Here is a 144,179-nt window from a genome sequence, read left to right as displayed (position 1 = left end):
TGAGACTCATAGTTCTGAGACTTCTACTTCAAAGACACTTCAAAATTGTTTCTTTAAGTTTAGTTTATCGCCTAGAAGAACTTGAGAAAAATGTGTAAAAAAATATCATCGAACACAATAAATTGCCAGCCATCTGTAATCAGTATCATTTTCTCTCCTCTTTGGCACACACTGATTCACTGACTGTTGTGTGTGACTTGTGTGTGTGTGTGTGTGTGTGTGCAGTGTTTCCTATTAATGACTTAATACATTTGTGGAGTCTTTTATTATTTTCAAAGCATACACATCATACACATTATTTCTTTTAATCTCTTAGCAATTATAAGAAGAAAACAGAAAAATGAATATTATACCCATTTTACAAACACAGAAATGGAAGCAAAGAGGGGCTAAGTAACCTCCCAGAAAAACAAATGGAGCTATGACCAGAGCTCAGATTTCTTTTTTTTTAATTTTAATTTATTGATTTGAGAGAGAGGGAAGAAGAAAAAGAGAGAGAAAGAGAGAGAAACATCGATTTATTGTTCCATTTATTTATGCACTCGTTGGTTGATTCTTGTATGTTCCCTGGCTGAGGATCAAACTTGCAACCTTGGCGTAGCAGGACAACATTCTAACCAACTAAGCTAACTGGCCAGGGCCAAGCCCAGATTTCTTATTGAAGCAATTTAATCATCAACGTACCACACACAAAATGAGGTTTTGTATACTGTATATCTACAGAAATATGGCTTGAAAATTAGTAATCAAACTCACTGAGGATACATGTTTTATATAACAAATACATTTAATTACATATACTAGAATTATTTTTCCAAAAGAAATATTGCAGAATGAAGTCAAAATTTAGGGTTAGACACAAATTTCAGTTGGAGTCAGAGATTAGTCTTTTCTAGACTTACTTGTTAGGTTGGGTTTATGGCATCGAAAGCCAGAGTGTTGAATGCAGTTTACAATGGATCAATTTCCCAAAGAGATGAAAATTGAATCTCTTCCACATTCCTGTAGTGAGGCAAGCTGAACTGGTCGTACTTTACCAGGTCCACCCAACTTGCTCTACTTTAAACCAAGCCATGACTCTTTCATACCACGAATGTCCAACGGTACTGCCAGAGAGTTGGCAGCATGTTGGGGTGCTTGACTTTCTCTCTTCTTCCATCGCCTTTCTTCATCTTTCCCTTTCATTATCTCCCACCCCAGCTTAAAGTGACTTTTGTTCTGGGCTTAATTTTAGCATTTGGCCAAAGTGCAAGGTTAAATTGGTAGAACAGAAAGAATAGATGAAGGATAATCGAATGCTAAGTCGATTACCATGACCAATGAGATACATTTTCTCTTGTCATTGATAGTATGTGTTGCTTAGTTAGAGAATAAGCCCACCAGGCAGAAGCCTAATATATTTGTGGATTTTATCATGGAGTCAAAATTTCATCAGCATCAACTGATGCAAAGGGATAATATTCTCTAGTGAGCTACATTACGCGTAATTGTTCATAATGCTGCATTATTATATCTGGACCAAACAAGCACTTATGCTTCCAAAAGTAGAACTCCGTGGCTATTGGTGATGGACTATCACATGGGTTATTTTCTCTAAAATCACCCTGGCTAACATTTCACATGAATTGCATGCTGATAGTACACTAAGCGTTGTGCCAAAAGGAAAAATGACAATCGTTTTCAGGCTCTATTTGCTATTTATAATTCATTGAGACAAAAAGGAAAAAACCACAAATACTCAAATCCCACAATAAAACTGCCAACTCACTCCTGTGCCCCGAAGGGACTGTTCAGCAGCATTTGCTGATAGGGCAGGTGGTTAGCTGGGGCACGGTGGGAGGCTGGATCTGCCCTCTGCTTGGCTCTTGTAAGCAGAGACCAGAATATTCTTAACCTTTTATGGATGGATGAACAACACATTAGGAATTTCTAATCGCCTTCTCTCCGAGGGGTCTCTCCCAACTAAGTAGTGAAAGTATTAGCAGAGAAGTGCTGTTCATCCAAGGTGATGTTAACTTTTTGTGAAATTAAGAGACCTTTATTTGAAAACTACTTCAATAGCTTCAGGCGCAGAATATGAGAAATGTACTCCAGGCTGTAATAATTGCTGGCTGCCCTGGGAACTGGCTTCAAGGCCGGAGCAGCCGTGGCTTCACGCAAGCACATCCTCTAATTACTGAAAAACCTGTGTAGAGTCTTCATGTTAATCAGTCTCTCAGAGACTTCAGCTTTATGTGGTTAGTGCAGATTTATAGCATTTTTCTTTTCCTGTTATTAAAACTGATATTTCACAAAGAAGAAACTATCTCCAGACAACGGTTAAAATGCAAAGTTTCAGTCATAAAAGAAAACTGCGAGATTATTCTGAGAACACTCCTTAGAGAATTCCAAACAAGGAAAAGAAACAACACATCAAAGATAGGGTGCAGGGGGGTCTTGAAAATAAAAAGACACGACTTTAAAATATTAACAAAAGGACTCAACAGTTGGCCCATGGAATCAAGAGGTTAGAGTGTAATTAACTTAAGTGCTTGTTACAATTATGGAAATAAACATTTCTGCATAAATGCAAACTGAATTATACATAATTATGAAAGCACAAAGCTAATTGGAACATTTGGATGAACAAAGTAGAAGCCAAATTGCCTTTTTAAACCAATGATACAGTGCTTTGTGTGTATCCCGCGTGTAAGTGGCAAATAGTACTTAATAATGGAAAGGAACATATTTAGAAACGTATTTCTATCAAGTTAACATTTTGGTTCTCTTATAGAGTATACTCATATATTATAGATTAAATTACAGTGAGTCTTATTAAAGAAGTACACGGCTAGGGCTGGCTGATTAAGCCGGTTGTAACTGATCTGGATGTCAAATCACCGTGTGCCATATTCTTAATACTCCAGGCTTGAGGGGCCACTGAGACCCTGCTAGCCTGAGGTCACCTGGGAGTAGAAACTGCGTGCGTTCTGCATTCAGACAGACTAGTGTCTAATCTTACTAAATGTGTGACGAGTTTTGTAATCTCCCAGAGACTCAGATAACTATCTTAAAGTATTCAATAAATAGCTGACTCCAGGTCGGATTGGTTCCCTTGAATGCTTTTTGATTATCTGATTGCAATTTCCTTACTTTTTGCCTTTTGACACCCAACTCCTAAGCATAGGACAGACTTTCCTGTCCTCATTCGTCATGTAGACCAGTGACCCATAATCACCCAAACTGGCATTAACACTGGCAATAAAAGGGCAAGCATGACTGGAAAGACTCTCCCCAAAAGAAGAGGAGGGGCCAGGACCACCAGGAACTTCTCTTCCTTCTTTGCAGTGCTGTGTGTGTGCTCAGGGAGAGGGGCCAAATGGATTTTATGAGTCCCAGAAAATTCTCTATACTTATCTCATATTTTTCTGGAAATTTGGCTTCCAGATGTGGCTCCAACTTTAGTCTAAATTATGTCTACTCAGATTCATAATGTTTTATTTTTTGCATCGACTCATTTCTTTATAAATTCTAAAAGATTCACTGAACATTTACAATATGACAGACACAGTTATAGTTTTGATAGAATATTTAGTGGGGTGAAGGCCCACAGACAACTATTTTTATAAACCGAGTTGCAAGGAGTTGGGAGCCTGAATAAAGGAGTCGAGAGGACGGGAGTACACTTCAAGGCTGAGCATCTATTGCTTCATAGGACTCACCTCCAGGGATTCGTATTAACCTCTAAAAAGGGCTCAAAGCGGGAAATGAAAGGAACCATTTTTATGAGACTCCATGAGACATAGATGCCCCGGGTTACTTTGGTATCAATATGTAACCCAGGATTAGAAAGTGAAACATGGTTCTCACTCCTGTATAGAATGGCTGTAAATCACTAAAGTCCCCATGACTGTACCTCAGGAGTGTTGCTAATAATCTCAGGGGGTACATGATACTTTTGGCTAGGGCGTCAACATTGTCGTGAAGGGCATTAGGAACAATGGTCACCGTGAGGGGGGTTGAAAAGAGCTGCAGTTGGACAGGAGGACATGGTGGATGCACTATAGACAGTAACTGGCTAACTTGTACCTAAGCTCATGTAAGACATTCCCTGAGACTTTAGAAATAAGGTAGTGAACCCAGCCGGTGTGGCTCAGCGGTTGAGCGTCTTCCCATCCACCGAGGGGTCACTGGTTCGATTCCTGGTTAGGACACATGCCTGGGTTGGGGGCTCGATCCCCAGTGGAGAGCATGCAGGAGGCAACCCATTGACGTTTCTATCTCTCTCTCCCTCTCCCTTCCTCTGTCTCTAAAATCTAAGTTTTACTTTTCCACAAATCTCTCTACTGAAATGGAAATTATCCTTCACAGCTAGGAAGCCAACTACATACAGATGCACACATGTACACACGCACCATACAGATGCACACATGTACACACGCACCATTGCTCTCCCAACAAGAGAATATAATATAGATGCATACATATGCTCCATAGTTACTATATGTGAATATATGTCTCAATAGCTATTTAGAATAGAACTTCTTTAAAGACAATAAATCTTCTGCTGGTTTAATTCCGTTTAGTCCTAGGCTTATGAGAACACGACAGAAACACTGTTGTGGCTGCGTTTTGTTGGAGTAAGAGTTTCACTCACTGACGACACATCCCTTGAATGTTTCATATCCTCAGCATTTTTTTCTACCCCAATCCCCATGTCTCTCCCATGCATTTGTCTTTATGTTTGCATTGCCTGGTAATTTGAATATTTTTATTTGAGATTATTTGGCCTATGTCAGGCATTCTTCTCTCTGGTCCCCAGGGTCTTGTATCTTGTTTTTAACTTCTTCTCTCTCCTTGCTCTCTTTTTATCAGATGTCATCCATTGTGCCTCACTATTTTACCCTTGGGTGTTTCAATTATGCATGAATGAGATCTGCCTCACGGTTGCACGTTTCCATTTTCAGTCTAAATAGCTGCACGCAAGAATGAAAGTGCCAGTGTTGAACCTGAGAGGCGCTCGGCTGGACTCGGGGTTCACCGGGACGCGCTCGGCCCGCTCCCGGCGGCCGTGTTGGGGCTGCGTTTAAACCGGGTCTGCACGGCCCCTTCTCCAGCCCGCGCCGACGTTCCAGCTAAGCCGCTGTTTCCACGTTTGTACATTTGCGACGACCGTGGTTGCTTTGAGTTTCCTTTCAGACAAGAATCAGATAATTTAGCAGCCGTTTCTCTAAGAATGTTACGTCAGTGAAGTGTTTTCAGCGGTACCATTAAACCCCGACTCCTCTACTAAGCCCCATGGCTTAAATCAATCAGAATGTCTCAGGATTTCAAACTTACTACATTTCTGAGGAGGTAGGAAAGAAAAGAATGGAAAATATCATCTTAACATTGAAAATTGTGTGTGCCTAAGGCAGATACAGAGAAGAGCAAAACAGGGAAGATGGTTAGGGTTTGTTTCCTTTGTAAATCATCAATCTGGCCATGAATATCAACCCTCAGCTCCCCTAGCTTGCTCCTGTCATAGAACTCACTGCTTTTTATCACTTACTATATTACACTTATTTGACTATGGGACCCAGTACCCAGCACAATGCCTGACCCATAAAAGAAACTCAATGATAAATGAATGAATGCATGAACGAATGAATGAATCACAAGGATGTTACAACTGTGACAATAAAAATAATTATTATGTTGTGCATTTTAATGATACATGTGAGTGAAATAAATCTGAGGTAGTCAGCATAAACAACTGACCTATACAATTCATAGCTTTGTAACTAGGACAATTGTAGGTGATCTGTTTTCTAAGCATTATTTTTATAGGCGATCCTTTGAATCCCATGCACAACATGATTTTAAATATGTCTATGCCATCTTTATGTCAGAAGGCTTCTTTATTATTGATACAGTGGGTGTGGCACCCATAGTTAGAGAAACACAATACAAAGTAACCCCTTTCGTGAGTGAACAAGGTGGATCCTGGCTCTCTGACACAGAGCAATAGCTCAGAGCCTCCTGGGGTATCTTCCAGCCCAGTTAATGGTTTAATTCTGCTCACTCTGCAGAGCCCAGGCACTGCCGTGCTGTGTAAACGGTCCTTGGGGCTAGAGCTTCATAGGGCCAAGGTTTGCCTCGCAGCCTCACTTAGGTGAACAGCAAGCGCTGTGCCAGGGAAATGGATGTGCTGTTTCCTGAGCTGGTCTAGCCCCATTTCATTAAAGGGAGAACGTCTTTAAAAACATTGTGTCAGGCACGCCAGTGGTGCCACCTGGTCACAGAGATCAACAGCCTGCACCATTAACCGTGACAAACAAGTGTGTGTTCTTTATTGCACAGAGATGCACTCTTTCAACATCAGACCAGGAGTGACTAGAATTCGGAAGCAGTAGCATCAAACATAAGCAAGAAATCTGTATGTGGGCTGGCATTTCCCAGGCATTTGGATTTCATAAGACAGAAAATTTCAAAATATTTTTTGAAAAGAATGAGCAGAACCAGTACAGAGCTGCAAACTTTTTATTACCAAGTGACACCATTAAAACACATGCAGACACCCCACTATTAACTGTCAGCCTCGTAAAAGAAGAGACAGTTAATGCAATAAAAACCTGGGAGGGGCACAATTTCAGCAGTTCTTTAAGTGTAAGTGTCCTTTTCTCTCTCAGAGTTTGGCCTCTGTGGTTGACGGCCCAGGCTCCTGCCTCATTTTTTTCAGTAACAATCTCCCAAGGCCCATATTGAATGAGCCACTTGTATTCAGGCCTGCGTGGGCACATGGGAGGTGTTGAGATTTTTACTGCTTCTTTAAATAACCAAATAGAAGTCGGTGTCTGTACTTAAAGTGTCCATTCAAAACCCACTCAACCAGCGCCAGAGCGACCCTCCTGTTCTGTGGAAACTCAGTACAGAAACACTAAGAAAAAGCGCAGGGGATGGAAGCGTGCAAGAAAACCAAGGGAAAGCCGAGTGCTGCTCACCTGCCAGCTAAATATTTTCTCTTAAGAGGCTTCATTGTCATTCAATGTAGTCGATAATTACCCTTGAGTATACATTTTCAAGGGTAATAAACAGAAGGGTTCATCTGTGAAGTGATCAGCAGTGCTTCTAACGGGACACAATGAGGAACAAAGTAAATACAAATCAACAAACATATGACTTTAGAAAAAACAATATCATCCCTCAAGGGAACTTCAGGGTAAAAACAAAACAAAACAATCAACCTGCTCAAACAAAGACTGGGTATAAGAGACGTGATTATTAGTTAAACCATCTTAATGAAATGTACAGACCTATGTGCTCTTAGATAGATAATTCATGTGCAATTTTATTCTCTCTCAAGGTTTAATTAAATATTTGCCTTTTGGCTAATCAACAGCAATTAATAAGAGATGCTTGTGTTCACAAAATATATGAGAAACGTGGACATGGCCTTCGCTGGCATTTTAGTGGTCTTCTAGATAAAAGCAAGGGTAGGCAATAACACAGGTCAGAATTAAAGAACCCGTATATTAGGGTTCCCCAGAGTAAGAGAACCCATAGTGTGTGTGTGTGTGTGTGTGTGTGTGTGTGTGTGTGCAGAGAGAGAGAGAGAGAGAGAGAGGGAGAAAGAGAGAAGACAGACAGAAAGAAGAATAGAGACAGATAGATTTATTTTAAAGATTTGGCTCCTATGAATCTGGGAGGCAAGTCCAAATTCTGTAAGGTCAGGCCAGCAGGCTGGAGGCCCAGGGAAGGGTTGATATTGCAGCTCAAGTACTAGGCAGTCTGGAAGCAGAAATCATTCATCCTCTGGAGATTTCAGTCTTTTCATTTATCTGCTTTACTCAAAGTCTGCTGATTTAAATGTTAATCTTATCTAAAAGATACCTTCACAGCAATGTGTAGACTGTGTTTGACCAAATATCTGGGGTCCTGTGGCCTAGCCAAGTAGACACAGAAAATTAATCATCACAACCCTAGAGAGAGAGAGAATATTTATTTTTAAATAGGAGGGTTGAAATGGATGAAAAGGTAAATATAATAAATACCTGAAAGATAAAGTCTCTTTTTAAGTACCCTGTTTCTTAGCATAGAACTAAGGGAAGGAATTTGACTGGATTGAAAGGGAAAAAAAAGTAATGAGCAGCGGATCTAGAATGGTCTGTGTCTTAAGAATCACCTTGTGTTTTGTGTATGGATATGCACTCATGGCACCCAGCAAAGCACAGAACTGCAAGGCAAGAGAAGGGCACTTATTAAAAACATAAAGAACCAAGAGTGTCGTGACTGGTCAAGAAATAAATGATGACTTTTTGATCCTGGGTGTAGTGCTACCATTTCATGTAAGCAAAATAACTATTCTTACAGCCTTAGTCTCCCTGGAAAATAAAAAAAAATCAAGGAAGGAGGAGAAGCATGAATGACAGTGATGACAATGCATTACCAGGGTATTTTGTACCTTTGGACAGTGGATTAAAAAGAAACTTTGAGTAACCCTCTGGTGGAAATTTATTCTGCCTTAGTTTACACTCTGATGATTCGTTAAAAGTAATTTGTAGCAAAGAAATTCTTCAGCTACAGTCCACAATAAACCATACTTTGGGGGAAGGGGAATAAGTCAGATCCCATCCAGAATTTAACCAGAGCAGCTCTGATTGAGACATCAGGTTTATCAGAATTCATTTGAAAAATGATTCCACTGCTAAAAAAGTCTTGAAAAGTCACTACTGATCCCACTTTTCTGTTTACAGGCATTAAAATTAGTTGGATGTACAAAAAGGGAGCAGAGAAGTAATGCTGAGGCAAGGCTCTGGCTGTCCCCATGGGGACCTCTGCTCTGGGCAAATGAATTTGGGAAAATGTGGTGAGAACCCACCAAGCTGACACAGGCTTGGTCAACCAGAGATGGCTTTGTGTGACAGAATATGTCACCCCTCTCTCCAGAGATTGCAGCCCTCTCTAGGATACAAGCCAGGGAAGTGGAAGCAGGATGGATTTCAGTCCCCATTTCTCCCCTCCTCCCCTCAGGAGCCTTTGGGCCAGATCTGAAACACACAGTGGTATCTTTGACCCTGTGCCCTGTTCCTGAGGGGCCTGCATAGGTGTGTAAATTATCATATCTGCAGATCTGCCTGGTAAATCAAATCCAGGATCTTTCTTTCTGCTAATAGTGTTGATATCAAGTTATACAACACTATCCTAGTAGGTTGATATAGTATAAAGATTTTTAACCAAAAGAACTTCAACTTACACTGCAACACCCAAAAATGGATTGTTTGGGGAAATAATAAATTTCCTGTTTTTAAGTCCTGCCCACCCTTACTAAAATTCACCTCTAAAACAGCCAGGAAGGAGATAGATACTAAGAGACACAGATCAGCCGATAGGAGGTTTGCCTTTGCAGGGACATGGGCTGATTTTTTTTAGATATTCCACCTTAAGGCAGGACCTTTGGGAGGGTCTCTTCCTCTTCCTCAGCCCTTCTGCCCATTGCTCTCACGGTTAGAAAATCCCCCCTTGCCCTTGCTACCAGAGGAAACTCCAGGAGGAAATGACCCATAACGGCAGGGAAGGGCTAGGTCCAGGAGTGGGTGGTCACTTGAAAGGATGGGAAGAAACGGTTTTAAAGACCAATGATCACCTGGGATAGGGAAGGTGGCATGAAGAGAAAAGAAAATACAGGAAACTGGGCTCAGCAATGGCTGCAGAGGCTCTCCCACGCACGGGAGTGCCACTGGGAGCCCAGGAGGGCAGTGGGGCGAGGCGGCCGCCTCAGGAAAGCGCTCTCCAGGGCTGTGGCCCTTTGGCATGCATATATATCGGTGTGGACTAAACGACAGGTGCTGTCTAATTACTTCTCAGGAGTGTGTGTATGCGTGTGTGCAGGAATATGTCACTCTACTCCTCAGTCTAAAGATCACCTGCTGCTTGTACTTGTCCAGTGCAGAGGATGGGAAGGCAGAATCATGCACAGGAACAAGTCACCAATAAGGCCATTTTTATTTTTTATTTATCTTTATTTTTTTTTTTAATATCTTTTTATTAACTTCAGAGAGAAAGAAGGTAGAGGGAGAGAGAGACAGAAACATCAGTGATGAGAGAGAGTCATTGATCGGCTGCCTCCCACACTGGGGATCAAGCCTGCAACCTGGGCATGTGCCTTGACTGGGAATCAAACCGAGATCTCCTGGATCCTAAGCCGATGCTCAACCGCTGAGCCATGCCTGCTGGGCCCATTTTTATTTTTAGTTAGAACCATACCTTTTGTGGCAAGGGGAATGGTGTCCCAGTTTCATATAATCACCTTTAGCAGATTCTGGGAGAGGCTGGCCAGTCATTCTATTTCAGAGAAATTTTCCTATCAGGTCTAGAATAGCTTGGGTTCTTTGAGATTTTAGAATGTGGAGAAGGGTTTTTATCTGCACATATGTTAGTGTTAACGCTCAGTTACATTGTGATTAGTCACTGAGGATTTTCTATATCCTTTGCTCTCCTTTTCTGATTTTTGGCCATTTCACTGTTCATTAACAACTTCATGAGAAATAAAAGAGGGCATAAAGTAAAACGGGGAATCAACGATGTCATATTACTTCTCTCTGATTTACTCAGATTTAGCTTGGGGGAGAGCTGACTGAGTTGGCTGAAAAGGCACTGGGCTTGTTTGTAAATTTCAATGACCCATGTTGTCTCTGAAAGGAGAGATGACGCTGCTGGTCTTGCAGTGTGGTGAAGAAAGGCCTACAGTGTCAAGGTTGGATGGCCCACGTTACCTACCGCCTTTCGCTGGATGATCATTTCATCTCTTTGGACTTCAACTTCCTCAGTTGTAACTTGGACTGGATGTCTCCATTTGCCTAGAAAACTTCCATCTAGCCACTGGCAGTTAGAAATTCATTTGCAACTAAGAGTCCTGACGCCTATTGGACCTCCTTGTGACCTTCAGTTATCATTTCATGAGGAGGTTGATTGGAAGTTATATGCAATTTATTGGTCATAAAACAGAGACAGAAATCTGGCCTTACTCTTGTTAATCCCTGGCTCCTTCACCTGATAGGCCTTTCCTACAGACCTGCAGCCACGGTTTACTCTCCTGGTTTTCAGGCACTGATCAGAAGGGGCTTCCTCTTCCATCCTCAGTGCTGAGTATGGGACCTTGGCTGTGAATAACTCCCCCATTCCACAGCTCAGAGCCCACTATCAAACCTACATCCTTAACATCTCTAACAGGGTTTGCAAAAGCTAAGTCTTATTCTAATATTATTCAAATAGCTATTCTAACATAACACTAACTCTTAATCCTAACATACCTCAAACATGCTATTTCTATCTCTTTAAATACTCTTTTTTCTTGTAAATAGTCCTGCTATGTGGAGTCTTTAGCCAAAGAATGCGGTTTTGGTTGGTTTTTATTATTTTCTGGATATGAGCAGGGCAGCTATCTCAGAGTTTCTTGGGGACTCACTTTGACTTTATCTTAATTTCACTGGTGGTCTGGTATATGTTTATTCATAGGGAACCAGCTTTCAAAATCATCTATATGCCTCTGGTTCTATTTTGCTCATCAGAGGCATGGAAGCATAGAACAGACTAAGGAGCCTCAGAAGGGAGGTGGGAGGGGTGGGAGGGAAGAGATTAACCAAAGAACTTATGTTTATATGCATTGCCCATGGACACAGACAATAGAGTGGGGAAGACCTGGGGCAGGACGAAAACTGGGTGTTGGGGGGAAAAGGGGAAATAAGGGAGGGACATTTGTGATATTCTCAACAATAAAGATTAAAAAAAAAGAAAATTATATTAATAAATTGTTAAGGTAAACAAATCTTTCTGAGTAAACCCTGTAGTTCATTTTTATATTCTTTAATACCGAATGCGTATTTGCTATATTAAAGAGTACAAACTAAAATGATTTTATTGAAATATAGATAATATGCAATATAGCTTCATTTCTCACATAAAAAAGTATTCACAATAGATAATTACTTCTATTCCCCATCAATTGTTAACCATCTAATAAAATTCTGCTATTTAATTCTCATTTTTAAATTTCTTATAATTATTACAAAATTTAGCAGGCTTGTGCTATTTGCTAATAATTACTAAGAGTGGCTTCCTTCTGGTTCTGAGGGTGAACTTTCCTTGTCATGCATCAGACTAGGTCTTTTTTCTTTTGCCACTTTTTCCATTGTTTCACTCCTTTTTTTAAAAAAACCAGAAATCCTTTGTTTTCATTCTCTCTCTGGAAAGGTACATTGAAGTTTCTAAGGCTTTCAGACCCACACCGCATACCTGTGTCTTGAGAAATAGTTAGATGCAATGAAGGAAGTTTGATATCTTTGTAATGATAATTTAATGGCTGTACTACTTGCTGTTAAAAAATTCCTCAAAGTAAAATCCTCGAAACAAGATTACAATGTGTGCAGTCATTAAGAATATCTGATAGGCATGGTATGAATCATATATTAAAATGTGTCCTGACTTAAATTTAAAGCAATAGTTTAAACAATTCTCTGGAGAGTAAATACTATCATGACCCAGATTTTGATGATTACCTTTCATTCAGTCTGGAAGAAGACCTTCAAACTTACTTGCCTGAGGCACTAGTGAGCTCCAGGTTTTTCTCGCTCATGAAAGAAAAATAAGAGTCACCCTTGAGAAGTGAGAAATCTTACAATAAAAACTCAGTGTGGGCTTATCTCTGTTTCCTTTCAGCAACCACACCTCTGTAGACCCTTAGTTTATTATTGTCAATTTATTTGACTCTTTTGCCATGATACTAAACTGGCTGTGATAAGTTAGCATTAATCCAACTGAAATGAAAGAGAAGGTATTGTTTAAATGTATCCCATTAGGTAATTTTATTTAGGAAGTAATCATTTCTAACTACTAAATTAAAATTGATATGTAAACAAGTATGACTAGTGGCTGAAAGCCTGGAAGAAAGAGATCAAGTAAGCAGAAAAGGGTGGCGGTAGACCAGTAGACCAGTAGAATAGGTTTGCCAGGATTGGATCTATGGCTCAGATGGAAACAGGGGCTATGGTGAGGGGGAGATGGGACAGCCTGCCCCAGGTAGGAGCTGGCCACAGAGAAGGCTGCCGTGGGACTTCAGTGAGACTTGGTTTTACTATATCTACATCACTGCCATTCTCCAAATTTCAAGTTAATATTAAGTATACATTAAAGACTATTTAATGAATATTGTTGAGCATAGTGACACTAGCCTATGGGTTTTGCTGTTGACAAAGAAAAATTATCTATTCTCTTTTTTTTATTATTTATCTTTATTGTTGAAAGTATTTACAGATGTCCCCTTTTTTCCCCCATTGATCCCCTCAGCCCCACATCCACCCCTCCCCTAGGCCTTCCCCATTCCAATGTCAGAAGAAAGTTTATATATTTATTTAATTTTTTTATTACATTTTAACAATTCTCCCTCAATAGTTTTCATCTCATTCCTGGTTTTTACTACAACCTTATTTCCTAATGCTGACCACTACTAATAATGAGTTCCAGACCTATTGACTCAATGGCTTCCTTGACATCCCTTCCCTGAATACGCCAATGACATCTTAAATGTAATATGTCAAAATAGCACCATGGATTTGCTCTCTCTGTGTTCTACCTGAGAAACCCAACTTTACCTCTCTGAGATCTCTCCACTTCACTAAAGGAATCACCATTCTTTCAGCTGCTGAATCCAAACTCCTAGGATTCTGTAGACTGCAATAAAAATTTTTCTTTTGCAACATACTCCATTCCTGCTACTATAATCAAAGTCACCTCATTTTTTCACCTACCTTAACGAATGCAGCTGCCTTCTGAAAAGTCTCCCTGTCCACTCCAGTAGCCCACCCTTCGCAAGTTGACAGGAAACTTTTAAACATGTCAAAAAGATTGTGGCACTCTCTTGCTTAAATCTCTCCAATGACTTTGTAACACACCTATAATATAAAATCCAATTTTCTTACTGTGGCCTAAGGTTCTATGTAGTCACTCTTCTACCTTATCTCATATGTTTTCCTCTCCCCTTGGATCACTGCCCTCCAGCCAAATGTGTGTTCTGACCATGGGCCATGTACTAGTTTTCTATGCTCTGTAACAAATTGCTAAAAACTTAACAACTTAGAACTACACATCTATTATCTCATAGTTTCTGTGGGTCAGGGCTTAGCTGGATCCTCTGCCTAGCCTCTCACAAGGCTACAATCACGGGGTTGACCAGGGCTGGATTTTCATTTTGACACTCAACTAAGGAAGCATCTGCTTCCCCGCTGGTGTGGTTTTAGAAAACATTGAGTTCTTTGCGGTATAAGATTTACAGAAGCTTGACTTGTCAAAGCCAACAACACACACAGAGAAAGGCTAGAATGATTCTGATAGTGTTATAGAGCATTATGTCACATTAATCATGGAAGTGACAGCCCATCATTTTTGCTATATTTTGTTGGTTAGAAGCAAGTTGCAGATATCACACACACAAGGGGAGGGTGTGGACACAAAAAGGAGACAATCGCAGAGAGGCACCTGAACTGTCTGCCGCATGCCAACATACCAATTCTGCGCCCCCTCTGAAACTTCGCCTGTTCTATTCCATCTACCTATCATGCTCTTCTCCCAGGCAGGTGCCTGACTTCTCCATCAGAGCGTTCATTCTGGTTTCAGTCCAAATGCCACTTCTACACAGAGGCCTTCTCTAATGATCCAATCTAAACAAACATCCTCTATCACACACACGCACGCGCGCACACACACACACATCCCACTCTAATTTTATTACCTTGTTTTATCTGATTCATAGCCCAGGAAGCATCTTGTTTATTTATTTACTATCTATCTCCCATTTCCTCCACTAGAATGTAATGCCCCAAAGGCCCATTAGCCTGGAGACCTGTGTGTCTTGTTTAGCACCATATTTTCAGCACTTCGAAGTGATAGGCATTAGCATAACTAGTGTTATTAGGTAGATTTAATGTAATATTCTATTAATCAGCTTACAGTTTATAATTTTACTTGCTATAAAGAACTGAAAGAATTGCAAGATTCCCGTTTGAAAATTAAAAAAAATTAATTTGTCAAAATCTTGTTCTAAAAATCAGTCTATTAATGTGACTAGCAAAGTACAAAGTACAAAATACAGTACTTGGGAGACTGAGGTCTGAATTAAAATGTATAATTATTTATATCTTGTTATTTTAAAAGGATTTTGAAGGACAAAGATACTACTTATAAATTTTTTATTTCTGCAATGATAACTTTATTTCTAAATATATATTACCTATTTATATGAGGTATATTCATGTATGTATATGCCATTTTGTGAATTTTAAAGACTCTAAGCACAATGTTCTATCTTAATTTAGATAATTCCTATGTGTTTGCAAGTTAGACAAATAGACAAAATTGAATGGCTGTAATGGGTAATGGAATAGAAAGAGATACTGAAGTAAGCTGCTCTAGAGGGTTTCATGGGAAGGCAGTCTTAGGTGGAAACACTAGCTCAGTGTCTAATTTACAGCTTTGCAGATTTAAAGACAAATCTTTACCAGTTCACCAAGACATAATAAGGAAATAGAAACTGATTTACACTAACCAAAATTTTAAAGAGACTAATTAATACACCCGATTGCCAATTTATGTTCTAATTTGTATTTGACAAAGCAAACATCCTGACTGTTACTTAGGGCATAACTTCCTATTTAACAGTAGAAAGTAAGCCGTGGAAAGTCCACAGGTGAGCACAGAATGAAAAAGGGGTCTGATGTCCTTAAAATATATGTCTGCCAAGCTCTCACCACCTGCAGGACTGCATTACTCTAGGGCTGTCCCTGGCAAAGTAACTGGACTTGGCCACTGGAGTCACACCATCCTCTCTGGAGACTCCTATGGGACACGTGGCAAATTTTTTCTCACCCACTGCCTCCTGCTGTTTTTATCAGTCATGATATTATCTCTCACAGGCAGCTTATATTTCAGTGGAATTGATTATTGGCACAACTTTCCAAAAATACAACTGGGTCTCTATAACCACAAGTCCGCAGTCTCAGAGGCAACACTTCACAAGTGATTTTGTACAGTGGGCTGCTTTTACAGATGCATAGCCCTCTTCAGTACCTGCAGCTTCTCAGGAATCGACTACATGCATTGATCTTTACTTGATTAGATAATCTTCAGCTTAGATAGTTTTGGTGGCTCTAACAAGGCAGAAATGAAAAATATTTGCATGCTGAATTTCATTGATATTTTATAATAAACTATTGGAAAACATCTTCAACTTTATCTCAGTTTTCAACTTTTTCCCTCTGGAACAAAAGGTGATGAAGGGGAAATGGAAATACTGCAATAAACAATTTGGGTGTCAAATTTCTTGAAAATATTTTACTCTTCCTTCGATGCGTTGTTGGAGCAGTGAAATATGACACTGATGTGCTCTTCTGGAATTTGTGTATTTAATGACTTGCCAGATGGAGCTCTATCTACTGAGAATGCTTACAAAACAGGACCACAGACATGGAAGCATGGAACAGGCTGGTAGATCTCAGAGGGAAGGTGGGAAGAGACTAATCAAAAAACTTACATGCATATAAGCATAACCCAAGGACACAGACAATAGACAGGTGAAGGCCTGGGGTGGGGTGGGAGAAGGGTGGAGGGGGGCAAAGGGAAGGGGAAAATGGGGGACATCTGTAATACTCTCAACAATAAAATAAATAAATAAAAACAGGCGAGGTAAATTAGAGACATTTCTAAGCTTATTGTGTATTTCAAGTGAGACATATATTTTGTTGTTGTTTAGGAACCAGTAGGAATCTTCAACCCAGCAAGATTCTGTTTTTACAAAATACGCCTTCTATGAATTTCATGCAAAATTAAGGGCATAAAGTAAGTTCATTTCATTTGTGATAAACTAGTATTGAGTTCCAACAGCCTACTCAGATATCTTTCTGTACCTTTAGGGTTTCTCCTTTCCACAAAACCACCTACCTACCATTTCAAAAGCAGTTCTAGGATCAGAAGAGAGGAAGGTATGGGACTGAAAAAAAAGGAAGAGTCACTTACTGGAATATTCAGGAATTTGAGAGGCATTATCTTTTTGCAATTTAATGTTTTTCTCTAAGTTTTCCTTCTAATCACCTAAGTGCATGCCATGCATTTCTACATGAACTACAGGATGCTATGTTATTCCTGTTGTTGGGATTGGTAAAAGGCAGCCTGAACACAGAGAGAAGCACACTAGGAATTTCAGAAGGCAGGAAAGGAAAGCAGCAATGACTCACGTGGTGAATCCAGGCTGGACAGGGTTCCAAGACCATGCTGTTCTTTTTAGAGAGAGGGAGTTAGTGATACACCGATGCAGGGCAAGTGCGAAGATATAAGCAGCACACTAATGAGGTGAAAGGGGCAGGATGGTTGGGGTGGATGACATTAGAAGTTTCCATAATAAATATAGCTTGCTAATCAAAATGATTGTTATTTTCATTAGGTAGTAGTCAATCAGATAGATTCAGATTGTATTTATGACGTGAACTGGAAGAGTTGCTAGGAGACCTCTCACCTTCAAAACAGCCATTCCCACCTGCAAGGGATAAATAATCCAAGTCAGTAGAGCGTCATGATTAAGAGCAAGGACTTTGGAGTCAGAAAACCTGAAAAAAATACCAGGTTTGTAGCTTCTTAGCTGAGTAAACATAAGCAATACAGCAGAACCAAGTACCTTCTGCACATCTGTGGGTAGCTTCACAAAGCAGAGGCAGAGCTAACCCTGCTCAGGCCTAGAAGAGTTACTCAAACAATAAGGTCAGGATCTGGCAGATTGGTGCTGGCCTTGAGTGCATTCAAGGGCAACATGCTCTAGTCTGGGCAGGAAGAGCCAAAAGTCTCTCAAATTATCCATTCAGAAGAGGTAGGCTATTAATCAGGGTCTTAGTTGCAAAGAGCAGAAATCATCTTTGGTTAATATATGCCAATACTATTTTATTAAAATCATATTGGATCTCTCACAGAATATTCATAGAGCTGGACACCAAATGTGAAGCTTTGAACAATACCCCAAATCACGCCTCATAACTTCTCCTGTGAATACTTTTATGCCACAGAGAGTTTGTGGGCACAGATGCCCCACCTTGGGCTTCTCAATCCACCCATGCTGACTCTGGGCCCTAGATAGTGTGCTGCCTTTGAAAACTAGTCACTATGGTTGTCATTTTTCTGCATGACCGTTATGTGCTTGCATGACTCACTGCTGGTTCAAAGTCTGAAACAGATGTGCCTAATTGTCTGAAACTGGCAATGGATCTATGTCTTCATTGCAAAGGAGTCTGGGAAAGTAACTTTCTGGCATATTGAGCTTCTGCAGCTAGAAATAGACTCTTCATAGGGTTCAAAATTTCTCAAACATCAATAGAAGATTCAGATGCTAGGTGACCAAAATGAATGACAAATTCTCACTAAGATCTATTACTTTGGCTGCCCAACATCAAAATACGCTGTTATTCCCATTCTTAGAATGTTCTTGTAAGTAACCATGTAAGAGTGATGTCTTTTTAATTTTATTTTCAAATCATGACTTTATTTCAATCTTTTTGAGGGTCACTCATAATTCTCTCATGTACTGATTATAACTAAAACTATAAAATCAACATCTATTCCAATTATAATCTTGAATATACTAAATTGAAATGCTCTTTTTTTTATTGTCATCTTTGGAGCTAAAAGTTTTATATTGCTAAATTGCTTTGGGGCTGGGCCAGTCTTCCATAGCTCTCTGCCCCTGTATTCTAGAATTCATGTGTATCAAGCAAGCCATGGTTCTCTGTCATTCTACTCCTCTTAGTACAACTGGCAGACATCTACACATTTTTCAAGACACAAAATCGCATTTTACGCACTATCTTCTCTGTGAAGTCTTGTGGCTGCCAAGCTTCCACTCAGTCCTGGGCAGCTGCGTGTCCCTCCCAAGGCGCTCAGCGGATCTCACTTTACAGCCCTTCCACGTGGTGCTGTGCGTGTCCCGAGGACTGGGATGACCCAGAGGCGTATCGGGCACATGGTCTCACCGTGCCAGGTGCCTTTGGAAACGCTGGCTTCACAAACCAGCTGGGAGCGGTAACTAATAGGGAGTGAACGCCTGGGAAGCCCGAGGTCAGCACCAGAGGGAGACAGAGTCAGACCTGAGTTGCAGGTTTGGGTCCGCAGCAGAGAGGGCTAAGGACAGATTGGGGAGCAGGATGGGAGGCCGCTGCGGTGGTGCCCTAGGCCTTAGGCCATTAAGAAGACGGGGACTTCAGTCCAGTGCGCTCTGGTGCTGGTGGAAATGGGTCAGAAAGCGCGAAAGCTAAGAAACAATTGTCTCTTTAGCATTTCTGTTTTCACTTCAGTGAATTTAACTGAGGATGTGACTTATGTTTATCTCTCTTCCTGCCTGTTGAAATGGATGGATGGATGGATGGATGGATGGATGGATGGATGGATGGATGGATGGATGGATGGATGAATGGATTTAGACTTTCAAATTTGGAGCTTAGGATGGCTACTCCATATTTCCCCCCCTGTTATGTCTAATTCAGCTTTTATTTATACCTTTATTTAAGAAGTTTGTTGTTTCCCTATGAAACTATACTGGAAGTTATAGTAGAATTTTGCCAGATGTGATATTTGTCATCTTATTTATGACAGCCTTTTAAAATATCATTATATTCTATATTTTTTATCTTGAATTTAGAATTCTCCTTGTATATACACCATTAGATTTTTATCCTTGGAAAACTGGAAATTTCATTTCTGAATTACATTGAAAAAATACTAATATGCCTCAATATATATATGTATACATATCACATTTGTATACATATGACTAGCTGGATAGAGCTATATACTAATATGCCTCTTAATATATATGCATATATGTGATATTTGTATACATATGACTAGCTGGACAGAGGTGTATACATGTGCATGGTTATTATTATGTACAGACATAATTAAGGTTTCAAGAGATTTGACAACTACTGAAGCATATTATTTTGTGATGATTTGTCTCCACTTGTAGAACACATTGCTATTGTAGATTTATCCAGTGTATGGAGGCACAAAATAAAGCCTATTTCAACTTCAAATGGCACTTTAAACAATGAGCAGATTTAGCACTCTGCTGGAATTGTATCATAAAGAACCAAAACTAAGAAGCTGAAAAAAAGGAAGCAAACATGTTTTAATACCAACTGATATTTATAAGACAAATTATGAAATTTGCTTCTTTGTGTTCTTTGGATTGAAAAACAATGTGTTTTATACACATTAAAAGAAAAAACAACCAAAACTAGATTTAAAACCAAGGAAATATACATTAGATATGAAACAAAGTAGCTTAGGTTTCCAGGTAGGTCCGAAGATTTTCCAGGCTTTTTAGAAGTTGATAATTTTGAGGAAATTTTTTCGCAGGCCTTCAACTTGCAAATGTGCTCTTTTCTAACATTGGTGTGCCTGAGTACCAAGTCTGCAGTCTGCTGCTTCTCCTCCACACTTCTTTCTTTTTACAAAATTTTGCCAAACAAAGGGACAATTTGAGAATGCATGCTTTGCAAACCACTGGCTGATTCTATTTGATTAAATCCTAAAAGCTAGTTTTCCAGTTTCTTTTAACTGCAAAACACTTGTGACAATTACAAGAGTGTTATGCATATTGGTAAAATCTATAAAAAAGCTTTTGATTCTAAATTAAGTTTAAAAATTATTACTTGCAAGCATCAATAAACAAATGCTTTTTGTTTTACCTTAGAATGTCTAGTGCAGTGTACACTGTTTATGTAAGATCTATAAATATTGATTAGATTTCTTCACCTGATTTATTCTACAAATGAAAAATATTTAAACCTCAAGAATATTTTATATTTTCAGGGAGGTCAAAACACAGCATCATTTGACACTACATAAATAGAATATTTTGGCCTCAATTTTTTAAGTGAATTTTTTCAAATCTCTATGTAGCATTAGAAAATGAATGTAATTATGTATGCTCTTTAATGCAATTTCTTAATTGAATTTTGGAGTTTTAGCTATTACTTTAGAAAATGTATAATGTTCTAAAATGCTCAGAGTGAAAAATTGCTATGATCTTTAATGTCTATTAATTTATGTTTCTTTAAACAAATTTTTTATTACCTCATTTTCATCACCTAATACTTTCTTAATTGTTATGTAAATTAGTATTCTATAGTTATTAGTAATAAACATAAACTCTGGCTAACTTTAGAAGGATTAATTTATTGGAATGATATCAGAAGCCTACAGAATCATTGTGAAGCTACGACCTAGACTTGGGAAGGATGGATATCAGGCCAGACCCTAAGCCTGGAAACCAAGAACTGCCACTAGTATGCCAGGATAAGACATAGCTTCAGAGGTGTAATTCAGATCAGCCTCCGGAATCCAAATATACATATAAGCATTTTGGTTGAACGTGCAAATTTTAACAAATTATCTTTTACATCAGAGTATCCATCTAAGCCATCCCCAAACCTTACTGAAGTGAAAGACTTCTGTATGGTTCCTTTTGGCAAGTATTTATATTATCAAGTCATGGAGGGCACCTGCTATTTCATGTTCTCCATCTACTATTAGACTATCTGTCAGGGCAGTAATCCAGCCTGATATTCTATGAGATGGTAAGATAACTAAGGTCCCTGAGAACTAAATTGCAGCCAAGAGTGAGAGTTGATGGATTACTGATTTGGAAAATAAAAGTACACTGCTATCCCTCCTAGGTAATAGCAAATTGCCTCTCCTCCCCGCCCCCCATTAATCAGAATATGGGGTGGGGGCAGTAGATGCTGCGTACCAGGAAGAAGGCTCTAATAGGAACAGGAGCACAATTTGAGTTACCATCTGATCAACCTTATGTTCTGCAAGACATACATCTATTTTGTGAGCTAACACAAAGAATTAAATGGGAATATTCAAGGAATGACCACTCCTAAAATGTTCAAGTCTGAAATTCCCCCAGAGATGCAGTATTGCTTTTGATTTACTATTTTGGTAGGGAAGTATAGGGTTAGCTGGCAGCTGATCTGTGGTAGCTTTTTGTTTATTTATCTCTAGGGATGCCTGGAGCCATGATACTCTCCTTTGGCCAAGATAGGAATGAAATGTACTATCTAGTGATATATAATGTGCTATTTAAAGTTTGAAGCTCCCCTTAATTCACTCTGTACTACCTTATCTACCTTGTTTATTAAAAGTAATCTGTATATGTTTTATCTGGTTACATAGCCTCATTTTGGCTATGTGATCAGTGGTGTATAAAAGACCCTTTGATACACTGATGGTGAAAATGTAAGTTGGTATAGCCATTAGGAAAACTAAAAATAGAACTACCATATGACTAGCATTCTCGCTTTGGGGTATATAGCCACAGTGCCCTTCAATGGATGAGTGGGAAAAAATGTGATACACACACACACACACACACACACGCATATATTCCAAGTAGAACCGATTTATGGTTAATAGGATGACTTGTATGAGCAATAGTATTGCTAGCTCCCTCGCCTGCAGTGTGTGACAGTAGGCAATGAATTAAAGCCTTGCTTTCTAGCACAGCTCTAGTTGAGAATAAGCAACAGGCCTCTGTCTCTTGTCCTCTGTATGTCTGAGAGAAGTGAGCTTTCTCACACTTACGAGTGAGAGATGGGATGGAATGATGGGCTGAGATGAACAGAGTGATATTAATCTGTGTAAATACAAAATCCTGAGTTTCATTGCAAAAAATTATACACACACACACACACCGGACACATTGAGATTCTATAAAGAGACCTTGAGTTTTTAGCTCACCACAACTCGAAATTAGATTTTCTTCCTGGAGACAGAAGGGAAAAGATGGTTCTGATTGCAACTGAGGCTGAGGGAAATGAATGACTTAACCAGCTGGATAACTATGCGGCATCGGGTCATGGGGGTCTTGAATGCTAAACCGTGTGGGGGTTTTTTCCTTGGTCCGGTGGACAACAGCAATGTTGGCGAAATAGTGAGAATTCAGTTCTGCGAAGGAAATGTTTCAGGGCGGCAAATTCCAGGCCCTCTGGTTAGGTGAATTAATTTCTGAAAGCGGTCTTACTTTTATTTTTTTTTAAATATATCTTTATTGATCTCAGAGAGAGGAAAGGAGAGGGAGAGAGGTAGAAACATCAATGATGAGAGAGTCATTGATCGGCTAGCCCACAACCCGGAATATGCCCTGACCGGGAATCGAACACCGATCGCCTGGATCCCAGGTCGCGGCTCCCCCGCTGAGCCCCGCCCCGCCGGTACGTCCTTCCTTTTAAAAGGAGCCTCCTTGGAAAGCCTGCGGGGTCTAGAGGCCCGCTCCGTCCTCAGAGGCTCCGCCCCCACAGGCCGCCCCGTGCCCGAGGGAGCTGCCCCAATCCCGAGCCCCAGTGCAGCCTTAACCCCGCCCCGCCAGGCCCCGCCCCCTCTGTATCCCTGGAGACGTTCTCGCGTCTGCCGTCCCAGCGCCGGCTCCAGCAGGTCTTGCAACCAGCGCGGAAAGTGGGGTCCGCGCCGGAGCTCAGCACCTGCCACAGGTGGGGGACTGACTTCGGGCGGGACGGTAAACCAGGGTTGTCCCCCAGGGCCAGTCCACCGAGGTTCGTGAGCAGGGCAGGCCCGGGGCAGGACTTGCACAGCCCGCAGGAGAGGCGGGCCGTGGCTCCAGGCAGCGCCTTCCCGGACCCCCACGGACCTGCCCCGTCAGCCTGGGGGCTCGTCTCAAGCTTCCTCCAGCAGAGGCCCTCGGTCCCCAGTTCACCTGACCCTGTGAGGGCAGTGCAAAAATAAACAGACAGGAATTAATTATTAGGCCTGTTGAGACCTAGGTGGGAGCAGAAAGGGAACTGAGATGCCCTCGGTTTGGGTCAAGATCACTCAATCTCTCATAAATCTGAGAAATCAAATTGTGATCCCTAATGCCACATTTGTATTGGAATACAGGGTGGGGCAAAAGTAGTTGTGAGTAGGGGAAACAGGGTTTATTCTTGTATTATTATTTATTAATTATTATGTTATTTCCCATACAAACAACTGTAAGCCTACTTTTGCCCCACCCTGGAACATATCAACCCCTATACGTATTCCAGGTGTATTGGCATTTCACTGAACTAGTAATTAATTTCTCCCATAGTGTCTATATTTTGTTTTTGTTTTGAAGTTCTTCTAAACACATAGTAGGTATTTGGTATTTGTGGTGTGAATAACTTATTCCGTGATATGGGGGAGGGAGAGAAGTTATTCTGTTAACTAATTTTAAACGTTTTTTCATCTTTCCTTTGCAGTTATTCTTTAACTCCTGATTTTCAGGCTGAAGTCTGTAAGCCTGGAAAGACCTTCAGCAATAATCTCCAAATGTAAGTCAAGTGAATCATGGTCTGTCTTGAAACACTTTTACTGATTTATATTTTGACTTAACCATCAATAAATGTCAGTTGGTAGGAACTCTATTTTATTTAACAACTTACCTACCATGGAGTGCTAGCAATGTCCAAAAATTATGATACAGGGAATAAACATTTAGTGACTCTTTATGTGAATTTTAAAAATTCTTTTCAGGAGCATAATTATTTCTTCTGAAGTTTTCTTTAAACTTTCATACTAAGAGAGCTTGTGGTGACAGTGTGAGCAGTTCTAATTCTTATAAATTGTTTTGTTCATAGTAAAATCATATTTATTTTGAATTCTCTTGATGAAAAATAATAAATTTGCTTGTTGTGGATTATTGGTTTCATTTCTCACATCTCAGCTTTTACCCCAAAGTGATTGAATTCTGGAGACAGTGGTCAGCCTTAGACATAGTCACTCCCAAGTAGACTCTGTCTACATAAGCCTAGGCCTCCCCCCACTCCCTTTGTGTTTCCTGATGAGAATATCTCCTGGGATAGTGGGCAGGAGGGATATTCTTTGAAGAATTTTACTTGGGGGCCAGAGATTTAAACTCACACCGTGGGACACATTCAGCTGGACCCAGCCCTCTCAAACCTTTCATCCTGTATTTCTCCATTCTCATTTGTCTTTGCATGTGGGGGCCAAATTTAGAGACTAAATACAACCCATACAAGAGCCAACCAGCAGATCAAAGAATCCACCAAATCTCTTCTGAATACCAACAGTGGAATGGCTTCAGGCAGCCTTTTGATCTTGGTCTCGGCCCCTGTGGTGCCACACGCAGCACCGCCTACTTGCTGGCACCGGGGGAGCTGCCTCTGGGTCCTCCCTGCAGACGGCTTCACCCTCAGCTCCTGGGGCTAAGCTCATTTTGGTACCAGCTAGAGAAATACCTCTCATTCTCCTTCTCCCTTGCTCACCTGAATCTGAACCATTGCCCTTGCCGCTGCTGCTCCCATCTTGTGTGATTTCCTCTGGAGAACCCCGGTGAAGTGCCAGGGTTAAGGAGGTGCTCCATTTCGGCTTCAGGCCTCGTGTAGTTTCATTCTCATGGTTAGAGATCACCTAGGAGCTGGAAACACTGGCCAACACCAGGAAAATCATACAACTCAATTTAACAAACAGCAAAAGGCTTTCTTCACTCTACAGGTATAACTTAAGCCTGAAATAACAGGCCCCAAAGCATGCTTGTATTTTTTTCTCTTATTTTCCCTTTGGCTGCTTCTATATGCTAGAATACTACTTTCTAATTCAGCATACATAAGGCTGAACTTATAAAAAAGATAGTGATTACTTAAATGAGAAAATAATTTGTTACAGGATCCCTTTAAATATTTAATGCATTTCAAATATTAAGTGTGCAAAATCTCAGTACATGCGTTATTATGGAAAACAAACTACCCTTATGTGGCCATGTACTGTGAAAAACAAAACCCCCCTTTTCAACAGGCGTAGGCAGGGTAGGATGTGGGGTTTAGAGTGGGGAGGGAGCCTGCTTAACTTCCACCCTGACTCTGACCTTAAACTTTCCAACATAGATTGCTTGAGGGATATTTTGCCCAATATGCACTTAATAACTTTTTTCTACTTTATCATTCAGCTCTGATTACCCCCCCATTCGGAGTTTGTGCCTTGAGGCTTGCCAGCAGGGCTTGCAATGCTTACATTAAACTAAACTTAAGAGTAAAGGTGCTCCTGCTGCTAATGTTCTCAGATCAGAGGAGAGCAAAATGAAGGAACTGGCAGCTGAAACATTAATGGTAGGAAATGTTGACTCAAGTTTTGAGGGGGCAAAAAATCACAGTTGATCTGGGTGACAAAGAAGACAAGTTCCTCCCCTTATATAACATCTGTATTTGATTTCATTAGATGTTCATCTTTCCTAGCAAAAATAATCTAACCCCAGAAACATCAAAAAGGGTAAATTTTATATGGCATACTGGTAGCCCAACTTGGGGAGGGGAGCTGACACACATCTTGATGGGATATATTGGCTGGATCAGAGCTACTGGGGCGTGGTCCCACTGTTTCTAAGTAGCCTTATCTTCCCAGTATTCAGAGAAATTACAAGTACTGTTCCCTCATTTTAAAGCACAATTACGCAGTCATTACTGCTGCCCAATGCCCTTGGTAAGCAAAGTGAAGCTCTCAGAACAGTCTTAATTCATAGAGAATGGAATGCCCCGACCGAAGCAAGAATAGTTAGTTTTCTTCTCTCCCTTTCAAAATCCGCTAAGGTTAGACGCATCAGGGTTAAGAAACTGAGATGGTCCAGGTTTGCTCTCTAACATTAGAGGACTCTGAACATCGAGTCTCACAGTTTTTATGAAATAGGCTCATGGAGATGGGTTTGGGGAGCCTTTGGTGTCCCTTCAAAGCTGTACATGAGGTCCAACCCTATGGTTATAACTTGTCACCACATGTTCTGCAAATGTTGCCATTTAGTAAATTCTGGTTATCCAAGTAACTCAACTAGTTAACATCTTATCAGAAGAATAATTTTTTTAAAAAATTACAAAAGAATTAAGTCACTATATTATGAAGTTATGAAGTATAATACAGTATGTTTCTGATGTTTGTTTTGGAGGAGAGAACATCTGCTGTTTAGACTGTGTGCTTTAAAGCTACAACTATATAAAAATGGGTAGGCATTATGTTCCATGGATCATGTCATGCCCGGATAATTTAGGACTGTTTTTTATTAGGATTGTGTTATATCCAAAACAAGACACTGACCTGCATTAAAATTTTCTCTTTAGTTATGTGAAAAATTATTTTCAGGCCAGAGTAATAATCTGTTTTTAGAACACAAGACTGCCTATTGCTACAGTGAATTTCAAGAGATATTTTGTTTTTTTGTTTCTCCCTCCACCCCCACCCCCACCTCTGCTATGGCTTTGTAGCACAGAGCAATATTGGGATATTGTGTCTCAGCCATTCACAGGTGGCTCTACCTCAGGTATGACTATGTCTCTACCTCCACCTCTACCTAAAAAACCATCCTATTTCACCCAGATTTAACAGCAAGCTCCCAGCTGGCCCCCTTGCTGTCTGCCCTCTTTCCCCTACTGTCTAAATTTAAAAGAGAAGCCATAGTGATCCTTAAAAGGTAGAAGTCATACCATGTCATTCCTCTGCTCAAAATCCTCCCATGGACTCTTACCTCAATCAGAGTGAAAGTCACAGTTTTTACAGTAACTTTCAAGACCTGGTCCCATCAGAACACAACATTTCTTCTAACGTCTTTGACTTTTACCTCCTTACACTCTTATTTATCTCTTTGCTACTGGTGAGAATTTGAGTACTTTCTAGTCCCTTGCTTTATTTTTTGCTATAGATCTTATATATATTTTGTTTATTTTTGTATTGTCTGTTTTCCCCCACATCCACCCCTATAATATAAATTCATGAGGTCAGAGATCTTTGCCTTTTTGTTTACTGCTGTAGCTTGAGCACATGGAACAGTATCTGGCACCAAGTAGGAGCTTAATCTGTTGAATATATTCAATGTGCAGATTGATGGTGACTTATCCTAGGTCACACAGATAGTAAATGCTGGAGGTAAGTAATTTAAAATAAACAACAAGCCTTCCTGTTGCTTGGTGGGGCTAAGGATAGAGGTAAAAACTGATGGACATAGTGCTGGTGGAATCAAGAGGCTCTGGCCCTTTGGATGCCTCTCTATTTAACAGAAGAAGTGTGGGTTCTTTTGCACCTGAAAGCCCTTGCAACATGTGATAATTTTTTCATTCTATGTCCACTGACATTATTTCCACACTTATTCCTCTTCGGAGTAAGGTTTAGATTACTTGATTTTATAGACCCACTTTTATTATTACTCACTTATCTTCTCCACTGTGGCACATTGCATTTCCCGAAGATGGCCCCAACAATATCTTCCATGTCACATTCCTTCTTTCAATGTGACTTTGATGCTGTCTCATCAATAGGTGGATCTATATCCACTAGCTTTGAATCTGGACAGGCCTATCATTACAGTAGAAGTGATGCTATATGACCTCCAAGGCCAGGCCCTAGAAGGGAACACAGCTGCCACCTGGCTTTTCTTTGGGATACTTGCTTTTGGAGCCCTAAGCTGCCAAGCAAGAAGTCTAGGGCTGCCATGCTGTGAGAAAGCTCAAGCCACATGGAGAGGCCACGTGTGTATATTCTGGCAGAGACCCCGGTTGAGGTCCCAGCTAATAGTTAGCATCAGCTATCAGATATATGAGTAAAGACACTTACAGGTGCTTCCTGCTTCCCCCCATTGAGTTACCCCCAACCTTCTGAGTCTTCCCAGCAGAGGTCCCCTCCATTGTGGAGTAGAGAAAAGCCAATCCGTTGTAACCCATCCTAACTCCTGACCCACAAAAAGTGTGAAAGATAACAAAATGATTGTTGTTTTAATCTTTTTAAAATCACTATGTTTGGAAGTGATTTGTTGCAACGTTTTAGCTGTGCGTCCCTCATGGCAGCTGTCTCCTTGTTGAGAATTATTCTTGGCATCTATCACTTGCAAGGAAAAACCTTTATTTATAAATGATAAAGTTTTCTAGAAAAATCGCAAAATATGAGCAATTTTCAATTATTGACTACAACAGGAAAGCAAAGCATGAACATTTGAAATCCGTAGCTGTCCTAAAAATCTCTACTTTTTAATTGCAATCATGTCTCTTAACAAAACTCATCCCAACACTCCTGATTGACTAAATTTTCAACTCATTTATCAGATTTTCTCCTTCATGGTAGAGATGCAGACAAGTAATAAATTGGACACAAGGCAGCTAGTAGAAGAAAATAATGAGTGAAGCAACCTGTAGAATTATCTCACTGAGTATCATTCCTGACTAACAGAGCTATAGCTCTACGCACACAGGCGGTCTCAGCTCAGGTGACAGACTGGATCTAACGATGTCTTAAAATAGTCTTTGAATGATTTATTCTTTAAAATATCATTTCTCTGTTTGTGTTTTTTTTTTTTTGTAGTCCAAAATGACTACTCTGCCCCCACTGGCCGTGTCACGCTCAAAACTGACATCCTTAGCCAGACAGAAGCTGCCATGCTCCCCCAAAACAATTCCAAGGTACGTGAGCCCTGGTTTTCATTTCTTTTCCTACAAAATACATTCCTTACTGTAAGAATGCCAATAGCATGTCTCAGAAAACAAATTGTTTAAAGGCAAAAGTATATTGTTATATTTAGAATATTCAAATTTGTGGTTTTAAAAGAATTGTTGAACTTCACTTAAATATTAAGGATATATGTATTTAGCAAGTTAGTGCTCATCTGATCATTTTAGTTCTTACTCCAATTATATCATGGTTCCTATGAAGCTTTGGAGATACATTTTTTTATGTGTGTGGAGAACAGAAAGCAGAAGCTTTAGGAATGAACAGGGTCTGGCTTCTAATCCACAGGTTCTGATTGCTGATTTCCATTTGGAGGGCGAGGACAGTCACTCCTAGGGTAGATTGGCGGGCACGGTTTAGCTCCCGAAGTGACCCTGGGGCCTGCAGATGCACCATCTAATCACTGCTGCCTGTGAAGGGCTGCAGAGCTCCTGGAATTGTAGCCCAGACGCTGCAGGACAGAGAACTTCATGCATTTTGTCATAATTAGGAATATTAACTAAGGTTGCATTATTTAGTAATTGCATTTATAATTGTGTTGATGTTTAGTAATGCACATATCATTTATCAACATAAATAATTTGCATGTCTTGGTTGGATTATTTTCTTTATATATGTGCTTTTCAATTCCTGCCAGGCCTAATAATCAAAGCATTATGAAACTACTGTGTTCTGAAAAATATCATACCTCATTTTTTAGTATTTCTGGGAAAGACCAAAGCCCCTGGACCAAATAAATACACTTAGCTAGACTACAAAAAAAAACCCCTTTTTTTTATAATAACAGATCAAATTTTCTTTTCAAAAATTAAAAATATAAATTATTAATAGATGCATAATTCTAGAATATATAATTTTATTAAGGTATAACTGATATTACAGATATATATGTAGATATACTGGTATATATATTTTACTTTGGAACAGTGTGAAATATTAAGAAAGTCTGAAAAAGATTATTCTTCCTATCTTTTTTAATGATTGAGATTACATTTGCTTTACAGTATGAGTAAAAACACAGCCAATCTCACATCTCTAAAATAAGATGGCTTTTTAAAGAAAACTTTTTCTTGTATTCATATTGAATAAAAACATTTTTATCATAACCATTTAAGGCAAAGTTTTGTATCAACATTCTCCATTACTACTGAATAAAAACAGATAATTTTTCAGCTCTATACTCCCATGGTTGTAAGGTGTTAATAATATGTTTATTTTTAAAGGTGCAAGGGGGGCGTAAAGGATAAATACACTACATGTGTAATGTATTGCTCAGTTAAGCCTTCTTAAAATCACTCTGCACTTTGAACTTTTAATAATTACTTGAGTTTTATGTATGATTAAAAAAAACTCGAGCAGCATTGCAGAACAAATCTGTTAATGTTTGGAACAAATAAATTGTACACATTTGTATCCAATGGGTATTCTCAGTTCAAGATTCTGTGCCCAGCAGAATACGACTTCTGCAGTTGGAAAGTCATACTGTGAAACAACATGAGTAAAAAGGAAGACCTTATCAGCTTTGAGCAAAAATCTATATTTAAAAATGCAGATTTTCTTAATGTGTCTGGTGTTTTCTTTGTTTACACACCAGGTTTAATATTTTTCCCTGTCTTTCTCCATTCAAGAAAACTAAAATTTAGAAATTCTCAGTCAATAACCTTACTCTGCGGCTGTTGCAGAACGTTTCTTGTGTGTGGTATTATGCCCCGAATGCTCCTGTTCTCCTGGTGGCATCTTATGTTTGGTAGCTTTTCTGCCTGATACAGCAGTGCTTTACTATTTCTTTCCATTTCATTGAGGTCTCAACTGATCAAAGAAAAAGACGACATAGATCATTATCTGGAGGTGAAGTTCAAAGGATTGTCGAAAGAGGAGGTTGCCGCGTAAGTATAACCTCTTAAAGGTATTTTAATGTGAAGTTTGTTTCCTTTGTCTCGATTCTTCGTTGAAATTTCAGTTTTCCTGTGCAGTACACCTTTTCACTGGAACATGGCACTTAAAAATTAAAGCTCATATTAAATAATGATAAGCCATATCTATTGATCTTACACATATCAAAGTCTTTAATTTTATGGCTCTCAAAATTCTCATATTTACCAAGATATTATACTGTCAGATTTGTAGTATTTTAGTTAAGTCTGTGCCATTAGTTGCTTATTAACCTCCATTTTAAGGTGTGTTGCCTCCATGCAGGAGAAAAAAGCTTTAAGAGAAAGAGTTATTTTTTTTTCCTAGTGATTAAAAAAAAAATCCTTCACTAATGTGTCTCTCCCCCACCCTATCAAGAACCCACAAAAAGAATTAATGACTCATAGTTTATTGGTTAATTTTAAAATAATTGTAAATTGTCTGGATTTATTTTTTAAATCAACAATGTCAACTTTGCTATTTTACCACCAGTTAGAAGGTAATTTATTTTGTGAGTAGAAACAGTATAAAAATCCATGTAGGATAGTGAGAAATAGAAACCTAGAATACTAGCTAAACAGGTTTGTTTCTTACCTATAGACTTGGTGATTCTGTTATCAGATCTTTAGATGTAAGCATTGAAAAATGGAAATCTTATAAATGCACATGCATCTTATGGAATTCATTTAATGATCCAATTAAAATATTTTATGAAAGCATACTTTTAAAAAATTCTGTTAGTATTGTCCAGTACTATGAGATCCAAATGAAAAAGTATTCCTAATGATATTTTTGGTGTAGGTTTTCGTAGAATCTAAAATTCTAAGTCTCTTGATTTATTTTATTTTATTAGATATTATTTTGTCAATTTGCATATAACAGAAAAAGGGAATAGTTCATTCTGTCAGTAGAAACTTTATTTTATAGAGTGACAAAATTTTCAGTAACTGTAATCACTATCTTCCTTGGCGCTCTCTTGACTGCCATGTGTAGTATCTGAGACCTTTTGTTAAATGCTATCCTGATTGTTAATTTGTTAACTTTCCACGGTAACCTGTCGGATAAAATTAAAAGTCAATATTGTCTGATGATATAATTACTTCTTAAAAGAAAAATACGTATGAGTGATACTTGCATTCTGATTTAAATATAAGAACATCGACATAGCTGTAACTGGCTTAAGAAGTAGGACTTTAGCCCGGCCGGGCGTGGCTCAGTGGTTGAGCCTTGACCTAGGATCCAGGAGATCAGGGTTTGATTCCCGGTCAGGGCACATGCCCAGGTTGTGGGCTCGATCAATGACTCTCTCATCATTGATGTTTCTATCTCTTTCTCTCCCTCTCCTTTCCTCTCTCTGAAATCAATAAAGATATATTGAAGAAAAAAAGAAGAAGAAGTAGGTCTTTAATTTGGAATGAAACTTTTTCACATAATTTAACAAGCTGGAAATCCATATACTTAAAATCTGCTAAGCTTTCAGTGTGTACTGAAGAAAACTTTGATCTAAGACAATGCAAAATAGGCTATATTGAGGAGAATTCTCTTAATACTATTTTTTTTCCACTATGGAAATTACCAAATTGATTTCAAATTTATATTATGCAACAGGAAACAAGTAGCACTGGGTAAGTCTCAGTCCTTAATATTGTATTCTCCTTAAAGCTCCCTGAACTTGACTACTTTTTTAGACTGAAGCTTTTCCCCTAAGAAAGTGGTTGCAAACTTTAGCAGGAAGCTAGCGTGTGCTTAGCTCAGTAGTATGCTTTTGATTGATACACATTCTAGACTTCGCCCCAGACAAACTCCTTGCATACCATTGTAAGGAATAAAATTGATAAATGATTTCAGCGTCCTGCAGCAATGCCCAGCAGGTGCCATGAGGAATTACGTCCATTCTGTTAGCCAAGGAACTGCTGCATAAAACTTTTTATTAGCCATTCAACTCCGAAAAGATAAATCGGTCAACAAGCATTTATTAAGTGCCTACTTTCTATGTAATACTACGTTTTTCACAGTGGGAGACATGATGACATTTTACTGTAAAATGTTTGGCCCTACCCTTGTCTCAGTTTGAGAAAATAAGAGCAGAAAACAAATAGGAAATGAAGTGGGGGCTGACTGTGCTGTGAGGGGCAGCCCGAAGCTCTGGAGGAGATGAGAGGAGACCAAGGCTACCGGTGGGGTGCAACCTGCCCAGGAAGACCGGCTGGGCGTGGCCCCCGCTGGGGGCATTACAAAATGATCCAACTGGTGTGTTACGGATCGTCAGGGTATAGGGATATTGAGGAATCAAATTTTCAATCAGGCTTCAAGTCCCCCTATACTGCCTTCATCTTCTCTAAGATGGCGAGAATGTGAGCATCCCTACTCTACATATTTGATGTACACTAGCTTTCGTATCGCATAATATGTATGTGCTCCTTGCCTGGCACCAAAATAAGCACTCACCGTCTCCCTCCAAGTGCACCAGCCCGCTCATGGGGACTCGCACTCTGTTCCCTCCTGTCACCGTCTCCCTCAAAGTGCACCAGCCCGCTCACGGGGACTCGCACTCTGTTCCCTCCTGTCACCGTCTCCCTCAAAGTGCACCAGCCCGCTCACGGGGGGACTCGCACTCTGTTCCCTCCTGTCATCGTCTCCCTCAAAGTGCACCAGCCCGCTCACGGGGACTCGCACTCTGTTCCCTCCTGCCGCAGGGGTGGAGAGCCCCGTCCGTGTCTAAGGTTGCCGCCTCTAGCTGGGCCCTGGATCCCGTCCCCTCGTATTTGCTCTAAGACTCTCCTGCAGTTAAACATGTTTTTCCTCTACATCGCCAGCGTCTCCTTTTCCATGGCTCGATCTCGTTCACGTTTACACCGGCTCCGGCATCGCCCCTGCCTTCTCAGCCCCCTCCAGATTCTACCCCAGTTTTTCTCTACCCTTCACAGCAACCCGAAGCAATATCCCAATATTGCCACATCCTGGTCTTGCCTCAGTTGACCCCTAAGAGATTTCCAACCAGAGCTCACTAAAACCTGTCTGTTTAGGGTGAGCAATGCCCCCCACCTTTACCACGCCTAATGGTCAGGCTGCTGCCCTCACCTGGCTTGATGTCTTCACAGCGTTTGACAGAGCTGAGCACTCTCTCCTCGGACATCCTGTCACTGTGGTTCCCCGGACGCCACGGCCTGTGGTTTTCCTCCAAACTCTGACGGCGCTGCCTCAGTCTCCTTTGCTGGCTGCCTTCCTCTTTTCAAACTCTCACTGGCGGGGTTCCTAGGGCTGGGCCTTAGGGCTTCTCCTCCAGCTACACTCTCTACCCAGGTTCAGTCTTACAGCTTTAATTATTAGCAATAACCTAATGACTATCAAATTTGTAAACCCAGCCCTGACCTCTCCAAGGAACTCCAAATTTTTATATTCAACTGCCTCCTTGAGATAGTTATTGGATTTTTAACGGACATTTGAAGGTTAATGTGACCCCGAACTGTACTCTTGCTTTACTCCTATTGCCCCTCACTCCCCACAGGATATTTCTCCCACACTCTTTCCCCAATTCAGTAAATGGCATCAAGACAGCCTTGAGTGTCACCTTGCCTTACTACCCCTCCCCTATCTAATGCATCAGCATGTCTTACCAGATATAACCTAAAATATAACTTGTGTTAACCCACTCCTCTTCATTGCATAAGCACCATCTCTTGCCAAGATCACTAAAATAGTCTCCTAACTGCTCTTCTCACATCCCCTTTACCTGCCAAAACTCAGCCTCCAGGGTGGCCTTTTGAAAAAAATTAGATCATGATACTCTCGTTTATAACCCTCCAAGGGCTTCCCATTGTTCTCATGATAAACTCTAAATTCTCCATCATGGCCTAAAGCTGTGCAGGGTTTGGACTTGGCCGGCCTCTCTGAGCTTATCTCCCATCCTCCCCACCGCGCACCACTCACAGTGTCTTACTGCTGACACTCCTTGTCTGCCATTCCCTGACCTTGATATTTAGTAGCCTTTACCCCACCCACACTTTCTCCCAATCAAGTTATCTGGGTCTATTTCTACATGACCTAGTCCCCATCTTGCATCAGGAGTTTTATGTCAACTGTCTCAACCCTAGCAGAAGGGATGCTCCACAGGAGCAGGGGTAGGTCCGTGTGTGAATGCCACCGTGTCCCAGGGCCTAACCGGGGCCTGGCACATGGTCAGAGCTCAGGAATTAAATGTTGAATAAATGACTGAGTGAAAGAATAAATGTAAGATTAACAACACCACAAAATAGGTATCCTGCTATGAATATTCTTTGGTTATAACATTTTTAGTTCAGTGTTACATGTAGCTGGTTTGATTGTTGAATCAAGGAAGTTAAACTCCTCAGAAGTGTTTTATTATGTACCCAGGTAGTAGTATAACATATAACTGAGTAACTGAGCAGGACAAGCTAAAGTAGCTGTTCCTGGCTCTGGCCGGTGTGGCTCAGTTGGTTGAGTGTCGGTTGTCACCGTGCACTGAAAGGTCACCGGTTCGATTACTGGTCAGAACACATACCCAGATAGCGGGTCTGATCCCTGGTCCTGGTGCGTGCGGAAGGCAGCCCATCAATAGTTCTCTCTCTGTCCCTCTCCCTCCCTCCCTCTTTAAAATGAATAAAAACATATTTTTAAAAAAGTGGCTGTTCCTGGATTGGCCAAATCCACTTGATGGGGGTCTAGTTTACTTTGAAATGGGTAAAACAGTTAAAAAACAAAGAGCTTCTCTGTTGTTTTTATATCATTCACATTTACAGGAGGAATTTCAGTATGCTTTATTACTTTTTTTAAAAATATGTTTTTATTGATTTCAGAGAGGAAGGGAGAGAGAGAGAAAGAGAGAGGGAAACATCAGTGATGAGAGAGTCATGGATTCAGCTGCTTCCGCGTGCCCCCTACTGAGGATCGAGCCCGCAACCCGGGCACGTCTCCTGACTGGAATCAAACTGCGATCGCCTGGTCCATGTGTCAATACTCAACCACTGACCGACACTGGCCAGGTCACTTTGTTACTTTTTAAGTGACCAGCTTATTGCTGTTCCTAATAGGTACATTTTTTCCCAAACGTGTGTATGTTTGACACTGATAATTTGACTTTCTCAGATAATTGTTCAAATAAGTTCATTAATAGTATTTCACTGATCTTTAACTAAAGAAGTTTATGTTGTGTTTCTTAACATTTTAAAAATTCTGTATTATATTATCAGAATGCATTATTGTTTTTTTAAAGGACCTAAAATATCACTTATTATCATATCTTAATTGCTTTTAGTAGCTAAGTAATAAAAGTGTCATTTATAGATCCAAATAAAAATTTCCAGGGGGCAGCTTTTACAGCTTTAGTTATATATATGAGGATACAAATAGACAAAATCATCAGGGGACAGGGAATGCTAATCTGCTCAATATTATTTTCTGCTTCAGATATCAAGTTCTATTATGTGGAAGAATAGATTTAGTTCAGAACTGTGCACATCTCTCAGACACTGCTTTTCTTCAGAATGTCCTTTAGCATCATCAGTTCACATTCGCTGAGTGTCACTTTGCCAGCACGGTGGCAGGTAGACCTATCAGTTATCGTAGTCAAAGAGTTTAGGTTGTGAAGAAACAAAGAACTATTTATTTTTACATCTTTTAAGGCCTTTCTCTCCTGCCTCATTTTGAATTGTATGATACTTATTCATTTAAAGTAAATTAGCCTTTTGCCAGTCTTAGGTTTCTGTCTTGAATTTGTTTCAAAATTGTCTTTCAAAGGTGCTTTTACAAACTACAGAGGTATTTGTTATAAGCAATTTTTTAAAAAAATATGTCTTTATTGATTTCAGAGAGAGGAAGGGAGAGGGAGAGAGGGAGATAGATACATCAATGATGAGAGAGTCATTGATGGGCTGCCTCCTGCATATCCTCTGCTGGGGATCGAGCCTGCAACCCGGGCATGTGCCCTGACCAGGAATCAAACCGCAATCTCCTGGAGGATAGGTCGATGCTCAACCGCCAGGCCAAGCCTGGCCGGCTCTAAGCAATTTTTTAAAACCTGGATTTGCACAATGGCCAGACACTCAAAATATATGTAGCAAGGTGAAGACATTTATTCAGGATACAGGCAGGAAAACAGGTGACTCTTGTGAACCCACCTGAGCAACTGGGCGACGTCTTGTTCTCTGCTGCTGAGCATCCAGTACCTACAACAGTTCCCAGCACATAGTCAGCACTCAATCAGTAGTTTTAAGCTAAGGCCAACCACACCCCAGCTGGTATCCTCTCTTCCATTCCCACTTTGAAATGTATTCTTTGCCAAAATAATGATAATAATAATAATAGTAATAATGACTAGTATTTATTGAGCACTTACTGCGTTTCAGATACTGCTCTAAGTGCCTTATGTGTATGTATTAATTCATTTAATCTTAGAAAAGTCTTTGTTAGTTCCACATACAGCTAAGGAAATTGAAGTGCAGAGATACTGAGTCACACAGCTAGCAAGTACGAGAGCAGGAATTGGAACTTGGGCTCTCCCTCATCTCCCAGCTTTGGCTTATCACCATTCCCTTGGCCTCAAAGGCTGTTCCCCTACCATTTCGTGGTGGACTTGCACTCATTCTTAAATGGCTCAACTCCACTAGGTAACTTGCTAGCATAGTACCTGGAATAAAACCCATCCGAAGGCCAGTATTGCCCAGAATGCCTCCCACCATGGCACTCCCAGGGTGGCATTGTCGCGGCTACCTTGTGCCCTGTACCAGACCAGGAGTCAAGAGGGCTGGAGCCATGGACCCTTCACTCGGCTACGCATCCTTAGCACCCGGCTCACAGGCGGTGAGGCGATCAATGAGTGGTGAGCATTTAGCCGTCCGTGGCCTTGTCCATGTGCCCCGTCTAAAATGCCAGGCTTCTTCCCCCCACTCCTGTGACCTTGCTTCACTTTTATCTTCCAGCCTCGACCTGTTTCCTGCTCTCTGAGGCCTCCTTTGCTTCATCTTCATCCACATGGTAGAGCTCAGAGCTCCTGCTTGAACTTTCTTAATAGCCACTGACCGTCATGCTTGGATGGAGTTTTTTTCCCGCTTCTTGATTAATGTTTAACAAACTATAGAGTGCGACCCATTAGTGGGTAGTGGTTATGACCCATCTGTCTGGGGATCATGACCAGCATTTAAAAAAAAGAAAAAATGAGAGGAAAGTAAAATAGAACAGAAAAGAGTGCTTTGTGCAGAGTGCAACTAACTACTGGGAGGCTACCAGATGTCATGACCTAGAGCACGGGTCCTAAAGCCAGGCTCCTGGGCTCCAGCTCTACACTTGCTAGCACTGGTTGATTTTGGCCAAGGTACCTAACCTTTCTGTGTCTCACTTTCCTCATCTGAAAAAAAACAGGGATAATACTACTACTATGGCCTGGCTCATTGATAGTTACGAGGGTTGAGTTACTATTTAGAGAGAGCTGAGAACATTTTGGGTGTTAGCGGTTTTGAGCTTTGGCTTCAGATACACGTGTGTGAGCTATACGCGTACATGCACTGAGCCGCAGTGTCTCACTGTCTCACTGACCTGCCACAGGAAGGACTCTGCTCTAGACAGAGTCCCTCGCAAGCAGGGACTGTTTCATTCCCCTTTAAGCCTCTCCTGACTTACGTGAAGTAGCACTCCGTTGCTTGCTTACCTTCTTTCTCGGAAGGATTGAAGAAACTTAAAGTTAACGTTTTATATTACACAGCTGTCAGGTTATAAACAGAAAATGAAAGGCAAATAAAGGAGATGTATGTAAATATGCTTCCACTAGAGTCCATATAGTTCCCCCGAGGAAACATTAAGTTTTACTCTGAATTTCTGGGCAGACTGGGCAAAAAAGGGGGATGTAATGGATTATACATTTCTTATTACCTGAGGAGAGGGAACATGCCAGTTCTTTGAGAGAAACAAGCTTTCTCCTGATAATAAATTCCAAAAGAAAGTTATCACATGACATCATATAAGAAAAATGGCACAGCATACTATAAGTTTGCATACCTAATAAACAACAAAATGGGTATTTAGCTTGTTGTAAATATTACATCTCTTAGCTGGGTTTTATTTCAAGCAAGACAGTAACAGGTAAGATATATTAAATGAATACTGTGAGCTGGTCTGTTTTAAGTGATCCTTACAATAACCCTGTGAAGAGCTGGTATTACTCCCAGAGACCAAGGCATGGAGAGATTAAGTAGTTTGACCAGGGCCATCTAATGTTATAAATAAGCAGAAGCAATAAGATAGGAAAAATGATTCATAGAGAAAAAGGAATGACTAAATTAGACAGTAAATGGATCAGACATACAACAGAGATCAGATTTCCAGACCCCTCCTGAATTTCCATTACTACCGTGGACCTGGAACCTCCCTCTGAGTTCAACCCACAAGGACCCAGTCATTCCATAATCCTGATTCAGACTTCCGTAAAATTCCCTTATGCTTTTCTGGAGCAATCTCTTATTCTACAACCAGAGCAGCCAAAGAAATATATTACTGGACAGGGAGTTATCTAAAAATTTAGTTTACTTTTTCCCCACTTTAAGAGCAAGATCAAAATGAATGGCTAAGCACATTTCCTTCCTATATTTGAAATGTCAATGTAGAAGTACAAGAGATAGTAAAGTCTTAACATAATGAGAAAGACAGGAAGAGAAATGAGAGCTCTCAAGATTTTCAGAAAGCATTTGGAATATCACCTGGGATAAAAAGTGATGTTTCATAATGATAAAAAGAATTGGTTCACCAAAAAGACATAATCCTAAATGTTTGTGTTCCTTAACAACAGACTTCAAAATATGTAAAACAAAAACTGATAGAAAGAAAAGGAAAAATAAACAAGCACAAAATTATAATTGGAGATTCTAACACTGCTCTCTCAATAATTGATAGACAAATCAGTAAGATTATTGAAGAGCTGAACAATATCATCCATCAACTCAAATAATTGACATTTACAGAACATTCCACTAGCATTCCACAGCATCAGGACACACATTATTTTCAAGTGCACATGGAACATTTATCAAAGGAGATTATATTCTGAGTCATAAAACAAATTTCAATATACATGAAAGGATTTACATTCTACAAATTATTTTCTCTTACAATGGAATTAAATTAGAAATAATAGCAGGAAGACCTCTGGAAACCCCCCCCCCTCCATAAATTTAGAAACTAGACAACATACTTCTAAATAAAACATGGATCAAAGAAAAAGAAATCACAGGGCAAATTAGAAAATATTTTTAATTGAATGAAAGAGAAACATGGTTTATGAAATTTTGTGGGATACAGCTAAAGTAGTGCTAAAGTGAAGTTTATAGCATTAAAATGCTTCTATAAAAAAAATAGAAATGCCCTAAATCAGTATCCTAAGCTTTCATTTTAAAAAACTAGAGAATGATAACAATGTAAACTGACAGCAGAGAAAAAGGAATAGTGAAGTGAGAGCAGAAAACAGAAAAACAGTAGTAGAAAAATCATTGAAACTAAAAACTGGTTCTCTAAAAATATAAATAAAATTGATCAATCTTGAGTCAGACTGATCAAAGAAAAAGAGAGAAAACACCATCTACCAGTTTCAGAAATGAGAAGACACACGTGTATAGTGTATGCAAACGTAAGAATGCTAATTAGGGAAAAAGCAATATGCTGATAAACGAGTTATACGAAACGGCTAAATTTCTTGAAAGGCACTGCCAAGTCGACTTAAGTAGAAATAAGTTAAACAGTGGGTTTATACCCCTTAAAGACATTGGATTGGTAACTTAAAAAATTCCGGGCCCACAGGGCTTCACTGGTGAATCCCACCTGACGTGAGGAGGAAATAAAGGCTGGTCCGCCCTAAGGAAACAGAAACCCGCGAAGCGCCTCTGAACCCCTCCTGCGAGGCCCAAGTGCCCTGACGCAGCGCCAGACAAAAGCCATTTCATAAGAGGAGAGCCATAGAGTAATATCTCCCACGGACAGGGATTCAAAACATCTTAAAGAAAAAAAGAAGAAACTAAAGGAAAAATAAAGCAAATAGGAAAACCCCCTTCAAAGGAGCCTCACTATTACATAGTGTGTGTCCTGCCAAAGCAGGACACCAAAGGTCTTTTTCTGCACACGGGAAAGTACACTGTGTGCACTACCTGTACCTTTTTGTATTAACAGATTCTGAAGGTTACTTAACAAAACAAAACAAAACAAAAGCCCCTTCGAGGATAGTAGCAGCTGGCCTGGGCTCCCGCCGGGGCCTGGTGCGCGCCTGAAGCCCGCTCCTCCGGCCTCGCCTTGCGGGGGACGCCGGCCGCGCCCTCCCGGCCGCACTCGGCATGAAGCTGCCCGCAGAGGGAACCCCGCGCTGCCCTGCTGAGAAGCCCAGGACTTCGCTGTCCCCAATAAACGAACGTCCTCTGGTATCTGGGACCATGGGGCCGTGCAGAAGAAAAAGGCGAGCAGAGAACCCTGCACCTGAGCTGGAGCAAAGCTCCTGCGGGGAAAGGAGGACCTTCAGAGACCCCAGTTTCTCTCTCAGACGTGGCAGAAAAGCCTGCAGGAGGCACCGAGGCTGTGAAAGGAGAAGGAATGGAATTAATTTTCTTTGTTATACAAAGATGTGTCCCCTCACATAGCGGGACTTGGCTTGCGGGCAGCCTCTGGCTCTCGTTGGCTCACGGTGTTGGATGCCTCCCGCCCGGTGCTCCACTGGGCCGCAGGCCCTTGGGTATTTTCTCAGCACACAAGGTTACCAGCGTCCTGAGCTGAGAGCCAGCTTCTCCCCTTGGCCCAGTTGTTCTTGTTTCCTAACAAAAATATTTAAATGATAAATTTCCTCTTGAGTGCCACGATGACTTCCTCCCCCAGAACTTGATAGTTTTTATTCTTTCAGTTTTAAATATATGAAAATTTCTATGGTGGCTTTCTCTTTAGGCAATGAACAAATTAGAAATATATTTGTAAATTTTCAGGCGAATAATTTTTTTCTTGTGACTTTTTTTTTTTTTTAAAGAGGGGACTCAGGACTGTGAAGTAAATTTTTTCTTGTGCTCAGTAAATGTGCCGTATATGATATCAGTTACTGAAATTTCTAGTGTGTCCAGTACATGGTCATTTTTTATAAATAAATATATATTTTTGACTTATTTGATAGACAGTTCTATATGAAAACCTCCATCAGAATCTAATAATAAGATTGAGCCTGTTATTTTAGTCAAGCTTAACAGCTGTTATTCAACACTTTTAAAAATATATATATATTTTTTCCTCACCTGAGGATATATTTTTTATTGATTTTGAGAGAGAGAGAAGGAGAGGAACATCGATGTGAGAGAGAAACATTAATCAGCTGCCTCCCGTATGCACTCCAACCAGGGACGGACCCCACACCAACCTTTTAGTGTATTGGACCCGACAACACCCCAACCAACTGAGCCACCCAGCCAGGGCTGTTCAAAACTTTTAAACCTACTATACTTGTAATATTCTGGGGGGAAAAGCATTTAAATAAATTTCTCCTTGTTCTGAAATTTTTATGTATCTTAAAGCTATGTTATTAGGTATATTGTTTCCTAACTGCTATATTTCTCAGAAAATTAATTTATCTATGAATCACTGATATTTGGATGCCCCTTTAATTTTTTATGAATTCTGTTTTGTTTTATATTAATCAAGTTATGCAAGCTTTCTTGTTGTTGGCATTTGCGCTATTATATGAAAATCCAAAAGAAACGAATGACTTGTTCTCTGTCTCAAGGAAGTTATAATTCCTACATATATCTATGTTTTACTATTTCCTAAAAGCTTGAATTCAAGGCTCTTTTATTTTCTCCTCTCACAAATACTTCCTTTAGTTCTTACAATATTCTTATTGATACACATATTTGATTTGATATACCTTGTGCTCTCAGTTATAAGTAAGAAGTTTGTAAACATTTGAGATAGCTATAGTAAAATTAATACAACATTCAGGAAAATAAGATATTTATATACAAATATTGTCTAACCAAAGCATCAAAATGATTGATTTCTTTTTTGTGTTTATTAATTTAGTTTTTACTAAATGTAAAACAAAATATGTGTTCTAGAAGTTTGATGATTATGTACATATAGCCTAAAAGAAATCCTGGCCTGGCTCTTCATATGTACAATACAGCCTTCCTTTGTTATGGTAATTAAAGAGCAGACATTATGAAAGGTTTCTCCACAAAGCTTACAATATGGTAGTTATCTCTTAAGCCTTCAGGTTTGAAATTGGAAAATGTATTCGTAATGTATTTTTGATGTGGGGAAAATTAAAATATGTTTAGTGAAAAGATGAACTATTCCACAACAGAAACTTAAAACCTCAAAGAAATGAGGTCACCCACTGCCCAACATAGTCAGAATTTGACATTTCAGTTAAATTTACTACAGATACCTTACCCAAGAAATATAAAATGATAGAGCTGGAATGAGCCTAAAGATTATTTGACTTAGTTTTTATTTTATTTCATCCAAAAAAGCCAAAAGAGTATAGTGAACAGAATACCAATGGATAGTTTGTGAAGATGAGTTTATAAAGGTATATATTTCTTTCTCATGACAGAATATCGTTACCCACACTAGGAGAAATGCCATAATAAGAGAAATGTAACTGCAGGTTTTGTTATTTACTCTTCCACAGCCGTTCATTATATTGCTGAAAAGAGCATGAATAAAATTTGGTTTTATTTTTAACTTACATGATTTTTTCCTTTTGTAATTTAAACCAGCTTTATTTTAAAAGGTGTCATGTATATAGCCCCACGTACACTATTTTTCTTGTCATCATTTGTAGAACTACTTCAGCATTATAAGGAAATACGTTTGGATGGAGCAAAATTAGAATGTATGTGATAAAGCTACAGGTGTAAAGAATTGATGAGTTTACTTTTTCCAAAGAAAGCTCTTCATGCAGTTGTTTAATGTGAGAGATTTTTCTTGAAAAGGTTAAAAAAGTTCTAATCAACTTTTGTACATTATGTAGAACTTCATTTTCTAAACTCTGAAAAAGAAAGTTTCATATTTAATGGGGAATCATGAATTATTCCATTTATTATCTACTTCCTCCTTTCAAAGACATGATCTGGATAAAAGGCGGGGTGAATAATTTCAAAAAAATACAATACATTTTTAATGGGAAGGTGCAAACTACAGATTCTCATGACTATTAGCAAGTGTAGAGGAAACAGAATTTTACTTGCAAAACTCGTCAAACTCTTGAAAAGATAAAATGTATGACATACTTTAGTAAAAAAAGAGCACAAGTGAGTCCAAGTTTTCTTTTAAATGCAACTTGTTGTTCTTACTAACTTTTGTCTTTATATTTTCAAGCCTTACATTTTTATTAAGAGTTTGATGTTTCGCTCAATTTACATGGAAAATTGATAGTTCTTTTATATAGAAAGATGTAGAGATGAAGAATGGAAAGAAAACAATTAAATGATATTATTTGAGACCCATTGTCCTAAAAGATTTCAAAAAATTTGGAGAGCAGTCACAGAATTATGTTTTAAAAAACAGAGTGACATATTGTAAAGAGTTTTATATTAATTAAAAATTATAAATACTAATTCAGACAAAAATATGGAGGCGATAAGCTGGCACAATCCTGTTAACACGCGTTTGTGGTCCATTGTTTGTAGTGATATAGTATAAAACTTAGTTTTTGTTTTTCTCTTTTTTATGTTTATTCTCATTATATTAGAATGCAGAACATAACAGAATTGTTACTTATTCAGAATTCTTTTTTAAAAAATTGTAATTCAATCCAAAAAATAAGTTTATTTTCAAGCTTTACTTTTCAGCTTATATTTAATTAGTTAAGTACCAAAATAACCAACTTATATTGGTTATACAATTGTTTCCCTATAGTGGGAAGTTATAGTGTAAATTGCAAAAAACCCCACCAAGAATCAGCAGGATTGCCTCAGTGAGCCAGAGGTGTTTGGACTCAATTGCGGTCCTTCTGGTTTGAAAATACTTTCACTGAAAAATCTATTTAAACAATTGCATTCGTTTCATACCTTTCCATGTAAAATCTTTGTCTTAAAATGTCTTTTGTAAAAAAGAGGTTTGAATTTCTCCAGGGAGTTTGCAAGTAATAAGACTGTTTATAAAGATTTTATGTGTAATTAGCCTCATAAGTAGCCTTCTTCCAATGCTTTTCCACTAAACTTCTAAAGAAACACATTTTTTAAAACATGGCTAAGTTTGAGATTTTTTTAGTAAACAAAATATTTTAGTAAAGAAAATCTTTCAGTAGAGAAAACATGTGTGACAGCTATGTGGGTAAATATTTTGGTAATACTTTATATTGACTGTTGAATAATTTATTCATTTCTGATTGATTACAATCACTGTACTTCAAATATTTGATTGAATGGGAATCACTTGAGTAAACCATTTTTAACAGGGTGTGTACCTGAAAAAATGCCTTTATGTTAAGAGAATTATTTAAAGCTATTGTAAGGATTGTAGTCTGTCTACTAAATAACCACGGCTTTCCTGTGATATTGGGTAACAGTCACCAGCAAAAATTCAATTTAATTAATTAACATTTATTGATTTCACAAAAAGTTACTACCTTTTTGCTAAATATTCGTTTAACATAATTGAATCTGAGAAATAATCTTTGTTCCATTCTACATGAATATTCTGTATATCCTAAAATAAAATCATCCATGTTGAAGTGGATTCTTATTGTGCTATTGATAAAATTCTTTGCTGATCAAAATTTTTAATATTTTATTTTAATATTTAATATTTATTATTTAATATTTAATATTTTTATTTTTATTGAAAGAATTATATTAGTAACAGTTCCATTTACAGAATACTGTGAAGTAAGCTTTCTTAGTAATTATTATTATTATATGTTTTTAAAAAGAATTAAAGGTTGACTTAGATTAAATAGTTTTTTCCAAATAGTATTTTTCAGTTTGTATATACACTTTTAAAGTGTTGAAAATAAATCTAATTCTAAACTGAAACCAAACTCCTGCTGTAGTAATACTTATGTTCTGATTTGCTGGTAACATTTTTATGTTGATTGGATTTTTCAGTTTACCATTTACTGGATAGTAATTCTAATAAAATTTCCAGGAACAGTATAAACTAATATATGCCTTAGTGAAATGAAGCTAAAATGTTATTTATGATCTTTATAAGGAAGATTTTAGATTAAATTACAGCAATATATAAAGTACATTATGATACAGTGCAAGTGTAGCACAATAGATATACCTTTAAAATTATTTTTTAAATTTTCTCTTAAGGAAAATGTGATTAAAATTTCACAAAGAAAATCAAGATTATTATAATGGTTGTGATGTTAAAACTCCTATTACCTGATTAATCATAACTCTAATAATATTATTATGAGTTATTTTATTGAGATATATGTTAAAAATGTACATAAGCTGCAGTGATTACATGATGTTCATTATATGTTCATTTTTCTTTAAGGACATTCTGCTAAAATGTTTAGGAGAAATTAATAACAGTGTTCATTTTAATGACTAATTCTAATTGTAATGACTAATTATAGTAAAGGATAGATTCTTTGGTCCCAAGTATAACAAATTCTACTTTTTGAGATATTAACCTCTAAATAGTTAAATTAACTCGTATAGAACATAAGCAGTAATTATCAGGTTATTTATGATTTGTCAACACCGAAATACAGAATGAATTTGTTTTAGAGAAATCATCATAATTTTAAAAGTGTGTATATGTATATACACACACACACACACACATATATATATATATATATATGTAATCTGGATTGATAAAATGTCTTATTAAGTGTGTGAATGCTTATCTCTAAAATATATTTCTAATTTTTCCAAACATGAGAATTGAGTGGTTTGAAAACTGTTCATGTGTGCTATGCCATCTGCCCTATTTACATTTTTAAGAGTTGAGTATTTGTTAACTGATCTCACAGACAGCTACATGTTTTGCTGTTACCAGATGGATGAGATAGAATACCATGCATAACTTTACATTTATCTTCTTTGAGTGTCACCTTATTTGCATATCAATTAAAATAATATCTTTATTAAGATGGATAATGAAAGTTATCAAATTTACATGATGTGACTGCAGTTTGCGAAATTTCCAGTAGATGCCCCCAGAGACCAGTCAACCCACTGGCAATCCTTTACATTGGAAATAGTACTTTTTTATATCGAAACTTTTTCTCTTGCTGTATTTTGAAGTACATGGAAAATAAATTAAAGGTCCTACAGAGCTCAACTCTCCGATGGTTATTACACAAAAATATGTATGAGTGATGGTGGAGTAATGCGTAATCAGTATTAATCAACACCATTACTGATCATTGTTAAAAACGTAAATGTGTAAAATTAAGACACATGCTTTCAGTTTTCATTGTGAAATCATTCTATATGCTTTTAAAGTTGACATTTCAAACTTAGTTAATTTTGTGTCTTTCTAACTTTTCTCTATATGCTGGGAAATGCTGTATCTTTGCTTTAGCTTTTTGGGGGAAAATTGTCCTTTTCACAAAAAAACTATAAAACATACCCAAATAATTTATGATTTTTATTTAGTGTCTGTATGAAAATAGATTTTTTTTTCTGCATTCTAATTATACATAATATCCATCTACACTGAAGAGTCTGGCTAAGAATAGTGACTCACTTTATTCCATGGAAATTATATTAACTGAAGCTATTTAAGTATTAATTTAAGAGTCAATGTAATTATCCCGTAGGTGATTCCAATAACATTTATCCCTACGATATGATTGTAAGACTGTTATAGCTGACACAAAGATAACCCACTGGTGACTTATAAATATTAATTTAATGGAATAAAAGTATTATCCTGACTTTTGATTAGATATTGCATATCTTTTGAGTTTATCTTTGTCAGATTAAATAAAAATTTTATGATCTTTTTAAAAAGTATGGTTATTTTATTGAATTGCTTTTGAAATATTTTACTGAATGTGAAGTTTCTCCTTGATACAGCATTTCAGTTTGTGCTATGAAGAAAATATGTTAAAGATATTAATTCTATAATAGAATAGTTGATAATGCATTTTGATTCTGAAAGTCTAATAACTAGTATAAATACCTGTAAGTGCAGAGAGAAGAAAATAAGTTGTCATATCTATTTATTACATTTATTCATGTTTTTCATATTCGTAGAAGTGTGTGCTTTCCATCCTTTTATGTTTCTCTCGCGCAGTATTTTCCCTGTTAGACTTTACACCCTTGAGTGGGAGTCACATCTATTTAATTGGCTTTGCACAGATGCTGTTGGCCGTCTGCTCCCTCGTTTTTAGGAAGGGGGTTCTCTGGGAGAGTCCCAGAATGACACCCATCCTTTCCCCCAGTCCAGCAGGGACAAAACAACCGCTTTCAAGTTCCACTTACATTGTAATTGTCCGGTTATGTCAAATTCCTACACAATCCATGCAAATAAACAAAGTCGTGTGCAGGAGGAGGAAGAGATGAAAAATCAACAATTTTTGATGTCATAGGAGGCAATGTGGTAAAGCGGGAAAATTCAGAATTTCCAGCCTGAGCAACCTGGGTGCGAATTCCAGGTCTGCCACTTATTAGCTTATATCGAGTCGAGCAAGTCCCAACCTCAGTTTTGTTTGTTTTGACCTGTGAAAACAGAAGTAGTACTTTGTAGAGTTATTTTGTGAGTTAGAAAAGAAATAATGCCCACACAGTAGGTGCTCTGTAAACAGTAGCTATTCAGAATGGTTGAAGGCAGGGTTGAAAAATGATATAATATCTCGGAGGCCGGTTAACAGAAGGCCCCCGGTTCCCAGCGTCTCCGCACATCCAGCTGCTGTGCAGGTCTGTCAGTCAGGTTGCTCGGCTTCACTTTCTGCCAGCCTACAGATTTTTTTAGTCTTAGAATATTTTAGGGAAATTCTGATTAAATTCAGAATACTTACATATAATCTCTATTGAATAATGCCTTTGACTAGTAATGTAGTCCATGTGAAATGCACGGCTGCTTAATTCTTAAATCCATTCCTCTCCAGCTGCATCCCTTAGCCAGGGCAGCCTCGGGTACCTGCGGTGGCGAAGACCTTCTTAGAATATAGACTGGTGGAAGGCCGGCACATCCGCGGATGTCACAACCTCTGCTTCCATGAATAGCGCGCTTTCTGTCAGGACAACTCTTCCCAAATTCCATGTGATCAAATCTCTCCATAATTTTTTCCAGAATTCTTAATTTTCAGGGTAGTGACTTCAAGTCAAGGAAATGTTTCTTCTCCTGATATTTAGAAAGGACATGTTTTAATTTAGACTAATATTTGTTTTGATGTATAAATGAAACCAGGGACTTATCACTTTCTGTCGAAGTGAAATAATGAATTTGCACTCCACTTACATTTCTATTTGCATCTTTTAAAAATTCCTTTCCATAAAGTGAGTGAACTTTGGCTATGGCTCTCTGTTATGAAATATAAAACCTGAGAAATCCAAATAGAATATAATGGTAGAGATTAACATATGTTTTTATTTTCAGATACCCAGTTTGTTGTAATAAATAAAAATTATTGCAGTGAAAAGAAGTTATTTGCATTAAGTATAAAGTATAAATAAGAACCTATTTAGCAAATCACTACAACTGCTCTTTCTGCTCTCAAATATCAGTAATGAGGCTTACACAGTTTGGGTGTGCATGTATACATGTACATAAAATAGAGATATCAGCAGAGTAACATAAGCATTTAAAAATGCAATTCTATTTGAAATCTCTTTTGTAAAGAATGGTCTATTTTAAACATGTATTTGAAATTTTAAAAATTGCTTTTATATTGTGGCAGTTTTAAAAATTGCTCTTATATTGTGGATATTTTGAGGCTGAAAGATGTCTTGAAAACAAGTGTTGTCCAGTCCCTTGTGAACCAGTTTCATGTTCTTTGGTCAGAGACAGCAGAAACTGATTCTGACTAAATAAAGTCGAAATTATTTTATTGGAAAGGTATTAGGTAACTAGCTCAATTTAAAGGACAAATGGCTCAGAAGAGAAGGACAAGACCTGGGATGCTTGAATGGGTCTAGGTAGCAAGACCTACTTGAGACTCCTGTAGGGATGTCACTGCCAGGGTGTTTGAGCTCCCACAACCTTCTATACTTTTGTGTTTCTTGCCTCAAGTTTCAAAATCCTAGGAGAGAGGGCAGTGGCTTAATTTAGATCACTGACCCACCTGCAGCTAGCGGGTCTTTGAAATCAAATCCAACCAAGAGGACACACAATGTGGGACCGGCCATTTCCTAAAGCACTTTGCGGCGCTGGAAGGACCCAGTCCAGCCAGGGCAGCCTCCCCCTCCAGGGGAGGGAAATGGGCGGAGAGTGGTTTTCTGCTTTTCTGTCCCAGCTGAGATTAGAACTGAGATGGCCTCCTCTCTAATGTTTATTTTTATTGTTTAAAATGAATAGTCTGGTTTTTGTTTATTTATAATATTCTCTATTTCTGCTCCAGCATGCTCTCCTCACTCACAGGAAAGCACGCTGGATGAACCTACCGAAGTGTCAGTGCTTGTCTGAAGCAGGTTGCATTTCCAGCCCCTACCCTCTCAGACCTCCTACACCACCCAGAAACTAGCTGCCTTTGGGGAGCACCCCTTGGATGTCTTTTGAGGCTCCTCAAACTCAAGTTATCTGAACCCAAACTCATTATCTTTCCCCCCAACTTTTCATCCTTTCGTGTCCCCCTCTTAGCAAGTTAACAATTACCCACTCCGAAAGCCTGATGGTCATCCTAGCTCCTCTCTTCCATCACCCCCAGCATTCACTCCTTGATCAAGTAATCAATATTTCAATCTCCTGCCTATGTGTTGAATCCGCCCGCCCACTTTGCTTATCCCTCTCTCCTCCAGGGCCATTGTCTGACATTCAAATTGAACTGGGCACCCTGCCCAGCTCTGTCTGGCAGTCCCGAGATTGGGAGCTTGTCATCACTTACTGCCAGATCTTGCTCTAGGGCCCTGTGATAGACACTGAAATTCCCTATCTGTATCCATTTCTCCCTTCTTTGCTAGCATAACTCCAGTTTTGTTGAGGGTGGCAAAGTGCCCTAGAACATGCAGGACATTTGTCCTTCTGCTCTCCTTACAGCAAGGGTGACCATGTGGCGGGGTTCTGGCCAGTGGAACCCAAGTGGACATCCGCGAGTAGTTGCAGAAATGGTCCTGTTTTTCCCAATAATAGCGAAAGACACAGCTGGTGCCACCCCATTTCCCCCTTTTTTTCTCGCCTTGGAGGTGGAAATAATCATTTGGAGCTGGAGTGGCCCTCCGGTGACCAGCAGGGGACAGACATGGAGGAAAGGTTAAAGGATCCCAGAGGCACCAAGGCCAGTGGCCGCCGCCCTCTCGGCACCTTGCGCTGAGAGAGACAGAAGCCTCCAGCTCTGAGGCAGCGGGGGGCGAGCGCCCTCTTACTTGTGGTCGAATCTCCCCTAACCTGCGGGGTTCCGCACAGGTGCCATCTCTGTGGCTCTCACTGTGTCCTTTTGCGTCAGCGCTGGGGTAGGCTGACCTGACCCCTTCAGGGGCTCCTCAGAGCGTCTCGTTCTCGGCTACAGCTGTGCCCTCCTTCTGTCCCCAGTGGGCAGCCCGCACAGCGGCCTTTTAGCACCCCCCCCCGAGGGCAGAGACTCAAATATGTTATTTCTTCTCTCTTCCCCATTTCAAATATTTTTGTTGCTTCATACGAGATGGCAGCTTTGGGGCTCTTGGCCTAGGAACGCGCTTGCCTTATTTCCTTGACGGACCAGCCCTGTAAAAGCAGGCGCGCGGCCTGGGCGGCGGGTGGGGGAGGGCTGCAGTTCAGCTGGGACACCCTCCCAGCGGAATTTTCTAAAGTGCGGTGTCATCCAGTCATTTCCCTGACTCAGCCCCTCCCACGGCTCCGCCTCACCCCCGCGTGGAGTCGCAGCTGCTCACCAGGACTTGAAGGCCTCTTCCTGATCTGGGTCCTGCCTTTTTAAAACAATTATCTCCTTCGCCACTCTCCTCTTTGCCACTCGTTACGTACTTTGTTTTACACCTAAGCTGATCCACTGAGCAAGAAATTCTTGGCGGATGGGGCCTGCGCGTTTTTGTTTTGTTTGTGTTTTAAACTCTGTGGGTAAGTATGGCATGGCCAGGAGTCGAGAACCAGTGGAGCAGGACTTCGCGTTTCCCAGCCCACTTTCACATCCATAACTTCACTTGGATCTTAGAAGACTCCTGTGACGCAGGGAGGGCACACATCAATGTACACATGTCACAGAAGACAAGACACGAGGTCCATGGAGATTTCATAGAACTGGGTGTTCTGACTCAGACCTCGGGTGTTTTGACTAATTCTAGGCTATTTCTACTCTACACGGAAATTTTTATTGCAAGTAGTATCACATCAAGTCAGTTGTTTTAATACTTTAATTGTCTCCTATTTTTCTGGAATGTAAAATTCTTAATATAAAGCTGTATCATTTGGCCTCTAAACCCTTGTTTAGTGGAATACTGGCCATTACACTGTTGTTATCCCATAACCCTGTCTATTTCCTGTATGGGAATTTTCATCACCTGAAATTATTTATTATTTGTTTACTTATTTGTTGGTTGTGTACTCCCAGGAGAATACAAATTTACCCCAGGGCACTGAACTTATTTGGTCTAGAATAGTGCTTGGCGCTTAGCAGGAAACTCAATATCTATCTTTGAATAAATAAGTAGAATAGTCACTTGTCACTTTATCTCCTTGTATATGAATTATGACTAAGTAGTAAAGTGTTAACCTAACAAATCTTTACTATAACCCAAACTTAAAATAATTTAAAGATATATTTAGTAATAAATTTCAATAAATATATTCTGCATGAATGAATGAATGAATGAGTGGGTGGATGAATGAATGAACCTCCTTAACATACAGGGAGACCATTTACTGTCGAAAGCATTGCTTTAATATTAAGTGACGTTTAATTTTTGCTTGGCTTATTGGTTGTTTTGTTTTTTGGTAAAAGTCTAGCATGTCAAGTAGTTTTGGATCATCAATTGCTATGATCTGAATGTTTGTTTCCCCCGATATTTATATGTGGAACCCTAATCCCCAAAATTGTTATCAATGGGGCCTTTGGGAGGTGCTTAGCTCATAAGTGGGATTAGTACCTTATAAAAGAGGCTCCAGGGAGATCCCTCCCCTCCCACTATGTGAGGACACAACACAGCTAGAAGGTGCCAGCATGAACCAGGAGAGGGCCCTCACTAGAAGGTGACCACACTGACGCTTTGATCTTGAACTTCTAGCCTCCGGGAACTGTGAGTGATACATTTCTTTTTTAAATAAGCTACTCAGTCGTATTTTGTTATAGCAGCTTGAACCAACTAAGGCATCAGTCAGCCAGTTTATTTGTCCTTACCAAAGGGAGCTCAGCCCTAGAACTGATATATTTATCATGTAATTTCATTAAACCTACGGAATCGAGTTAGCTCCTGGCATCTTTTCTCTTTCCTTGAAGTTGGTCCATTGTGAGTGTTTGAGGCAAAGACAAGTTTTCAGTGCTCTCTCCCAGGGAAGAAAGGCAGCCTGATTCAGCCTTTCATTGTCACAGAATAAAAACACAGCAGGCGTTTCGGGCGTGAGAGTAAGCGCTCCCTCTGCCCCCATTGCCAGCTACCGGAACGCCTACGAGAAGAACGTCTGCGTGGACATGCTGCGCGACGGCTTCCACAAGTCCTTCGCCGAGCTCTTCGCGCTCATGGAGAAGTGGGACGCCCTGAGGGAGGCCGCCAGGCGCAGGTCCATCTTCTGGGTGCAGAGACCCCTGAAGGAGCAGCCCGACAAGCTGGACCACTTCTACTTCTACCTGACCAGGGCCGAGGTGGCGGAAAGGAAAGGTGAGCGGAGGGAAGGTTCCAGATTGTTTCCTCTATGAATTCGAGACATTAAGACAGCTTAGCACAGCCTAACCTAGTCAACTAAGCATCTTGATGGAATAAGTGATGGGGAACCCTCACAACATCCCCACTTTCCAATGTATTCAGATCTTCTGTATCATTCATTATAAATCTTTCCATAATTTTTCTTTATATATAATCTGAGTATTGACTTTCACTGAGGAGATACTTTCAAAGAGCACTGTAATTTGAAAATTATACTGATTTTCTAGTATTTATATAATGGAACATGAAGGTTTCATCAATAAGTTCTACAGGTTTCAATCAGATTTTTTGTTAGTAAGTAGTGAGAAGACACGAAAAGCTGTAATTCACAATTATGAATAAAATTGCTAATTTTATGTATGTCATCACATCATTTTTAACAAAGTCCTTTTTTTTGTATCCTAAAATTTTCCAGAAAGTCACTATGTTTCAAGTATTGAAGAAAATATTTTAATCTCTACTATAGTACTGATATTGCTGTCATAAGTATTTATTAGAGATTAGTCATAAGTTATATATTAGAGATTAGTCATTTTATATAGCCAAAGACAGGAAATCCTAGATTTTGACACAGATTTTGTGTTCTAAATTATTCTTTCCTTCAACTTTTTGTGTGAAAATACCATGGGACTCAAAAAGAGAAGTTCAGGCCCCAGCATGACAATGTCTACATTTCCCTCCAGGCCTTTCTATGAGAAAATATTAGGCAACTTTTTGTTACTTATTGCTACCATGGGGAAAATTGATGGGGCCATGGAAACAGCATCAGAAGGTAGCAGAAGTCTTTCAACCTCTCTAGTAGATAGAGTCAATACATCTCATTAGGTTGTGACCTGACTTACAAATATGAGATGTACAGAAATCCTTACAACACCACTAAAAGTGAACTACAGTGTGTATGTGTGTGTATAGGAGTGATTATTTGTATTATGAAAAGTATTTAACTGTAGAATTGACTTTAAAAATAGAGAAATTTGGTGAATTTTAAAGTGTGATTTACATATAATTTCTCTAGAAATTAAATTACAAATAAAAAATGCTACTGTAAAAAAATAAAAATCCTACATACTAGTATCAGCCCCAATTTCTGAAGTGACATTTACACTGAAAGCAGAATTGATCAGGATAAAGTCTGCCCAGTGGTCCTTCAAGTTCAATCATCATATTCACCAAAGGCTTAAATAGGGGCTTTCATTTGAGTAGAATAAACATGAGCCAAACACATCAGTTCACAAAGTATCATCAATATAAAGAACTTATCATAAAGCATTTTGTAATTATAGAGAAACTAAAATGCTAAATAGCCTATTTTAAGGTAGAAAAATTTTCATTTATAACCTTTTATTAAAGAAAAATGACTATACATATACATAAAAATGTTTCTCTAATTCCAAAAATTAACAAATTCCAAATTTTATAATAGCCAATATTTTATATGTGTCATATAAGTAATGAAAAGAAATACTTTCTTTACTGAGTGGTCTATTATATATACATGGTAACCAAGGTTACATTTGTTAAATGGAACAAAAATTACCCCTTGCTCAAAATAATTCTTCTGTATGGTTATCTCCTTCAAAATGCAATGTCTGTTGCCTGTTTGAAATACAGAAAATTAAAATTATTCTAATAAATACTATTGGAAATACTTCAGTTGAAAGACATATAAACATTTGTGTGTGTGTGTGTGTGTTTTAATTTATATACTTTTCCCCACATTTAACACATGAACTTTGTTGGGGAGAAATTGTTACTTGAATTAAGACTGTCCCAGGAAATGGATAGGAATATGTACATCATCACTCTTATTAACTTGAATTAATCCTAAATCTTTTTAAAATATATATATCTTTATTGATTTCAGAGAGAGGAAGGGAGAGGCAGAGAGAGAGAGATAAAAACATCAATGATGAGAGAGTCATTGATCGGCTGCCTCCTGCACGCCCCCGACTGAGGATAGAGCCCGATGCTCAACCGCTGAGCCATGCCCGGCCGGGGAATCCTAAATCTTAACACACACACACACACACACACTTCGTCTGGTATATAGAAACCTGTTAATAGTATCTCAAGATTCCATGGTATACGGTTGTGGAATCTGAGACAATTATCCTGCAGCAGCATCAGTCTGAGCATTCTCATTTCTTCTCATTGGAAACACCCTCACTCTAGAATCACCATGAAGTTCATTTTATCAGAGCTATGGCACTAACAATAGTCAGTTATCTCAGGTCAGTTCTGTCTCTTGAGACTTACAGAACAAGAACCTAGACTTATTTAAATTACTTTACAAAACACCCTTTTCTGTTTTATAGCAAAGAGGTGTTTAAAGTAGGCCAGTCATTGCTTTTTGGCTTATTTTCCATTTGTTCAAGTGTTTCTTTGTCCCTGATAGTGTTTCTTATATTACCCATTGTTGTGAATAATCTCTGTACCATCTGTAACATTATGATTAGGGCCTTGTGCCCCATGGGGCTAGAGAAGAGATGACAATAATGGTAATGAGCAACTGAATCAATAGATAATTCAAGCATTATTCACACTTGACTTTAAATTATTGTCAAGGGTTAACCAGCAATCTTCTTTCTGATAACATTTACTTAAGATACTCAAGGTATATTCTACTCAAGCAGTGTCCCACAGGGTGCTTATAGGTTTCATGTGAAGCAAAAGAAAAAATATTTATTTGGTGAAATACGTTTGAGAAACACCATGTGAATTAACATTAATGTTACACAGATTGGTTTATTGCAGGACTTATCAGGGCCTTTAACATGCCAATGTATTGTGTGGTTCACTGAAGGAGGGAAATTAGCAAGAGCATTTCCCAAATTTATTTTATCATGGAATCTCCTTTTTAGGTAACATAATAAATACTGATCTAAATAATAAACTAACAATAAAATTGATTTTCATCTTACAAATATACCTGTTGATGACTCAAGGAGGGACTGAAGGCTGCCTATAATGTAAAAGATACAGGACATATTTTTGGATTGCACAAAAAGTTAAATAACTTGGATATATTCCTTTATATTTAATTCTCTGGGAGGAAAAACTCCATTTATCTTGATAGCTCATGTAACTCATTCTAAAAAATCAAAAACAAAACTTCATTTATGAAATGTTAGAAATGTTTTTCTATTAAGGTTTAATTACTGAAAAACATAAAAATTATTTTAGCATTGTGTATATTTTTTAAAAGCTCATTATATAACTTTTTAAAATGGAAGATATGAAGTATTTGACTTACAGGCTTTAAAAATAGCTCTCTAATCACTAAATATGACAAAGAATATAAAATATTACAAAACAGACTTTAGTGCTCTATTCACATTAGGTAGAAGACTCAGAATGGAAAGATTAAGATAGGAGAAGTCAGTTCTGAGATGAGGGCATTGGTTTTTGAAGTCAATAACTCGGGTCATTCTCCACTTTGCACCCGTGCTGTTGCAGAATGGCTCCCCCGAACCCCAGCTCCTTCAAAAGGAGGCTGACAGGGGGACCTTGTTTTGTTTTACTTTATTTTTACATATAAAACCTATGTTGAGATAAATCTAATTTCCTGTGGAATTATGAAGCAATATATGTAAAGAAATGATTTTAGGTTTTAGAAATTTCTGTGGAAACATTGGCATGACTTATGTACAGTTCTTGAAAGTTGCCTTTGTTTTAGTCAGCTTAGTTTCCATTTTTCTAAGCATTTCAGTTTTAATCTTATAGGAATGCTAGTGCGCAATGTATAAATATTTTTCATAATTGTAATCCTTTCGGGAATATATCAATGAATAATAATGATTGTTACTTTAAAAGATCCTTGGGAAGGTAATCCAGAGGCTACCACATCTTCACAACCGTGCTTTCAGCACAAGTGCAGAAAGACACGAGGGTTCCAAATCTGTTCACATTCACCGATAAAGTGGAGTTTCCAGGACTGAGACACCACTTATTAACACACGATGTTTTGGTTCACCTTTATGATTGATGGCAGTGGGACTTATAAGACTGATTCACAATGTATTAATACACTTTTTTAAGTATAAATAGGTCAGACGCCACTTCAGGGGAAAGAGGGAGCTTTAATACACTAGCAACTAATAAACTAACGGCTGTCTGAGTGAGAGGAATGAACAGTATTCGTGCATTTTCAGCAGAAAAGGGTGCTCATAGAAAACAAAAGCATGGAAATTCACTCCTTCTTAACATGGCTGGAAACATTGCTGGAAGGTGTACGGAGCTTATCGGGTCATCCTCACCATCCTTCCTCATACGCCTCACGGCGGTTTTTCTTGGGAGCGAAACCCTTGCCATTTTCACATTCTATCGGCTCCCTTCACTTACATCATGTTTTTGCTGTAGTTCAGAGGTATTGCTCTCTCTGCCTCTAAATACTTTTAAATTCTTCAGTGGGAAAAGCACTTGATGATAGCCACATACTCTTCTCTTCTGAAAGCACTGAGCACGTTGGCCGTAGGTGTTTTTGTCTTTTGTCTTATATATAAAGTCCGGTGCTTCAACCGAAGGGTATGTCTTATTTCTAACATATGCTAAGTTTTTGGAAGATTTTTGTGTGTGGCTTTTTTCATGTGCACATTCTTTAATTAATGCAACTATTTTGATAGTTGATATACATTAATTTCTGCATTTTGCATTTTAAAGTAGTTATTCGTGTTTTTAAGGAAAAATAGGAAATAAGTGTCACTGCATTGGTTTGCCACTCGAAGGCATGTGTCATGAGACCTCTTTCTAACTCGGTGTATGATGTTTCTCTCTCTTTGAAGAATACTTTGAAGATGTCTATAATAACTTGTATGCTCTGGCCTGTTACTTCAATAATTCTGAAGACAAGTGGGTAAGGAACCACTTCTACAAACGATGTTTTCAGATTGCTCAGCTGATCAAAATCGACGGTGGGAAGAAAGAAGCCGAGGCACAGGGGCACATGGGGCTCCTCTACGAGGAAGACGGTGAGTGGCCATTGGCCTGGATGCTTTGGGCACCTCGGAGGATCCAGAGTCCAGGCGACCAGAATGCACATGGGGGTGGAGGAAAATACCCAAAGCTTGAGTATAAAAATATAAGTTACTGAGATTCAAAAGCAAAGGTGTATGACTTCTGGATGCTTCTTCAGTATTGCTTGTGTCCCACCTCCGCCCGAGCCAGCGCTCAGCCCAGAGCTCCCAGCAGCAGCACAGAGAAAGCGCCTCCCCCAGGCCCCATCCTTCACTCACATACATGCTGCACCGTTTAGAATTGTTTTTCCCTTCCTGGAGCTCTCCTTGTTCATTTTAACTTGATTTCTCTTGTGTGAAAATGGGGAAAAGGCAAAGCACACTGTGATTTTCCAAGTGCCCATGTACCCCATAAAAAAATCCCCAAAATATTTATATAACTCAGATACTGCTCCATCATGATCTTATAGTAATTTCTGAAGGAGACGTTCCTTTAAAAATAACTTCCTAGCTAATAATGTTATCTTACGACAAGCCAAGGTCTTAAAACAACAAAACATTGTCAGAAACATATTTTGTATGGCGGTTTAATAAGGACTGCAAGTAGAAATTTAAAAGTTGAGATTATTCACGTAAGGATAGCGGGTAGAAAATATATGCGGAGACAAAATATTTCATCATGAATAATCCCATTTCTTCCCGCAAAAAGTTATCTCAATTTCCACAAAAGTTTTGCCTTGGCCAAAACAAGTTGGAAAATAGTTATTGTTTTGTGGTTAGGACGGTATAGGACTTCAAGCAGCGGGAAGAAAGGGGTTTTGTGATTCAGGAAATTGTAACCTGCAGCATGGTAGATGCTGCGGGTGGGCAGGGCCATCTCCAATGATGGGCACAGGAAAAAGCAGAAAAGTTAAAAAAATTCAGAGAAGCGAGAGTTCATATGGGATAGATTCCAGGAAGGCGTGATGGCATCAGTAGGGACGGGTAGGGACTGGACATGGGTACAATTCAGGCAGGTAGAGAAACGGGTGTATAGCCTGTGAGAGGGAACTACGTACACGAAAGGACTGGAGACACTGATAGGAGGAGCAGATTGTTGAAAGTGGAAAATGTATTTCTGAGTAGTGATGGGACCTAAGTGTGCAAAGGCAAAATAGGGGCAGGCTAGCATGCAGAGTTTGGGCTCAGGCTTCTGCACCTTCAGGGTAAGGAAGGGAGTGTGATGTCATGGAAGCCTGGCTGGGACGCCGCCTGTGAGAGGAAGAAAAACTGAAGAGGGGGATGGTTAGGAAGCAGCTGCCCTAACTTAGCTCCCCAGGAACCATCAAAAAGTATTTAAGAGAATGTATTTAAGCATGCCCATTGCAGTATGGTTTATAATATCTCAAAATAGGTTTTACTAGTTAAATATATTATGCAACATCTTTGCAACAGAGTCCTGTGCAGTCATGGAATTACAAATTATAGCAAAATCCATTCATTTGTTCATTCAATAAATATTTGTTTAGAACCTAGTGCCAGGGCATGAACAGTAAACAAGACAGACAAATCCTTGGCCTCATGGCACTTACATTCTACTTAGAAAAACAGGCCTTAACCACTAATAATATATCAAGTAGTGGTAAATAATATGATGAAAACTATTACTTACTTTTCAGGGATAGACTTTGCTACTTTATATAAGATGTTCACCTGTTAGAAGGTGAGACATGAATGAAGTGTGGGAGTGAGCTTTGTGAAAATCTGGAGGAAAGGGTTCTACAGAGAGAATACTGTACGTGCAAAGGCCCTGAGGCAAGTGCGTGCTGAGCATGCCCAAAGAACAGCGAGCAGGCCAGTGTGTCTGGAGCGCAGTGAGTAAGGTAGGAAGTGGAAGGAGAGGAGCTAAAGTTAACTAGGAGACTCGAGATCGCATTGGCTCTTTTAGGACAAGGTGAGGACTTTAGATTTTATTCTAAATTGATAGGAAACCCCAAATATGCATTGATTTGAGAAAATGCCCATGATACATTAAGACACAAACACAATGTAAAATATGATTATATTCAGTATGTACCACACACCATGTTAACAGTAGTTATATTTGAATGTGGGGATCATAGATGATTATAAAATTATATACTAAAGAGATATTACCTACTATAATTTGAGGGGTTTTATTAACTTTTAACCTATTGTTAGAAGTAGAGTTTTGTTTTTCAATTTGTAAAAATGGGATAAGTTCTTGCTTAAATAAAGTAAAATTCAAAGTGAAATTTTTGCTTAAGCTTTTAAAAATTACTATTCCCATTTCACAGGTGAGATAAATACTTCTTTAAGCTTTTAAAAAGTATCTTCATTTTGAGGATGAGGAAACTGTGGCACTAAGAGGTAAAACTGGTTAATGGTGGAGCTGGTATTAACTAGTCAACTGGCTTCAGAGCCTGCTCTAGTAGCTCCTGCTCTATGCAAACAAAGAATTGCTTTACTTTTATGATGAGCTAATTCTAAAAATTCCTGAAAATTATATGCTAAAATATAAGTTAGCACTTTTTGCTCTCTACTATGGGAACACCTCCCCCAACTAAATAAAAAAAAAATTGCTTTTTGTGTTGTTTTTATAATTAAAGCCATCAAATTCTGTCACTTATAATAACAAATCAGATAATCAAACTGTCAATTACTAGTCCCAAAACAGAAGTCACAAAAGAAATAATATCAGAAAATAAGGGTTGAAGAAGTCAGGGCTACACTGATGAAAATTTAAAAGAGTGGTCCCAGTAAGATTCAGATACCTATCAATAAGTATATTCTGAATTTTTCTCAAAATTTTATTTCTGATTTTTAATATTTGGTTTGATTTCTTAAAAAAATTTATTGTGGTAAAAAGCTATATAACAAAATTTTCCATCCTAATTGTTTCTAAGTGTACAGTCCAGTGGTGTTGAGTATATTCACACTGTTGTACAGCCAGCCTTCAGAACTTTTTCATCTTGCAAAATTGAAAGTCAATACCTATTAAACAACAACTCTTGATTTCTTTGTTCTGATTTTTAAAAAATCTCTCTCAATGTATTTCTATTGGAGAATGTATTCATTGCTTCATTCATTCATTCACCCATTCATCTACTTACTCTCTCAACAAATATCGGAGTGCCTAGTAATCTTCTGATTAGTAACCACGGCACCGCGGTTGCCCGGATCATTTTCGTGGCTGAGAGTGAGGATAAGTTTGGGAGGCGTGATCAGGGTGGGGCTGCCATAAGAGCAGCTCCTTGGCTTGCTCACATTTAGATGTCCCACCACATAGCATAATAAATGCACCCTTATTCCATTGTAAATAGAATGTTTTGACTATGAAACTATTTTTAGGTTGTGTTGTTTCCTTTTGCAACTTCCTTTTTTTTGTCAGATCTAAATTATTTTTCTAAGGCTTTAATCAGCTCATTGGCCCTGAGAACCACGCCTTTATTGCCTGATGGATAGTGACTGAGTGGGTATTGATGAAAATTCTGGAGATTGCCTTTGAGTGTGTAATGTACGTAGCAGTGGTGAAAATTATCTGTGTAGCTTTTATAATCTGGGGTAGAATTTTCATGAGGAGGGTAAGCTAGAACTATCAAGAACACGTGGCTAGAGTGGCTGGGAACTCACCTGGTCGGAGGGTTCCCCCTGAGGTGATGGTGCTGTGGCTTCCGCGTATCTGATCTGATTGGTCTGGACAGGCTGATGGAGGCCCCACAGCAACAGCTAGGCGGCAGCTGTGCTCAGGGCCAGGTGGCAGCATCCTGGTTCCAGGGGTGCCCATTCAGGTTAAAGCAGGCTACCAGCCGGCAGATGGCGAAAGGCGGGTTGTCGGGGCCCAACCGAGCAGGCTGTAGTCCAGGGCATGGCTCCAGCACCCTCAGGGAACCATAACGCAAATGAACTTGAGCAGAAGCCATAGTCACGGGGACTGGACACCTGAGTGCAGTCAGGGCCAGTGTTCAGCCCGCTGGCACATATGGGACCAGACCCTCACCCAGAGCCCCCTGGCCAGAGTCAAGCACAGCAGACAGGTTCTAATTTGCAATGCCGCTAAAGATGGGGCTCTCATGTACAGTGTGGCCTGGCTTCCACGGACTCAAGGGCTGGCAGTCTCATTCCTCAGGTCAGATATTTTGACCATAGCTGGGGATGGCAGACATGGAGTAGTCATGGATGACAAACACTTGTAGCAAATCAGTGGCTATATCTTCAGTCAGTATTGTGACCTATTTGTAAGGATTTTTTCATGCAAACAGGACAGATGGGCAAAGAGCTTTCACACCGTGTCTGTGGAGCACTGGAGAAAGCTCTCAGACACTGGATCAATAGGAGATATGCCCATTCAGAGGTCTAGCAGGGCCAGATGTCAGACCCTGGGAGAGACAGGGCTTTTTAAAAGACAGGATTAGGGAAGCACCTGCTCCTCCCTTGGTATGATCCAGGGCCAGGGCAATAATAACACGACAATGTGGCAGAACCTTAACTTCAGACCTTTCCTGCTAGGTTGGCATTAGTGGTTGGGTGCAGCCCCAGCCTCTTCCCTGACACGATCAAGGGACTGGGGTCCTAGCCTTGCAGCTTTATTGGGGGCTGGTAAACTAGAGCAGTGTTGATCACATCAGCATTTATAGTTGAGCAAATACCAGAACCTTTTCCGCTGCTCCTTCCAATGATTTAGAACCTGGGTCCAAACTTTGCTTTTGCCCAAACTAATGGATTTAGCACTAAGGACTAGCGGGTCTCCGTGGAGCCCCACAGAAGGCCAATCTCTTTTCTGGGAGGCCAACCTGGAGGGGCATCAGTCTTGGGTAAGTTAACCCTTAATTTCTGTCTGCTTTTTGTCCTGTCACTCTTCCCCCAGTTCCAGTGGGTGGCTTCTCTGTATCATCTCTCACTCTGGTAACAACCTGTTCTGTTTCAACCATGTGGGCTTTGCGTCTGGACTTGCCTGTGGGAGATCAGGAGGAAGATTAGAAATAGATGTTGGGTGACAGCCCCGGGATACCGGTCACTTTCACTGCAGACAGGCAGGGGAAGACCATTGTAAGAACAGCTTAGGAAGTACACATCGTCTATTTGAGAAAGCCATTACCTGTGGCTTTAGCACAGGGACTGATTAAAGGCAAACCGGGATCTACAGCATTGATCCCAAGTTCTCCCAATGACTGAAGACAGAGTTATCCTGGTTAGCTTGCTCAGTTTAGGTCTTAGAATTATCGTGGACATGGACAGCTTCTAAATAGTGTAACTCAGTGTGGTTTGCCAGGGCCCAGAGGGCACCAGCAGTGTTGTGAAGATACACCAGAATGACTCTCAGTCACTAACTGGCCATCCTGAAGGCTGGCCACACCACCCCCAGCAGACTTCCACTCCAACATCAGCCTTTAATCTATCTCCAGTCCCCTAACTTGCTTCCAGAAGGCCATGGCCTGGGCCTGGATGGGCACCCAGTTTGCTGGAATAACTGCCATGCTAACAAAGTAATTGGTCAGCAGCACTCACAGCAGGCCTGTTGGAGCAGCACTGCTCTGAGATGAGTCCCAGAGACAGGAGCAGCAGCAGGTGTGCTGGTCTCCCACTGCCCTTTCATTGGATGCTGTATGTTTAGGGAAACACCATCCAACTCCTGGTGTGATCCAGGACCAGAGAGAATAGCAATATGATGTGGCAGAGCCTTGCTACCAGCTGTATCCTGCCAGCTCAGCATCCATGCTTTGAGATAGCAGAGCCTCTCCCATGCATGATCAGCAGATGGGGAGAAGGGAGAGGCATGGGGCTGAGGTCTATGCCTGTTTGCAGCCATGAGATATAGCATACAAACAGCAAGATTTGCTATGAGGCATTCTTAGTTTGGGGAGCACCAATCTCTCCCCGTTCAGGAGAGAGGGACTGAGGGCTAAGCCTTTGAAATAAGTCAGGAGTGATTTCCTTAAAAGCACTGAGCTTAACCGGTTTCCTTGGAACCTTCTTAGAGTCCCTCTTATTTTCTAGGAAAGCAGCCTGCAAGGGATCTGTGCTGGACAAGTTAACCTGTACCTCTTAAATCCTTAAGTTCTGCATAAAGAAGGCTGTTTACATCAAGAGATTATGGACACAGAAGTCCTCATCTTTAAGAACTAGGACCAAGCTAACACCATGAGCAAGATGCTAAGCTTCAAAAGGAGCTCTACCCCCCATGACTGGATGTTTTTAAGAACTGATCAAAGTAGAAGAGAACCAGTGAGTTAAAGTAAGAGATGATCAAACCTCAGTCCTGGGAGAATGCCTGCTGGATACTGGCCTTGAGTGAGGTGCTGTTCCTACAACTGTCCCCCAACTCTAGGTAGAAACAGGGGATTCTATGAGCTCCACATGGCCAGTGAACAAAGCCAGGAACAGATTGTCTGTTCTGCTTGCCTTTAAATACCAGGACTAAATAGGCTGCTTCTAATTGAGGGGTGTAGGAAATGCAAGGAAAACAAAGCATTAGCAACAGCTGTCCCAGTGACTGATTCAGTTCCTCCAAACCCAACCCCTATATGTGTGAGGGGAATGGCATTTTCCCTGTTCAGCAGTCTGGGCAATAGGCTGGTTGGAGGCACAGCCATAAAGACCAGTTCTTATTTTTCCCAACGAAGGCCTCCTGCTGTGATGCCTCTTAGGACTGTCCTCATTCACAGCCTGATCCTTTTGCTCTGTCCCCTCCCTGCCTTCACCTCAGATTTGCCATGGGTTCCCTTGTGCACCACACTGCAACCGTGTCTAGGGTTCTAGTTATCTATTTGTAGAGCAAGACGTTTGCCGCCAGCCCAGAGACTCCCGTCACGGGGTCATACGTGTGGCTCTGTTTTGCTTTGCTTCTTCAGTGTTGGTACTGACAGCTCTTAGTGACCACGCTGGCAGACAGGACAACTGTTGTGTACATTGCTGGTACTTCCTATTTACTCATTTGAGAGAGAATTTCCAATCATATTTGTTATGGGCTGAACTGTGGACCCCAAAAGATGCTGAATTCTTAACCCCCAGTACCTGTGAAGTGACCTTATTAAACAGGACCTTTGTAGGTGATTGAGATAAGACGGGGTCATCAGGGTGAGCCCTAATGCAATCTGGCTGATGTCCTCATAAAAAAGGGGGAGGTTGGGCAGACAGGGAAAATGATGGGAAGACACAGGGAGAACACCACCTACAAGCCAAGGAACACCCGAAGCTGCCAGAAGGAAGGAGGGAGGCGCTGAGAGACTTCCTTGGGCCCTCAGCGGGACCCAACCCAGCTGAGCTGACCTCAGACTTGCAGCCCCCGGAGCCGAGAGAGAACACACCCCGCTCTAAGCCACCCAGCCTGCGGCACTCGGGAATGGCAGCCCCAGGAAACGAACACAATATTTAATATGATGTTAGTACTTTTTCCTAACTTAAAAAAAAAAAAGATATGATTTCAGGTGGTGATAGGGAAATACGGTAATGGTGGAGTGATGTGACTTGACCTGTAATGGATGTCATATGCCGTCATTTCAAGCTCTGACCGATAAGATATTTGTGGTAGGTGGTGACCAGCTGTATACTATCTGAAATAATATGAGGAGATTTTTTTTATTCTCCTAATATCTCATATAAACAGTCTTCCTGGAGTTTGGGCTTCTTGCCTTCTTCTCTATTCCATTATAAACATGACTTCATTCAGTGAATATTTTTATTTTTTGGCATTTTAAATGAAGTTTATCATCACGGTATTCAGCCCCCCCCACCCAAAGGGTTAAAATACAATAACATCATCAAATTTTTTTAATATCATCAAAGATGCCACATCAAAATTGATAGAAATTTCATGGTAATTTCTTATTTGTCGTGGAATAATGTTTGCCAGTTTATTAGAAAAACAGCCTTAATAACTAAAAGAAATGCAAAGGATATATCAGTTTTTAGTGTGGTATTTTATTTTCTCTTTCATTTTATTAAAAATTAATAGAGATGTAAGCGCTGTTGAGAGGATTTAAAACCCATCAAATGCGCAACATCTCATCTCAACCGAGGCGCCTCTGGAGAAAGGCGCTGAGGCTGCGGAAGGAAGGGAGGGTGTTTTGCATGTGTGCCCTTTCGCTCCATAGAACTGGTTACTGTGTGTATGTGTTATTTTTTAATTAGGGAAAAAACTAGCTAATTAAAAAAAATCTATTGAATTAAAAAAGTATAGGAAAGGACAGACAGTTTTTACAGTTGATAAGAAATAATAGTGATGACTAAAGAACTATTATTGATCCAATCCCATTATTAGTGAAGTAAAGAAATGGGGGAAATGTGAATTGTTAATTGGTTTTCAGATGGCAAGGGAAGCCCAAATCTACAGGAGTATTAGAGATATGGGGCAAAAGCTTTAATTAAAGATATAAATTGGAAACCTGCAAATTCATACACACGGATTAAATTAGTGAGAGCTGATAGGCCCTGAATGCCGATCTTCGTTTAGATACTTAACCTAACACGGCATTGGAGCATCAGGCTGCAGATGGAGCCTAGCAGAGGAAAAAGGATTAGCGTGGGCAATAAACTATATTCTCTTGACTTTGCCATTTGCTGGCTGTGTGGATCTGGGTAGGTGTGACGTCATTGTGGACCTTGCTTTCCTGGTCTCTGACGTGAGGGGGTGCAAGCTCGGGTGCTTCGCACTCAGTTCACACCCAGCTCTGGTTTCCAGGGCTGCTCACATGGCTCCTGAGAGATCAGGCTTTAAAACTCTACTTATTAGGGAAGGAAAACAGTCAACTTCTTATTAGGGAAGGAAAAATGTCCTGTTTATAGAAAGCAGAGACGGAGCCTAAAATTAACCTCTTTGTACCACTCTTCATTATTTAAAAAAAAAAAAATCAGTTCTAGCTCTTGAAAGAATTATTTGGACGAGTAAATGAGATAAGCGAAAGGCCTGGTGTTCTGCTTGGCACGCGTGGCCCATCGGCCTGAGTCAACGCTGCTTTCTGCTCTCAGGTTTTCTCCCTCCCAGGTGAGACTGACACTTAAACAGGCAGGAAGAGCTGGGGCGCCGTGGAAGCGAGGTGTCAGGCCGGGTCCCCAGCTAAAGGTGGAGGAAGTCCCCGGCGAGGCCAGCAGCGGGAGTGAGCGGTCCGAGCTGGGCCCGCTCGCCGCCTCCCGCGGGGCTGCTGCTCTGGCCTCCTTGGCCTCTCCCTTCACCCGTCCCCTGCCTCTGAGCTCCCCAAGTGGCATCTCAGTCCTTTCGTCTTCGGCCTCCACACTCTGCCTGTAGGTCTACCGAGAGGATGCAAGTCTACCACAGGGCAGTCGGGGAAAACTCCTTCCTCAACTGTTCTTTGGCCTTGTGTTTTCTCGATTAAAAAGCAAAAACCACCTGCTCTACTTTTATTGCAGGTTTTCATTATCTTTTCATTCAGAACATTGAGCACTGACGGAGAGGGCAGGCCTCGCTCTATAAATAACCTACCTGTTGCCTTTCCAAGTGCTAAGATCACATTTCTGTGCCCAGAAGATGCATATTCTCTTGGTTGCAAGAGCTCAAAGGCTTTTTCTGCTTGTCCCTATTGTCCCGCTTGGACGCCGGGCTCCTGCATACACTCCGAAGGGTGGCAGCCTGGGTGGAGAATGGAAAATGACACCAACTGTTCTCTGGTGATTAATTCTTCACAGGTTTTCATGATTCCTAAAAGCTGATGTTCAAGAAGAGATGCTGTAAGGGTGGCACCAAAGGTCAGGAAAAACTCCTTTCTGTAGAATAACAGCGGGATGTGGATTTGGTAAATTGTGGAATAGTTCTCAATTGTTTAAAACTGGGCTGGGAGCTGGTGTTGTTCAGTTCTTTTGGATGAATGAATTTTAGAGCCATATTAGGTCTTAGAAGTCATCTAGTGCACACCCTAATTTGCTAAGTGAGGAAGCTGAAACAGAGTAATTTACTAGACAGGGAAGCTGAAAGCGTAATTAAACACTTTGCCATGGCCACATGGCTTGTTAGTAGCAGGTACAAGACCCGATCCAGAGCTCCAAATCCCTGTCTGCTCGCTTTTCCCTCTCTGTGTCATGCTCAATGCAAATGCACGCAAACTATCTCAATTCTGTATGGTTCTTCAAACTGATTCACCAGTAACGTTTAGACAGACTTAGAACAAATCACATGTATCTGCCATGTACGTAGTGCCAGTCACGCATAGGTGTATGATGTAACAGATAAATCGCTTTTTCTCATGCAGATTTGCAGAAAAATAGGATTCTGAGAGGTTCAATGACAACTAAAGCATGTCAGAACCCAAGACTGCACCCTGTGCCTTTGGATCTTGGGTCCAGTGTTCTTTTTCCTTCCTGACAGCACTTCCCTACACAAAGGTTTGCTCAGCAGAGACCTCACCAAGTTGACCTTATGGGTTTACTCTGAAATAAAACTATCTTGAAAAAAATTATAAATAAAACAATTATATCTCCCTTTCTTGTGTGTCTTCTGTCATTTTCCAGCTTGTCTAACCATTTGCCTTCATGGTCCTTTCTCCAGCCCTACCAACTCCCCACCCCCTAAGATTCCCATGAAGTGTGCAGAGTGAGGATCTCTTTCCATCTGCTGGGACTAGTGACATGAGGCCCTCATGACTTAGTATTTCCCACCGTTTTCGCCTATCCAAACTATGCGCAGAGAGGGTGGTTCTCTAAGAAAACTAAGTCCATGAAGGCTAATGCAGTAGAGAGGGCCTTCCAAATACAGAGAGCAAAGTGGAAGGGAAAACAGTGAGCTGACTGAGTGACTGGGGGCAGGCAGGTTTGGGCGGCTTTATAATAAGGCTTTTGTCATGTGTTGAAATCCATGAGTGAATTAGGCTGTTCGATAATTGTGGGTGGGGTAACCTAGAGCAGGGACCTCGAAGCAGAGGGAGATCAAGGAGGCATTAAGGCTGGTGTGCTGGCAAAGTAGACAGGAAGGAAGGACGACTCCAGACACGACCGCAGAGGAAACAGCATCGGTATTCAGACAGAGGGCAGGGGGCTGCAGAAAGGGAAGAAATAACTTTATATGCAGCACCTATAGCAAAGAACAAGCAGCTACATTCTGTGTAAAGTATATCGGTTGGTAAGGGAAAATGTTAAGAGGACTGTGATTTAATGGAACGAGTACAAAAAGAGACAATTTGCCAAAGAGGAAATATGTTATGTAATGAATATATGGGAAAATAACAAACTTCTCCAAAAAGCAATTTGAATCATTGTGAAATACCATTTAACACTTCTTAAAATGCAAAAAAAAAAAAAAGTAATTATGGTTCCTTAAAATAATACTTACATATATTGCTGGTGATAATTTGAATCATTTAAATGGTTTTGGAAAGAAATATGGCAATGCATAGCATGTATAAAATTTTCCACATGCCTTTTATCTATTAATTTCACTTTTAGAAACATGGAAAGTAGTTCTAATAAAATAATTTAAATAAGCTGAAAAATTATATTAATCTCTTTACAACTGTGTAAAAATTATGTATGACTATAGAAAGGAAAGAATGATACTTGCCCAAAATTTTAAAGTAATTAAGGTTTTTTTCCTCATAGTGTTTCATTCATGCTGATAAAATATTTTTATCCTTAAAGTGAGTAAAATATATTATACTTTTGCTAAATATTATTGTATTTTAGTTAATTCTATTTCCAAAATTCTTTTGTATTTTGGGTCAACATCAGGGACTGCTCATCTGGATTTGCCTGGGACTGAGGAGGTTCCAGGCCTGGATTTGGTGTTTGAACCAGGAAGTCCAGGGCAAACCTGAATACCCTAAAAATAGTGAACATTAACATTTTCTTTTGTCTTTCTAAACCTAGTATTTTATTCCTGTACCAAACAATGGCAAGACAATAATGTCTTTGTTTTTTTGCAATTAACAGGTTTTGACAAGCATTCAATGATTATTTTTTATTTTAAATGACTCTTATTTTCTTTATTTTAATTTTTATTGAATTTATCAGGGTGACATTGGTTAATAAAATTATGTAGGTTTCACGTGCACAGTTCTACAATGCATCACCTGTATACGTTTACCATCCCAAGTCCAGTCTCTTTCTGTCATCATTTATTTCCCCCTTTCCCCTCTTCAACCTCCCCCCACCCCTCTTTCCCTCGGATAACCATGGTACTGTTTGTGTCTGAGTTTGGGTTTTTTGTTTTGTTTTGTTTTTTGCTTAATCCCTTTACCTTTTTCACCCAGCCCCCAACCCCCCTCCTTTCTGACAGCTGTCAGTCTGTTCTCTGTATCTATGGAATGACTCTTATTTTCTATTTAAGTTGCTGTCATATTTTAAAATTTGTAATCATGAAGCCTCCATTACATACAGAATGTTGCACAAGAAAACACTACTTGAACAGACAAAGGGCACCTCATTCAATGTTTATCCCTAAAAATAGATTCACTGGTGGGCACTGTGGCTATTTGTGGTGGGGGCGGGGGAGCAAACAGAAACGACTCCAACAAAACCTCCCAACGGTTGCTACTGAGTCATGACCAAAGCTCTGCAGGCTCTCCTGCTGGGGTCCTGAGACCCTAGTGCCCTTTCTCTGCCTGCTCACACCGCTAGTACAACTGCCAAGTTCACTGGGAACATTTTTCCCCTCTTAATAGTTAAAAAACAAATTCTATTTCTTTCTTTCCCTTTACTTTTAAACTGCTTCTAAATCTGCATTTTAAAAGTCCCTTTGGAGGAAACTTTTTCAAAAAGATTCTCTAGAAAAATAAACACATCGTTCCATTTAGGTTTCCTAGTAACAATATGAAATAAAGCCAATCCAAAAAGTGTCCAAGGACAAGCCTCCATCACTCTGACACAGCCACCCGTCAGCAAAGCGCTCGGGGCTCAGCCTGTGGGAAGCAGCTCCCCTTTCGTGTCGGTGCGATCGCCCCGCTAACCACTTCCAGCATCTCACGTTCGGATCAAATTCCTAGAGTGGGTTTGGAAAGTGGGCACTAGTATACATTTTCTAAGGTGCATCTAACTAGATCAGTATTAGATACTGATCACTTTATATTTGAATACAAGTGGACTTAATATTAAAAAGTTTTTTTCATAAGTTAACTACATTAGCATTGCTTTTTCTATATAAATTAATTGTCACTTTCTGGGGCATGTCAGTTTTTCTTCCATCTACTATATGTACTTGTTCATAAGACCTTATAGTATTTAATCAAGAGATCCTTTTAAAGTATTGATAGCCACAAGAAAATTATTCCATGTTTGATCTGTGTTAAAGAATCAAAGTCCAAGATCTTTGAATGGAACTTAGAATAAAAATGTAATTAGGTTACATCCCTAAAGTCTGATATATCTTTAAACAAGACTGCAAATGAAATTTTATTAGAGCTTCAAATGAATTATTTCATCGCATTTTTTTAAAATTCATTTTCTTCCCCTGCTCTTTCATGTCTGTGTTACTGACAGGGCTGCTTGTATTTTACCTGTCTTTCTCGTGGTGTTTTAATTATTTACTGCTTAACGAGCCGCGCGGAGAGGAAGCCTCCTTCGGAGGTGCCTGCTCGGCAGCAGGTTTTGTTTTTTCAAAGCTTTGCAAGGAGGTCTTGAGCAGCTGCACTGAGCCTACTGTTCTCGACGCACTGAGCACACGGCTCTAGAGGCAGCATCTCTGATCCTCTGAGAAGAGGCACTGCCCCAGGACATCTCTCGGAGGTACCCCCGAACAAGAGCGAGAGGGGTGCTGCATGAAAGCTGGGTGAAGTATAGTTTCCAACTAGTGCCTCGGGTGGCTCTTAATTTGAATAAGTGACACCGTTCCGCGCTATTTAGGTTTTAAAGCATCCCGTCTAACAAGCCCATCCAGATCTGCTCCAAATGGCAGACCTGGAAAAAGAATAGATACCATGGCAAGAACCATTACTGAATGTGTGCAAAGCACCAGGCACTCTGCTCAGCGCCAGCACAGTTGTTTTAGTGCCCCTCTCAACCAAACTCCAAAATTGGCATTGTTGTCCTCATTTCGGAGCCCTTCCAGAAAAGGTCTGAATGGTCCCATTGTATCATGCTATTGAGGCTCAAGCCTTGGTCTCTGCCTTTAAGTCAAACATTGGACACAGTTTCTAAAAAAGAGTCCCCTTGAGGAAGGAAAGCCCTGTGGTCTCTGGGCATCAGCTCTGTCACCTACTTGATAAGTGAATTTAGGAAAGAGAACCCCTAGGGCCTAGTTTCCTCATCTTTAAAATGTAGATACTAACAAATATATGTGGCAGCTACTATCATGCTTGGCACGTGGTAAGTGCTCAACTAATGTTATTTTCTCCCTCCACACTCACTTTAATAGATTATTGTTGGTTTGTTAGTTTTTTTGTAATGTCCAAAATAGCACATGCTTACTTTCAATCAAAGCAGGATTGAAAGGGGAGGTTAAGACTCTCTTCACTCACCTCCAACTTCCATAAGTTAATCAACACTGATACTCTGATATATGTGCTTCCATACCTTTCTCTTTGCTGATATAAATACATATACATAACCAGTACGTGGTTTATTTAAAATCATAAGCAATATGTAATTCAGGTAAAAATTACATTATTGATTAAGTCCAGAGCAATGTAATTCATTAGCTGATCTAATGTCAATATTGATTTTATTTCTCCTCAAATTTTTATACTTGTCAACACCTTTAACTTAGTATTTGAAGATGAGGTAGAAACTATTAAAGCAGAACAATTTGTCATTTGAGGAAAATAGTAAACTCTATGAGCTCCACAAGGTTTGTAGTGGCTAGTGTGAATTTCCTATTTATTCATTACACATTTTTAAAAGTTGAGTAATCTTGGTACTTCCAATTATGAACATTTAAGAGCAAAGCTATCTAATGCTTAATCCTTAAGAATTACAAAACTTGGTTAGAAACCATCTGTCTACAATTTATTAGACTGCAGAGCAGTCAAGCCTGCCCACCATTTCCATAACCACAATTCAGCTATCTGAAGTCACAAACAACAACCAGTGATAATAATTGCTCCAGAATATTTTAGGAATCCAGGCAAATCTTCCAGATTTTATTTATTTATTTATTTTGTATTGGTTTTGGGTGTACAGCATAGTGGTTAGACAATCATATACAAAGCATTCCCCTCGGTATTTCCAGTACCCACCTGGCACCATACAAAGTTATCAAGATATTATTGGCTATATTCCCTATGCCATACTTTACATCCCCATGACTGTTTTATAACTGCCAATTTGCGCTTCTCAATCCCTTCACCTCTTTCACCCAGCCCTGCACCTACCCACCTACCCACCAGTCCACAGATCTTCTGGATTTTAAAAGTCAATTTTCTAGCATTGCCAGCACCAGTAATAAAGCCCTTGGTGAGTTTCTCCCGCACCTGTCTCCCTGGGATCCTTCTTCTTGTCTGGTTTCGTGACCCATACTCTCTAACAGGGGTGTGGTAACATTCCTAGAATGTCCATCTGAAGTCTCTGCTCAAAATGATAAAGAAAGAATTTCATTTTCTAAATAGCATCTTGAATTTCTTTGAAGTATCCCAAAGTAGCTACAAAAGTTATGGGCGCATTTTCTTCTCGTTTATTAGGGATGCTATTGAGCTACAGAGCAGAATCTCTGTTTTCCAATGTTCCATTTTGCAGTGGCGTGCAGTGGGTTATAATACAGAGCAAATCTCCTCTGACAAGAGAGAAGCCCTTGAAAATGATAGTTTCCACTGGGAAGTGGGGCCGGCCCCTAACTATTTCTGCATCTATAGTGCCATTATAATGATCACAATTGAATGTAAAAACCTAAAGATAATACAAAATGTTCATGCTGTTAAACCGAAATGGAAAGCAGTGTCTTTTGTTTTTACAAAAGGGCAATAACATTTTTCTCTCTCTGCCGCTATTCAATATTGCTTCTAGCAGATTTTATGTCTACATTGTACAGAATAGTAAACTTAACTCCAAAGATGTCCAGCAGCTCCAGATTAAAGTGTCATAAAATATACATAACACTTTATTGTCCCTTTAGGTTGCTGCTTTAAACTAAAGTGGAATATTTCCCTAAATTCCTCAACAAATGTGCACAATTTAGAACTAAATATGCTTAAGAGCTACCCGTGTGCTGCCGAGGAAAGAGGCCTTGTGGACCTGTCCAATTATTTTCATGCAATTGTTTCTGTGGCGTTATTTTTACTGGCAAATGTACAAGTTGATAGAAAAGGAAATAATTAGCTACTTTCAGAACTGCTGATGCATGGAGCCAAAGCAGGCCAGCCTGAGCGTTTTAGAGACTGTGACATTTCAAATTACCTGAACAAAAATAAAAACCAGGAGCCATCTTTGGACATAATTAACATCTTGCCTAATGAATGTCAGGTCTGGACAGAGTCACACTTTATTTATGGAATATTATTTTATTCAAGCGTGCTTTCACCCTTATACTGCAAACTTTAGATTTGTGTGCTGTTTTCTTAAGTGGAGCAACTTCTTTTTTTTTTTTCTTTTTTCATTTCCCTCCCCCTTCAAGTAATCAATGCACTGCTGAATGAGTTCATTTTAATGCACTCAATCATGCCTCTAATGTTCGTAGCTTACGGGCGCAAGCATCAGTAATGCAGGAATGTTATATGGCTTTAGTTTGGGCCATTTCATAAAATATTCATGGAATCAAAAATGTGCATCAAAATAGCGGCTGGGAGAATTACATTTATGTTCCTGCTTTTATGGCAGCTTCACATTTAAACCCATTTGTGTTAATATCTAGTCAATCTTCCTACTTTAAAAAAAAAAACTAAAATGGGAGAGATCATATACATTCTCCTTTGCTTAATATTTGTTCTAGACATCTGCTGTGATACCACAAATATCTATAAACTTTCAGAGATGTGCAGGGAAGAAGGGCAAGCAACAATTTGGATAATACCCAAATATATAAAATCTTATTTTCTCTACATAGCGTTTGTCTTAGAGTCCTACCAAGCAATTTCGCAGTTTACAACATTGTTTGGGTTTGGTTTGTATTTTTAAACGAATGAGTGGATTTCTCGTTTGTGTGGGCCTTAGATAAAGTGAAACTCCTTTCTAGTAGTTTTATTTTGAAAGTGCACTTTCCTTTATGTGACAAACCAAACACATTTCCTTTATGTGTCAACCTCTTTATTGTTTGTGTTTTACTGCTTATGTAAATGTTATGTAATTGTTTAAAAAAAAAACCCACAACAACAATAATCCTGAGGCCTAGGCCACTTCTACGCATACCTAGAGCCTGTTGTTCTACATAATTGTTCACGGTGTGTCTCCCAGGATGTGCTTTCTGACACTGCCTCATAGTATTGAGATATATCGATGACTGATGAATGCATTGGTGGAAGGCCGTCTCCAGTCCGTCCAACAAAACATTTTGGCTCCATTTTCTCCCCTGAGTCACTGGAAGTATTAGTGGAAGCTGTGTATCCTGGCCAGGCACTTAGGTGAGCAACAGTTGGCATGTCCTCCTTGTTGCTCTTGCGACCCCTGTTGCTCACGGTGCTGATGAAGATTTGCTGGTAATTCCAGAGACTTTTAACACCTGTGAATATTCCTGAGGAAGGAATATTAAGATATGTGTTATATCTTAACAAATATGCAGTCTCAATACCAGAGCCTTTACTCAGAAAGTGATAAAACCTTTAAGGTCTTATTCACAGTTGGAAATATAAATTGGATGGAAATCATATCATTGTTAAGCGTGCTTAAAGGGAAATACTTGCATATTTAAAGGACTGTGCTCTTTTTATAGTATAAACATGTATTTTAACATTTTAAGTCAAATACTATACTATTTTATAATATGTACCTTCAGTCTGACCACTCTGTAGCAGATTCAGCCAAGTCGTTTGTGTGTTTGTGATCATTTGGATCAAGTCCCCGCTGGCTTACTTACTGACCTCTTTGCCTGCAAAAGATTTTGGAGATGAATCCCCGTGCCTGAGAAGGGCTGGGAAACTCTTTGTCCTCTGTGTAGGCAGCTTGGTGTAAAACTGTGCTGATCAGAATCCCCAGTGAGCTCGTCTGCGGCAAGGTGACGGAAGAAGGGGGAGCAAAACCATGGACAGGATACGGCCACGGTGGCCGGGTCTGGGGCACCCAAGGAATTCCAGGTGCCCCACAGACGTCACTGCATGGTTCAGGGGAAGTAGGACATTTAGATGGAGGCTACATAGCTGGTTGTACATCCAACTCCTTCAGAAAGACCCATCAGAAGCAGGTTGGGACTGATAGCTGTGCTTTTGTGTTAGAGGTGACCTGCGGTCGCCTGAGTAGAGTCACAGAGTTATAGAACGGGAAGAGACTAGAAATCACTTAACTTACGCATGACTGTTAACTTGAGAGATTTATGTCCAGAGAATATCACTTACCCCACCTAAGATTCCTGCCTCTTGGCTTGTTGACTAGTATGTGATGTAATGGTACAAAGCTGTATGTGTTTTTCGTGATCCTGGGTTTAAATCTTAAACATCCGTTTTTAGCCATTTGAGTCATTTAACCTTGGTGAGCCTCAGGCTTTCTCTTTAGTGTAAAAGTAATATTTACTTTACCAGTTCTTTGAAGGTTAAATAAGATAATGTATGGGGTGGAGGAAACCTTCCATTTCGACCAGCACCTAGCAGGCCTTCAGGAGAAAATAGTTCCCTGCTCTCTTTCATCTGAGCATCTTGGACCATGTTCCTTCCTTGTGGGAGGCCTCAAATAGTCTCTTCTGAGAGCTGAATCTTGGCCAATAATCATGAGCTAAGCCCTACTAGCCCCAAAGCGCTAGCAAAAATCAAGCTCAGCTGAAAACAACTATTCTCAATTATTCCAAGGAGCCTTCCATAGTAACCAGCCTACACCAATGTCCCAAGTGCCTCCCTTACTTCATTCCTGATTAGACAGCCTGTGAAGGATGCCGAATGGCATCAGTGACACAGGAGGTCTGGCTTATGTGGAACACAAGGATACAGTCCCCACCCTTTCCCCACTCTTCCCTACCTTCACCCCTTTCCCGTTTCCTCCACCTCTCCTCTCCCCACTTTCTACCTTTCCCTCCCCTCCCCCGCCTCCCCTTTTTGCCCCCACGTAAATCAAATATTGAACATGACTATCAACTGTCATATTTTATTTACTTCATTATGCCTCATTTGCATGTCATTGTAATTCGTTGGGTTACGCAGAGCTTCATCCCCTGGCTCTCCTCCTGGAATTCTTAGTGAATCTGTTATTTTATAACACAACTTTGGACCCTCTTTCCATCTGGGATCCTGTGTGTGTGCGTGACCATTGATGCCGTTAGGTCCTTCCTAGTTTCTGTACAGTCCCAGTTTTTTTCTGGACTATCTGGCTTACTCACAGTTCCCTGTAGCCACCCTCTTCTCTTATTCACGTGGCCAAAGAGAAATATGTGTCTGGACCTTATGAACAGATGGATGCTGGATAGAAAAAAAGGACTCTCGTATACATCTTCCCCGGGATGCAGAGCTATACTTTACAGGCAGAAATATAGTTAACCGAGGAAACATAACACACATATATGTCAATGCTTCATTCGAGTTTCTTAAAAAATGAGGGTCATGGGTATTTGGAGAAAGGTGTTTCTGGTGAGAGGTGCTACAGGAGAGAGATGACAAACTATGCCTGCTTTTGTGGGAGGTAAAGAAAAACTGTCAGTTAAATGTAAAGATAGATTAGAGCACTGAACTTCAACCTCGAGTGTTTGTATCAAAAATGAAAAAGCATTGGGCATTATTTTTAAAATAGCTCCAATTGTGTATTTCTTATTACAAATGAACATATCATGATGTTAGAAACGTTAGGAAATGCCAGTGATCAGAGAGAAAAAATAAAAGCAGAAAAAAACATTCATCACCTATATAACACTGATGATGTTTTGTAAATGTTTTCTGATGTTTTTCAATATTTTCCCTTGTCATTAACACCAGGCCATGTAATGAAATATTCTTATGCAATATCATAGCTATGGCTTTGTAGTCTTTTATCGTGTGAAAATTTCGTAGTACAGGTTTATAAACATCTCCGCAGCGCACATTGCCCTGTCTGCCTGTATCTCAGCCGATATGCCCTCCTCCAGCCTGGCCCCGCAGGGCCCAGACAGGTCGCATCTTTACTGAATTTTTATACAGATTATTTGCTCATTACCCATCTCTTTTGTGTTTCTGTGTGAATACTATTCTTCTTTATGTGTGCTTTCTTTAAAACTTTAGTATTGATAACAAACAGTGCAAAAATAGGGGGAAGTTACATGCAATAGTCTTGGCAGTGACTGCACTATCCTCTAATATCTAACCTGCAATATCCAATGATTCCTATTTGAGGAAATACATTGAGCCTGATATGACCTAAATAGGGTTAATTTAATCAGCCGTGATAATATTGGTATAAGGACTCAACTGTGTTTTTTGCAGGAAGATGAAGTTGTACTTAAAAAACAAATTAGTGGCTATATTTCAACCAACTTTTGGGTTTTTTAAAACTATTATCACTATATCAACTGATAACAGTCGCTATGTTTATTGGGCCCATACTCTGCATCAGGTATGGAACTTGTATTAATTTCTCACAGTAACACCTTGATAGTTACACTATAATTCTATTTGGCAGAAGAATTAAATTCAGGCACAGAGTGGGTAGTAATTAGCCTGAGGCTCAACAGCAAAAAAGGTAAAATAAAGTTGAGATAGAAACTCAGGCTGTCTGTTTGGAGCCTGCCCTCACCCTTAACCACTACTGTTTGAATGCCTGGATATAAGTGCTTTCTAGTTCATGTCAGTTAGGAAACTCCAATGCCATGAAAGAGTATTTACATTACAGGCTATTGTGAACATTTCCACAAAGCAATTCACAAATAAAATACAATCCACAGCAGGGAGCTGCAGACTCCTCTTCCAGAAATAGGCTTGTTCATATTTCAAGGAATGAAATGACTCAGAGCTAATCTAGAGTTTTGGCTTTGAGAAGATATATTTGGACTATATTATGAAATATAATCCAGGAAGGCAGTTAAGTTACATTTTAATTATTCAGAATTAAACAGAATACTGTATAGAAGTGCCTGCTTGGAAAGTTCCGTCAAACTTTGAGAAGTAGTTTAAAGTCCCATAATACTTGAACTTGAAATTTGTAACGGATGCCTCCTTTCGCAAGATCCCCAAATGGAGAATGAGGGATGCAGCCTGCTGGGAAAGCAGTGCAGGACTGTGGTGGGGAGCATGGGCCCTGGAGTCAGACTGCCTGGATCCAGACATGCAGTCTTGGGCAAAATTCTTACCGTCGCTTTCTCTTCTGTAAAATGGAATCACAAATCTATTCCACAGGACTGTTCTGAAGATTAAATGAGAAATGCACATAAAGCGCATAGTGCAGTGCTTTGCATCTATAACATTAAATGAATGTTAGCTAATACGATTGTCATTAATAATTACTGTACTTTCACTTTCTCTCTAAACATCCATAATCCTGGTGAATTTCTACCAGCCAAAATGCATCCCTGTAGCAGGTGTCCATCCAGAGTCCACGCTGAATCTGAGGTGCCCATGGAGATAGCTCCCTTTCCAGCTTAAGTCTTCTTCAGCCTTAGAAATCCTTGACTGTATCTCACGCCCCCTCCCCCCCTTAATAGTAAAACATGAGATGTACGCAAACATTTTTGAAAATATGTTCTGGCCTGTGGTTTATATTTATGAATGGCTTTTATTCTTCAGGTTATCTTCTGGAAGCTGCCGAGCATTATGAAGCATTCCATCAATTGACGCAGGGGCGGATATGGAAGGACGAGACAGGCCGCTTTCTCAACTTGTTGGCCTGTGAGAGTCTCCTGAGGACTTACAGATTACTCTCAGACAAAATGCTGGAAAATAAAGATTACAAACAGGCCATCAGAATTCTAATAAAAGCCTCTGAAATAGCCAAAGAAGGTAAGTGGGAAAGAACACTCTCGCAGCGCTTCCTTTAATGGGCAGACACTGCTTCTCCCAGGAGAGACATAAACATCGTCAAGTGTTTGGGTGATTATTTCCTATGAAATGCAAAGACAAATGCCATCAATATACTTTCAAGTTTCACTGTAAAACAGAGGTGCCTTAGTGCTGACAACAAGAAATCCATTAGTTTCTTGAAAGCTTTATCTCCAAAATTACAACCTTCTGGGAGCAGTGTTATAAAACAATGAACCCATAATGAGAAAGTAAGGTCATTTGCAAAAGTTAAGGGGGTGCATGTGTGTGTGTATGTGTGTGTGTGTTTAAGGTTTTATTATTCTTACAATCTGAGAGAACTTTCATTGTTTGTAAATTCCCCATTGTCAGGGAATAGGGAAGATATGATAAATATTTAGTTAGGAGTAACAGGAAAATAGAACTCTAATATATTTTAGACACTTGCCTGTCACAGTGTGGCCTTTGGGCTGGTAGCATCAGCATCACCGCGAAGCTTGTAAGAAAAGCAGCATCTCAGGCCCCACCTGGGACCTGCTGCATCGGAGTCGGCAGATTAGCAAGATCCCCAGGTGATTCATATGCACATTTACAGCAGTGAAAACACTTTTGTGAAAACTGATTCTTGATATTCTATACATTTGCATATATATAAAATATTTTTTTTTAATGTGGAGCCTATACTCATAAGCTTTTACTTTGTGAAATGCAAAGATATTTTATTTCCATATAGTAATTTATTAAAAGAGTAGCCTTTTTATGAAGGCAAAAAAGGTAGCAGTTCTGCTCTTGACCTGAAGTGTATTGGCTTGTGGATATATTTGCTCTGTTGGAATAACAGATGGCTTCTTTGAAGTAAGCGAAACTGATTTTCTGGGTGTGATTTTAATTTTCTAAAGAGGAAAAGTAAACATCTTAGCTTATTCTCTGTATTACGTCGTTTAATAATATTAGTTGGAATACCCATGGGAAATCACCCCCCTTTGAAAGATGTATCTCATTGTATGAACTGCTTTTAAATGAATGGTGATCTAGTACCTTCCCCAAAGGGGTTAACACTGATATAAATAGTTAGCTCTTACATCCATTTCAGCAGCTGACTTCAGTTATCTGTAAAGTTACGTAGAATTTCACTGTAAAGTATCAATTAGGAAAAGGTATTTTACTTTAGGTTCACATTTGCTCAATTGTAAGGTCGTTCACAAAGAAAGAATGGTTCCCAGAGTCTTGAAAATAAAACAGTCTTTTATTTCAGATAAATAAGTATTGATTTAGATAGCAAAGCCAATATTAATTCAACCCACTCAAACTACACAATATAAATAGTACTTTCCCTCTTTATTCCTTTGGTATATGTGTCACTCAACTTTAATAGTGCTGACATTTTCCTCCATTATTTTATTGCTTTCACTTTATTTTAACTTTTTCTCAGCGAGTAAGCAGGGAAAGTTCCATGCTTAAATCCTATTTTAAAACCAATATTTGATGTGATCCAACTGTTTCAATTCACTGTCTCAAAAAATCTTTCTATTAGCGAGGGTAGATTTTCTCCCTCTCCTCCTCTTTGCTAAGATGCCCTTTACAAAAAATAGATGCAAATGATAAGAATACATCAGCCCATGCTGTTGTTAGTGCTTTTAACACACTTATACCACTTAACACGGTGAGCACAAGTCACACAGAACTAACTTTTAATCACTCGAGGGGCAGCTTCCCCCACCAGCCTCTCCCTTTCACCCCATCTCTCTGATCCCCACCCCAGCGCCCATGCACCTGCACCGGAGAAAAAGTTAATGCCCCGCTGAATTTTAAGAGTTAAAATTCCCTCGACTGGATCCCTGGTATCATCAACCCCGCTGAAGTGAAATCTTAAGGGTATAATTCTCTGCAGTTGGTAGAATTGCCAGAGAAGGGAAAAAGGCCCCCGGCGTTTGCCACCCCGTTTCCTTGCAGTCTTCCCAGGGAGCGTGCGGCCCGAGTGGGTTCCCCGAGGGGGGCCCCGGGAACTGCTGCTCCGGCCAGAATCCAGCCTGTTGGAAGCAGAGTTCAAAATCTAAGGACACTTGCTTCCCAGAGATCAAAAATGAGGCGCATCTGTGCGCATTTGCATTACCTAGGAGTTAGGTAACTCTGCAAGCCAATGACTTCCCAAAGCAGAAAAAGGATAGCTTTCTTCTTATACATAAGAATCTTTAATGGTTTTTGTAAGTATATTAGATTTATATGTCATATTCAGTAGATTGAATGTGAATACATTATATGTTCATGAGATGGGATGATGTATGTCTTATTGGACCCCGTGTTGAGTGTTTAAGCATTCTGCTTTTGGAAAGAAGAATTTGATAATTCCTGGAATAAAACACATCACACAGAAATTAGACAAGCTAAATTCCTTATGAGAAGCATTATGGGTTTGGATTTCAAAATGTGCATGGAGTTTTGCACCAACAGGTCAAGCTCTGTCAGTCATTCTCATCCAAGTTTTAACCAATAGCTTTTATTTATTCATTTTTTAAAATTTATCTTTATTGTTGAAAGTTTTACAGATGGCCCCCTTTTCCCCCCATTGGCCTCCTCCCTTTCCCCTCCTGCCTCCCCTCGGGCCTTCAGCGCACTATTGTCTGTGTCCATGTTAACCAATAGCTTTTAAATTGAACCTAATCAAAAACTAATTCCTTAATTTGCTAATTATCTGCCCTGTTAGAGACTGAGCTGAATGTCGGTTTTGCGTACGTGTTTGTGCGCCATGAATGTTGGTTCTCTTGACCGTTATTTGATGTACGTAGGAGCAGCTATGCTGATGACTGTGGGTCTTCAACCCAGTACAGAAGTTATATATGAATCTCAAATGGTAATACTGGTCTGTATGTAGAGGATAGTTCCTCGTAATTATATTGCTAATACACTTTAACATCTGTGATCCAGGGAAACTGTGTTAACATCAGACTTTTTTTTAAAAACAGTATACAGTTAGATTTCAGGAATTGTTGATAAATGTGTATACTTTGCTATAACTTTCCACTGTCTTAAAAAGCAAATATTCTCCTTGTTGTAATAAATCAATTTCTTTAAAGCCACAGTAATTTTTCTGCCTTTTCACTTTAGGAAATGACAAAAAGATGGAAGGGGAAGCTGCCTACTACCTGGGCTTAGCACACTTGGCTGCTGGAGAATATGAAACAGCATTAACCGTAAGTTGAAGTAAACTTTTAATTGTTGCCACTTTACATTTTTATTTTATTATATTTTATTGTATTGTATGTTGTTATAAAGCCAACAGAAATGGACCTGATGCCACTGTATCTATATAGAGAGACTAAAGCACAACAGCAATATTCTAGAGGCACAATAAAACTGGTTTTATTGTTTATAGAAGGTAGTACATAGTCAATTACCATGAAGTGCTTTAGGATATATGAAAGTTGAATATATAGTCCTGTGACCTTATATACACCCATATCACAAGAACAAGGGGAAATGGGTATAAATGACGGCAGAAAGTAGTAGTAAAAGAAGTTACTATAGGCCCTGGCCAGGTAGCTCAGTTGGGTGAAGCGTCGTCCTGATATGACAAGGTTGCAGGTTCGATCCCCAGGGCACATACAAGAAGCAACCAATGAATGCAGAGATGAGTGTAACAGCAAATCGACATTTCTCTCTCTATATGAAAGGCATCATGCCCTGCACTGGATCTGTTCTATAATTTTGTAAGATAATACTAGTGGTGTAGGATAGTCTGATAATTAATGTAATAACTATCAGACTATCACATTAATCATCACAATAATGTGATAATGTGATAGTCTGATGTAATCTATTACATCAGCCCTAGGAAATTAATACATAGGGTGATTAGAAAAGTTAATTTACGTAAAATTTTAAGAGTGCCTGCCTGGTATATAATAAACCTTTGATAATTAGTAGCTTTTTAAATTTTTACCCTGACCTAACTCTCTGGATGATAGGAGTAGTAGAGAAGGTGATGACAAGTAGATAACATAGTTCTGAAGGACTTGGTAATAGACTGAATATGGGAGGTGAGGGAGATAGAGGTGTCCAGATGGGCCCTAGGTTCCTGGCTGTGGAGCTGGATGGATGCTGGGGTCACTTACCTAGGTAGAGAACACTGAAGGATCCCAGCCTTGAGGGGAATTGGAGAGTTCAGTTTTGAATATGTTGAATTTGAGGACATTTTGAGATATCTAAGGAGAGGTCAAATAGAGGTATACATGGGTCTGGACAAAAAAGGAAATCTAGATTGGAGATGCTATATAAATTTCACGATGTATGCATTTGTAGCTTTAAGCATACTGAAGCTGTGGAGTGGGGGGGGTTTCCTAGAGCAATTAGACAGCCGTGAATGAAAAAGTCCTAGGGCCAAGCTGGGTAAAGGAGGTATAAAGGGGATTAAGCAGGAGTGTCCATAGAGGCGGGAGGAAAACAGGGAATAGATGATCTGATCAAATATAAGCCAGGGAAACTGGGCATGTCTAAAAGACCAAAATATGAAAACTCCTCTGCCTCCTATCACAGGTTTTGGGCTAGAATAAGAGAGCTCCTTGCAGATATTTTCAGTAAGAACTGAACCCCCTCCCTTGGGCAAGTACCTGGGTTAGAGTCAGGGTTAGTTAATTCTTGTCACTGAATTCTCCAGCCAGACTGGAGGCTTTGGAACGCCAGGCAGGCCATACTGCAGGCCTTACTCCAGGCCTCGGGGTCACTGCTGCACTCATGGTAGAAGTGCAGCTTTTGCAGTTGGGAAGAGTCAGGGGCTGTCTCTGGAGCCCAGGTCTTGTGGCAGAATATTGTTGCCTTTTGGGAACACAGCTCACCCAGAACTGAGGACTTGCAGGAATCAAGCATAAGATTTGGGTCAGACCCACAGGCAGAGTTGCAGGGCCAAAGAAGGTTCTGTTGTCAGGTCTGGACACAGGATGACAAGAGTAAAGTCAAGAAGAAATGACCAAGGATTGGGAAGTTGGGCCTGGGGCATGGCTGGGGTAGAGAATGGACACTGAGCAGATGTACCTGATTTGGGGCCTGGATGTCTTCCAGCTCAAGCTGATTGTAGAGGCATCCCATTTCTGTGGTTGGACTAAAAGAGATTCCCACAAAACCTGACATCTTGCTTCGATCTCAGGTTGAAGGCCATTTCTTTTCCTTCTCTCCAGTATTTTATTTCAGCCACTTTCTCCTGCTTCCTTTCAGAGATAATGGGGCATTCTTCAGACTACCATTCGAATTCCCTTTCCCTTTTTGTTTCTGGACCTGGGGAGCTGCTCATGTTACATAAATGATCTATCATCTATTTGCAAACTACAGCCTGACTTTCCATCTGCAGTCTCTCTCCTGGCAGCATTGCTTCTCCTTTACAAGATGTCCCTTAGAAACCCACAACAAGACAGAGTGCTCCTTATATAGTGAATATATTGTAAAAAAATTTACATGATCAATTCATAAATAGGGTTGATTACTTGATTGATTGATTAGATATCTGCCCAGTTATCTAATCACAATGTAAACATATAAATAGAAAAAAAAATTTTTTTTGAAATCCTCTTTTGTCCTACTGTTCCACCCTGTGCAGTACTACCAACACTATTGATGGAGTTTCTGCCACTATTGATGGTGTGGCTGCAAGGAGGGGCCCGAATGCTCAGAAACCAGCTTGGCCATGTTGGAGCCAGGGTGAGACAGCGTGTGGTTAGATTTAGCACTTCCCTCCCCTTTTCTTACTCAGCCTGGCTCTGATGCTTAATTGCGTACACTGTTCTTATTCTCTCACTTGTAATTTAAGTTTGTAATTTGGAATATTTTCAAATTTTCAGTATCTTGCCTCTAGATTCAACCTCTACCTCTCACTAATTTCTCCCTTCCAATAATGTTGTTCATCTGTCTAAATATTTTTACATGATTTTTCAAAGAAACTTGAATTAGATAAACCTGTCATGAGTAAATATTCCTAATTTAAAGTTCTGATGATCAGAAACAGATGGCATTTTGAAATTTTTCTAATGTATCTTAACTGAAAGGCTTTCATTTGTTAATAAATGGTTAATACATGTAGTAGAAGAATATATTGGCAAGTATATGAGTACAGTTTGGTCATCCACTCCTTGCTGATAGAAAGTTCTTTACTCAATGACAGAATAGAGCTAAACTAAAAACAAATAATGGATCTCTTTAGCACTGAAATACCTGTGGTAATGAGGACAAGGTGTTTGGTGAAGAGATGTGATAGTTACTCTAATAAACCTGTGCAGGAGGTCATGGAGACCCTGACATTTAAAGAGGAGAATGTTACCTGCATATGTCAGATGCTGAGAGAAGAACTAGTCATTCCCTTTGGCTGTCATCAATTTAGACCTGTAAATGTTTCAAATGGACCAGCTTTCACAATCAAACATTGCAACCATGAAGCTATTTTAAGAAAAAGGAAGGGCCTCCCTTAGCACTTTGTTTTTATGCATGGATTTTCTTCCTCTCTAATCCTTTATTTCACTTAAAAATTTTAGGAACACCACCTTTACTCAAGCTTTAGTACATTCCGTGAATTATTTGCTTCCTATTATGTAGCAATAACATAGCCTACCAAAAATTATACTATGAAAGCCAAATTCATCCTATTGATATTTCATTTGTTTTTATGGCACAAGATTCATCACATGTGCTATTATTTAATTGTTCTATACACAAAACAGTAGTTATCTCTATATTTGCATAAATGTCAGTGTCTTTATAATAGCTTAGAATGCTTCTAACATTGGTGTTTGTGTATGTACAAGGTCACCCTAAATCTATAGCCTCATCAGCAGCATTTATAGAGAAATTATAATGATAATATATCAGAAAAAAAAATAGTTACACTAGTTAATTCTAATAAGCCATGGATTGTTTATAAAGTATATGGGCTATTTTTATAAAATGATACATTCTTAGGGTCTATGTAAATGTAATTAAGTGTTATTTATTCTTTCAACTCAATAGATGTAAACAAAGATAAAACCATTATGTATGAGGGCATCTCTAACAAAGAATGACTTATTTGATTTGTAATGTTTAGCTAACAGAAAGTGTGGGGGGAGATGATCCTTGTAGCTGTTCCCATTTATTCCTTTCTCTATGTAGTATGTTACTGTCTCCCTCAAAAATCACTCCTTTCTTGATAGTGATGGACTCTTAATTCAAATGATAATCTAGCTGACACACAGATGCCTTGGCAGATTACACAGTAACATTCATAAAACAAGTTTTCCTTTGGGTTACTTTTATAAGCAAAGACTTTTACCTACCACCAAAACCATTATGCAACCAGGATAATTTGGTATATCATATAAAAAAAAAATCCAGCAAGCTAAAAGAAAAGTGATTCCAATTTCTATTTCCATGTCATCAAAGAACTGTAAAAGAGATACTATTTTTAACTCAAGGCAACATTATTTTTATAAGTCCTTTTTTAAAACATTTTCCAATTTGTCATTCTCTAGATATTCCAAAGCCTGTATCTTCATGTCAGTCCCTAAACCCCAAAGTTGCCCGCTGTCTTCCACTCGCGTGTTAATCACTGCTCTCCCCTCCCTCCTCTGCCTTCTCTTCTCTCTTGGTCAAGAAATGGTGGCTCTTCTCGGCAGGCTCATTTGTTCTTCTTACATCCCTGCTCTCCCTTCAAATTTGTCACTCTGAGCTGCTTAATGAAACCCAGTAGGGGTGAGGCTGGTTTGGGAAGAAAAGAAGAAATGCCAGGTAGGCCACGCCAGAGTTAGTAGGCTGGGAAAAGAAAGGAGGCAAATACTCTCACATTAATCATTTTTTATTCTCTTGCACTATGTGTGACAGATTCTTGAAATTACATATCAGAAGAAAAAAAAATGTACAGAAAAATAATAAAGGGAGAGAAAGGGAAAGAAAGTAAAGAAGCCAAAGCAAAGGAGAGATCAAGAGAGTGTTTCTGTGAGGCTCTCTCTCCACTTAGGGCCTTTGTGCATGGTTTCAAATACTTCAACTCTGCCAAGTTCTGTACGTTCGCAGCGTGTGATTATGTGACAAATCCTTCCGAGGGACCATTCCTGTTAGTGTATACAGTCTGGATCGGCCTGTCTAGAGAGCAATTGCCTCTTCACTTCTGCACTTTCACCCTTTCCCTTCTTGTTTGGCTCTGTGGAAATGACTGACAAGACAGCTTGGAGCCAGTTTAGCATGGATGGTGTTATGGTATTTGGTTGGTTACCTGGATAGGTATAGTTGCTCACATCTGCAGCCAAATCTTGGATCAGTAGAAGTTTGCCTGAAGTAAAGGCAGTAAATACTAGTATTTCTCAAATAGGGAGTGCTCAGCATGACTTCTAGAGAGCATATTTAAGTCTTTGTAGTGAAAGGACACAAAATGGTTCAGATGATGAGTGTTAAAGTCAGGCTGATGGGGAATGGAATGCCACTTCATCCTGTGACATTGCACAAGTGACTTAACCTTTCTACGCATTAGTTTCTTTTATCTATAAAATGGTGATAATGCTACTCCCTAAGTGCAGCTTCATGAGACCTAAGTAAGAAAATGTGTGCAGAGTCTGTGGCATAGGGTCTAATATAAAGAAAACTGTAAGTATTATATCAACATTAATATGCATAAAAGCATTCTTTTCCAGAGTGATACCTGGCCATACACCTACAAAATCCTGATTTCTGGTTTTCATTTTAAGCCCAAGCATTACCAAACCAGTAGCACAGGAGAAAATGTTCAGTGTGTAGGTGAAAGTCTATATAGTCAAAGGTGTTGGGAATAGAAGTTTATTTAGGAATCATATCAAAGGAAAAAGAGCATCTTTGCCTTTTGTAATGTAGTTCAAGTGTACATAGCTCTCTAATTGTTAAGTGGTCAAATATTTGAACTGACAGGAGGTTTTGATGGGCAGTCTTTATTTGGGAGGTAAGTAAGGTGTGGAAAGAGCACTTGACATAGGAGCTAGAAGACATAGGAGCTAGAAAACATGAATCTTAGTCCTGCCCGCCACCTACAAGCTGTCAGCCTCAGGTTCATTCCTAAACGTCTCGGAGGCATGGTTTTATTAGTAAAATAAGAATGGCAATGACAGCTTCCCTGTACCTTTGTGAAGATCAAATAAAAATAAATGTATGTTTACACTTTAAGCTATAAACAGTCTTCAGATGTAAGAAACTGTTATGACTACAGGCTATGATATAATTGGCACTGACTAATGATAACAATGCTACTCCAGTATATAGCATTTACTGAGTATCTTTTCAAAGTGCCTGCTTTATACTTATGTTTTTCTTAACTGTAATTTACTAAATTTATCATACGTAAATTCCATAGTGCTTAAATGTGTCTTGCATTGGTGCCTATTTTCATAACGGAAATATGATAAACCACTATTTTGTGGAAACGTTTTTTACTATGGATTTATTAATGGCTTTTCCTATAGTTAAAAAAATAAGATTTACGCCAAAAAAGGAATTTGAGTAATTTGTTTATTTAAAGATCAGAGCTACTCACTACTCATTCAGCAGAAGCTGTCTTTATTTGCCAACTAGAAACCATTACCTAAAACTGACCCTCCTGTTGCTGTTTGATGGCCTCAGTGTGTGAGGCGGGCTCAGATGCTGGCACAGAGGAAATCGTGGGCCCCTTCCCCCGAAAGACATTTGGGCATCAGCAGACAGGCCCGCGGGCGGGCAGCTTGGCTCGGGGCTGTGCAGCTCACCCCAGCTCCTGTGCGTGTGAGGGGGCTGGCCGCTCCCCCGGAGGCGGTTCGGTTCGGGTGTGAGCGCGGGGCCTCAGCAGCCACTCCTGCTTTCCCTCAGAGCTTCCATCCCGTCCCTTGACCCGCCTCGGGCCTACCCCTGAGAATCTGAAAGGAGCAGCTGTTACAGGCCCATTCCCGACCCCCCCCCCCCCCCCCCCCCCGTCGTTGCCACCCCCCCCCCAACCTCCTTCCTTGAGCGTCACACCCCCTCCAGCCTCCCTCCCACCGGGACACGGGTAGCACTTCCTTCCTTTTCATTCCAGGCGTCTGCTAAGTAGAGAAATGTCCAAATACCCAGAACCTGACAAGCAAGGGGAAGGCGATAGGATTAGGAAACACACCAATATGAGAAGAAAATAGTCATATTTCCTAATTCTAAATAATGGATTTATTTCCAAACTGCACAAGATTACATTACTCAAAATTATAAGGCAATCGTTTGAGGCACGGGATGAGCATGGATTCCATAGCTGATATTATTTAATACCTTTATGAACAGTTAGCCTTACTTGGAAAATAGCACTTTAAGTCGTTCATAGAAAATGTGTTTTAATAATTTGGAGATTATGAAAATGTAAAATGTTTTAATAATAATTTTGCTCCTATTATCTCTGTATTTAAAGTCATAACCTTTCTAACACATTGAAACAGATGACCTTCTGGTAATAAATAGATAGAGATTTCTGCAACAAAGATTGTCTGCAGTCTAGGATCTTAGTAAATCAAATGTGATTTTTTAAAAATATTTCCTCCTTACTCTCTTAAACCTTTTTCTTCTGTTAAATTTTTCTAAGCCTTTCTTTCTTTTCAATGTTACAGCTTAAGAAAATAACGTGTGTTTTTTTTTAAATGATGAATGCATAATGGTATTTGTTATATAAATTATACTATTTGTAATTTAAATGACAAAAATTACAGAAAAAGAAAAACTCAAGAAAAAAATGAAAATCTGTCCTTTCAAAATAATAACCTGTAAGGCAAAAACTTACATGATGTAGACTTTCATGGAAATAAAGAGGTGTTTTATGTCAGGAAAGCAAGTCCATGGGCTAAATTAATATAAACACTGATAGTCTAGTAATAAAATGTATTGATTTTTTTTTGAATTGTGAAAGCTGGTTTTGATCCCTTTGAGATCTAGAATACCACTTTAACCAAAACTTCATGATTGTTATTATTATTTATAATTTAAAACGTGCTGCTAGAGTAGCTCTTGGCAAAGCAGCTGACATTTTTGTTTCCAATCATTCACATTTTAAGAAATAGTGCAAAAGTTTCCAATACTCGTTTTGAGAGAAAGTAAAGAAAATAATAGTTATTTTTATTTGGCCCATCCTAAAGAGAATGAACTTTGACATGCTGAAAATTAAGTACTCTAATCAACTATACGGAATAGCAGTGACATATGGAACATAATGTATGTACACTCCTTAAAGTTCAAGGAGTGTATATGAAAATGTTCTCCGGAGCCATAAAGCAGCCCGCACAGTTCATCAGAAGACTAATTGTATGACAGACCTAGAGGCAACGGCACAGCTGTTAGCACGCGTTGATCTAGAGGCCGCAAAAAAAGAAGAGGCATTGCACCTGCAAGAACCCGGAGATGGTTATAGGACTCGACATGTTAAGCAGCAATAGCATGTGGATCCCACTTCGTCATCCTGGACTGAGCCAAATTACATATTTTTCCTCTACCACACAAAAGGGGTCGCTTCAGAAAGAAAAATGTAATTCAACATCTTAAAACATATCCAAAATATTCTCAAATGTATTTGTAGCGTAGACAATTACTTGATCTTTGATTAACAGCTATATTGACATTAGAGCTTACTCAGTATAATTAGTGCTCAATAGAAATAACTTATAATAGACTTTAAAAATAACATTAATGCTGTACTCCTAATACTCGATTGTATACTTGAAACACTTTTACCGAGTAATTTCAACTTCCTCCCTTAATAAGCATATAAAAATTTAGTTAATAAGTAATAAATGGAACTTGTTTAAGATTTAATCTGCATTATTCCCATGAATGTCCTCTGTGGGTCCCCTTTTGTCCCCCTAAATGGTAATGAGGATGGCCAGTGATAGCCAGAGAAGAAGGAGGAAGGTAACGGTAAGGAAGAAGCCAAGCGACCCACAACGTTGTGTTCAGTTCCCGAATAACCGAGAGCCGTGTGTGACAGTCTTATATAAGTGTGTGTGACAGTTTTTGTTTGTGAGCCTTTCAAGGGAGAAAGTTAATATTCTTTTACAGAAAAGTGTAACTTGGAGGCAAAAATATTAGAAAGGCAAATAGCATGGAAGGCTGGCAAGGACGGGAGACCACGGGAAGCGCGGGTAGGAGTGGAAGCTGGGCCCAGAGAAGGGCGGGTGAAATCCAGGGTGAAAAGTGCAACCCTGTAGGTTTTGGACCCTGGGTAAATCTGGCCAAAGTCCATATGAGCAAACGTGGTAACTATGTTGATGATGGGCTGTGTTTGTTGTAAACTTCAGTTCGGTGCACATTGTTAAATATGAGGCCTGGGAAATTTCTTTATGCTCTAGTGGACTCTGCCCGCTCTGCGGCAGGACTGCGTGGCCCGTGGGGGAAGCGGGCTCCTGACGCATACTCGTGCTTGCTTATAAAAGGGATCAAGAGCCAGAGAAGCAACAGGAAAGTTTGGAGATTGACTGATGGCACTTGAATTGATCCTTTCAAGATAAACGGAAGCTGTGCCCTCAGTGGAGAGGAAGCAGCATGAGTAAAGGCCTGGGAGAGCAGAAAATACATTCCAGTCACGATGGAGTGTGAGTGCTGGGGAGTGGGGCTGTCGGGGGAGAGGCTGGAGAGACGGGGTGGTGGGCTGAGATCTTCAAGGGCCTACGTAGGGCAGGAACTTGTTTTAGAAGACAGCCTGGCAGTTACGTGCAGACACATTGAAAAGAGAGGCCAAAGGAGGGAACACCAATTATAGGGCTCATCTGAAGTACTGCAGGTGAGGAATGAACTCAGGTGGTGGTGGTGTAGCTCACATACTTGAGAGACACTGTACAGTTTTTCTGGGTTGGGTAGATGAAAGCATAGAGACAGGACAGGGACAACGAAGAATCGGAAGGTTTTTCTCCGAGTAATCTGAAGTATGATGGTACTGTTAAATGAGATGCAGCCCCAGGAGGAGAGGCAGCTATGCAGAAAAACAGCATATTTTTCATAGCAATTCGGTGGACGTCTGTTGTCTTTGTCTTCCCAGAACGTTGCACCATTCCCGCTGTCACCTTTCTTGTCTCTAACCTTGGGGCTACAGGTACTCCCCCCCCCCACTGCTTCTCACCCCAGCGAATCTCTGGGAGAGCTTCCCTAAACAAGCTAAGCCAGGCAGATTGCTTACCTGATCATTTCGTCTTTTCAAATCAGAGCCAGTCCTCTTTGGTGAGAAGGTTAGCCTGGGAGCTCCATAGCCATGGGAGACGGTGGGCCGAGAAAACAAAGCTTACACACAGACACTGAGATGAGAAAGGCAGAGAACAATTCCTAGTGGCATTGAGTCCCTAGTTTACCCTTTAGTCTAAATTAGGTTGGAGTGGTCTTTGTTCCATGAAATCAACTGAGCCCTAACTGACAGAGTAGCATCACCATGAGCAACAATAACAGCCAATGTGCCTTTGTGTGCTATGTGCCTGGAACTGTACCAACCTTATTATTCACGTGATTCATCCCATTAATACTCACAAGAACCCTAAGAGGCAGATCTTGTTAGTATTTTCTATTTATTGTTACTCCCATTTCACAGATGAAGAAGGCTGAGACTTAGGTTAAGTAACCTGCCCACGGTCACAAAGCTAGCAAACGCAGAGCCAAGACTGGAGCCACGTGCCAAATGGCTAATGCAGCTGGTAGAGTTGTCAGTAAGATGTTTTTAAACTCATTTGTGGAGTCTCATCACAAATCGCCCTTATATATTTTAAATAACATTCTCATCTGTTCAGCCCAATGAATTACTGGTTGGCATAAGTAACATTTTGTTATTCTTGTCCAGTAGAAATTATTATTGAATAACATAAAACATAAAAAGAGGAAATCAGCTCTCTGCTGCTGGGCCAGTTCCAAGTCAGGGTAGAGTTTGAAGAAGGGGTTGAGAGGACACAGGAAATACAGGTGGCAAGTGGCATCAGATTAGGAATGGCCCACTGTTTTGTAGCTTCCCCAGAGAAAGAAATGGCGGGAATTCTCGCCTCTCATTTCTCATGTCCAGTTCCCATCTCTCTTACCAGCCACTGGCATAGATAATGGTGTAGCATGGATTCTTCATTGATTATAACTTAACTGCTCAGCTGAATTGGCCTTGTTCTCTCTGGAAGTTTTGCTGACAATCAAATATATGCAGCTGTAGAGTTAATGCGTATGGGGAAAGAAAAAATAATACAATTTTTGTTTTCAGGATCAGTGTGTTCAATATGTTGTTCCTACAATCCCCAGTCTCTTCTTGCTCCCAATGCAAATTTACTGTCTGCTAGCAACTCTTAGTAAATGCAAGGGAACGTGTATAAATAGCACTGTTAGTTAGATTTTAAGTTGAAAAACCTGGTAGGGCAGAATGTTTATAATTTGGGGGTAAAACGAAGTAGATGAAGGGACATAGGGTCCTTCCCATGGATTTCAGTCCTCTCTGTTACCATCTTAACCACCGTCATGGTTTAATAGAGTGGTTAAGAACATGACCCCTGGAGTCACCTCACCTGACTCCAAATTCAGGTCCTGCCATTTCTAATCCTGCGACCCTGTGTGAGCTACTTAACCTTGCTTGTGCCTCGGTTTCCTCATTGACGGCCTAAGGATCACACTTAGTACCTAACTCATGGGTGGTTTTCAGGATTAAATGTTAATATGAAGAAAGAATTTAGAACTATATCCGGCTGTCTCAGTAAATGCCGGTGAATATTATAGAGCAGTAAAAGTACCGTTTGCTGGGTTAGTGCAAGGGTTATGCTATTCCTGCCACCACCGCCCAAGTACCAGATCACAGACAAATCTCTTAGCATCCCACTCTGTAAAATGAAGATACTATTCATTAACGTAGCACGTTGATAAAAATTCCAATAGAACAGTAAGGAGATAATGGTTTATTGGTCTTTATTATTGTACTGCAAATGATTTAACTATACATTTTTCCTAAATTTAATTAAACATATTCATTATCCCTATGAGCTTATATTAGCTTACAGCAGAGTGACTGTTTATTATGTTCATTTTATATGTTTATAATATCATAGATATTACAAAAATAAACATTTCCTTTTAAAATATTATGTAAATAAACATTAATATTTGTTACAAGTTCGCAAAGCCAAAATTACTTTTTAATTGTTTATTTTAATAGATTGTATGGAAATGGAAAAGTACTACCCAGGCAAATCACTATGATCCTCAGAACTGGTTTTGAATGTACCAGGAAGACCACCAAGTTGGGAGTTAGACGTCCTGGGTTCTGCTTCTGGTTTTGTCACCGAGTTCTTTGGCCTTGGATCAGCCATTAAGCTTTGTTTAGTTTCCTTAATGACACTGTGGCAGGACTCCATCGTTGTAATATTTGTGGACAGTAAGACAGGCGGTACCAAAAGGAGCTAGAACTGGAGCCCAGACTATGTGGTGGCGTTGTCAGGCACTGCCTTGGCGCTGCGGTGGGAAAGAGGGCCAGGTAAGAGCGCTGCCTCTCCTGCAGATGGCCTGGCTTCGTATCCTTTCCTGATCACTTACCATGCGTATGACCTTGGCCCAGTGGCTTCATCTTTATGTGCCTGTTTCCTTACCTTTGAAAAAATACAAGAATGAATATTAACGCCCACGCATGGGGTGTTGGGAAGATTAAATTAGTTAACAGGTGTGGTCTTAAGAATAATCTGTGATTTATTTATCCAGCACATAGTTTCAGAGCACCTATTGCCAAGCCCTGTTCTAGACACTTGGAAGATCAGCAATAGCAAAACAGGGATCTCTGTTGTCGTGGAGGTTCCATTCCATTGGAGAAAAATGATAATGAAGATTAAACATAATAAACAAGTGAATTAGGCAGTATGTTAGATGATAATAAGCACTATGGAAAAAAGAAGGAAATACAATAGAGGAATGATTCAGGACTGCCAAAGCAAACGGTGGGGTGGGGGGATTTAAATAGGTGATCGGAGAAGGCCTGGTTGATAAGCTGACATTTGAGGAAAGACTGGAAGCAGATGAGAGTTAGCTGTGCAGATGTTTGAGGGAAGCACATTCCAAGCAAAGGTCATGGTCATGGACAAAGCCCTACAGCAGCAATGTCCCTGGGAGACTTGGGGCCAGTGAGACTGAGCAGAATCAAAGGGGAGCAGAGAAGTAGGAGCCAAGGTCAAAGAGATAAGGGGCAGAACCTAGAAGGCCTTGTTGATCATTGTGAAGCCAGGTGTTGTTTCCTGGGCGGACGGGGGTCATTGCAGGCAGAGGAATGGCAGAATAAATATTGTTAACTATTATTGACTATTATAATTAGGTCATGTGCTGAAAAAATAGCAACTGATAATATGCAAAGCTATCCCCAGGCAAACATGACATGAACATCTTGGATGTTGGATCTTGGTCTACAGTGGGTGCTCCTGTAGATGACTAGAGACTGGCTCCGGGGAACCATGAAGCAGGCATTGCCCTGTTAGTGAAGGTCTAGGTCAGCACAGGCATGCTCAGGGTGATCCAGCAGCAGGCCTGTCACAGTGTGTAAAACAAAATAAGCAGGATTCAAAACCCAATAAACCCAGTTCAAATCCCTTCTCTTACTCCAACTCTAGGACTGTGTGTTCTGGAGCAAGTTACTCAACCTCTCTGCTCTCCATTTCTCTCATTTGTACAATGGTAATACTAATATTTATCTTAAGGGGCTCTGTGAAGATTAAATGCACCATGCATATAAAATATTTACACATGTAGTTTTTGCTCAATACATGGTAGTAACCACCATCGGCAAGTAACAAGCACCAAGCCACGGGGCTGGGGCTTGGGAGTGGGACTCCTGATGTGGGCATACTGATGGCAGCAAGGGAGGTCTCCAGACTTCCAAGTAGGAACCCGGGGCCAAGTACCAAGACAGATTCAATCAAGAACAAGACTGCGACACAGCTCTAAGGTCTAGGACACATGGCGTGGGCTTGGTCTCAAGAGACACGGTAAAAGCCTGGTCACTGTAACAAAGGTTGAGATCAGAATATAATCCGTACACACTGATGTGATGCTGAGCTTCTCCCCGGGTATGCCAGGGACAGAGATGGGCCTGGGGACTGGAGCGGGGTGAAATTGCTAAACAAGGGGACCCAACTTGGAGGATGGCCGAACTCAGGAAGCAGAGCCACTAGCAAGTGATTCCAGAAATGGTCTTCACCAGTCCTTCTGGGCTCTATAATTCTCCATTTCTAAGTATTGATAGATAATTTGAAAACACCAAACCTAATGGTAATTTTCTACTTTATGCTATAAAACCTAAAGCTTACTATAAGGAAAGTAGCAGCAATTTGTTTTGCCTTTTTACTTTCGGCTCATATGTTATTTCAGAGCTGATCAAAGGCATTGGTTGCAAAGCAGAGAATAAATCACACTTCTAAATAAACCACTGAAGAGTGTTAAATTGATTTAAGTGATTTTAGGAATATTAATATTTAAAACATCTCTGTCCCAAGCCTCTTTATGACTACCTATGGCAGTAATAACTACCATTTCATTCTACCATTCTTCATTCTATAATATTACATAGTAAACTGTGGAAAACATTATTTTTTAACCCTGGAACAGAAGTGTAAGATTTCAGTTGTTTATTTCGGTTCAAATATCTTGAATTTTATTCAGTCAATAAAAGTACACTCGATTAATGTCTTTATTATATCCTTTGCCTGGGTTGAGTTGAATAGAGTGCAGGGTTTGCTTTTTATTATTAAAGAAAACTTTGCCTTTCACAGTTTTTTGCAGTAAATTTGATTTTAAGCTGCATGTATTTCAGGATTAGTCCCATGCTTGAGAAATTTTCTGGCTTCACAATTTTACATCTTTGGCTTATCTTCAAATATTCTTAAAATTGCATGTATGAATCTCCTAGATTTTTTTTTTTTAATACATAGGGGAACAGGAATCCGAAATGTTAGACAGAGTCTCGGTGAGTGTCCCTCGGTGGGACAGTCTGGGCACCAAGGCACCTCACGCATCCGCTCTGCAAGGCAGCTGGTGACCAAAGCCAGCGGCCGCCTGGGTCACCGTGCACGCGCTCGGAGGCGGTTCGGAGCCGCTCACGCACTGGTACTTACCCAGGTCCCCAGCCTTGCCCGGGGCTTGCTCGTCACTTTCCTCTCCTGCTCAGCCTGTCTCCATCTTTTTCCGCCCTTCAGCAACCTCCCTTTCCCTTTCCAAGTCGCCTCCGTCTGCTCATGTGTCAGCGTGGTCCTCCTGCCACACGGCTCGCTGAGGCATCTGTCCCGTGCCTGTCACCGCTCACGCTCTGTGCCACACTGGCTTGTTTTGTCAATAACCATTTATTTGTTGCTGGAATCGTAGCAGCCATTACATCTGACCTCCCTGTTTCATCAATTATGGATAGATTATTGGATGTGAACATCTGCAAAAGCTCGCTGTTGAACTCACCTCCTGGCTGGGATTAGATAAAGTACTAAACTGTTGTTTATTGTCAGGCCAACACTCTACTGGGAAGGCAGGGAATTCCAAGAGTAGCAGAGCCCCATCAGAAGTATAAAAAATCGTTTCATATTGCCACTGTTTCCCCTAAGATCCCAGCCATTTATTATTTACCCGTATTACTAGTTGTTACAACCTACTTGATAAAAGCTCTTGGCAGGCGTCACGTTTCCACTCATTGTCTCATCTGTCAGAATAGAAATGACTCATAAATTGTTTTCTTGTCTCTTTTATCACAGCAAAAGGGCAATAGACAGGCCTTCCTCTGTGTGCCAGCATTCAGAGGAAGGCTTCCCTACTATGTTTTATTTTAAAGAAATGTGTTCGCATAGCCCGATACGAAGGCATTACATCGTGGATCTAAATTAGGGTTTACCGAGTTTACCAGAATAACGGCTTGTGGCGGGAAGGACATCAAATTGTGCAGAGAGAATATGCTCAAAATGTTTTTCAGGGCTTTCATGGATTTCTGAGAAGGGGGAAGCAAAATGAAGTTTTATGGAAGCCTGTCTTAAATGAGGAAGAAACCTAGTAAAAGGGATTATGACTAGATGATGGAGCTCCTGCCAGGAGAAAGATGAATCTCCTAGTGGTGACTGGTTCGTGAAGAAATGCAGACATTTTCACAGTAGTAGTGTTTATTCAAACCATCTAGAAAGTCACTCACTAATAATGTAAAACTCTCCTGGGTTTTGCCCTGTGCAGCCAGAAACGATTTTGTGCAGAGGTCAAGTGGAAGAAGGTGGGTACATGGCCACTTTGGGGAAAGTTGAGGAACTCGGTTTGTCACCGAGCTGGTGACGTTTCATGGCTTACTTCTCTGTCTTAAGTCATTGCTTATGAAAGTAGAAACTATATTAGTCTTCCATCATTCTAGATGAAAAAGAGAAAAAGATGTTTGTGTTCCCTCCACAGATTGGAAGATACCATGGCTAATTAATATAATTTCGTAATGGGGAAACATTCACTGGAGAATGTGACTGGATGAAACAAGCACACGTTTAGAGAGGGGTTCAGATGTCATTCTGAAATATCATTTAACTCCTTCTTTGGGAATCTGGCGTGTTTTCTGATACTTGAACTCTCCAGCACTGGCTGTTAACTGAAAAATTTCATATACTTTCCATGTCCCATAGTTATAAAATGCATTTTTTATTTATCAAGTGAGACATAATGCAAAACATTATATAATGTTATTATAAACATATAATAAAGTTTAATATATATTATATATATGTTAATATATAATTTATATAAGAGCTTATTTTAAGCCAAATAGTTATATACAATATAATATAATATGCTATAGTATATTATACAAGACATCATTATATCCACATTAATGTTTCTGCAAGTACTTCACTACTTTCCAAGGGCTCTACCATATTTATTCAACAATATTTAACATTAACATAAAATAAGGAGCTAGGGGGACAGAAGAGAGCAAAACATAGGGTTCCTGTCTTCATGGCACTTATGATCTAATTGAAGAGAGAAAAACATTAATAAGTCGATGCATATAATGCTGTGGTAAGTGCTAGGATAGCACAAAGGAGTGATGTGTGTGCATGTGCATGTGCGTGTGTGAATGTGTGCATGTGTGCGTGTGTGCGTGTGTGTGTGTGTGTGTGTGTACAAGCCCCGGGAGAGTGGGATGTGAAATCGCAAAGGGCGGTGCGGGCAGAAGGCCGTGGGGTGGGGGAGCCGAGCGCATCCAGCAGCGGAGGCCTGTGCGGCTGGGGTGAGGGTCCCAGGGCCCCGCGGGGCGGCCCCGTGGCCTCCCTGCACTGGCGGAGCGAGTGGCAGGACGTGGTCGCTCAGATTAGCTTTGACGGGCACTTCGTCTGATTCATCTTGCCACCGCTGTCTTTGGTCTCCGTGAATAACACAGGACAGAAAGTACTGGTAACGCCGTATAATGGGATTATTTGTCATGTTCACTTCTCATCCTCAAATAAACACAGCCAAGTGGAGCCTGGGAATTTCTTAGTTTAACAAAGTGCAGGAAGCTCTTTTTTGCCTCTCTTTTCTGACAGTGGACGCTAATCATTTTATGGGGCCTGTCCCCTGGCCTACTGCCGGGCAAGAATCGCCTGCGTTGCCTCCCCGCGGGCGCGGGGGAGAGAGCCTGGCGTTACGTACCTGCCACCGCCGCTCTGGAGAGCCCTTCATGTCTCAGTACTTCTCAGCCTTGTTCTTTGGGTGTAAGCAAAAGAGTCTTTCAGATTACCTCAAGTAAGGGGGTTGATCGCAAAGATTCCTGTGGCAGCCAGAGAGACCCTATCCCAGGAGCACCAGGATCGGCAGACAGTGGGCCTCCCAGACTGAAAGACTTGGGGGAACTGGAGGACCCCTGGAAGACAGGGGCTGAGTTTTCTCATTACCCCCTCAGCGCAGCGGTTGGTTTGAGTCCCTCTATTGACACAACTTGGTCACTGTCTTGGTGGTCACCTATCTCTGAGCACCTTCCCACTCTTGCCATTACTAACTGCTCCCTGGGTCTGGGTTGCCTGAGAGAACACGACTGGACTAAATAATCACTATAATCTTCCACTGGGCAGAACATTTTAGATGAGATCACCTACAGCTTCCTGGACCGACTTTGTCCAGGGCCCCTAACAATATATAAAACAAAGCCTCCAATGGATTTCCCTAGCAGGAGATGAAGGGCAGCGAAATTTTCTTTCCAAGGTGCTGTAAAATATAACTCACACTATGATTGGGCTGTGCAGGATAAATAGTTCCATGCTTTCGGATTTATAGCATAGAAAATAATAATTGAGAATTAGAATAAAAATTTTTCATTAATATGTCCCTCATTAACATAGCACAAAGCTATAATGACCACTTTAGGAAATGGCAGTTTTGAGCAGTGTATTCCAATTTATTGTTTAGGAAACTTTTATTTTTAACTGTAAGTGGAATTTTTTCTTATTATTTTGGAGTTTGAGAATAATCTGTGTATGGATGTGTAGACAGAGAGTTTTAAGAGAAAAAAGATTCTTGGAAAGTTTTTAAGGTATAGTGCTATCTTCATAGCTTTTGAAAATACAAACTCCTAGCATGTGAGAGATTAACTAGCAACTCTAATTCAGTTTATGAAAATTAAGGATTCTTAAAAATTTCAGACTGTAAAAGAAAAATTCGCTGATTTTGAAGAGCACTGATCATTGCATTTGTAACAATTGTTATTTAATATGAATCAAAAGCATTATAGATTCAGCTCTCCTTACTACCATCTATTCCATTGTAGGATTTTAAAAAGAAAAGCAGTTCATTAAGATGATAAAAGATTGTTCAAGTGAGGGGGAAGCATGAAAATAAAATTTCAATAGAATGAAATGAGTCATCATTAAAAGAAATTTTTTTAAACATCAAACAAATTTATCAGGATTTTAAAACCAAAGATAAATTATTGAAAACAATTAGGGCATATCTTGAATCACTAAATATATCCATGTAGAGTCTTCAAATCAAAGCCATATTTTTAGAAGAGAGAATTCTAGATCATTTAGTCCCACACCATTATCTTACAGACTTGGAAGCAAAAGCCAAATGACCTATTCGAGATCAGACCCCGAGCTCAGGGCAGAAGAGAAGCTAGAACTCATGACTTTTAACACTCAGTCCTTTCTGCACTGGACCGCATGGCCTTCCCTGTACGTGCCGGGTGATGTAAGCAGTCAGTGCGTTAGCAGACAGTGCAAATGATGAGCAGGGCATTTCAGGGAGAAAGTGTACGTGCTCCACATGATCACTATAAACAGCAAGGCTAGACTACTCTCAACCCAGGAATAGTTTGAGCAGAATGCAAAATATTTAGCTACATTTGTATATTATAGTTTGCAGAGCCACACTCTTGATGGCCCTTAGCGTTCATTCAGTATAACATATTTGTAGGAAAGGATTATGTTTATTGCATGACAGATGCTGTGCGCTTGCAGAAAGGGTATGAGTCCTTAAGTGACTCGAGGCCAGCTCTGTCCGCCCGTTTTTGTCATCTTCCCCCATTGCCTACCGCTCTGACTGCTGTTGCTGCCCAGTCTGGTCCTCAGCCTGTTACTGCCGTGCTTGTCAGAAGTCATTAGCCATTGATTTCTTTGACTAATGCTGCCGTTGATTGTCTGACTCATGTTCAGACGCTGTAAATGAGGCAGAAACATCCTTTCTGCTCACCAACTGTGAAATGGCTAAAGGGGGTTAGATTGCCAGAAATCAGAATAAATGTGTTTCCGATGAGATTTGACAATGATTTCAAGCTCAAGATGGCAACTTGACTTTTTTCATCTCTACATTTCCTATTAGGCGAGAATAAGTCTGCATCATTGCCTCTTTCTCCTCAAAGCACTGCGCTGCGTGGAGCCCAGTGCGAGCTTTCGCTATGAAGCGGCACCGTGTGGAGCTAGTGCGGGATGTGCAACGAAATGCGGGCGGGGCTGCCTTTTCACGTGGGCAGAAAGAAAGGCCGAAAAACAAACAAACAAAAACAGACACCCTAGGCAGTGGACTCATAACTTCTTATTTGCAGACAAATCTGATGGATGCCCCTTTATGGTTTTTCAGACATGTTTTTGTCCAGGTGGGTTTATTTAAACTCTCCTAGAACTCTTAGACTTGCGGACGAAACTAGAAATGAAACGTTCGGATGCAGCTAAACTGTTGGGGTGTCTCCTCACCTGTTTCAGAGCATCCCGGTGCTTCTGTGAGTCTGGGGGCTTTGACAAGGAAAAGCAGCCATCCTTCAGGCCTGGAAGACCTGTCATAGGGAGGGGGAACCAACTTGAGTTGTCCCTCAAAACGCAACCTGGGCCAGTAGGCAGAAGTGACACATTTGCAGCCGGATAAGTCTTTGTTGTAGGGGCTGTCCTGCCAACTGTGAGGTGCTGAATCTTTTACCAGCTAGATGCCCTGAGCACCTCTCCCAGTGACAACCTAAAATGTATCCCGACATTGCCCAATATCCCCAGTGGGGGCAAAATCGCCCCCATTCAAGAACTGATAGGTTAGATAAGTACTTGGAGAAAATTAAGCTTCATTCAAATCCTTAGTGTAGGTACTGTTATTTTTTTAATGAGATGTATTTTATTTTTACCGTATGTGCTTTCCATTTGTACCTTTATTTAGCTAGTAAAAGTGCCCTATACACAACTGTGTTTCAAACTTTTGTAGGAATGGTGGGGGGAAGGGCAGGGAAAAATGCACACATATTTATATAAATTTCGGGCTTTTGATTCTTTACCTTTCAATTTCTAGTTAGATTTATAAAAAATAACTTATGGGATTTTGGCAATGATAGCTCAGAATCAGGGCAACTTTCATGCACATGTGACCTGGACAATCACAGAGGACTCTCTGTTTGTAGCAGGACCTTAGTGGGTGCTTTTAAATATCTCATCTTATTGGAACTTTATAACATCCTTTCAAGGTAGACTTTATTCATTTCCATTTTATACCTGAGGCATTGAGCCACTCAACACATGTCACTCAGCTTGGTAGTGGACCTGCCTGACTTGAAAGCCTGTGATATTTGGAGAAAATTTGAGCACCCAGAAGGAAATAGTATTCATTATCCCATAAGGCCCTTCCAAAGTCTGGTCTATGCCCTCAGAGTAAAAGTCCCAAATGATTTCAAATGTTGAAATAACTAAGAGAGAGCAGTGTGGGAGGATGGTGACTGGAGAAAAAAATGTACTGCATGTAGGAAAAAAAATATATATATATGATGTAAAAGTAGGATCGGAGTTCATTGAAATTTTTGCAAAATTACAAAATTTCTATGTCAAATGGACTGGATGGGAATACTTGTTTATATGGCAGTTTCTATGCATTGAATTAGTTTCCTACAGACACAATGGTAGATAGAATTACCAGCCAGAACACAAGGCCCATTAAACTTCACATCACTGATCAACTTTAGTTTGAGTTGTGCATGCTCTGCACTATGCCAGAGAAGAAAGAAGAAGATTTCCCCTCCTTTCCCTAGGCACAGGAACCACTCTGGATACAATTTTGAAAACTTGGAATGATGGGAGCCAGGGCATCCAACTGCTCCACTTTCAATGTGGCAAGTTTTAACCAAACACATTGAGCTGTCTTGAGAGTGGAAAGACAAAAACTAAGTCCTACAAAAGACTACTTTTACGTGCATGTAGAATAAATGGGTGAAACGGAATGACCCGCCTTACTTTTAGAATAATCAAATCCTTTCTTTGTAATCAAAAAAATTGCAGCTAGACAGTTTGTCACTTAATATCATCGATCAGAACTTTGATTAGTTAGTCCCTGTTTCTAGATAAAACATTCTATGTATGAACTTTTAAACAAACTTTTATATTGGACATTGTGGCTTCTCTGTACCTGGTAAAGCTTTTTTTCTTATTACATCACTCACTCCCGTGACCACTCCTTTGCTCAAGCCGCCGTCCTCACTACTGACCGGTTCCTAGCATTTGTTTAAAATGCAGACTGAGCTTCTCTTCCCACATGAAGCCATTCCCAGTTGTATTTTCTTCATTGTTCTCAAGACTATCTGAAATTCACTTATTTGTTCATTTTATTGCAAATTGTCTCCCCATCGTCTAAATACAATGTAGACTGTGTGGGGGCAGAAATTTTGCATTTTTCGCTGCTGTATCCTTAATACCAAGATCAAGGCTTGGACCATGGGAGCCGCGTGGTATTTAATAAATTAATGTCTTTGGACTAAGTTTTTAGCCCTTTATGCAGACTTAAAGTACTATACAATTTCAGTGTCTGTAAGTCTTACTGCCTTGTCTAGTAAGATTTTTAAGAGCAGGATTATATCTAATATATATATATAAATGAACATACATATATATTAGATTTGAATTGAAATAATGCCTATGTTTTACACATATATAATTTTCCCTTGCAGTTACATCTAATTAGCTCAGTGAATGTATTAGAGGAGTTCTTTGCATAATACATTGGTCCTCAAGGTGTTGAGTGTTATTAAGAAAGTGATGATGAGAGGAAATGAAAATAGCTTGTAGTTACCTTTTTAGGCATCAGTGACTTACAAATGCCCGACTTTCATATCTGCTGCTATGAATTTTCATATCTGCTGCTATGGTTTTGATTTTAGGTGACCGATAGAAATTATCTCATTTTAAGAACTTGGATTTTATTTGAAAATGTCTTTCCAAGTAAATAAATTTCATTCTAGTGGGAAGATAGAGTCCACTGCCTCTAAAACTTCCAGTGAAATCGTTTCAAACCTTCATCTGCATTTATTCACTGAAATCACTGGAGCAGTTTGATCACGTGGCCATGTAACACTCAGTTTTTACCAGGTGTGTGGCCTGACTTTTCCAACTTTGGTAACCTCATTATCATGTGCAGTTTGAAGTTCGTTGAAATTTACCTAGCAGCATGCCCAATCAGTGTTTTCTCTGTCTTTTGATAAAGGTTGATTAGGTTCGTTGCCCATAAAATGTAAAGATATATAATGAATTTTCAATTTATCAAAATAGTTTGTACCTGAGATTCTTTATTTTCTCCTCTTCCATTCGTGATGCTGGATTTTAATCTCCCGGCCCTGGGCTTGTTTCTGACATAGTGCATGCCACTGGGCCAGTCAATCAAACACAGTGGATTCCTCAAGTTTCTGTGCTGTATTTCCTCACTTGCAGTATTCTTTGGAAAAAGGTTCCAGTCTTTGTTGAGGATTCTAGTTTACTAAATTTTAGTTGACTAAAATTTAAATATCATCTTGCTGACTTCAAAAAACAAGAAGTCGCTTACTATGAGATCAATATAAAACATCTTTATTTTCTACAGAGTTCATAACCCATGCTATCTTCCCACTTACTTCTATGGGTGTTTTTTTAATTTTTGCTTTGCAAAATGGCCTTTCAACTCCCCTCAGGTTGAACTACACAATTCACCGATCTGCTGGGTGTTGCCTTGAATTCCCCTTACGATTGCGCCTGTCTGGGTTTACTCTCTCGCAATAGTGCTCACTTTCCTGAGGAGCCAGGGGCCTGTCTTTGATTTAGCCGAGCTCCCCTGCTGCACTTACTGAGGACCTCAACATGGATTTCATGCAATTAACTGTTTCCCTGTTGGACCAGTGGCGACCTGTATTCTTCCCACTGCCCATGTGTTTGTAGGTGAAAAAGAGAGAGGAACTTTCTTGAGCCACAAATAAAATGTGTGTCTTTACTTTGAAAAGAAGGGAAGCTTTCACCAGGAGTCTTTCACCAAAAGCTGGTTAACAGATTCCTAAGGACTCCCTCTCCTAAGGTTTACGTAGCACTCTATATAATCCCATGGCAGCCTCACAGCAGCTCTCAGAAGTGGGTTTTCTGTTTTACTTCTTATGAAATTAAGCTTAGGGAGTCTTCCTGGCCCAAATATGTTGGGCATGAAAGAATTGGGACTTGAAACCAAGTCTTCTTACTCTAAGGTTAGTATTCATTCCAGCATCCATTCCACATCTGGCTCTATGAGGAAGCTTCTATAGAATCAAGTCTGAAGCCTAAACCAAACCCCAGACTGAGCTGGGTTTTTTTACCCTGTTGCTCCCTGGAAGCACGGCACACTGCTGTGGGATGGGAGCCATCAACATGGACGCATCTACCTGTAATTACTCAGGCACCTACCCTCCTATCCTGGGGCTGAAGAGTCCCACCTCTTAGACAAAATGGGGCACCCTCCTATGTTACGGCACCGCTTCAGGCCTGTGGTGGCCAAGGGCCTGGGGGAGTGGCACAGTGTGAGCGCCGAGTAAGCCCCGGAGAAACCTGCCTTCGGCCATCGCTCATTCACACACTTGCACCCGTCCGCAGTCTGTCCCACAGCATGGCCATGAGGGCTGCGAGCGTGTTCTCTGCTAGTTAAGGTTTCCTAGGGTCTGATATAGCGCCTGGCACGCGGTAACAATATTTGCTGAAAACAAACTTTTCTGGCACAAAATATAATAGTTAATCTTCAAGTTCTAGAATATCATATAAAAATATATGGACCAAAAAAGACACTAGAAAGTGTCTTCTCAAATTTTGATGTTTGGATTCAATAAGGCCTTTTATAAATTCACAAAATTCAGGGGGTCTGCCCCTTAATTCAGAAAGCTCTACATCAAGCCATATCTGACTAAATCTAGGTGTTGTCAGTCTGCAAGACTGAGTGAAAAGAATATTCTCAGGTTTATACGAGGCTTATTAAAAAACTTAAAAATGATAATACAAAATTTGAACTTTGCAGGTTTAGTGGGAATTAAGACACTGGGTCAGTATGTATCTGCGAGTAAGTTTTAATATCAGTATATAGCAAGCATTCACTTGGAAGCCACACCACACCCAAATGTTATGAGGTATCCCAATGGCCTCCTTGCAGTTAGTGCCCAAATGTAAACGTGTAGAAAGTAAAGGCGAGGGCCAGCGCGGCCTCTGATGCTTAAGCCTTAGGTGCCCAACTCGGCCGCCGCCCCCAGGCCCCAGCCGCCCTTGAGCCTCCCTCACGCCCACCCTCTCCCAGCGCCGTCAAATACTTGACTCTCACTAATTCTTTCTTAGAAAATGTGCGAAAAGGATTTCCATGGAGGCCTTCGGAGACTTCCTGTGTCCTCATGTGTGTAATAGTGTGGATCAGGTAACAGCGCAGGAAGGAGAAAGAATGGGGGTTTGGTTTTACATACTTTCGTCCTCCTGGCCATTGAGGGGGAAGAAGAGGAAGGAAACGGCCCCATACAGATGGTGTCAGCCTTAAATTAAATTAATATCGTGCGTTTGACTGTGGCAGCCATAATCTTTTGATTATTGAAGAGATTGTTGGTAATGAAGTACATTTGTAAGAAATATTTTTAGTGTATACTGAATACGTGTTCAAACCATGAGAAATGCGTCTAATAAAATGATAGATTTAGCAATTGCCTGGCACCTAAATTCATGCTTTTCAAACAGCTATTTATAGAAAGGAAAGTGATATTTAAGCTCCCATAGTAGAATATTATAATCTGCTCTATATTACCTTAGGTAATAGTCCCATATTTTAAAATAATGTTGCAAGCCATTCAATTATTTATTCACACCTAAGTTATATAAATTGGAAGATTTTGGATTGTGCAGGAAAAGAATTATTTTCACGAAAGTAAGACCTCACTGTCACAGCTTAAAGAGATTGCTGTGAAACAAGTTATACTATAGATAAAAATAAACCAAACCAGCATGAATTTTTAATAAACAAAATATTTTATGGAGACATTAAAAACAACTATTAATTTTAATCACTCTGGCCGCGCTGCACGCTTCATACGTATTTCTCCTCCTGATAGGACCTCAACACTTACAGTAGACTCTCCGCGGACCTGGATGATGACCTCAGCCTGGGGAGAGCCTACGAAGCAATAGCCAAGGTCCTGCAGAGGTAAGCTAGCACAGCCTTGTCTTCCTGTCACTGTGAATTCACTCAGCTGTGAAAGACTTAAATTGTTTGAGGTCTGTCGCTTTCCATTACTGCCTGCTTAAATTTTAAGTAGTGCCCTTCTTAAGTGACCCTTTCATCACAAGTTATTTTAAACCAATGTGATATTTTAAGATATTCACCTAAACTCTTCTTTGTCTGTTCCTCCTTTGTATTACTTTATTTTTGATTTTCTGTACATTTAGTGATGACCTTGAATGAAAGGGAAAAATCAGGTCACATCTCACAGGTTAAAAAAGCAGAGAGCACAGAAATATATAGTACGCTTCAGTAACTGTGGCTCACCTTAGCCTTTCCCGATCTCCTCTTTGAGGAAACTTTCCATTTATGCTTCAGTCATGTGTCTTCCATTAAGACATCTCTCCTTTGAGCATATCTGGAGGAACAATTGGGTGCAAAATGATATTCCTAAAACTTCATTTAAAACAGAAAATTTAACAAAAGTATACAGGAAAAACTTCTGATACAAATTTTTCCATGGAAAGTATATGATTGGGCCTTGCCTGGTGTGGCTCAGCACTGAAAGGTTGCTGGTTCGATTCCTGGTCAGAGCACATACCCAAGTTGAGGGCTTGATCCAGGTAGGGGGTGTGCAAGAGGCAGCCAATTGATGTTTTGCTCTCACATCGATGTTTCTCTCTCTGTACCTCTCCCTTCCCCTCTCTCTCAAAATCAATTTTTTAAAATCTAAAAATAAAAAGTATATGATTGGCCCTTCATTCATTGTACACTCCATTTCATCTTTGCATTATATAGGAGCATCATTATAATTTAAGCAAAGATAGTCTAAGAATAAGAAAAGTTATCAAAGTTAAGGCCTTGTTTTTTGTTGTATCTTATATACAAGATATAGCTTTTTAATAAAGGTAGTAGTGCTAATAATAATAGATATAGATTGTGTCAAGTTCTAATTTCTTCTCATTTGTATTTCACTTGTAAATATATAGAGAGTGGTGTTTTAAAAGGTAAAATTGTTATTCGAAAGTCATTTAAAACATTGCATGCCTAGTGAACTAAAAGTAGATCATCATTGTATAATTACCATTGCCAATATAATAATTGTTAAATATTAAATAAATAAATAATTAAATATTAAAGTCTAATACCAATGAAATGAAAGGTGCCCTACAAAATGCCAAATAAAATGCAAGGCAGTCGTCACTGGATGCATGGTTAGGGATGTGGACATATTTATAAGGAGAGAATGGATCTTTACTCAAGGAAGGCAGAACGACATGAGCGTTGTGGTTCCTCCAAGTAAAGATTGGTAACTAACCCATGGAAGATCAACCCAGCTGTCCCTTACACTTTTAGTTTACAAATAACCACCAGAAGAGAAGCAAATGCCTGAACACAAAGAAGAGATTCGTAAGTGTTCAGTTTAATGTCTATTTGGAACACACAGACCCTGTGGCCTTTTGCCCAGCTCATTTTGATTATTAAATTACTTGACTCTACTGTTAGCATTGCCCAGAATCAGTAAAACTGGTTGGATTATTTGTCTTGCTTTGTAGTAGCAGACCTGTCCTGAGCCTGTACAGTTAAATAAATGTATCCTTTAATGTGTTTATAAAATAATTTTTACGAAATGACATTGTATCTCAACATAACTAAAGAGATAAAACTCCAGGGAAAAATATTTTCTTTTACAAATATATTGAGCACTTAACTATGTTACACAGGATCAGACAAGTGTTGAAATGCCCCTTTGGTTACAAAAATAGAATTATTTTTGAAATTTCTGGATGCATGAGTTTTTCTCAAAATAATTCTCACCTGCTAACCTGGTGTTTCATCCAGAATATTTTAGTGTCTCCGCTCCAGGATCTGAATTCCTGGTCTATACAGTAAAAGCTAAGGGGTAGTTGAACAATTACTGGTAAGTACTGGCAATAGCAACAACAGACAATCTAATGTTCAAGTATTACTTGGGCTCCAGGTGTAAAAAAGGGCACAGCCGGATTTGACACATCATGAAGTAGGGTGTGTTTTGGGTAGTCTTAGGGACAATTCACTTCCAACGTTCTCAGCAGTCCAGCAACCTGCCTTGGGGCAAATGTGTAATGGGCAGGAAGATTTATCCGTATCTCACTTTTATGCCAAATGAAAGGAATTCCACTTATAAGAATTCCCATCTACCAAATTGCAAATGAAACCATCAGTGATTTATATGGTGGACATGGGTGTTTAATTTAATAATGTTATGCAGTGCACAAGAATACAGGAGCTGCTGCTTCTGAGGTCTTAGGGCTAAAGTGTTCCAAGGCACAGCAAGCTCTCCAGTCCGAACCTGCCATTTGCAGCGTTGCTGGTGGTTATGGAAGAGCCTGTGGGAGAGTGTAAGCCTCGGCCTGTTCTTTCACCATGAGTGTAAAATAACTCTCGAGATGGACAGATGTTTCAAAAATAAAAATTCTATACAGGCAGACAACAGCACCCAAAGTATCTGAGAAGCCTTATTAAATCAAGCCCACTACCTACTGGAAATGCTTTTATATGGATTTAGCGGTAGTTTTTAAAAACATTTTTGCTTCAAGGGCTTGGTGTTTTTGATATATGCACACATGCACACACACACATACACACATACACATATATCCCTTTCATACTCTGAAACTGTCCTCTGATTAGCAGAAATGGAGCACAACCAAAATAGAGGAAATGACAGTGGTGTGGGGCTGAGAAATCAATCAAACTGCATATGGAGCTTAGCATCACCTCTAAATCTCTTTTTCCCAACCTGTGCAGTTGCACATGTTTCGCTAATGGGAAGCCCTCTCTATAAACATATTTTATCTCTTTAAAGGAAATGGAAGAGGTTAGCCACGCCTAGGATAAGTGTGTGTCTAAGGCCATCCGCTGAGCGTGCATGAAAGGTGAATAAGCTTTGAGGCTGGAAGCTTCCAAAATCATTATAAGAATTTATACTGTGACTTCAATTGAAAAACACAGCCCATTCCCTCAAGACCGAGGACTTCGCAATGCAGAGCTGCTCAGTTGGCGGTGCTAGAGCTATCCCTGGTGTTAGGGTTATTGATGAAGGTTTTAATAGTGAACAGGGTTTGTTATTTTTGCTATTGGTCTGAATAACATTAAGCAGCATAACAGCAAATAAGCATTTACAATGTCTTTTTTTCCTACTTGAAATACTAGCGAAAAAAAGAGTCAGTATTCTAAAAGAATACCAGTTGCCCACGACGCAGCTATAAAAGTGAGAATTATAGTCCATAAAACGAAGAGAAAGTGAGTTGAGAAATTACCAAGTAAATATTAATATTATATGTAGACAGACAATCTGAGTAAATATAGAAGGGGGATAACCTCAATTTTTCTTACAGCATTTTTTGGCCTCATTTTCTGAAATAACTCATTTACCAAAATGGCACAACTCTCCAACATAATCTGGATGGCTTATAAAGGGGGAAATAATTTCAAAAATGAAAGTTGTTCAAGATACCCTGGTCACAGTGAAGCCTGAGTTTATTCCATACCAATTGTAAATGTTCTTGTAAACTTGGGTTAAATTATTTCCTAGGAAACTTTCCACAGTGGACATCTTTCAATCAATCAGCACAAAGTTTCAAGTGTGAAAATTACCTTTCGGTTATAGCTGAAAATTAATATCTTCTTGCTTGAGAGAAATGACATGCCCTGGTAATTTCCATATATCCTTTAAAATGGAACATCCAGGCTTCGATGCGAAATCTCCTAAAAATGACCCCCCAAAATACATCAAAACATTTCTATTAATTCATGAAATTAAGGGTAGCGTTTTACATTTTCTCCTGTCACTGATTCCATTTGCCTTATTACTTTCATCTGTGGCCCACAAACTTGGTGGCACAATCAACAAACCCCTCAGCGGCCGCTTCATCTCTGCTCTATTTGATTTCTCCTCTCTGAGTAAATGATTAAGTTTTCATGCATTGGTTCAACCAAAATCTATGTTCACTCAACCACGTCCTTTATTGATTACTTCTACTGCAAACAGTAGGCCAAGTGTGATATACATAATTGGACAGTTGTCGGGGGATGTGGGTGTTAACAGTCCTGTTTTCCCAGTTGGAAACTGGAATCACCTTGATACACAAATATTCTGCACTGTTTCATTCTCATTCTTTGGACCGAGGAGCCCTGTTCCTCAGAATATATGTTTTTAACTCTCTAAGGCCTGGCTGAATGAATCTAATGATTATACCATATAATGTGCTGCTCAAGTTGCACCTGTGCACTGCATATAGAAAACTGGAATTAATATTTGTCTAACATTTTAACCTTGTACTTGAATGATCAAGTAACCCATAGCTTTTCTGTGAGAAAAAATATTTATGATTCTTTCCCTTCTAAAGGAAGACTGGCTTCTAAATCCATGGCTAACTTGTAAATTTAGAAATCCTTTAAGCAACATATAATGTTTATATTTCAGATGCTCTATTAACAGCTTTGCTGGCTACAGAACTGTGCATTCGCTTAGTGGAGCATATAATTTATAATAGAAAGACTTCTTCTGTAGCATTATTTGTTAGAGCAAGTTCCAGATACTTTTAGATGTTTTGGAGATCGGTTGCTCCCTTGGGAGAAAAACAACTCGACTCACCCAGCAATAGTTTTATTTATACTATTTCGTATTTCTTATTCCCTGAACTTGTGTTTCTTTTGTTTGTTTGTTTGATTGCACATGTTGTGATTTAACAATCCTCAGCAGGCCAAACTTAATCCAAAATGTACTTCCATCAAAAGTATATCAGCTTCTAGGAACATGAACATAAATAAGCTTCAGTGAGCCCATTTTAGCTAAATAAAAATAATAATTTTTTCCTAAGGTTTAAAGTGATATTCAGAGAAGTCTCTACTTGTTTCTTACATCATCAGTTTTTTCTTGAATACTACAATACAAGAAAGAGCTTGGAGAGTTAACATCAATTTTTGTAAAACATTTTTAGTCCTAGAAATTTACAAGTTTGCTCAAAATTCTAAAATAGTATGTTTTATTTATTAATATTTTTATACTCTTCAGCTCTCTCAATACCATTTTAGTTGTTCTACAAAGCAAATATTTAAATCAGTGGGTGTGCCTCTCAGGGTATTTTATCCCACGTCTGCATTTGAAATAACCCTCAAACAATTTTTTTTCCGGCGAACTGAGCTATGCTTAAGTGTGGAAGAAGATTATTCATAATTTTATTATGAAAAAGTGAACAGAATCAATAAAAGGCAATATTAACTTTGGGAATGTGAAATTCCATTCTATTCTGACATGTAGACCATTGTTTTACCCATAAGAAAAAAGAATGCATTTGATAGTACCTGGTATTCAAGTAAACAAAAAGTGTTAGTTCTTTGACCTGGGCCCCTAGAAAGCAGACACCAGGGCTTTATTGGCCTATCTGTCTTGCAGAGTGTCTGTTCAAATCATGCCGTTTCATTCATTGCATAATGAAAGATTTTCAAAAAGTGATGTTTAGCTAATTTGGCTTTTCTTCTCAGCTGGTGGTAGATTCTATCAAGTAGAGAGCTGTGGGTATGATAGCTTTTTACTTCACTGCGTGGTAATAATACTGTCATTTAATGAATCTCTACTATGTGCCAGGCTATACATATATGTAATTTTTTATCTCATAGCACTTTGTGGCCCACTTTAAAAATAAGGAAACTGAAGCTGAGAAAGAGTGAAGTTATTCAATTAAGAGGCCATGCTGAGATTCAGGCCTAGATCTTCCTAATATGCACCATAGCCCACTGTAACTTTAAAGCAACCTACTTATTTTCACAAACATCCCACAGCTCATCTATGGAAATGTATGTTGTCCTCGTCAGATCTTGGGAGGTTCTGATACCTCTAATCCTACCACCACCTGTTTAAAATTATACTCTTTTGAAATGCTTTCTGAGCTTGTGGCCATTTCTTTTGAATGACCTCTATAGAAGTACATCATTGTTCAAGGGGTGGGTGGGTTTGATACTTGCAAACAGCCAAAGGATTTACAGTCACATTTAGAAAAAAACACACATCATAATCTCTAAGGGTAACCTCACTTGGGGAACATAATTGATTAAATTACTTTTACATGCTTTATAATAACCCTACACTGTGAAGATGTTTCCTAAAGAGGGATTCCAAAAGGCCATCAGCCTCATCACTAGGTGACATCTTTGAAGGTAATCACTTGGAGGAAGCTCTCTTCCTTTGCATGCTTAGTAAGTTTGGACAATTAGAAACATGGATGTACAGTACAGGGGGAAAATCACTGCTAAAATATAGATTTGCCATATGTGCATACAGGAGTTAGGGCAAACCATAGTCTATGAAATTGCCCATAGTAAGCATTTAGTGGAGGGGAGAAGACAGCCTTGGGCAGGACTCTGGAAAGAGCCAACTTTGGGTGGGAAGAGACCCCAATGTCAGTAAGATATCTGGGAAGATGAAGATATGAGAGAAATGAGAAAACAGAGATCAGCTGGAAGTCCTGGACAGTAGAGAGGGAGAAGCATTTAGCGGAGGGAGAAAGATGGGACGGTTAAGAGCAGGGACTCCCAGTCCGTGTGTTGAAGACCCGGGCAAGGGCACAGGAACAAGAGGCGTGGGAGTAGAGCCAGGAGCCTAAGAACCCATAAGCACACTAAACATTTGATGCAGTTCAAAATTCAAACGTCTCCCATAATACATACGACAATTTTCTAATTTATATAGGGGCTTCGAGTTCACCCCAGTATTCCCGCGCGTTGGCTCCAAATCCATGGGCTGCCTTTTAAGATCAGATTTGCACTGCAAACTCTGGACTTGTTCCTGTGAGGAGGACATCGAAGGACACATGCTCCAAGTTTCACAGCGCTATGTACAGTTCATAGTACCCATCATAGTTAATCCCACTTACAAATTTATAGATTATCCCTCCAAACTGACAGTGAAACTCTTGAAGAGCAGAAACCGTACTCCCCAGAAAGTAGCAATCTGGGGCATTTGCGAGTCTCTCAAAGGTTTCTTGATGTTACTGAAATATCCAGAAGACAGGAGTTTACAGTCATGAGGTTCAAACATCCAATGACTGAGGTTCTCACTGTTTACCTGGAAGCTCGACTTTCATGTGGACTGCATGAATGTTTCCCTTCTCAAACTTTCCACCATTTCTTCATTCAAAAACTTGTGAATGCCTAGGATATACCAAGCACTCTGCTAGAAACTATGCCTGAGCATTCTGCCAGGATATGTAACACCTGCACAGGTAACTTCCCTGGTGCCCGAGTTCCACTGCTGAGGGATGCTTACAAAACCCAACTCATTCACCTTTATAAACTTTTAAAAGGTTTTATTTTTAAAAATAACAGCTTTATTGATATATAGTTCATATACCATACAATTTGCCTTTTTAAAGCCTATACTTGGGTAGTTTTCAGTATATTTACAGAGTTGTGCAATCATCACCACTATTTAATTTTCATCACCCTAAAAAGAAACCCTGTACCCTTTAGCAGTCACTCGCCATTCCCTGCTCTGTCCACCCTCTGGCAATCACTAACCCGCTTTCTGTCTCTATGATTTGCTTATTCTGGACATTTCATGTAAATGGAATTATACAATATGTGGTTATTTGTGACTGGCTTCATTAATTTAGCATGTTTTCAAGGTTTATCCATATTGCAGCATGTATCAGTACTTCATTTTTTATGGCTAAATAATATTCCATGGTATAGATAGACCACATTCTGTTTATCCATTCATCAATTGATAGACATTTGGGTTGTTTCCACTTCTTGGCTAGGAAGAACAATGTTGCTATGAACATTCATGCGCAAGTTTTTGTGTGGACATGTTTTCATTTCTCTTGGGTATGTACGTAGGAGTGGGATAGCTGGGCCTTGTGATAATTCCATGCTAAAGTTTCTGAGGAACGGACAAGCCGTTTTCCAAGACAGCTGCAGCGGTTTACATTTCCACCAGCAAGGCCTGAGGGCTTAGAGGTTTACATTTTAACTTACTATGTGTTCCAACAAAATCAAGCCGCGGATTTTTTAATTTGATAGTTTCACTGTACTGATAACCATCTTGCGCCTTCTAAAGCAAAGACACGCAATATCTTTTCTTCACTGGACATTAAGTGAAATAATACTCCAGTAGTTTCCTGTTTTATTTCTTCTAGCCAAGGAGAGATGACAGAAGCAATTAAATACTTGAAAAAAGTTGTGAAAATTGCACGGAACAACTTTCAAAGCCTAGATATTGTGAGAGCAAGCACAATGCTTGGTGACATCTACAACGAAAAAGTGAGTACATGTGTTTCTTGTGTATGGGGGAAACGTAGCTTTAAAATTCTATTCCCCTTTGACCCTCCCTTCCCCCCAACATGTTATGCAGAATGGCCCCAGGACTGCAGGACCTGGTTGATGCCCAGGGAAGTAACTGGAAAGAGAAACGCCTTTCTTCCTCTCCTTCCAGGACCTGAGTGCCGTGCGGGCACAGTCACCACAGCTGCTGACACCGATTCACATGTTCACAGCCGCTGCAGGCCCTAAGTACTTTCAGATTTGAAGAGCAGTTAAAATATTTAAATTCAAAGCAACTTCATTAGAACAGTTGGCTCTTATCTGCCGACACTGACGTTCATCTCTCTTGCTCCAAATTCTTGTTTTACTGACCGGCTGGGATGCCCCTGGTAGGCCCCTCAGGAGAAGAAAGGACAATCCCAAGAGCAGTTCTGAAGGAAATATGTAATTCCAGCAACAGATTGGTTATGGGGAAAAAGAGAGAGAGACAAGGGGGAAAAGGCTAAAGCAAAAGTATCTCATTCAAGAGGCTGTGACTGCTGAAACGCATTGGCCATATGGACTTTTCATTTATTTTCTCCTGACTTTCCCTTCTATTACCCAGGTTCTCCTTTGGAAATGGTATGAAGGAGGCTTGTTTCTCCAGTTACAGTTGCTGTTCTGGTCATGAGTAGGATCCGGCATTTCTGAGGGCACTTACATCCTCCAACTGTGTTTCTACTCATTGCCTTCATCCTTTTGAGAGGCTGTTTATGTAATGATTCAGAGCACTAACTCTGAGGCCAGATTGTGTGGTTAAAAGCCGAGCTCTTTCAAATCTGTGGCCTGGGACAAGTTAATTACCTTCTAGGCACCTCAGTTTTCTCACCTCATAAGGTGGTTGTTGAGTGTTGAATGAATATTTAGAGGTCTTCAAATAGAGCCTGGCAGTGGCAGTCAATGCCACCTATGGGAGGGTAGCTATTACTCCCTCCACCCTTACGTGGTATCGTGCAGTTCCCCTCTGCCAGAGGCTCTGGGGGTTTGAGGAACCCAGCCCAGGTCCCCAAGCTTCTAGGTGGCCATGGTATTCAAACCCATACCCTTAACCACCGCAGTCTTTTATGTGCCATACAATTGATTTTCATGATTTCAGAATTATTTGGGCTTTATTTTTTAAGGAAATAGTGTGAAATGAATTTGAATGAATGAAACCACTACGTTTAGTTCCTGCTATGGGGAGCATGCTAATGGGGTGTCTTTTTACACCCCTCTCTTGGGCATTTGCCCTGGCTGATTTGCCTCCCCTCTCCTATCATTCATCATCAGAAAACCCTCTTTTTCTCTTGACTGTCACCCCCCTTCTTCTCTCCTCTTCCCTTACCCACCTTGTTCCCTTTTCCTGGCCCTGTCTTTCTGGTACCGAGCTCTCAGCCTCAGTGGTCTCTCCCCCTCCCCCTGGTTTACCCCACTTTGTCTCCCTCTTTCTCTGTGCCCCCTCCTGCCATCCCAGTCGCACCCAGGCCTTTCCTTCACTATGTGCTCCTGCTGCCCCATCTCTGTGGCCTTTCTCTCGTGCATCTTGCATGCGCTTTTGTTTACTTTTTAGCAAACTGGTTAAAAAACAGACAAAGCTTAGGCCTTTGTGAGGCTTATTGTCTATAGTAGCAGAATTGACATTCCAAATAAAAACAGTCGTACCTTTTTAAAGATATATATTTTTATTGATTTCAGAGAGAGGAAAGGAGAGGGAGAGAGAGAGAGAAACATCAATGAGAGAGTCAATGAGCAGCTGCCTCCTGCATGCCCTCTGCTGGGGATCAAGCCCGAAACCCCCAAATGTGCCCTGACTGGGAATGGAACCTCCATCTCCTGGATCCTAGGTCGATGCTCAACTGCTGAGCAACACCAGCCAGGCGATAGTTGTACCTTTTAAAAGGATTGTTCTTCAAAACAAGTGCAGAAGCACAAATCACTTTACCTACCACCAAACAATACCCAGAACTCCACCCTCCATATAACATCAACGTTGAGTATCAGCCTTTTTCTCCCTAATTACAGAAAGCATGAGGAAAATAAAACAATAAACTCTTCTAAGGGGTAGTATTCTTATGCTTGCATTTTCTTAACATTATTACCAAGAATTTGCATCTCATCGATGTGTATATTATCCTCTGATGTGAATAATAGTCAAAGGCTGTATCAACTACCAACAGTTAATTTTTTACCAGTTTATCTCTCTTCTAACATACAATTGGAGAATTCCAGTTATTTGTTCAATCTTCAGATTGCATGCCTTCAAATATACAAGCTGATTTATGCACCTTAGTGATTCCTTATGTTTTAATGAAATAGTCATTGATAAATAGTATAGTAGTAATTACATAATACTATAATTACTTTATATCATAGGCTTCCAAACGAAGGTTGATTTGTTAGTAAAACTGTTAATGTTGCATTTAATTTTTGTGCATTACTGTGATTCTTTGAGGACACTTCCTCAGAAAAATCTACTGATGGCTTCATAGGCTAACTCTGGGTTGTTAAATCACGGCTAAGAGTATGATTTGAAAACTTATAACTACACAGATTTATTAGGACTAAGTGATAGTTATTTTTCCTTCTTACCTTTTTGAGAGAAGGGGTCAGCCTTGCTGACATCCTGAATTTCCCTCCTGTTCTACAAGGCGACTTCCTAGGAGACATCGGCAAGGAGCTATTCATCTCTCTACTTTTTAGTTGCTTACGGATATTTCCTAATTGTATTAAGTACCTTCACCCCAGTTATATATCTGAATAATTTCACAAGCTCTTGGCATCACATGCTGTCTATTAAGGCTTTCTGTGAAGGTAAGCGAAGCAGGACAGGACCACGCTGAGTTTTGCTCACCTGAATCTGAATCTGCACTGAGAAGCTTATTAACTGTGATCCTGGGCAAGTGAATTCTTTAATACTCACTTTCCTCATCTTTCAAACGTCAATAGCAAGATACCTGGAAGACTAGCTATATAAGGTTTCGAAATTTAATAATATGTACTTGGTACCTAGTAGAGTTCCTGGCACGTATTGGATGCACACTAGCACTTACCTTCTTAATAGCTCAGACTCAGATATTCCCCTCAGTTCCAGGCTCATTCCCACTGCCTACTTGACATCTTCACTTAGATCTCTTCAAATATGACCTATCAAAAACTGACCTGCACTCATCATCTTTCCCCTAAATTCCATTGCTCTACCAATTTAATGCTCAACCGTGGTAGAAAATTATTCAGGCATTTTGTAGGCAACTTCTTCTCCTCAGTCTATGAGCTCCTGTTGTCTGGCCTCATCCAGGCCCATGGCTTTAAACACCACCCACATGCCAATGACTCCCAAATTTAATCTCCAACTCTTACCTCTCCTTAGGACTCCACACTTGTAAAGCCAACTGCCTACTTAGCGTCTCCATCGGATGTCCAAGACACATCTCAAATTTAACATGATTCTTCCTCTCTTGACCGACTCCTCACCATTTTACACCATCTTAATAAATGGTACCATTATCCATCCACTGAGTTGTTCAAGCCCCAAATCTGGATATTCTGTGATTCTTCTCTCTTCCCTGCTCCATAGCCTAAGCACAAGCAAACCCTGATCTTTATGCCACCAACATATATCTCAAATCCTCTCACTTCTCTCCCTCTGCTACTCTTACCACATCAGAATCATGTGTGAAAATTCCGTGTGATAGTGTAATCATACAAGCTTTGTTTCAAGATCTATGATGTCGTCAAGATCCCATCCTGAAATTGTCCACTAAATGCTTATCAGTGATATAACATTAAATGACGTTCTCTTCCAATAAGATGAATTTATGAAGTCCATAAATTCATTTGTAAATTCTCAAATTCATATTTAAGATCTCCAGGATTAATTGCTAAAATCTTCTGAATTTTATAATAAGATAGGGATTAACTGTAACAGAAATGAACTATGGAGGGTTGGACAGACCTTTGGAGAAGAGATTAAATTAGATATTAAACTCTTAAAGAATTAAAAATCTGGAAATACATCTTAATGAAATTTCATTCCAAAAAGGTATGTATACAAACACTTCCATCTGAGAATTTAGTGTTGTATTTTATTAATAGTGTTTTAAACTAGAGAAATTTACATTAATGCCAGTTCTATGGCAGTTGTGTATGTCTTAAGATTGAAAGCTAGGCACAATTAAAGGGAAAGACAATTACCTCATTATAATGCTTCTATTTTAAGGGGAAAAAAGCACTCCTTAAATGAGATCTAATAAAAGTTTTAGTCATGTAAATACTTACACTGTCAGCTAGCTCAACTACATGACCATAAACTTGGTTCATTGCAGAATTCTCACTGCCTGGAATGGGATTGGCACATAGTAGATGCCTGATGAATAAATGGATGAATGAATGAGTTTGTTTTAACATAAATAAAATAACATACAAAAATAATTCTGGAAATTCAAATATATGTTCATTATTCATGATCCCTAATTTTCCTAACTGAGCCTCCCACCTAAAACAATAAATAGCCTAAAGTTCAGGACTAGAACAACAATTAGATATTTATACTTCTCTTTTTAAAAACAAATATTTGGTCGTCATATATTTTCATCTATTTGGTCCTATATCTTTGGCAATCAGTAATTTCAATGAATTTTATTTTCACGTTCAATAATTCTGTTGTTTCTCAATCATGTAATTTACTAATTGGCATATAAATACCTCTGATTGTTTTATTTTTCCTAATTAAGTAATCTTATTCTCATATAAATTCTATGTGTTATACTTTGAAATAAGAGAAAGAATTGCTCATCTCAGCAAACAAAAATTATTATTGATATATGACAAAAGAACTCTGTTTAAATTAGCAAATTTAATTGGAATGAACCACTTGAATAAATGGTTCACCTAAACTGCCCTTGTGGGCATGTAACAGAGTGTTATATGTGCTGCTCAGAACTGTCACATAAGCCCTATTTCTCCCCTTCTTCACAGTGCCAGCAACTTTTTTATTCAATCAATTGACTGCTCTCTGAACTCCAGTTATACAGAGGTACATGGAGTTGAGTGTGCACTTTACCTGAACTGGTGTGTAATATAAAGCTATTACTATGGTGTTTTTATTTCTAATTCCTTCATAAAATATTGTGAGAGAATAACTTGAAAATTCATAATAAAACATTCTCTCTTGTGAGGGTTTCCTTTCAAAAGAATATGCATGTATGTTTTTGTTTATGTGTATGAGACAGAAAGTAAGGAGAGGGGAGGGGAAGTGGGAGAGGGGCGGGGAAGGTGAAGCCCAAAGTGCTATAAGTCATTGAAGAAAGGAAATCTTGTTCCCTAGAGTCTTTATAAGTACAGCTCAATCCTAAAAGTGATATTCTTCTTTGAGGATATCTTTCTTTAATGAAGATTTTCAGAAGACTTGGGGGCAGCAGAAGATAGTCTCTTCTCTGGATATTATCATTTGTAAAATGAGAAGATTTTCTCATAGGATGACTTATGAAAGCTGATGACATAATATATATGAAGTACTTAGCACTGGCCCAGACACTTCCTAAAAGTTAGGGAAACATTATTTATTTGTAGGCAATTCGCTTTTAGGAGGAAAGGTGAGGGTGACCAAAAAACCACAGCGACAACGACAAAAACCTTTAATTTTTGTAACTGAAAATGTTGCAAAGAACTTAGAAGAGACAGACCTTTGAGTGATCATCTGAGTTGTGCTAGTCCTATCAAAATCACATTTTTAAAAAATCTGAGATATTTCCACATTCTCAGTCAAGAATGGCATGTGCACCTGGGAAAATGACTAAACACCAAATCAGCAGGTATATACAACTATTTTCACTGATGATTGTATAACAAGTTAGCTGAAAATGATCTCTTACTGTGACTTAACTAAAGTTGGTTAAAAATATTTCCTTAAGTGAATCCCATGCTACAAGTAAGAAAATTCCATCCATATCAATGTGAATTGGTTCACTCTTTCCCAAACTTCTTTTTGCTATCATATATTAGATTAAGCCATATGAAAATGCTAATATTTGAACATTTTTTAATCCAAAAAAACTTATATTTCATCAAGTTCAAGCTGACAGATACAGCTTTCTTAGTGAATTGACTTCAAGAATTGCATGGTTAGTAATCACAGTGTTTAAGAAGAACCTTGTTCTAACAGAGACCCTGCTGGCCATCACTTTCTTCTTGAAGATGAGCTGCTATAACTGTTGAAAGAACAGTGTGGTACTTACCAAGGTGGGAAGATATGCGGAATGGTAAAGTGAAAATTAAGAAAAACTCATTCCTCTTATTTTTTAGGGATATTACAACAAAGCTTCTGAATACTTTCAGCAAGCTTTTGACACAACGGCAGAGCTAACAAACATGCCTCTGATGGACGAAACCAAAGTTCATTATGGAATAGCAAAAGCTCATCAGATGATGCTGACAATTAACAACTTCATAGAAGCTGCCGACCTCACCAGCCTTGACTGCCTGCTGTCATGGAAGGAGAGTAGAAGCGACATTGCACCCGACCCGGTTATCGGTAAGGTTTTTACATCATCATTAATGGCTAAGTCATTTTCGTTGTAAAGATTTATTCAATCATTGATGATTTTAATTGTATGGGTAATTTTAATTTTATTTATTTATTCATTACTATGTTAATACTGGATGTACTTTCATGCTATATTGTACCTTCAATTTTTAAAGAAAGCATAAAATCATGGGAATGATGCCTTCCACTTGATAAATCACCACTCTCATGCTGTTTTTTATTTCCGTTACCTTCCATATTCAATAGTAAGTACTGATCAGTTGTAAGAAATCTGAAATAAGTTCGTGTTTTAAAAAAAATGTTCAGTGTCGTGCCGTATTGACAAAAGCAAGTGTTCCCAGATGATAATTAGTAGTATACACTTACTTTTCTGATGCAGTAAATTTTCCTATCTTTTATCAATTCAAATTTAAATATTAATTTAGATAACATTTGACAGTAATTTCACTCAATGCCACTTTTTTCCCTATATGCCTTTGCTTGTGATAATTAGTCAAAATATTCAATTAAAAACAAGTAACTATTAAAAAAAATAACTAGGTAGCTGAGGGTCAGTTTTGTGTGTCAACTTGACTGGTCCTCAGTTAAGAATTTTAGATTAGGAATTTTTTTTTTAATTTTAAACAGTCCTGCCTATGACAGACCTTGGGTTACATAATTATTTGTTTGCAAGTCAAACCTTTTAAAGGAACATGTTTTAAATGTTTTGGGGTAACTCAAATGGAATTATTAGGCAACATTTTGTAACATGAAGAAGCATCTCCTTTTTGGAACTTTTTTTTTTTTCCATTTGTATAAAACAATAATCTCTCTTGGTATTTATTTCCTCCATAGACCAAACAGTAAATAACAGTTAATTGAGCACAAAGGAATTTTATTGACTCTTTACATTAGTGGAATACCACTGACCACTGTCTGTCCCCTACTTATAAAGCAGGGAAGGTCTCGTTCCAGACACACGCACAGGAAGGAAAAATGAGATGAAGTCATTGAACACAGAAGGCTTGTTGAATTTCAGTGTGCTCGAGTGCCCCCAAAATATTCCTGGTCAACTCTTAACTAACCACTTTTAGGTAATAATCTGCCTGCTTTAGAATGTTGCCTTGTTATATATTTGGGAGCGTGTTCTGCAGTCCTGAGTTATCTTCCTTCCCGGGAGATAAAGCGGGGGAAATGCGATCCATCTAGAAAACTTGCTCAGATAAAAGGTCTGGTAGAGAGTGCGCGGAGTCACTCATGTTTTCAGGTTTATCTTGGGTGGACTTTAGCCATCACATGAGGCTCATGAAAAAAATACTGACACCTGGCTTCTAATCAGAGCCAAGTATCCATTTGCTACAATCCTGTTTTTGGCTTTTTAAAATTCTTCTTTACTTTACTCTATGAAGCTATTTTTCTATTCTTTTTACATTTATCTCCATATTTTTGTAAGAATGTATTGTGTTCTAAAGGACTTGGGAACACAACAAAAAATGAATTTCAAAGTAATATTCGGACAGTGAAAACTCAGCTATTCGCGTGGTAGAGACGATGAAATCCTCCGGAATGCTATGAAAGCACACCCCCTCACTGCTGCGTTTGCTCGAGATTAGAAATCTATGCATGGATGAGCTTCGTCACTGTAGAAACCAGAAATGATAATCTTTCAGACTCAGGTATAGATAAGCTGATTCTCACGCTATTGGCATGTTTCACTGGTAGTTGTTCTATATGGAAATAAAACCTGTAGGACATTATCAAACATGCCCGTTTGCATAAACATATTTTTAGCTCAAAATACACTAGAGTCTACTTAAAAGGTTTACAAAATATTTCTTAGACCATAACTTATTATTCTACCTTTTCTTCAAAACCTTCCTTGGCTCCTTCCTGCTTGTAAATCAAGTACAAGCTTCTCAACCTTTTGAGCCCCCTCCCCCGCCGCCCCCTCCCCCCTTCCCCGCCTTACTTCCAGCTCCAGCGCTCTCCAGAGAAATCTCACTCGGTCTTGCAAGGCCCTTCTCAAGCGCTGCAATCTTCCCGGGTTCCCCTCTCGAATGTTCTATCTTCCCTCGGTTACCACCTCGAATGGCATTCATTCCTCTCCAAACACTTTTTGATTTGCAGTAATTTGCATCCTGTACTAACCCGAAAACAGGTTTTGATTTTAGACTTTAAGGCGCAGTGTCTAACCCCCACTTCCTAGCAAGTAAATGTTTGTCAAATAAAATAGAATTCAAATTGAGTATATATGTCTTGGCATAAACCAGTTTCCACTAACCACTTTCTAAAACAGGATTCATAGTTCCCACCTCCGTGGAAAATATGAGGGGAAAACCCCTCTGATCCAGCACCGCTCTCCGATTACCACGCCATGATCACATGGACGCAGGGCAGCGCCAAGTGCCATGTTGACAAAATCAAGAAATGCAGAAATATTATTTGGAAGTCTGAGCAGCTTTTAGGTTTTCAAAGTTTGTGTTTCTTGTCAGAAAAGGCATCTTTAATCTTGCTACAGAGGGGTCCCGTGTATTCAGAAAAAAGCAGATCAAAGATTTGAAAGACACATTATAAAAGCTGTGCGGTTATCCTCGCCTCTGAGACTCACATCCTCCAAACAAATCATTAGCTCACAGAGCAAGCAATATTCTTCTAAGCAGAGGAACACGACCCCCTAAGGGAATAGAGCAGCTAGAGCACTCCGGTCTCCAGATGAAACACAGCAGTCACTCGCCAGCAATCATCCCTTCTCTTTGTACCCTTCAGAGGGAACACGGCAAAGGTAGGCGCCTTCCTACCATGCTCAGACTGTTAGATACGGTCGGGGTGGTTTCGTAGCCTTCCTTTCCTTTCCAATCACGAAATGAAAATAGATTCTCCTCCCAAACTGAGGAATTTAGGAGGAATTCGAATCTATTGCAGTTCAATAAAATTATTGAAGCCTGAAGCAACAGAAATTAGTTCTCTCTGGAAGGCTTAAGGGCCTATGAATTTCTTCTGGTTTCTCCAGAATAGAGTTTCTTTTCCTTACTAGAACTATTATCTCTACAATCATGGGCCACAATTCTAATTAATGACATAAGACAAGAAAATCCTCTGAGGAATTCCTAGGAAGGTATTCTTGTGTCCCCATTCTTAAAAGGGGACATGAGATGCGGAGATTCCCTTTTTCCTGACTTTGAATATCATGCGAACGTGGGATGCCTAGAGCTGCTGTAGCCAACTTGCAGCCAGGCTACCAAACTGATGATGGCAGCGAGGAAGCAGAGGAGGGGCCTGGGTCCTTCATGACCTCCTTCCACTAAAGTCACCAATCCTCCAGTGGCCACCACCATGTGTTTATGTGAGATAAATTTTCCTGCTTCTTAAGTCACTCTCGGCTGGTGTTTTTTCATTGTTGCTGCTGTTTCTTTAGTAAAACCCAGGTAAAAGCACTAACAGCTACCAGCACGGTAACAATAAAATGCCCAGCAGTGCTGACACATTGCCTGGCACAGAGGAGCCACCGTGGCGGCTACTGCAGCCCCAGGAGCTCGCACAGCACCTGGCGCATACTAGCGCTCAGGGAATACCTGAGCTGGGGGCTTCTGGTTGAATCATCTTTTTATTAATTTCGTTTTCAAGCATTAGGCAGCATCTCAGATGATCCGACATTCTCTCTGAATTTTAAAGATGCCCCCTGTTATGATTTGCTTACCCCCTCCTCCCAACTCAACCCCCTTCTTAATTAGGACACCTCGCCTTCAGAGGGCCGAGGTTCTGAACATTGTTAGGAAGAAATCGCTCTGACCGAACTGAGTCCCACCAGCTGTGAGTGACTAAAAGTGCTTCAGCCGCCCTGCCTGGGCGGCTCCGTTGGCCGGAGCGTCATCTCTTACACCAAAAGGTTGGGAGTTTGATTTCCCGGTTGGGGTGCGCACAGGAGGCAGCTGATCAGTGTTTCTCTCTCTCTACCCCTCCCTCTCTCTCTAAAAATCAATGAAAACATCCTCAGGTGAAGATTAAAAAATAATAAATACATTTTTTAAAGTGCTTTAACCTATTCAGAGCAATCAGGAGTTTATTTTTTTTAATGTTTGAAGATCACCTCTTGCCAACACTTAGGACAGTTGTAACACAGTGTGTAACTGAAGTCATTCAGGCACTGTGGGGCAAGACAATTACCAATAATGAGGCCAGCACATAGATCTTCCAAAGTCTGGGAATCTACCCTAAAATTCAACTTCTCTAAGCTATTCCTGAATTTCAAAGCTTTCCTTTCTTCAGTATAAGTCTATACCTTTCTTTTTGGTGGGAGGGGGAAGCTTATTAGAATTTTTACATGACAGATCACATCAAAGAAGGTGATGAAAGCTAAGGTCCCTCTCGTCAGACACACATTCAATTAGTGCATATAATTTTCAGAGGGCTCAGTGACCATTGCTTAAGGGGGTAGAATTTACAAGTGCTGACCAGTTGTCTGGTTCTTTACTCCTCTGGGCACATGCAAGATGGCTCTTCTCAATCCCTGGCAACTAGGCAGGGCTCTGTGACTAGTCCCGGCCCAGGGGCGAGCGTCACTTTTGGGCTTAAGCAGAGGAGGGCACACCTGATCCTGCCGCTGGCTCTTGCCCTGCTGCGGCGAGCACGGAGGAAGCCTCATTAAAAATTCTGGAGCCACAGGTCGGAGCAGCCTGCATGGCTAGATGTGCGTGTGAAGAACACCTGCCCTAGAAGGCCATTCACACCTGCAGCAGAGCTGTGGCGAGCACAGAATAACCCTTTCCCGTGGTGAGCCACGGAGACTTTTGGAGTTATTTCCTCCCCTAGCTTCATTTAGGCTCCTCGAGCTTCGGGATCCTTGACGAAGGCTCCCTGGGTGGCAGCAGTGAGGGGTCCAGCGGGAAAACTGCGACAGCCGTTTCTCTGCGCGACAATTCATAAACTGTGTGTTTCTACGTCGTGAGTCTGCCTGTGATTTCATAGAGGCAGAGAGCCTCTGTTTTTTTACTTCCATTTCCAGTCCCACAAAAACAGGTTTGATAAGGCAAACTGAAGGTGAAACCTTAAAACACGTTCTTCTTATGCGCTCTCCTGCTGTCAAACAGCCTAAGAAAGACAAACGTCTTTCCCGCTCATCTAATTTAAATTGATGGGTTATCAAAGTGCGCTCCTAATAAATTTCAAGAAAGAGCTTAGAGAAGTCGACGCCTTCTGCACATGATTAAAGATAATTCCAAAGATGAAGCATGCCGGAAAAAAAACAAATCAATAGTTAATTGCGGCCAAATTCTTTAAAAAGGACAGAATTTGAGCCTGAATCTCAAATTTCCTCGTTCAGCTACAGTTCACTCATCTTCGTATATTTTCTACAACACAAGTGACAAGTTTGCTTCCTTAGGAATCAAGTATTTCTTCAGAAAGCGAATGCTCACTTCATTGGGAAATAATAATGTAGCTCTAGATCCCTCGGGTTGAAAGATCTTTTTCTTTTTTTTTTTTTCTTTCTCTCTCTCCCCCCTCTGAGAGCCTCGCGTCTCTGCTGCCTTGGTTCAATAAAAGAGAATTCTTGATTGCTCAAACAAAAACCGCACTTCTTTTAGATTCTGCTCACAGCCCTTGGTAGCCGATGGTGTTGCCAGTTTTAACTTTCCAGCGTGCACTGAGCTCACCAAGGAAAATGTAGCTGAGTTTCTCTACTCTGGTTTAACTTCAGTTTTGTCTGCGGTTGCTGGTTTGAAAAGCCTTTGAAAAGTTTGGTGGTTGGTTCAAGCATAGCGGTCCCAGGAGGAGGCCAGAGCTGGAAGTTCTGGCAGAAGCCTGCTGTCGCCTGTTTATATTCATTTCATTCCCAGTGAGGGGGCCTCACCTCTGCTTCTGGCTTGGACCTAAATACTGTGCCAATTTAACTAAAACATTTTCTACCATTTTAACTCCCCCATTTTGGGGCAAAAACTATCCTCTTCTGTGTGTGTTTAATCCTTCTTTGGTAAGGCTCTGTTGGGACAATCGTCATGATTCTTGACCCATATGATTTCTACTGGGGGGGGGGGGAAGTGGCCTAATACTGTATTTAAAACATGAACATAGTAAAGAAACAAATTTTCTTGGTTTCTAGTTCTTTCCAGTTTCCCTGAATCTCAGGGTATTTTGTGGGAGGTTTTCTTTCTAATTACCTCTCGCTTGGTATTTTCATCACTCTGAATTTGTATTTTTTTTAACCACAACACCAATCAAAAATTATATCCATGGTGCCAGAATTCACTTTCCTTTATATTCTCTTACTCTGCCCTCCCTATGTCTTTAACTCCCAGACAAGAGTGAATAGTTTTTTTGTGTGTGTGTTTTTTAATATATCTTTATTGATTTCAGAGAGAGGAAAGGAGAGGGGGAGAGAGAGAGAGAAACATCAATGATGAGAGAGTCATTGACCAGCTGCCTCCTGCAGGCCCCCTCCTGGGGATTGAGCCCCCAACCCAGCACATGCCCTGACCAGGAATCAAACCCCAATCGCCTGGATCCTAGGTCAACGCTCAACCGCTGAGCCACACCCAGCCGGGCAAGAGTGAATGTTTTTATAGTCTAGGTTCTTTAGCGTAACTACTGGAAAAATAAATACTTTTCATGATGTGTATTCTTTTAGAAATTATTTATAATGCTTTATTTTGATGGTTGACTTGGCTAACAGTCACTGGACATATATTCCACTTCTCATGGATGCTACCTGCCTCCCGGGGATGGTTCAATGTGTTTGGTATGGGACATACTGAGCAAGAGTCTAATCAGAAGAAATACTAGAATATTTCTTAATTCCAATGCCAGTCATCCTGACCAGTGTCTTGACCTTCCTGAAGTGAATCCTTGAAACACTACGAATACACTTGAACACATTTACTTTCTCAATCCTCTGAACTACTCTTGCAATGAAATAACTATTAAAAACACTGACCAATATTTGTCATCCCCAAATCCTTTAACACTACAATGTAGCCAGGGTTTTGTTTGTTTTTTTTCCTTCCTTTCATTTCATTCTAACCTTCAATCAAAAATCTGAGCAAATAGATGTTTTTTCATCATGCCCTTAAGGTAAACAAAGTTGGCTTTTGTCTAACCAACAGGGAAAACTAAAGTTAGCTCATTTAAGTGTTATGCCTCCAAGGGATTGCATTTATTGACTTCTAACATGGAATCGGACACCCAAAGTGAGGAAGGAAAAAAACTGGTTAATTTTAGCCGTTAGTGAGATATCTGGTTTTTCTGAATCAAGACTATACATTTTATTGCATCAACTAATAAAATATATTTTGCAAAATACCGCTAATGAAGTGTATTTTGTACTCTTATCAAAGGAATGTTAGTTCGACACAGTCAAAGGTCTTCTGGCCTTGCTTATTATCTGAGCTCCTGGGAAGGGATACGTAGTTTCCCTTGAGTCGCCACATGCTTTTAACCTAGATATTAAAATAACAGTGGAGAAATAGGAAATGAAATGAAGCTTCCAAATCAAGTCAAGAAGAGGGTTGGTGAGAAACACCAGGACAATCTGGGTCCGAATGGCCATCATAATATTTTGAGGTTAATACTTTTGTTCCTCAGATTTATTTGGCCCAAGGTTTTACCACCAACCACTAGTAAGATTATGAAAAGAAGGAAATCAATCCTATGGGAGGAAGCTGTTGCATCCAACCTCTAGGTATTAATTAAAATTGAAAACAAAATTAATAAACGTAGGAGGCCATTGTATTGAATATAACATAAGCAAACGAAACATTTTTCACAAAAACCTTAGTGGGGACAGGTGAACAGACTGGTATTCACTTCATACAGGGCTTTACATGGTCATCTTATCTGAAGAGTTATATGATGAAATGCAAATATGGTATATTCTTTAGTAATTTGATTGGCAGGAATTAGCAAATACGCGCACGGCTTTTTAATAATTTATAATTACTTACATGAATCTACTAAGTTTAGGCACACAATTATATAACTAATTATGTTGAAAATCCAAGTGGATGCTTAAATAGATGACCTGCCCTGAGGCCTTTCCAGTTGTTTCTGCTGTCTCATTTAACCATGCAAATGTTATTAAGCATTCCTGGCTACAAACGTCCAAGCATGTGCAAGTGTAATTCCATAGATAATTATGCATAATACTGTCACTTCCTATATCTAACATAGGGATTGTGCTTTAAAAAATATCAGCTTTCTACTGGGTAACTTTCTCAGTACATGTTAAGAAAAATATAATTTGTAAAAAAAATAAGCAGACCAGTCCAATCTATTGCTCTTTCTTCAGACTCTCTTCTTGACTCTTTTAAGCACAACAGTTTGAAGTGAAAACAGAGAAATATCAAGCCATGTACTAAAATTAAAGCAAATTTTAGATTTAAAGCAAATTTTAGTTTTCAGATTCCTGTGAATATTTATACAAACCTGTTAACAGGGATACAAAAGAATTAACTACCCTGTCCTATGAATAAAAATGTATATGACAAGTCTTTCAGGTTTGCATATACTAAAACCATGTTTATATTACAGCAAAAATTGTCCAGAACAAAAATTAAACAGCAAAATGGTGGGTTAATTTCTCGCCATGAGAAATATTGAGGAAGCTCTACAATACAGAATCCTGCCTGATGCCATGCCTCGCCAAGTTGGATTCTGCACGGGCCTGCTTTACAAGTCATGGCTCTGGAAGCAAAGTTTGGCGTGCATGCAGCTGATGGGTGGAGCCAGGCTCACATGATTCTGCCCACCTACAAGGGAAGCTGGGAAAGTATCTGGCTTTTCAAGGTCTTACATGAGTTACAACTTCTGAAGCACAGAAATGAAGGTTTAGATGCTGGCAGGCAGCCACCAGAAATAGTGCTAAGTGCTATGCAGAAAAAAGCTGGGGAAAGAAGACAGAAAGTGATTTCCTTTGAGGAGGGCTATTCTAAATAGCTGGTTCAGAGAAGCCACACAAAAGAGGCATGGTTTGCAAAGAAATCTGATTGAAATGACCAAACCAGCTTTGTGAGTATCTAAAATGGCGAGGAAAAGGTGTCCAGGTAAACCTAGGCTTGTTCGAGTAACAGTGAGAAAACCTATGTGGTGGGAGCTAACTGAGCAAGGGGGGAAGGAAGAATTAAGCTTTTAGCAGCAGCTGGTTCTTCTAGGCCCTCAGGGCCACAGTAATGACTTTGGATTGTATTCCGATTGTGATGTGATGGGAAATTGTGACTGAGGCCTGAGTGCAGGACTCTGACTTTTTAGAAAGAAGGCTGCGGCCGCTGGCTGGAGAACAGGTTGTGCAGCTGTGGACTCTGATAAAACCTCCAGTAAGCAATATATTTTACCTTGCGACGTGGAATACATAACTGAATTGAGCGCTCGACGGAACAATACTACATGCGAAACACTCTGGTGTTTTTCTATTGTAGTCTAGGCCATTTTATTGTTTAATGATTTTAAAGAAATTATAAGTAGAAGAGCCTTATGAGGAAAGAATTGAAATGAGAATTGTTCGCTCACGACTAAAAAATATACTGTTTCATTTTCTATCCTGATACAAGTATTTTAAGATACCCTGTGGAAAACTAAACTTCACAATAAGCTTTAGGCAGTTTCTCCAGGGTGCAACTCAAGGACCACCTGCATTAAAATGAGCTGATTGGTGGTGGCCGTAGGGGCGGTGATAAGTGCATTCCCACACACTCACTGAATCGGAATCTCCCCCGGGTAGGGCTTGAGAATCCGCTCACCGGGTGATACTTATGTGTGAGAGCTACTCATACATTTTTCAGTATTTTAAGATATTAATGCAAGGTTAGCTTTTTATCACATATATATCTTTATATATTACATACTTACATTTATATTTGTATATATTTTGCTATATGTAATGTATACTTATCAATATATAATATATAGATTCATCAATATATAACATGTATTTCACTAATACATGTAAACCATTTAGTGGATTGTCAGATAACATTTCTTGATAGTGCTATAAATCCACACGTGAAATACAGAAAGCTCTCTAAGTCAGGGCATCTGTTCCTTCCGCCTCCTTTAGAGATCTATGTTTAAATCAGGTGGAAGTCCTTGAGCTCCTCCCTAATCCCAACTCTTATTTGTTACTTCACATCATTTATCAGAAATAATGTTTTTCTCTGCTCAGCTACCTCTCCTTTCTCCTTCTAAATGTTTTCAAATTTTCACTTCCCCAGGAAGCCAACTACCCACGTCGAAACACAGTGACATGTCAGGTAGTCACAGCTCCACAGTTCTAAGTGGGGTCCAACAGCATCGTTTCTCAATAGGTTTGCGTGTCACTGACTTTCACTAAACATTTTCCTCGGAATTTTCTCATCACGTCATTCTGTTTTGTTGCATCCTGGACACAGCAGATTAGATGGTTTCTCTCAAAAAGGTTTTCAAAGTATCATTGAGTAGGGGGAGGGTTCTTACTCGGTTCTAAAATGAAACAGGAACCCCCTAAGCAGCTATATTATTGATCACACGCCTGCAAAATCAGGCTTCGGCCTGGCACATTTGATGAGGCTGGGGCTTAAGACCTGATGTTCTAAGGTCACTCTGCAAAATGTTTTCCAATTTCACATTCTCTTTGCTGTGGATAGAACAATGTCCCTGTCACCAGAGCAGAGCCTGTCACAGGGACATCATCCTCACGCCGTAGCCAAAGCAAAACCTCCTGACTTACATGTCTGCGTGTCCAAGGAATCATCTCCATCCACTCAGCTTCAGGAACACAAAGGGACAGAATTCTTAGGCGCTGGGGAAGCAGGGGGTTAAAGTGGCCGGTGTTTCGGGAAGTGTTCCGTCGCGGCGAGGGGCTGCGGTCCCAGCTAATTACTCGTAGGTAGGGATCCTCAGGCCTCTCAGGTGGTTTCAGTCGATCGGTTTCAGCAGAATGATGAAAAGGTTGAGATAAAATAAACTGACAGTTGCTACTCATCGTAGGCAGCAAGCTGTACCCAGGCAGCTGAGACCCTGGGAGCCCTCTTTCTAAACAAAGCCTTTCGCTGCAGTGAGCAGTGAACTCCAAATAAAAAAATAAAAAATGGGGGCAGATTGGCAGCTGGTGACCGACAGGAGGAGGGAAAGGAGGGAAACTGGGAAACACAGCAACCGCTAGCTAATTAGAAGCCATGCCCACCTACTTAATACCAACCCATTAAGCAGAAGACACTTTTCACCCCTCTCCCCTGCCGCACGCGACATTGCCCTCCGGTCAGCACCCTCCCGCCGGCTGCCTCGGTGCCCACAAATAAATACACTTCAAGTTGGAGGGCGCGGTCATCGATCTGGGACAGGGGAGCCGCAGCCTGCGCCGCGTGTCTTCTGAAGGGACTAATGCAGAGTTTGTGAAGCTCAGGTAAAGCAATCGTATCTGCAAACTGACAGCTGTCAAAACTGGGAAACATAAGGGAGACCTAAACGTGATCGACGTATGTGAGCTTTCAGATATTTGGCTTAATAAATTCACTATCACTACCACCATTTGACCCTCTACACCTACACACACACACGCGCACACACACGCGCGCACACACACACACTGTAAGATGACATACGGGAAGGATAACAGGCGTACATAAAACTGTCTTGCATTATGTTTGAACATAATTTTAATAGAATTCTTCCACTGGTCCCACGTTTAAGCTTATGGGAATTTATCTCAACACTCAAACTACTGAAAATGTATCCTAATGCAGCAAGATAATGCTCGTGTGCCGTTACCTTCGTCTTATTTTGAACAATTTCCCATCCTCCCTTCAAAGGTGAGTTTGGTGGCTCTAAGAAAACATTCATAACTTAAATAACATGGAAATTTATAACTTAAATTTACATGGAAACAACCTACTTAAAAGGTTATTTTCCCTTGTTTCAGGTCTGTGACTTTTATGAAAGTATTTTTTTTTTCTTTAACCTAACTATCAGCTTCCAAATTTTATACAGATTTCCTAACTAATGTCCAGTCACTCCTTTCAATCCCTGGGCAGCAGTTCCGGGACACTGACCCCAACGCTAGCCACATGCTTACAGGTGTTGGAGGGGCAGGGAGTAAAAGGAAAACAGATTGCTCCCCTCTGCTCTGTCAGAATAGGAGGAAAGACCTGAGGAATACATAGGATTTCAGAAACTGAGGCTTAAGTTCATTTTGCAGAAGGTGGTGATATGAGACGGCCTTGGGATTTCAGAGTAGGACCTTCAATGTGGAAAATTTATTGGAATGTATGCTGGTCCAAAGGGCAGAGTGTGGTACCATGAGTTCATCTGCGTGCATAAAACAAGTGAGGTGAGGTCCCAATTGCCTTTGTAGTGAGCGTGGGTAGAATGGGTTAAGCTTTACCAGCTGTTTCAGCTGTGTTATTTTAAAGCATGTATAATCGCTACCCAAAGTATTACCTGGCCATGCCAGGCTCTATAGAATAACACATACCAACCACCCCTGCGTTACACTTTACACATACCCATAGGTAAGAGGAAAGTTCCAAAGGTGGTGCATTAGAGGAAGAGAAAAAGAGAAGAGGGACAAGCCTTCGTGCTTTAAAATTACGACCTAATTCCAAAACACAGCCCCATGCATCAGTTTTATTTCTCAAAAGGATTTAAACTACGAATATCAAGCCTTATAAGTAACTCATAGGAAAATTCTTCTGGTCTTCCCAGTCAACCAAGTTTACTATTTCAATTAGGAGTGTGTGTGTGCACACATGTGTGCATATGTGTGCATAGTCATATACACCGTTAGTAAAGTGTTAACGTCATGTGAAGATATGTTAACAGAAATGATACTAGAAATAGCAAGTCTTATATGATTAGACTACAGTTTAGGTTTTGAAACTGGACAACTTAAGAGGCTGTGGAAGCATTGAGAGGAATTTATAAGATTATAAAGAAGTTTAATCATTTGGAAAGTGTGGCAGATGAGAGAGTATGGAGCAGAGGAACATGGGTTTACCCTCAATAAGTGTATTTAAAAACAAGGCAGCATGTTATAAACAGACACAGTGATAACGTCTATTATCCAGAAATAACAGACATAATATTATTTCTGTTATCCAGAAATAATAACTGGAAATGAAAAGGAGGTTCATACACGCGCATGCACACACACACACAATCATTCATCCAAGCACTCAGCAGTCTGGGGCCATTTGATGTGGGAACCAAGAGAACTTACTAAGTAACTGGCCTTTTATTAATTTAAAAATTAATCAGGTAATTAATTTTTCTATTGATGGCCCTCAACCACCAAGAAAATATGCTATATTTGAAAACTAATTCAAGCTGCTCAGTTGATGGCTCAACCTACTTCACTCGTCTTAGGAAAGCTTAGAGATGGAAACGAGTCGTAGGCTGCGAGATGAAGGGACCACTGGAGAGTGAGGTTCTAGGTTAATTGCTCTCTTAAATTTTCATTAATCCATGGATGCCATCTTTCCCTTTTTATCTTGAAGGAATAATTAAGATAACATTTGTGAATGCGTCATACTCTATCCTAAAAGAGACGGTATTGTTTAGCACAAATATAGAAGACAAATATCAGGGGCATCATTATAATATTAAAAATAAGAGGCTGCCTCTTCCCACTTTAGGAGTGACGCAGCCAGTGTCCTTTCACCTGAGGTCAGATGAGAAACACCGAAGATGTCATGAACCGCTGCAACCATTAATTCTAAGTCACTTTCTAAAAGGCCGCCTTTCTCAAGAGCAGATGTTAGTGAGGTTACCTTAAGGCATAGCAGATTATTTTAGATTTATATTTCACTTGAAAATATTTTCCTATGGTACCTCCAAAAGGTATCAACGTGCGAGCGCTTGCAGCCCTTCCTCCCACCTGCGGCCTCCCTCCCCGGCTCCCTCCCCGGCTCCCTCCCCGGCTCCCTCCCCGGCTCCCTCCCCGGCTGCCTCAGGGAGGCCGAGGCTTCGCTGGGCAGAGCGGAGAGCCAGGTGAGGGGCAGAGCCCCGGCGCTGAGCTGGAGGGGACGGGCGCACTGGAGCTTTGGGGGGGTGGAAAGGAACCGTGCAATGAAGGAGATGGAGATCACGATGTATGTCGCGTTCTGAATGAATCCCCTCCGATGATATGGAGAAAAGGCAAGAATTTGAATTATATTTTAACTGCTTTCGTTGTTGGACTGTTTCCTCCCCTGTGTCAGAACTGAAACGTCACCACAGGGTTTCTGGGGGTACAGTGGTCCCTCGGTTTTCGAATGTGACCCGCCCCGGGAGACAGTTCGAGCTCTGAAACGTTGGAAGACCGAGGGCTCCGCAGCCCACAGCTGGGCCTCGGGGTCCTGCCCTCAGCGGGAGCCGTGGGGCCTGTTCCACTCCCGGGGCGGGTTCGAAACGAAGCGTTTACCTCCGGGTTTACGGCATTCGGAAACCGAAATGTTCCTCCAGGGAGATGTTCGAAAACCGAGGTACCCCTGTATAGGTCTTTTCAGGTTATCTGTTTGAATCCAAAACTTTTTTTCTTTTTTAACTGATGTTAACTTGGGTACCTATGGTGTGAGAACTTTGGTCAATTTAAATTTAAAAAGGTTCTTTGCCTTCAGGCTTCTATATTCTATTCTAAATAGTCACTCAGAACAAAGCAATAATTACAAAATAAATTGGTTGGATTTGTCATTTTCTACTCTCATAGACAGTTCCTTGTAGGTATTACACACACACACAGTAGTTTTTAAAAGAACAAAACACTATAATCAACAGCATTTTACGTCATGGAAGAGATGACAATGACATAAGAAAAATGTTTCATCATCAATCATATCATTTCTTACTACACAAAAACAATGAACTAGTTGTTGCATTGAATGTGGTGTTTTCAAATTTATTTCTCCTAAGTTTCTCCAACAGAGTAATGTCAGAAAACTGGTTACGTAATAAATATTTTATTTCCAAGTAAATTTACAGGAATGTAACAGTCATTTTACCTTGTTATTTATTTTACTTTTCCTTTTGGTTTTATAATTAATGCACTTTCAACCATCTATTAATTTGAAATATTATTTTCCATAAGAATGGCCAAGACATAATATTTAATATCTATAAAATAATGAACTGAAGAATTTATTTTATTTTAAAAGTGTGCACTTTCTGCACAAAGGTGGCAGGGGAGGGACTATCGGGACACAAGGTGAGACTCCTGTGGAAAGGGGTGAAAAGCACACCACACTGCAGGAGAAGCCTCAGTGTGTTCTGCGTGTATTAAATCAGGATGTCAGAAATCAATTTGTCGAAGGAAAAATGAAGCTATAGAATTTGTAATTGACAGTTGGACCACAAGATCCACTTAAGAATGACGGTATTACATCTAAAAAGCTGTCACTGTAGACACCATGTTTTAATTAGCCGAATGGCATGTTCCGTAGCTGACTTTGTTTTGTTTTACTGTGTGTTTGCTTCCCAGTAGCAGGTGACCTGGAGATTGGCTTGTGGTTTTCATTTTAGATTTTTGTCTATTGAAAATTGAAAGTCTAGGTTTTCTCTTTGCTACCAGAATTCTTATCTAGTTTGCCATTAAATTTCTTCTACCTCTGATTTCTGTAAGAATCCGTATGTGCGTGAAAAGGCATCTGTGGAGAGGCACTCCATGTTCACGGTTAAGTTGATTTCATTTTCTAAAGATGCTAAAGTAAAAACATTTCAAAATACTGTGATAAAACTTTCTTTTCTGGTAGTCCTACTAGACGTGAGTAATGTGAGGCCATGCAGCATTGGTGCAGCATGTTGGTGACCCTCGCTTGGAATGAAGTCCTGCTGAACCCGACGTGTGGGGCGTTGGTTTTATAGAATGCTTGCTTTTATTGAGTAAATCTTCCATAATGCAGTCCTCACAGAAACTTTACACAGTGCCCAGCAAACCTCACAGTCTACCTGTTTGTCTTGTGCGTTTCAAGATTTTAACCTTAAACTACAAAATTATAGATATTGCCAACCATCATTTGTTTAGAGATATTGACGTTGGGCCCTAATTTTTATTGTGGTTTTGAAATCTCAGCTTCAGGAGCCTGAAAAGAAAGGCGTCTTCTGCTCAGAGCTTGATCCTTTTACTCCCTTGTCTTGAGGTTAATATAAAAGCTAACTTCAAAAAAGAAGTTAATTCATTTTAATATAATGTAATCTATGAATTTTTATTGACTATACATATTTTTCGATTGGGAAAGATATCAAGCCCTCTAATACTGGGTTATCCAATCTAGCAATTTTTCTATCTACATGTGGCTGTGTATTTTGTTGTATTTCATTTTTGTTGCAGACCCTTTGTTATCAGGTGTATTTCTAAATATACACTGTTATTTCAAGAAGGGGAGAATGTATTTTTCTAAGAAAGTATGTCTGCTGCCATTTTCTTTTTCTTTATAAATCATCACCTTTCTTGTGTACTTTATATCGCATATGCACATCTAACTAGTAAATTACTCAAAGTTTATCTGTTATAATCCTCAAGTCCAAGGTTGTCAGGATACGTTGATGTTTGTGAGACTCTTGCCAATCCACACACTCCAGCCTCCTGGGATGGAATGAAGAGAAGTGATCTGCAGTGAGATGTGGGCTCCAATGCAAGTCCCGCCCTTTACTTTCTGGCCTCCCATTTTCTAATTTGTTACCTGAGCAAATCATTCAAACTTTACTGTGGCGTTGAAAGAATTAAGTGTTAAAAAACCCGGCACAGTGAGATATAGATGTATATTGAGTATATAAAGTATTAAATATTAGTTTGGCACTTCAAGAGACAGACTCCAGAAAAGGCAAATCTAGAGAGCTAGGAGAAGCTGCAGAAAGTAGAAGCCGAAACTAGCCCATGGAAGAGCACTTAGTCCTAGAGAAAGAAATTGCCACAGATATTCTCCACTATGGACATGCCTGAATGTCTTATCTCATTTACCCAAACGGGACCCATGATCTCTGGAAGAGAGCTGGAGGCTGCTGGTCTCAAGAGATTGTATAACAGAGCATGCATCTTTTAAATTTTTGTACGTATTAAACAGTTTAAGCAATTTAAACAGTAAGAACATATGTTTTCAATGCAGAAAATGAAGGTCCTCATAACCTCTACACACACACACATACACTCAAACCCCAAATTTAGAAAATTACTCATTTGGCCGTGCTATACCTGTTAATATGCCCAACCCTGTGAATTACTGAGATGACCAGACATTGTGGCCTCTACCCACAGACGCTGACCAAAAAGTAGTTTAAAAAGAAGAATTCCACTGAGTTTAATTTGAAGGAAGCAGGTAGATTTTAGCAGATCTGGAAGAATATGTTCATTCTTGAAATTCTTTATCTCTAAAAGTGCCCTGTCACAGCTGTTAGCATTTAATTAAAATACTTTAAAAGTTCTGCTACAGAGCATAGTGCCACATTTATTTCGAATGGCAGGATTTTAGAAGGAAATAGGTAACTGTTTTAAAAGTTATTTCCTTTTATCTCTCGTACTGAAAATTGATACACATTTAAACGTTCTTTGCTTTCTCATAAAGCTAAAATTTTGAGTGAGAATTTTGTTTACTATCCTTGACATATCAAAGAAAAGTAAAAATATATATAATACTTTAAAATTGTAAAATATTCCAATTTTTGAGAATCTCTACAGGTCTAGAATCCCAAGCAGCTATAAATGTCATTACTAAGATTGGGTGGGGGTGAAATATAACATCTTACCAGCCAAAAAGATTATTTGAATGTAGTGTTGAATTTAAGATTCACTTTCTAGCTTCTGCTATCTTGTTATAAGAGGCTCTAAAAGCAGTGCAAATAGCAGGTGGTTCCATTCTACATGAAAACCTATAAATTCAATCTTATTTTGACTGGCTTCCAGGGTAGTCTTCCATCAAGAGATTCAGAACCAATGTAAAGGAAGTAAAATGAGCCCTTGGCAGTGCTGCCAATAGTTGAGAGCCAGTGACTGTGGGTAAATGTCACAATGCCCAGACTCATCCAGATAGAGCCAAATCTAATCTAATTCTAATCTGTTTTAAAACCCCAGACCATAATGGCTGTCATGGTAAAAATTAAAACAGGGAATCGTATCATCTGTTTTCTTTAAAATATTTGATTAAGCCAGTATTTCAAATTACTGATAGATCTCAAACATTAACAATGTTTACCAATTGATCTAGTCTAAGGATGTGCCACATATTCTGCTTGAATTCAATTTACAATATTATTTCAAAGCTTTTTCTAAGCCTCGGTGAATTCCTTTTAAACTGTATTACTCCTATTTGTTTATGGTATCAAGCTATGCCTAAACACTGAGATAGTTAGAAATTATTTGGGAAATTTTAGAAATGAATTGGAAGGAATAAAATTATTTTTTTAATGCTATAAATTATAAGTGAAAATATTCCATTGAGATGAGCAATAAATGAATATTATGAAATCTTTTTCAAACATCCTCACACAATAGTTCTGGAGCAAGACATTTATTTTATTCTTATATTTATACATTATCTTTACAGGGATTCTAAAATCAGGTTGAAATTCTCCCTCTCATTTTTCAGAGTCATTGCTGCCCAACCTATAAATCTTAGGACAGCATTTCAAAACTTCTTTCTACAAAGTTGCTCTTTGTTGTTTATCATTTCTAGAAACTAACTCAATATGTGGTCCGTTTCTTTCCTGATATAGAAATATGTACTCACATAAGTACAGATGCAAACATGAGATGTAACTGTGCCTAAATGTGGGCTTCGAAGTTGCTGTTTGATGTGTGTACATGTGCAGCTGATTCTGTATGACGGAGAATCTATAAGAACCTAAACATGCAGAAATCAGAAAGCAAAGTAGAAAAGAGATTTTCCAACTCAATTCCCACCAAAAGAAAATTGAATGAAGAGAAAGAAAGGGTAAATGACATACTGAATGTTCTGTCCCTGTCTGAAAATTGAGCTGCCCTCAAGGTGTTGGCACAGATATGGTGATAAGAGAAGCAGACAGCTTGAGATATATTTTTGTATAGAACCAAGACTTGCTGGTGGGTTACATTTGAGGATAAATAACAAAGAGAAATAAAGGATGAGTCCTTAATTTTTGGCTTGAGCAACTGGGTAGAGATGGCTTTCACTGGGGAAAATCAAGGAGTCTAACTTGGATGTTTTGTTTTAAATGTCTAATACGTTAAAGATGTTTATTAGATTCTCAACTACAAATTTCAAGCAGGATTTGGATGTGTATGTCTGGAACTCAGAGGGGAGAACTGGGCTGCTGGCACAAATTTCATAGT

The 144,179-nt window shown here is 39.7% G+C and overlaps 1 protein-coding gene across 1 annotated transcript; it reads left to right on the top strand.

The window, feature by feature from the left end:
- Positions 1-29,388: 29,388 nt before the first annotated feature.
- Positions 29,389-129,868, top strand: TTC29 (tetratricopeptide repeat domain 29). Its single transcript, XM_016206863.2, has 10 exons — positions 29,389-29,480; positions 31,329-31,412; positions 54,118-54,341; positions 59,168-59,353; positions 81,031-81,243; positions 84,367-84,452; positions 109,997-110,088; positions 118,284-118,407; positions 124,726-124,954; positions 129,765-129,868. The coding sequence occupies exons 1-10, from the start codon at positions 29,389-29,391 to the stop codon at positions 129,866-129,868; spliced, it is 1,434 nt and encodes a 477-aa protein (XP_016062349.2).
- Positions 129,869-144,179: the final 14,311 nt, after the last annotated feature.

The sequence above is a fragment of the Miniopterus natalensis genome, chromosome 4, assembly GCF_054644295.1.
Source record: "Miniopterus natalensis isolate mMinNat1 chromosome 4, mMinNat1.hap1, whole genome shotgun sequence".
Classification (NCBI taxonomy): Eukaryota; Metazoa; Chordata; class Mammalia; order Chiroptera; family Miniopteridae; genus Miniopterus; species Miniopterus natalensis.
Note: the sequence above shows the minus strand (reverse complement) of the source record. Positions and strands in the feature narration are given on the sequence as shown.

Coding starts and splice junctions, on each gene's coding strand:
- TTC29 (XM_016206863.2), top strand. CDS start 29,389: ATGACTACTCTGCCCCCACTGGCCGTGTCACGCTCAAAACTGACATCC. Junction 29,481..31,328: donor TCCCCCAAAACAATTCCAAG/GTACGTGAGCCC, acceptor CATTTCATTGAG/GTCTCAACTGATCAAAGAAA. Junction 54,342..59,167: donor CGAGGTGGCGGAAAGGAAAG/GTGAGCGGAGGG, acceptor CTCTCTTTGAAG/AATACTTTGAAGATGTCTAT.